Raw genomic sequence first — 144,179 nt, 5'->3', positions numbered from 1 at the left:
AGAAATGTGGAGTTTACGGTGTCTGAGCTCACAATTTAAAAATACATCTTTTAGTGAAGTTGGTTTTTAGATAGCGTGTTTGAAAATGCCATGTTTATAAATTTGGCATTTTCTTGCTTGCTGTGACTCTGCCTGTTGTGGATTCCCTGTCTGGGTCAGTCTGACAGTTGGGCTGTTTGCACCTCTCTCTCTAGACAGCGACACAAAGGGAGGTGGCGTGTAGCCTGCCTATCCTGATGAGCCATTTTTGCTAGGAGGGAGGGAAGGAGTGGTCACTTACACCTGAAAGGGCTGTGCCTGCCCTCACACAATGCAATCTCCAACCCCCTGGTGTGTGTCTGGGGCCTGGCCTGGGAAAGGCAGGATCTTGAAAAAACAGATTCTTCTCTTTGAAGTAGGCCTACGTCAAAGGCAGAAAGGGGTATAAGAAGAGCACCCAAAACCCCTGCAAATCATATCACTTCTGGATAAAGAGGAACCTCTGCCAAGGAGAAGAGCTGAGGAGAAGTGCTGCCCTGCTTGTGACTGTGCTCTGTGGAGCTAACCTGCAGTTGCTGCTTCTGCTTGTGAAAGGGACAAAGACTAGACTTTGTGGTATATTCCTGCTTGAGAAGAACCTCTAAGGGCTTGGACCCCTGTTCTGAAGTCTCAGGGCCATCAAAGACTTCCCCTACCAGCACCTAGACTCTCTGCTGAGACTCCTGCCCTGACAAGTGGTACCCTATCAAGTCCCTGGGCCCTTGAAAGGAGAAGCTGGTGAAAATCCAAGAAAACTGACCTTGGACAACTCCGGACCAATGCCGATGCCGATACAGTGACACCACCTGCAACAGACTCTGTGGTCTTCGCTAGAATGCGACAGCCCTCGCCGGCTCGACGCCCCTGCAGACCTGCCGAAGTCCATGACTCCATGGAAGTTGCTGCACCACGTCGTGACTGACTCTGCCCGAAGTGCGCGGATTAAACGCTTTGCACTGATGCCGCCTCATCTCCATCGCTCCGCAGCAAGGACCCGATGCCTCTTCGTGACGCCTCCGCTCTTGTGCCCCGCATCACCAGAACCGACGTGCCTCATATTCAGCGAAGCCGCGATCCCCGACTTTGTGCACTGACTTGTTCTCACAGTTTACTAAGGTACTGTACCTGGGGGTCTGCGTGACTCCGTACCGGGCGCCAATGGGGTCAGATTTTTGGGAACGACTCTGTCACGATGCCATGTTATCACTTCATCGAAGCATTTGTGTTTCTCAGCACTATTTTTGAGTTTAATCTTCAAAAATTCATAACCTGACTTGTGTATGTCGGATTTTTTATGTTTTGGTCGTGATTTGTTTAAATAAATATTGGCTATTTTTCTAAAGCTGTGTTGAGTCATTTAGTTGTGTTTTACTATATTACTGTGTGTGTTGATACAAATACTTTGTACCTGGTCTCTGAAGTTAAGCCTGCCAACTCGTGCCAAGCTACCAAAGGGGTGAGCGGGAGTTAACCAAGAGTGATCCTCTTTTACCCTGACTAGACTGATGGTCCTTGCATGGACAGGGGGTAACCTGACTGCCAACCAAAGACCCTATTTCTAACAGATACCATCTCACATGCTGGTTTTGAGGTCTCTGTAATCTATCTTTGACTTTACGGAGAAAACCAGAGTATATTGTATTTCACTAATCAATATGTACCATTACCAAGGATTGTCTGTTATCGCTGGGTTTGAAGGAGAGTGAGAATTGCCCACAGCATGGACATGCAACCCAATGAACATTCCACTGGACTCTAATCCTAAAATGTGAAGCTACCATGCAACCTACATCTACAATTAATTTTTTGGTGCCTACTTTAGAGTTTGGAGGGAACCTAAAATCCTTCATCTTTTCTAGGATTCTTTTAATACAAAGTTACAATCCACTAGCTGGATTTCCTCCACCTTAAGATGAATATACTATTGTGGAGAAAAATCAGCAGATGGACTCAACTCCGTCTCTGTAGATTCCTACAAATAGGAGGATTTTCATGTCATGTCAAACTCTAAATGAAGTCCATTTCTGAACTATGTGTTCCGAAACTGTAAAAAATAGGCTACATATCAATGTCCTTTCTGCAAGTGATGTGATCTGGCTGCTATTTTGCAATCTACAGAGACTGTGTCATCATGAAACGGATTGGTATTTTTAATATGTCTTCCACTGTTTATGTATAGTGCCTATATTTAACGTATTTTAGTACATGTGTGTCGTTGGAAGTTCAACAACTTTAAAGCAAGTTGGGTAGATTTATATGTAGAGCTAGCTTGTGTTTTTATTCACAAAAAATCGAATCTTTTTTTCCAGAATGTTTCTAAGGAGCACACCAGATCCTCCTGTCGACATCTCAGATGCCAGAACTTCAATCGACAATCATTATGTCAACACATTGGTCTTGTGCCACACATTCATCAGCTGAGACACATGGGGATATGTTCTTTTATTCAATGCTGATTCTGACCACATGCAAGCTCCAACAGTTAATACAGTGAACGAGTTAAATAAAAGCTACACTCAAGAAGAGGAGTTTTGTGTTCTATTCATTTTCATTTAATTTCATTTAGTTTTATTTTATTTATATAGTGCTGACGCCTAAGTTCTGTACAGAAAATAATAAAGCCAGTTGATACAAGGGCACAGAAGGAACGAGTATGGCAATGGCGGACAACATCTCATGAAAGTGATGAGATTCCAGGGCTGATATAGGTTCAACAAGAAAGCACAATGAAGACAAAAGAGAAGAGAGTTCCAAAGTCCAGATACAGGGAGACCAAAAATATCTACATTGATAAGAGGCACATGGTGAAGGGGAACAAGATGCAACTGGGAGGCAGTAGGAGAAGGGATATAAAATTGTAGGAAGTTAGGAGATATGGAGGAAATGTGTGGTTATATTTAAAGATTATTCCATGAAACAGAATTGGGAACGGAATTAAAAATTGAGCTTACAAAGAATGATAACATGGGGGCTAGACCGGCAGTGGTTACTTCCCTCATGTTGTTTAGTTAAAAATAAACATGCTTCGGTCATTCCTCTCCTTAAATACCCATTGCTGATCTACCATCTGCCAAAAAATCGACTGTGGATCTATCATTTGCCAACCATAGCCCAGTGTCTCAACTTCCTTTTATCTCCAAGACATCTAGGCACATCTCACACTACCTCTCATCAAACAATGTATTCAACCCCCTCAAGTCAAGTTTGTGCTTACTCTGTCCCATGGCGATAGTACAGCACAACCACACGCATCCAGCTGCCTCACCTCTGCAAACTTCAACCAACTCTTCCTTCTCCATACTTTTGAACATCTCCTCTACCTTTGTCATTGTTGATCATACTAGTCTTCTCTCCTTTGTAGACATAGCATCAATGACCCAGTGCCCTAGTCTCTCATATACAGCTACATGAGACAGCAAGGTCTGCACCCACCCAACTCCCAGTGGTAGGGCCACAATGCTGGGTCCTCGCAGCCTTCTTTTTTTCATTGTAAAACACCTTTCTTAGCAACAACACCTCCTCACTCTGCTTATCATATCACCTCATTAGCTAAACACCTTGTGGTTCTCTTCAGCCCTTCCAAGAGTATGGGTTATTTTATTACAAACACAGCTACTGCAGCATACTTTCAACTACTGAACATACACATTATGCATTCACTTACAGCATTCCGCGAGGTCACAGCACTCATTAACTCATGGGTATTCAGTAGGCTGGTCTACTGCAACAGACTTCTTCTAGACATATTCCAGTACTCTAACACACTACAGCGAAGGTTCTAAACTTTGCTCCTAAGACTTTCTTCAAGCTACATAGGCAGACACCCACCTCACCATACAGTCACCAAGCTGGCTGTCTCAGTTCCAAGCCCAGGACCATATAGAAACAGATAAAGCAGACATTCAAATTAGTGATTGCCTGGCCCTTCCTAACTCTCTGACACTTTAGCATGCTACATACTGACTAGAAGCCCTAGATCCACTAATCATAACCTTCTAGCAATAAAAAATCGACACTATATCATGTCTGTGCCCTCTACCGTCCAGGTGCCGGACCACCCAAAATCCAGACCATTCATTTCCTCCTAGAGATCAAAATCACACTGCAAAGTGTGCTGCAACTAGAACAGACATGAATGATGACTTTTACCCTCAGGTGTGGATATATGTGTTGAATTAGCTAGGACATGTAACAACTATCATATTCACACAAGGACATAATTTATCCTATTTTAACTATGTTATTCTCCTCCTGTGTTACCTATGTACCTATGTGCAACATTTTTGATCGAAACGTTATTGCTGCAAAATAAATAATTACACACATAAGAAAGATTCATAGTTAAAGACAGATATAAGAAAAGCAAGTGAGTTAGCAGAAAGTACACTGAATAGGGTCTGACAACAGCGAATGCAGGATGGAATAAAAAAAGATTTAATACTATACCTGTTCTTCCTTGCCTATTATCATGCTGAATTTTGCATTGTGAATTAATCAGCTGTACACTACCAAAATGCTGCATTTTGATTGGCTTCTAGCTGGCTGATACGTACCCCAGAGATTCATAGCTAGTACCTTACACAAGCCTCCATACAGTATCAACCCACATATCAGTACGCTTTCGTCCCATAACAACTTTCGCAGAGTTCTAATGAGGAGCTACATTGCTCACCTGAGTCAGATAATGTGTTTGTTCTGAGAGGCCTCCTGTTGGAGAAGAAAGCAATAGAATGAATCGCTTTCTTGTGCAGAATGCTGAGTATTTACATGAAAATATGTTTTACCTGTGGTGCTACAGATTGGTGAAACAAATCCATCCCCGGAAACACGCCTTTCCATTTGTTTATGTTACAATGTTGTGTGGTTTATAACAGTTTTCATTGTGTTTTAAAAAAGCAGCCTCATTCTGTGCACTTTAAAATGTTTTACATTTTAAAATATGTATTAATGAACTAAGGGGCAGATTCATGGAAAGTGGCGCTGCTGCTGCACCCCTTAGTACACCCCTGCTGCCACAGGTGTGCGCCATATTTAAAATACAGTGCACCATGGCGCACGGTAGGGGGAAATAGTGTCATCTTTCATGACGCTATTGATGTACTCTGCAGGAGTAGCGCCAAAATATTGGTGCTACTCCTGCAGAGTACATAGGGCCCCATTCTAAAGAATGGAAGGCTCCTTTTAACGCCTGCTTTTGAGCAGGTGTTAAAAAGTGCCATAAAAAATGGCATAAGGAAATCTCATAGATTTCCTTATGCCATTTTTCCAGCTCCCATAATGGGCGAATGCCCCCTTTGCATACATTATACCTGGTGCAGGCATAATGTGGAGCAAAGGGTGGCACAATGCATGCATTGTACCACCCTGTAAATACGGCACTGGGATTTTGGTCTCGCTGGGATACATTAAAGTCAGAATAAATTACGTTAATGTGGTGCAAGGTGACGTTAGGTGCCTTTAAATATGCCCCTAACTTTTAAAGCTGGAGCCATTTATTAGGTATGCAATGCAACATTTTTATAGAAACTAAATCTAGCTTTTTTAAATGTGTTTTATGATTTCCTCACATTTAACTCACAATAAAAAATACTTTAAAGGCTGTGTGCATTCATGCAGGCAGACGTAACAACTGACAAGAGGAAGTAGGAAAAAGCAGACAGGGAAAAATAAATGTCCAAACAGCAAATTCTTTGGATGCTCTCACTACCCATTGGAACACAAATCTATTAATTTTAAATATGAGATCCCTCTGTAAATTGCCTTTTACATACCTAAAACGGTACTCGTGTATATTTAAATTAAGGATTAAAACTCAAATGTCTACCAGAATGTTACTGTTTTAGAAAATATGGAGGTATTACGTGACAGGGAAGATGGGTAGTCTGTGTAAACAGATTTGGAACAGGAATGCTGAACTTAGGTAGGGACCTCTCTCTTTTACTCCTTTTAAAATATTTTATGTCTATAATGACTAAATGCCCATACAACCGTTGTCCAGAAGGCAGTCTGTCACTGCAGGATCAACTCTAAGCTAATAGCCCCAGAACACATGCCATGGTGGTGACCACAGGATCAAACCTGGATGACACCTCCACTGATTTATGCCTACTAAAAGGTTGCAAATGCCCCAGCCCTTCTCTGTATGATTCCCTGTCCCGAGCCCATAATCTTTTGACAACCTGCACAAGTCCCACTGACCATTGGTCTTTCCAGAATCAAAGAGCCTTTTTTGAAGTGCACAAGAGAGTATGGCTCTCCCTTCCTCCAGTGTGTGCACCCCATCCAGCTCTCAGGAATGCCGGGAATCCACAACTATATCTGGGAGGGCTCTTCTTCCTCTACATGTCTTTCCAAGGCTCTGGGTTTCCAATATGGGCCCCCAGGCTTCTATGTACTTTACCACACACAGGCAGGCATACATTATAGCATGACATCACATTGGTAAGCCAATGTATTGTTTTACTCTTATTTTGGGAACTTATGAAAAAACTACAGACCCATTTTGCTGCTCCCCCTACCAACCAAGGTAACAGAAAAGGCTATCAAAATGTAACTGACGGAGTTTCTTGAAACCACATTCTGGACCCCTCACAGTCCAGATTCAGGAGCAACCACAGCACTGAGAGAGCCCACCTTGCAGCCAGAGACGACATCTGCGCCATACTGGATCAGGGAGACAAGGCTGCCCTCATCCTCCTTGACCTCTCTGTCACGTTCAACACAGTTTCCCACTTCACCCTCTGCACCAGACTACACAACACTGGCATCTGCGGCAAAGCACTGGAATGGATCTGATTCTTCCTAACCGGAAGAACCCTGAGTGTTAGACTCCCATCATACATTTCGGCACCCAAAGAAACATGTTGCGGAATACCCAAGGGATCCTCACTAAGCCTGACCCTCTTCAACATCTATATCGCCTGCCTGCTAAGATTGTCAGACAGCACGGCCTAAACATTGTCTCCTATGCTGACGACACCAAGCTGATCGTCTCCCTGACCAATGACCCATCAACTACTAAGAGAAATGTCCACAACGGCATGAGAGCAGTTGCTGCCTGGGTGGAAGGCAGTTGCCTCTGCCTCAACTCGGACAAGACAGAGATCCTCATACTCAGCTGCACCCCCTCCTTCTGGGACGACTCCTGGTGGCCAGCTGCCCTGGGAAACGTCCCTACCCCCACCGACCACACACATTACCTGGGCATCATCCTGGACTCAATGCTTTCCATGACCCGTCAAGTCAACGCTGTCTCGTCAGCCTGCTTCTAAATCTTGAAGCTCCTTCGAAAGATCTTCAAATGGATCCCACTGAGACTAAGATGGTAACCCATGCCCTGGATAGCAGCAAATTGGACTACAACAACGCACTCTACGCCAGCATCACAAAGAAGCTACAAGCAAGACTACAGAGAATCGAGAATGCAGCATCCGGACTCATCCTGGACATCCCCGCCACAACCTCATCTCTGCCCACCTCAGAGACCTCCACTGGCTCCTGGTCGACAAATGCATCACCTTCAAGCTACTGACTCACACCTATAAGGCCCTTCACAACATCTGACCAGACTACCTCAACCACCGCCTGACCTTCTACACCCCGCCAGGGAATTCCGATCCTCCCATATCGCCCTCCCTCCATCCCCAGAATCAAGAAAAGCACAGCTGGAAGCAGATCCTTCTCCCTCTTTGTGGCCCAGACATGGAAAACACTTGCTCTCAAATTCAGACAGGCCACATCACTGAAGCAATTCAGGAAGCATCTCAAAACCTGGCTCTTTGAATGATCAGCATGCCCACCACAGTGCCTTGAGATAGTATGGGTGATAAGCCATGCTCTACAAGTACTGATTGATTGATTGATTTATGGATTGATTGATTGAAGCAGTCTTGTTATCTTCCAGAATATTCAAATTACTCTGGATCAGCTCAGTACCAGAGCCCGGGCCTTTCTTCACCCAGCTAGGCCATGTTACATATTCTGCTCTGCAGCACCGGAATCAAATGTTTCCCCACACAAAAGGAGCAATTAACAGTGCTTCCTTCAGCTCTTAGAAGGAATGGGTAGTGATGAACATCAGCATTTGTTTATTAGCTCCTCACACTGTACCAAGATTGGGAAAGCCCAGTCCTATTAAACAAAGGACGAAGCCCAGACAACTGCAGCTAAGATATAAGGGAGCACCGCTTTGAAGTTTTGGTGAGTCAGGCCCTGGCAGTCATGAGGCTCTGAGAGTAGATGGGACAAGTGACTTCTGGACAGAAGCACCTTAAACTGTCCAAGCATGTTGTGCAGGAGTAGTCTCGTAGAACAGCTCTACTAATGTATCCAAACATGCTTAAGAAAACTGACCAGATATTTAATGGACAAAGGTAGCTGTGTCATCTCTTTCCTTCATTCAGAAAGGATTGGGCTCCACAGGATCAGTGGAATGCAAAGTGAATTGAAAACGGAACCAAAAATAAGTTACCAAAACGTTTTCACTCGGTCTTTTCATCACTAGATTTATTCAGTGAATATAATTAAACTTACATAAAAAAAAGTAGCCAGCAAAAATCATAGAGAACAGAAAATCAATGGTATGCTACTGAGACATACATTTTCAGAAGGAATGTAGGAAAGTACCCTCTTTCTTGGCATGGTTACCCTCTTTTTCTGCCTGATGTCAGTGTGTTTGACTGTGTTCACTGGGATCCTGCTCACCAGGACCCCAGTGATTATGCTCTCTCTCCCAAAACTCTGTATTTCAACACACAATTGGCACCTTGGTGCCCACATGTAAGCCCCTAGTATATGGTACCCAGGTACCCAGGGCATTGGGGTGCCAGTGGATCCCTAGGGGCTTCAGCAGTTATTCTGCCAACCAAAGGAAGCCAATGCAAAGGGTTCTATAGGCCGGCCATTGCAGTCTGCATGAACCGGGTGCATGCACCCGTTTTCACTATAGGTCACTGCACCAGGTCACTGAAAGTCACCCCTATAGTAGGCCCTCTCAGCCCAGAGGGCAGGGTGCAGGTACCTTTGTGTGAGGGCACCCCTGCCCTAGCGGAGGTGACCCCACAAACTCCAAATCCATTTTCCTGGACTTTGTGAGTGCGGGGACGCCATTTTACGTGTGTACTGGACACAGGTCACTACCTATGTCCAGCTACATAATGGTAACTCCGAACCTAGGCATGTTTGGTATCAGACATGTTGGAACCATACCCCAATCCTTTTGAACATATTGGTTGTATGATTCCATGCACTCTGCTGGCTCCTTAGAGGAGGACCCCAGCATTGCTCCTACAGCCTTCTGAGATTTTCCAGGTAGCCCAAGCTCTTCCACCTAACAGACAGGTTTCTGCCCTCCTGTTGCTTGAGCAGCTCAAGCCCAGGAATGCAGAATAAAGGATTTCCTTTGGGACAGGGGTGTTACACCCACTCCATTTTGAAATAGGTGTTACTGGACAAGGGGTAGCCTCCCCAGCCCACTGGTATGCTTTGAAGGGCACATTTGGTGCCCTCTATGAATAAACCAGTCTACACCGGTTCAGGGACCTCCAGTCCCTGCTCTGGCATGAAACTGGACAATGGAAAGGGGAGTGACCACTCCCCTGTCCATCACCACCCAAGGGGTGGCGCCCAGAGCTTCTCCAGAGGGTCCCTGGGGTTTGCCATTTGGAATAAAAGATTGGCAGCGAACTCTGAGAGTATCTGAGTGGCCAGGTCAGGCAGGTGACGTCAGAGCCCCCTCCTGATAGGTGATCACCCGGCTAAGTGACCAACCCCCCTTTTAGGGCTATTTAGGGTCTCTCTTTTGGGTGGTTCCTCAGATTCGGCTTGCAAGATTCCAGAAGGATTCCTCTGCAACCTCCACTTCGACTTCTGACCGAAAAAACTGCATCTGGATCTGGACTCTCCAGGACCCAACAATCTACAACAAAGATGAATTCTTCGCCTGCAACATTGTTTCCATGGCTCCTTCCAGCTTTTGCAACATTTCCCCAGTCGTGCAACTTCTGAGGGCAGACCATCTTCAGTCTGCCCAGGAAAGAAGAAGGAATCTCCCTTGGAGTGAAGGAGTCACTCCCTGCATCTACAGACATCAACAGCAACAACGGCCGGCTGCGTGGATCCCCTCTCCTGCTGAGCTGAATGGATCCTGAATTACGGTTGGTGGTCAGAAGTGGTCCCATCAGTCCTCTCTACCAGCTATCCCACTTGGAGGGAGTTAAGCCCTTGCCTTCCCACGCAGGACAGTATCGCTGTACACCATGGGCCTGATTCTAACTATGGAGGACGGTGTTAAACCGTCCCAAAAGTGGCGGATATACCACCTACCGTATTACGAGTTCCATAGGATATAATGGACTCGTAATACAGTAGGTGGTATATCCGCCACTTTTGGGACGGTTTAACACCGTCCTCCAAAGTTAGAATCAGGCCCCATGTCTTTTGCAGCTGCCAAGGCTTGTTGGCACTTCTTTCAAGGGGCCTTCAGGCATCGTGTAGCTCCAGCCCCCAGCACTCCTTCCTGCGATGCACAGCTCCCTGAGTGGCTCTCCTGCAGGATGGGACTCCTTTTCGTAGTGCTGCATGGGCTCCATTTGCAACTTCTTTGTCCTTGTCCTATGGGACTCCTGTGAGTGCTGCCTGTGCTTCTGTGGGCTCTCTGTGACGCAGAGGGCCCCCTCTGACTTCCCCTCCTGGGATGAGTCCTCCTGGGCCTTGCTGGTCTCGGCAGCACCACTTTCCCCAACTGCGGCTTTTGCCTGTGCCAAGTCCTGTTGGTAGAATCCAAACACACAACCCTGACTGCAATCTTCCTTCCAGAGTGGGACATCAACCTGCTTCTTCAGGAACTCGACTCCGACTCCACGGCTGCAATGCTGACTTTCCTTCCTCACCGACGACCAACTTCTGCATCCTCAGCTTGGTGGATAGAAGCTCTTGCCCCCACTGGACTCTGCTGTGTCTTCTGGACTTGGTTACCTCTTTCCACAGGTCTTCCTCTTCAGGAATCAACTGTTGGTTTCTTGCAGTCACCTCTGGGTTTTGCAGTTCTCTTTTTTCTTCTAAGTGGGTTTTCTGGATAAATTCTAGTAATTTACTCCTGCTTTTGAAGTCACTTGGGGGTGTTGTGGTACTTACCTTTGTGCTTTCCTGGTACCCCCAGCACCCCTCTACACACTCCACTTACCTTGGTGGGGGTTCGACTCTCGCATTCCATTTTTTTAGTATATGGTTTGTGCTTTCCCCTAGGGTCACTATTCTCTATTGTGCTTTACACTGTTTTGCACTGTTTTCAAACTATTTTTATGCATATTTCTGGCTACTTGTGTATATACCTTGTGTGTTACTTACCTTCTAAGGGAGTATTGCCTCTATAGTGTTTATGGTGTTGTGTTACCATAATAAAGTACAGTTCTTTTTGTCACACTGAGTGTTTTCTTTCATGTGTGTAAGTGCCTTGGCTGCTCATCCACAGCTACCTCTAGAGAGCCTGGCTTCTAGACACTGCCCACACTACACTAATAGGGGATGCCTGGACCTGGTATAAGGTGTAAGTACCTTAGGTACACACCACACACCAGGCCAGCTTCCTACAAGGAACAATACATAAACTAATTTATAAAAACATAAAAACATAATCAACTAACAGGATCACTTAGAATATGTAAGCACTGCTCCTCTTGAACAAACATCATGTGTGCGCAGAAAAAGTGCCTGTCAATTGTGCACGTCAACCAATCTGATATTAAGTGAAATAAACCATCAGTACAATGCTAAGTAAGTTAAAGTTGAAGAGAGCTTTCAGCAATAATAAAGCAGATGTGCAAATATATAAGTAAATGCACACCATGAAATGCTTCTAGCAAAAATATATCCGAAACAAAAAAAAGGGCACAGACCATCATGGATCGGAGTCCCTGCAAGGAGCAAGAGAGTTCCTGACAAAAAAATTAAACCTTTCTATAATGTCCTGAACTGCACATGTTACAAAGACTTTGCGAATACTATATTTTTTAAAGCAGAAACCTGGTATGAAAATGTGTGTTACTGGACATGCACCAAGTGATTGACTGTGATTCCATCAAATTCACATTATTAACTTATTGTTCTCTTCTGCAAATGTATCATGAAGATATGATAATCAAGCTTACACATTCATAATAAGTAAATGTTTGTGTGCCTCACTCTTTGTTGAGACACTGTGACTGCTCCCTTTCAGACTTTTTCCCATGATTTGTCTCTCTCATATTTTCTATTTATTTTCAATACTTGTCTTTTCAGACTTGTAGGACGTTGGCTCTGTGTATACTATCTCAAAGTGAGAGATAGTGTGTACAGAGTCTAAGGGTTCCCCTTAGAGGTTGATGGTGGCAAAATTAGATAATACTAATGCTCTATTTTGTGGTAGTGTGGTCGAGCAGTAGGCTTATCAGAGGGTAGTGTTAAGCATTTGTTGTACACACACATGCAATAAATGAGAACACACACTCAAAGACTTAACTCCAGGCCCATAGGTTTTTATATAGAAAAGTATTCTTTTCTTAATTTATTTTAGAACCACAAGATTCAGAATTCAAGTAAGTAAATACATTGTACAGTACTTGGCATAGGTAAATATGGAAGTAATGTACACAGTTTTGGCAAAAATGGCAAAAAGCTATTTTAAAAGTGGACACAGTGCAAGAATCAACAGTTCCTGGGGGAGGTAAGTATTGGTTAGTTTTTCAGGTAAGTAAAGCACTTAAAAATTCAGTCACCAGGGCATATGCAGCCCACCGTTGGGGGTTTAAGGCAACCCCAAACACCCAGCTCCTGCAACACAGGGCCGGTCAGGTGCAGAGGTCAAAGTAGGGCCCAAATAACATAGGCGCCTATGGAGACTAGGGGTGCTCCGGTTCCAGTCTGCTGGCATGTAAGTACCTGCGCCCCTGGGGGAGCAGACCAGGGGGGTTTTGTAGAGCACTGGGGGTGTCACAAACAGGCACACAATATACACCCTCAGTGGCACAGGGGCGGCCGGGTGCAGTGTGTGAAGAAAGTGTCGGATTTTAGGTAGAAGGAAATGGAGAGACCCAGGGGTCACTCTGGTGATGCAGGCAGAGCACAACGGGCTTCTCGGGCCAGGCACTGACTGGGCAAGGATGAGGTCCGCCTGCTGGTCACTCCTGCAACAGTAGTTGGTTTCTCTCGGGCCTGGGGGCTGCGGGCACTGTCACGGTCAGGGGGAACCTCTGGATTCTCTCTGCAGGCGTCACTGTGGAGGTGCAGCGAGGTCGTCTCAGGGTGTCCACATCATGGGAGTCACCTGGGGGTCCTCTCTGCAGTGTTGGTTCTTCTGGACACGAGCCAGGAGCGTCGGGTGCAGAGTGTCGGAGACTCGCGCTTCAGGAGTGAGGCTGGAGTCTCTTTAAAGAGGGTTGTTTCTTTGTTTCTTGGACAGAGCCACTGTCCATGTGAGTTTCTTGGTCCTTGGGTTGCAGGGCAGTCCTCTGAGTCCTCAGAGGTCCCTGGTCCCGCTGGATGCGTTGCTGTGCAGGTTCTTTGAGTCTGGACACAGGCTGGTAGGGCTGGGGCCAAGTCCGTTGTTGTCTCCGTCGTCTCTGCGGGGCTTTCAGGTCAGCAGTCCTTCTTATTGTTGTAGGTCATCAGGAATCTGGTTTCCTGGGTTCAGGGTCACCCCAAAATACTCAATTCATGGGTGTGTTTAGGTCTGGGGGGCAGTAGCCAATGGCTACTGTCCTTGAGGGTGGCTATGCCCTGTTTGTGCCTCTTCCCTGTGGGGTGGGGGTGCACATCCCTAATCCTATTGGGGAGAATTCTCCATACAATATGGAAGATTTCCTAAGGCAGGGGTACCCTCAGCTCAGGACACCTTAGGGGCTGTCCTGACTAGATGGTGACTCCTCCTTGTTTTTCTCATTATCTCCTCCGGACTTGCTGCCAAAATGGGGGCTGTGTCCGGAGGGGTAGGCATCTCCACTAGCTGGAGTGCCCTGGGGCACTGTAACACCAGGCTTCAGCCTTCACTGCTCACCACCAGGTGTTACAGTTCCTCCAGGGGGAGGTGTGAAGCACCTCCACCCAGTACAGGCTTTGTTACTAGCCACAGAGTGACAAAGGCACTCACCCCATGTGGCCAGAAACCCATCTGGATGTGGCAGGCTGGCAGAAACTGGTCAGCCTAGCACTAATAGTTGGACTGGTATACAGGGGGCATCTCTAAGATGCCCTCTGTGTGCATTTCCTAATAAATCCCACACTGGCATCAGTGTGGATTTATTGTGCTGAGAAGTTTGATACCAAACTTCCCAGTATTCAGTGTAGCCATTATGAAACTGTGGAGTTCGTGTTTGAAAAACTCCCAGACCATATACTCTTTCTGGCTACCCTGCACTTACAATGTCTAAGAATTGGCTTAGACACTGTAGGGGCTTAGTGCTCATGCACCTAGGTCCTCACCTGTGGTATAGTGCACCCTGCCTTAGGGCTATAAGGCCTGCTAGAGGGGTGACTTACCTATGCCACAGGCAGTGGGTTGTGGTCATGACACTCTAAGGGGAGTGCCATGTCGACTTAGTCATTTTCTCCCCACCAGCACGCACAAGCTGTGAGGCAGTGTGCATGTGCTGAGAGAGGGGTCCCTAGGGTGGCATAATACATGCTGCATCCCTCAGAGCCCTTCCCTGGCCACAGGGCCCTTGGTACCAGGGGTACCATTTACAAGGGACATATCTGTGTGCCAGGGCAGTGTAAATTGTGGAGACAAAGGTACAGATTAGGGAAGGAACACTGGTGCTGGGGCCTGGTTCGCAGGGTCCCAGCACACTTTCAATCATAACTAGCATCAACAAAAGGCAAAATGTTAGAGTGTAACCATACCATCAGAGACATATTCCTATAAGACTCTTCTGTTTCTTTCAGAGAAAGTGTGAAGTTTTAGGCATGCATAGAAATGTTTCCATTATGTCTACCCGCAGTCTACAATGCCATTTTTCGAATCCTTACAGCTCTGAAGATATATGTTCAGTATGAGCTGACACATTTGCTGCCATGATTGTTTATTGCTGACTAGGTATCTTGTAGTCCCATCAATGTTTTCAAAATATAATACAACATCAACAATCAGATGCTCTAAAAATTCAAGGCACCAGGCCATAGGCTGGTGAGAACTTCATGCGGACAAAGAACAAGATATGCATCGTACAAGCATCCCCCTTAACTGAAGAAGGCTCTTGCAAGACTCCTGCAAACCACCTGCAAAGCACCTGATTTTCACTGGCTAGTGTTATTGAACAAACACAATTATTGAACAAACACAATTAACATTTCACTGCTTTCCATCAGAACAAATGTATCGATAACTATAATTACATTTTGAATACTGGTGCAAACATTCATTAGTCATATAATCTTTTCTGCCATAAGCAAAACAACAACTTCATGAATAAATCAATTTCCTTGCACATTGTCACTATCTTTCTGAACATATTCATGGAGTGAGAAACGTTCTACAATAGACAATGAAAACTGTCTGTTGTAATATAGTTGAAAATTATTAGGGAACACATAATTTAGAGGAAATATAGTAGTTGTTAGAAATTATAGTTATTACTAATGGTAGATCCTTCTCCCCGATGTCTGAAGATGGCACATTCAGACTGTTGAGAACAGGAGGGTGGATTAGAATGTTGGCGAAGCTGTGGGAGGAAGATGAACAAGAAGGCTGTGTAAAGGGCAGGAAGAATGGAAACAGTGGAGATGAAAATAAAGTCAGACTTCTGAGAAAAGTGTGCTGTATTCGACTTTATATCACTGGCAACGAGTTGGTGCGACCTTATATCACTGTCACTCCTTCCAACAGGCCACAGACATTCTGCCTTGAAAAGTTACCTCCTGCCATCTATTGACAATATGCACAGATGATCAAAATAAGCAGCTAGAAATTAATTCACATTATTTTTTGTATTGCACAGTGAAAGAATGCTCATACACATGTATTTGTCATGCATATTTTAAAGGCCTACAATTAGCAACTGAAATCAAGTATACTTTTAATCTGTTAATTAGCTTCCTCAACTATGTAAGAGAGCAAATGTGGCCCAAAATGTAGAAAACTTGGGATGTCAGGTAAAAGTAATCTAAGAGCAGAAAGTATAACCTAGGATTCATAATCTGTCTATACAAACTGATGTATTTACCAATGGGCATGTTGAGTAGGTACAGGATTAATGTGATAAGAAACACTAGTTTTAGTAGCTACATATTTACCCTACATGGGATATGAAAAAGCAGGTACTGGCAAAAAGGTTTGGGTGAGTGGCGGGATTAATGAGCTCAGAGGAGAGATGCTTGTGGCTGAGGTGTCTATGAAAAGTAAGGGAATCATAACAACAATAATGTCTCAAACTGAAATGTTTCTTAAGCAATAATCTCTCCACTTTTATACTGGTGTCGGCTCTGACAACATCACAGACTATGATTCACGATAATTCTGAGGTGACACCAGGAACTGCAAGAAACAATATCCACAAAACAAACCGTAACCTTAAGTAGATAGAAATGTTGGCCTCCTTCATTGGAGAATGGGTGGTTAAGCTTTTGTACTGCAGAACCACAATGTACAAGTAGGAAAAGGTCCAATGCATATTGTTCAATTGTTGGGGGATGTGAAACAGCCTGGCTAATGAACATTAATTAGACCTTTCGCAATTTTTGACCCCTGTGAATGGTTATACATACAGAGATTGGAGGCTTCAAGGGCACCAGCCTAACATCCTTGCATTTATTTACCTAAAGGAGGAACAATTTTTAAAGCATCATTTGTCCATGAATTGGGCAGGTACTGCTTTTCTTGACAGAAAAATCTGTTTGGGTGCACTTTGGAGGAGCAGCCAGTTGTCCTATGGACCCCTGACTGTTCCCCCAGCGGCTGTCCAAAACATTTTTCAAAGAGAAAGCTGGTCCTGTGAGACTGCTTCACCTTCGATAATCAGATATGTTCCACCCTTTGAAAAGTCGATACCTGATCAATGACTTCAAACATTGATACATTGTATTACTTCTCCCAGATAGGAGGGGGTGCCTACTTTGCCTGCCCTCCGATTTATGATTTCAAATGACGAACAAAACCCATTTTATGAGTTGGAAAAAACTCTTTTGACTCAAAAGTGGTTTTGTACATTTCAAAACATTCCTTTGCAGCTACAAACCATGTGATTTTGTGAATCTCAGGGTTTGCACCGTAAAACTGTTTCATATGTTGAGCCAAGCCAGGATTGGTGAGGTGACAAATCTACAACAGCAGTGAACAGTCTAGGCGGGTGCAGAATCTTTGTTTATTTAACTTGGAGCTAATTTTACTAAAAGAAAAGGCATCAGTTGAAGTCAGTGGGAGCCTGAACCCCTACCTTTTGCCCGGGTCAAGAAGCAACTTTCTTTTAATTGGCACTTTGTTATTCATTTGCAAATTTAGCCATTTAACTTTGAAACTCAATATCTCTAGTAACCCTTTAACTAATTCTCACAATTGTAGTGCATTTTTGCTTATAACTTGTTTTTGATTTTTCTAGATTAGTTTGGAAACTGTATTGTATTTTGTTTTTAATTATTTTATGTTATGGTATGGTATGGTATGTTATGGTATTTGAAATGAGCACACATTGCTCTGGGAATTGCCAGCTGCTTTTGCCATAGATGACAGAAACCAAGCAGAGATTTACTTTGAAATGGGTTGTGATTGACCTGAGTGTGTTGATTAATCTCTTAGCTTCTGTGAATTCCCCCCCACCCTCTTTCCCCAAGTGCTGAGCCTTTTTCTGGCTATTTGGGATAGTTTGCACTTAGGGCCCTTTAAAGTTTTTTCCACATAAGGTATCCATGCCAACTGTGCGTCCTTATTTTCTAGCATCCTGGGGATTCTAAAGGTACCCAGGACTTGTTGATTCACCTAGAGGGGACAGAGAAAATAGACCAAATATAGCTACATTCTGAGGTTGTTGTTTTTTTTTTAGAAAAATAGGGAAAAAGTGCTCTAGATAAAGTGTCTGTTTTTTCCCCCTAAAAATGGCATCAATTAATGGTTTACTGTACTAAGATCACCAGCTTCCCAGCTTTCAGGAACACACAGAGCTGAATCAAAGCACCTAATCGTGTACCACCAGTTTAAACATTTTTCAAAGAGGAAGGCAATTTTTCCTATTTTTTGTGCTATCAACCTACATCCAGTTTGAAGTGGATGCCAGTGTGAAACTACTGGTGGATCAAGGAAAGCTATAGATTTCTGAAAGGTAGACAAAAATCCAAATTCAACAAGGGATCATATGCGTAAATAACTTTTTGTCAGGATGGCCAAATTACAAAAGCAATATACTATTACATCTGCTAGGCCCTTCTGGTTGCAGCATTATATGGGGTTTGTAGGTTATCTGAGAACCCAAGGTGCCAAGAGGCAAAACTGAGCTGCGCGTTACAATGGTTTCTCATTAAGTACCGAATATAGACTAATTCACATTGTGAAAGTCAAGTGAAAAATGAGTATCAAGGATACTTGTGTATTTCTGAAACGAGCACAAAATACGGAGTTTAGGAGCCCTGGTTATTTGTACCTTTCTAAATTTGTGGGTACCTGTACTAGTGTATAATTTAGAGCAGTGGTTCCCAAACTGTGGACCGGGGACCCCTGGGGGTCCCCTTAAACCTCCTCAGGGGGTCCGTGACTGCTTAGAAAATAAACAGATTAGGTCCCCAGCTTTCAGTAATGACTCAGTGAGGGGTCCCCAGATTCCAAAAATGATTCATTGTGGAGGTGGGGTCTCTGGGTTCCAGTAATGATAAAGTGGGGGTCCACAGAAGTCGAAAGGTTGGGAACATCTGACTTAGAGTGATATCCAATTGGTAATAATGAATGTTCAACTATTCTATGCTCCCACAAGTCTAACAATAAAAACAGTACCTCACTTGAAGGGGTCGGCTCGGTGCCTTTGATAGTCAGTAAGTAATCTTTATTTGCATGATTAATTAAAACCATTGTAATAAAAGTTAAAGCAAGTCTAATTACACATTTTAAATAGTCCTAGATAAAAACCATTATGTAAAAGATTCCAATCAAATCTACTTTTATCAGCCTGTTAGCTGCAGGTAAAATGTCTAGATGCGCATTGGTTCCACTGTGATGCTTAAAATCTGATAACAGGCTTTTAATGTATAGTTAATTGTCCAAATGACAGACCGATGGGTGTGCAATCAGCATCTAATATGAAAAGCTGCTGGTAGAAGCTTTTAAAATACTTTGGTACAGGCCTAGCTAGATAGTCTGATGCTTGCCTTTGTTAGTTATCCTCTCAGTCTTACAGTGCAGTGTGGCAGAGGGAACCCTCCTGCAGACTTGTCAATACTTTAATATTCCTGGTACTTTGAATATGCCTATTAAATAAGAGCAAGCCCCTTATGTGGTTTGATCAGCGGCAGACAATGTGCTTAATGACTGTATTTTCTGTTCAAGCATGCTTAAAAAATAGACATTAGACCTGACAGCCTCGGGTAGTCACCCCTAACTTTTTGCCTGCCTCCCTCCACTTTTTCATACTGTTTTTTCCGGTCTTAGGACTCTGCACACTTTACCACAGCTAACCAGTGCTAAAGTGCATATGCTCTCTCCCTTTAAACATGATGACATTGGATCATACCCAAATGGATTATTTACTTTACTTATAAGTCTCTAGTAAAGTGCACTATATGTGTCCAGGGCCTGTAGATTAAATGCTACTAGTGGGCCTGCAGCACTGATTGTGCCACCACATAAGTAGCCCCTTAACCATGTCTCAGGCCTGCCATTACAAGGCCTGTGAGTGCAGTTTCACTGCCAATTCGACTAGGCATTTAAAAGTATCTGCCAAGCCTAAATCTCCCTTTTTTCTACAAATAAGTCACCCCTGAGGAAGGCCCTAGGTAACCCATAGGGCAGGGTGCTTTGTAGACAAAGGGCAGGACATGTATCTATGAAGTTTACATGTCCTGGTAGTGTAAAACTCCTAAATTCATTTTTGCACTGCTGTGAGGCCAGCTCCTTTCATAGGCTACCATTAGGGCTACCCTCATATACTGTTTGAGTGGTAGCTTCTGATCTGAAAGGAGTAGGAAGGTCATATTTAGTGTGGCCAGAATGGTAATACAAAACCCTGCTGAATGGTGAATTTGGATTTAATGTTACTATTCTAGAAATGCCACATTTAGAAAGTGAGCATTTCTCTGGACTTAAATCCTTCTGTGCCTTACAATCCAAGTCTGGCTAGGTTTAGTTAACAGCTCCCTTGTGCATTCACTCAGACACACCCCAAACAAAGGATGCTCAGCCTCACTTGCATACATCTACATTTTGAATGAGTCCTCTGGGGGTGGGAACGTGGAGGGCCCAACACTTATATGTCAAAGAACAGTAGCCTGCCCTCACACAAAGGACTGCCACACCCCCTACTGGGACCCTTGCAGACAGGATGGAACTGAAAGGGGACCTTGTGCACTTCTAAGCCACTCTTTGAAGTCTCCCCCACTTCAAAGGCACATCTGAGTATTTAAACAGGGCCTCTGCTCCTACCAACTCAGACACTTCCTGGAGAAGAGAACCTGAACCAGAACCTGCAACCTGTCAAGAAGAACTGCCTGGCTGCCCAAAGGACTCACCTGACTGCTTTCTGAGAAGGACTGCTGCCTTGCTGTTGCCCTGTTGCCTTGCTGCTCTCTGGCTGTGCTGAGAAGTGCTCTCGAAGGGCTTGGATAGAGCTTGCCTCCTATTCCCTGAAGTCTCAGGACCAATTCCTGCAAGAGGAACTCCCTGTGTGGCAGAAATTGACACACAGCTGACAGAAAACGACGCACAGCCTGCATCATGGTGAACAATTCACTGCACACCGAACTGGAAAGATGCAGCCCGAATTCGCCAGGAGAAGATCGGCGCAGCACCAGCGTAGCGACCGGAAATTCGACACACGGCACACTGGATTGATGCAAAGCCGAGCCGGAATGACACAGCCCGACTTCCTGAGAGGAGTCGACGCAGCGCCTGCCATGCAGCAGAAATTTCCACGCAACACATACCAGATCGACGCAGCCCCTGTGACTTCGTCCTGTCAGTACCGGATTTCAACGCATCGTCCCTGGGGCATCCGAAAACCCCACAACCCAAAGAGGATCCTAGACCGAATGCAACAAATCGGCGCAAAGCCTTCATTTTACCAGATAAATATTATATATTTCTATAAACACAGTGTGGTGTATTTTTGTGGTGTTCTACTGTGTTATTGCATGATTTCTTGCACAAATACTTTACACATTGCCTTCTAAGTTAAGCCTGACTGCTCAGTGCCAAGCTACTAGAGGGTGGGCACAGGATAATTTGGATTGTGTGTGACTTACCCTGACTAGAGTGAGGTTCCTTGCTTTAACAGGGAGTAACCTGACTGCCAACCAAAGACCTCATTTCTAACAATAAACAAGTTGGCAGACCAGTTGAATGTCCTCACCAGCAAAACATGCTTTCACTGCCTGTCTCTATTTTCTTATTCCTTTCACGTAAAGCAATTTAAGTTTGTGTCTGAGACCTTAAAATATGCATATGAAGTGCAACATGTCCTCTTTCACTGTCCTGCACAGTCGACAACTGTTGTACTCCTGAGGATGTTTCCATGAGGGTAGGTGAGGCAGAGCAGAGAGGATACAGAGCTGAGACCGGAGATATTTTTCCTCAGATCTTTTCATGAATGATACACCTAAGTAGGATTTCAGAGAGTCACTAAGGTAGCTCTGCAGAGTGAGCAATCCATGGGCTCTTCCTGAAAGTTCCGCTTTATCTTTCAGCAACAAGACTCTTTTGACAGCTTTAGTTGCAAGTTTTTGAAAACTATTATATGTCCCCAGGGTTTCCCAGAGGTCATTAAGTCCCAATAGCTTTATTGACTGTTGTAGGTATTTCTTTGCTGCACCTGCATCTTTGGTTGTTAGTTCGTTCCACAGGTGAGCATTTAGGGACCCTGGCTCTGCACTCTTATACCAGCTTTTTACATAGGCTCCTCTGTGTGTGAATTGTTGCAACTGGAAACCGAATTCTAATCTTATTTGTGCTGGTGAAGTGAAACTTGGTAGGCTGAAGATCATCCTTAGGGCCTTTGCTATAATGCCATTGCAATGTGAACAATCACGCTGACACAAAGGGCCTCATTAATACTTTGGCTGTCTGACGGAAAGACCGCTGCAGTGGCGGCCGACAAAAGACCGCCATGTTGGCAGCAACCAAGCACCATATTAAGAGACACACTGAGAAGTCCTCCAAAAACAGCTAAATTCCTGAAACCGTCAGGACATTGGAAGACGGAAAAGAGGCAGTCTGACCATGAGCCCTGTCAGCCTGACAGAAATTCAAATTACGATCCACAAGTCACGACAGTGGTACTTCCATAGCGGAAACTGTTGGGGACGTGAACCACAGCGGTCTCAACTCACAATACAATAAACACAGCACCACATTGGATTGTTGAATACCCCACACCTGACACACATCCAAACATTCTACACACTACACTATACAACCCACCCCTACACAACCCACAATTCTTTACAATGCCATACACAGCCACATGCAAGCAAAATCATACACAGAAATAGGACAACCAATATTAGGCATCCACATACATTTCACCATGCACACATCACACACCTGCATAACATACACAACACACATTTTACTACCACACACAATCCACAACTGCCACCTACTCACATCACACCACCTACACTTCACCACCTACCTTTTACTCCAGCCTCTCACCTTTGAACACAACCACACCGTCTTCACCACCACTACCATGTCCCTACAAAAACACCCACGTTTCACGGATGAGGAGTTGAGGGTCATGGTGGACAAAATTGACAGGGTCGAGCCACACATGTTTGGAGCACAGGTCCAGCTAACATCAATTTCAAGGAAAATGGAGTTGTGGCAAAGAATAGTCAACGGGGTCAATTCTGAAGACAGCTATCCAAGCACAAGGAAGGACATAAGGAAGAGGTAGAATAACCTCAGGCTGAAGATGGGTTTCATGGCCTCCAGGCACCAGCTGGCGATACTCAAGACTGGCACACTATGCACACCACCCCAGATTCCCCTGGTTGTCTAGTTTCCCAAAATGTCTATGGATTGTAGGCTTGCATGGGTGGCTTCACAGCATGGCCAAAAATACATGACTTACCCTTAGTGATTATCTCTCAAAAAAGATTTTGTGCCTTTTGTGTTGTTTTCTCATATAAGTGGGTTATTGTTCTTATCGGAAGACATGTGGGAAACTCAGGATGGTAGAAAACTTGTGGCTCCCTGCAGATTTCATGTTTTTCCATCACAGGAATGTGATGAAAATGTGTTTCCTCCAAATGTTTGACATTTGTTACAGCTTCTGGGCTAAATTACTTCGGGAGAGCCACGCAAGTCATGCACCCCTGGACTCCCTTGGTTATCTAGTTTTCAAAAATGTGCAGGTTTGCCTAGATGCCAGCTGATCTAGGGCCCAAAATCTACAGCTATCCACAATGGTAAAATAAACAAGGAGTTCTTAGTAAGGACTATCTATACATTTTGGTTGATAAAGAAGACTCCGTTGTCCTGACGGAGGATTTAAGGTCTGCCATGCTGAGACTACTCCATCCGGCAAATTTAAAAATGCAAAAACATTGACCAAAGCCGTCGAAACACCAATTTCTGTTGTTGCCTTTTTATGTTTGATGCACTACGCCATCAACATGATAGAGCCGTTCATATTTTTTTTTTTACTTTTCAAAAACAAAAAGTGAAGTTGGATTTTCTTTTCTTTTTAAAAAAAGCCCTTCTCACCATGGGAGTTCTCTCATTAGACCTTTTCTCATTTGTCATTAGACAGTTATCACTGCCTCTTATCCACATGTGTTTCCAGGTGGTGATAGGCAGTGAAAATTGACCTGTATGTCTGCAAATCTAAAGTAGGTGGGTGGACACAGAAGTCCGCTGCAGATAGCCCTTACTCAATCGGGACATGGGAGAAGTGGAACCATACCACACATGGAGAAGTCTTCCCAACGGTTACACCAATGTACCATCCATATACATATATATCAGTAGGCCAGACCAATATCTTCACAGAAAGGTGTTGTTACCATTGTGATGGAGTCTCCTTACCGCCACAGCTATAAATTTGGTACTAATTTTTTTAAGTTAATTCACCACTTACATTGATTGGTTTTAGCACCTCCAGAATTGCTGGCTTGAAAGCACAAATACTTATCAAAATATCTGAATATTGTAACCAAGACTAATGAAGCTGAGCCATAAAGCTGCATCAAGGCACTAAGGTGCATATTTATACTCTGTTTGTGCTGTTTGTGTGTCATTTTTGTTGACGCAAAAACAGTACAAACGTTACTCCATATTTATTTTGTCGCTAGACCCATTTAGAGACAAAATATAGGAGTTAACCTCATTTTTTGGATGTGTGAATTTACCTTGCGTCAGTGAGATGCTAGGTAGGCGCCCAGTCCAAAAAATGTCTCTAAGTGTCGACACCAGGACAGTGCGCGCTCTACGGGCATCTAGAATGCAAAAACCCAACACTTGCAAGATAAAGTAATTTATGCATTGTGATGATATGTTATTGTTTAACCTTTTGCATTGCAGAATTCCATCCAAAAGATTCATTTTTAAGGTGCTTATAAATACTGTACATTTTAAATTTATTGCTGCAGACATTCAGAGTGTGTTAGGGTGTGGTCCCTTTCCAGGGCCTTCTGGAGACTTTCCCTGCAACATGCCTGGGCGTGGTTCTAGGCTGGGCCAAGACTCTATAAAAGAGAGTCAGCCCAACTTCCAGTGCTCACTATTCAGAGGTCCCGGTGCAGAGCAGCAGCTTCTTCCTGAGCTCCTGTCCTATTTGGATTTTCCAGTCTTCTGCACTCATCTCTCATTGGTGATCACTGTTTCCAGGCGGTAAGACGGTGTTTGGACATTTCCCAACACCGTAATTGAGAATCTTCATAGTCTTGCTTTTAATTCTTAAATGAATAACAGATTACTTGTGCGCTGCCATTTTTTGACATTTGTATAGTGGTTTGCAAATAGGGAGGATGCGCAATTTATTCCATAAAGATTTGACTTCGTTATTACATTATTGTTCATTGCGCGCTGATATTTCTTGACATTTACATGATGTTTTATGAGTTGGCAAGACGTGCAACTCGTTTCATGAGCATTTAACTTTGTTGTTGTTTGCGCGCTACCTTTTCTTGACATTTACATGGTGGCATTTGAATCGGCGAAGCGCGCGATTCACTTCTCGTGTGTAATTCATGCTGTTCATTGTGCGCTACCATTTTCTGGCATTTACATGGTGGCATTCGAATCGGCAACACGCGCGATTCTTTCCTTGAGTGTTTTTTCATGTTATTCATTGTGCGCTACCATTTCTTGGCATTTGTATGGTGGCATTTGAATCGACAAGACGCGCAATTCTTTCCCTGGGTGCTTTTCATGTTGTTCATTGTGTGCTACTATTTCTTGGCATTTGTATGGTGGCATTTGAATCGGCAAGACGCGCAATTCTTTCCTCGTGTATAAATAATTTAAGCTACTGTGCGCTACCATTCTAAGACATTTTCTTGGTAGCATTTCAAGTTGACACGTCGCGTGATTTATTCCTTGAATCTACGTTGTGTGATTTCATGGTGCACAAACCTTTATGGTGTTTAATACTCATATAAAAATCTGCAATGTGCGCAATTTACTTCCAAATGTTTTTTTTTAGATGAACACAACAATACCAGAGTTCTAGATGTAATGCTGTGTGTTCCTGATATGTATTCATAAAAGGAGATTCATATGCTTGTTTAGAAATTGCTCAGAGTGTTTCCTGATTCTCATGCTAAAGAAAGTACTTGAATCTGAAAGTCCTATTTAACTTTTCCTGTTTCCTCCTCAGGTATTCGGTCATCTAAAGCCTAGTCAGTTTTAGGATTATTCCAGGGTTGTTCATGTTTTTCGGAAAAGACGAAGCTTAGAGTTGTAGCATGGTACTGATTTCATGAGATGTAATTTTGATGTTGTGTTTTAACCTTTTGCTTCCTACAGGTCTCCTTCCCAGCTGTTCCCGTCCTAATCCCATTTTCCCCACTTGGACTCTCTTAGACTCTGTGATAAATCTAATCAGAGTGTTGGAGCTGTCTTGTGGTGGAAGTGTTGGGAATGTGCACGGACCCCGAGGATCTGGTGGCTCTGACACTAAGCCCGTATTGCCTTATTTTTCTTCCCATGCAAAAATGGTTTACGGGTGGGGGGCGGGCCTTAATAATGGCACTAAGGCAGTCATTCTGACCGCGGCGGGAGGCGGTAGCCGCCCGCCATGCGGTCACCGCCATTTGGCCGCTCCGCGGTCAAAAGACCGCGGAGGCCATTCTGGCTTTCCCACTGGAGCACCCGCCGGCCCAGCGGGAAAGGCCCTGCAACATAGAAGCCGGCTCCAAATGGGGTGCACCCGTCGCGATTTTCACTGTCTGCTATGCAGACAGTGAAAATCATGCTGGGGCCCTGTTAGGGGGCCCCTGCACTGCCCATGCCAGTGGCATGGGCAGTGCAGGGGCCCCCAGGGGCCCCACGATACCCGTTCCCGCCATCCTGTTCCTGGCGGTAAAAACCGCCAGAAACAGGGTGGCGGGAAGGGGGTCGGAATCTCCATGGCGGCGCTGCTTGCAGCGCCGCCATGGAGATTCAGCCCAGACAGGGGAAATCCGGCGGGAAACCGCCGGATCCCCTTTTCTGACCGCGGCTTTACCGCCGCGGTCAGAATGGGCAGGGAAGCACCGCCAGCCTGTTGGCGGTGCTTCCGTGGTCATCGGGTTGGAATGACCCCCTAAGCCTGCTTAGTGCCATTATTCAACGTCTGGGTCAGACCAGGCGTTAGGGGACCTGTGGACCCATTTCCATGATCAAACACCATGGAATGGGCCCACAGGTACCCATCCCAAGCCCCAGGAACACCACCACCCACACCAGAGAGGCACCAGAGGATGGGAGACCCCATCCCAGATAAGTAGGGTAGGGTAGTATAGGTAAGTATTTAAAAAAAAATCTAAGTGCCATGGGGGGCCCTGAAATGGGGACCCCAGCATGGCACTGGGTGCAGTGGCCATGCCCAGGGGACACTGGTCCCCTGTGCTAGCCATTGGGGTGGTGGGCATGACTCCTGTCCTGTGTTAGGATGGTTGTGCGTCAGGAAATGACACTAGGCTGGTTAACAGCATTTTTTTTGCCTCCTACCAGCATAGCATCTTTTTATGATGTAAAACCCACTTAACCCCTACTGCCACCCCCACCATGCTAACATCATGATTTTTTGACGGAAGCCCAAGCTCAGCGCCAGCTTGCAGCATTCCATAAATTTGGCGCCCGTCTAGTGCTTCGGAATGACGCAAGCCAGCGCTATACTTTTTGAAGCAAAACTGAGTTTTCCCAGTTTTGCGGCAAAAAGTATAAATCTGGGCCCAAATGCTTTATGGTCCATTCACAAGCTATTCAGGCACCTCATACAAGATTTTCATAACGCTGGCCACAGGCCCAATGCAACAAAATAGTGCACTCACATCAACATACCGCCACCATGTTAGGGCCCATCCCATTTATACAACACAAGGCGGAATCCACATTTATGTTCATTGATATAGTGACATTTGATGCATTCACAACCTTAAAAAATGAAAAAACGTTTGATTACTTTTTTACCACATTTCAAATAAGGGCCTCTATTCTGAACATTACCAAATGCATGCCTAGTGAACCTTTATTATTGTCTCCCATGACAGCCACATGAGGCTTAGCAAGACATGTCTTCCATGCGTCTTCAGCACACTCCTTGTGGTAAATCCATCTCCTTTAAGATTATGGCCCTCATTATGAACACAGCGGTAGAAACCGCTGTGTTCATGCTGGCGGTCAAAACCCGTCACGCAGATCACTGCACCTGCGCTATGGGGCACTGCACCGGGGCCCCTCCCCACCCATGCCAAGTGCAAGGGCAGTGCCAGGGCCCCCAGGGGTGCCCTGGTGCACCCCTTCCGCCAGTCTTTGAATGGCTGGTGGCTGAGGAAACATTATCCAAGGGGCTGCCCCATCGGATAATGTTTCCGACCGCCGCCAGGCTGCCTGACGGAGGCATCCTGGTGGTGAGTGAGGGCAGCCGATGGCGGCCCTGATGGGGTTCATTATGTGGCTGTGTGGCCCGCCATGCTGGCTGGCGGTTTTACCCTCCACCGCCGACATGGCGGACCACACCTCCATGCTCATAATGACTGCTTATGTATGCAAGTTAGGGGGTCCGAGTATGCATCTGAGGTTTGAGTGAGCATATCTACTTTTGAAACTAAGGCAAACGTGCTAGAGAATATTGCCAAAATTCCCTAAAGAGAACGTCATAAACTATGAACAACAGTAGTTTTTGACACACATGGTAGTCTGTGAGAACGTAGCAAATGTCCCATCCACTGTTATGTGCAGTAATTTGACTGTAATGCACTTATCATACAATAAACTGAATGTCTACTAAGTTCTGACGGAAGATGAGCCTGACAAGCAGAACAAACATTTTACCCATACATGTAGGGCTGTTTGCATAGTTCTCTATAATGGTGTGATTTTTTTGTAAATTGCACTATCACCCGAGAGGGTATTCTGTCGCTGATGAAAGAGCAGTAAGGGGTGATTCATTGAGTAACCTAGTTGAAGAGCCAAGTCTTCAGCTTTATTCGGAGTGCACTAATTTTAGTGATGGTGAATATGTATAGAGGCAGGTCATTCTGGCCTTTTGGAGCCAATTTGGAGTAGTCTATTCTTTTTTCTCTGGTGCTGCCTGTATAGAGCAAATGTTTCTGGTAGGTTTCTGAAATATAAGGTGGTATTGAGGTATGCTGGACTTGCACAGTGTAAGTCTTTCAGTGTGCATTTCAGGAGTTTAAAAAGAGCTGTGGATTAAAAGTCACTTAAGCTTTTTCAGTTGCAGGGTGTATGCTTTTTGTGGTGTTTAGGAAGGAGATGAGGGAGTTATTCAGTTTTGAGGCAAGTGCAATGCCAACGGGTTTCAACCCTTAGGTAAATCCTTAGGTGACGATGAAGGGATGGCATGTGAATCAGTACCACCTTTACTATCTGCCTTCTAAATATGCAATACGCCTGTGAAAGGTGTGTGAAAGCACACCTAGCCCAAGATTTTCTTACCCATTTATGCTGAGTCCTCATCAGAGTCCTGGCTTATCCTGTATACAAACCAAGTGAACCTATACTAAAGCTTTCCTTCACTAGGTACTTGAAGCTCAAGAAAGCCTGTCTTTACTGCAACTTGAGTGCACTTGCTGTGCAAAAATCCAGCTCCTAGTTTGTGGATGCAAGTTGGGGGTGTCTGAGTATGCCTCTGAGGCTTCATTCCTCGAGCTGAGTGAGCATATCTACCTTTGAAACTTATGTTAATTATAATTTTGTAAAGCATGCAAATGCCCAAAGGTATCATGGTGCCGAGGAATCATGGAGCTTACATTGTTATGTATGGTAGAAAAAAGAGGACTGAATTAAGATTGGGTAGTGAAGAATCAAGTCTTTATATCCTTCCTAAACATAAGCGGAGTGGTCTGTGATTTTAGGAACAGTGTGAGACTGTTCCAGAGTTTAGCGGTGCTGCCTATGAAACTCCTACCAGCCCATTTTGCCAGCTTGCACTGAGGGATGATAACGTTTTTAGCTGGGACGGAGTGTAGTGTGCTTGCAGGGGTGTACCATTGAAGGTTATTTTTTAATTATTCAGGTCCGAGGCCATGTAGGGCCTTGTGGGTGATACAGAGGGCCTTAAAAGTGATGCGTTTGTTATGGGGAACCAGTGAAGTTTACGTAGGGCCTGGGAGGCTGACTGGAACTTTGGAATCCTAAGCACCATCCGGGCAGCTACGTTGTGCACTGTCTGCAAATTTTTTAACCCCTTCACTGCGGGCGTCGCCCGCTGGCCGACGCCCGCACTACCTCCATGGTGCTGGTCTCGACCAGTGGCCGACACCAGGGAGGGGGTTAATAAATCTTCCGTGTCTCCCCCCCGCCCCCCACCCGCCCATTTGTGACGCGCTGACGTTACAAAGTTGATTTCCCCATCGGAGCAAGCTCCGATGGGGAAAACGGCCTTCCCCACGTTCGGGAAGGCCTTGTAAGAAAGGGGAGAGTCTCCCCTTTCTTACGAGGCCTTCCTGAAGGTGTTTCCTGGCCCCCGATCGCAGCACACCACTAGATGCCAGGGATTTCACTTGGGGGGGTCGGCCCCCTCGGAAAACGCAGGGCGACCCCCTGTGGGGGCAATATTTTTTTTAGTTGTTGTAGGGTTTTCCTGGGTGCCATTTTGGCCCCAAAGGAAACCATACAACAACTAAAAAAAAATAGATCTATATATATATATATATATATATATATATATAGATCTATATATATAGATAGATATATCTATGTAGATATATCTATGTACATGGATATGTCTATAGATAGATCTATAGATATATGTATATATCTATATATATATATATAGATCTATCTATAGATATATCTATGTAGATAGATATATATATATAGAGAGATTGATCTATATATATATATATATATATATATATATATATATATATATATATCACTTTTGTCAATATGTGTGTGGTTTCCCTGGGGGCTGCGATCGGCCCCCAGGAAAACCAGACCCACATATAAAAGTGATATATATATATATATATATATATATATATATGTATATATATATATATATATATATATAGATAGATTTGCCGCCAGTTGTCTTGCAGTTGCAGCTTGCGTCTTCAAAGCAATGCACATACTTCAACTGACGCTTTTCAACTGTAGCTTTTAGGCAGCAATAAAAAAGTCAAGTAAGTATTGTGACTATGATTCTGCTACAAAAGGGTCAGACTTGTCTAGTGGCAGTTTTAGTGCCATAAAGAAGCACAGAAGGTTTATATGCCTACTACAAAGAGCAAATCTGTATTTTATGTAAATAGCTGAGTACATTAGTAAAGTCAGCCATTACCTGCGCTATAATACCAATGAAATGTATGTGCGGGGTGGAGGGTGGCTATGGAGAGATGAAGGGCACTCTTGCTCGGTGGTAATGAGGGAATCGGAGGAGGAGGGAGTGGGAGCACCAATAATGATTGTTGGACTGGGCGCAGGAGGTGCTAAAGACTGTGACGAATTGTATGTGACAAGGTGTTTTTTGAGTGTCTTGAAAGAACGTGCTGATTGAGGGAAGAAGCGCAGGTAAGGTGGCCTCTACTGTTGCACGTATCTCACACACACCATCGATTTTGTGACTGTCTACGTAGGCTAGTGTTTTAGAGCAACAGTTTAGCCAATATCAAAGATGGCATCTTGATGGATGACTGCTGCCGGCACTCCGGTTATAGAGGACAGCTCTGACATAGGATCAGAGACTGAGACATGAGATACTGAGACAGCATCTGAGGGATAGGACAATGGCGCAGACTCTGGGAGTGATTTTTCAGTCGGAGGAGTCCCATTCGATAACTCCTCTTCCAGTACATTATGAGGGAGGTGATGAGGACAGTCCTGCTGTCCCTTCGCAAGCAGTCTGTGCAACTGGGTAATAGTGGGTTAGCCCAACCCAGAGAGCAGGTGAATGCGGCGGCAAGCAGAGAGAGAGAGAGAGTGCTCTCTTGGGAGCTCCCCAATTTAGTTCAGCCCCAAATTCCACCGCCCAAATCGTATTGTGGAGACATCAAAATTATCTATCGCAAAACAAACTGGTTTTGTAGGGCAGGCACCTGTGTTTTTGGTCCTGGGTTCGGCGGCCATATAGAGAAACACACTACACCCAAACATTTCTGGAAACTAGACATTCGGGGGAGTCCGCAGAGGTGTGACTTTTGTGGATTCCCCAAAGTTTTCTTACCCAGAATACCCTGCAAAGCTGAAATGTTAAATAAAACTCAGCATTTCTGTCACACAAACTACAGGAATATGCTGGGATCCACAAAATTCCTACCACCCAGTGACTCCTCACCTGTCCTGATAAAAAAACTACCCCACTTGAGTGCCTACACCAGGTGCCTGCGTCAGGAATGGCTCACCCCAGGGTCAACAGCTTCCTCTTGTAAGGACCAACATTGACCTTTGTGTGATCTATTCCTGTCGCGGGCACCAGGCCTACCCACACGAGTAAGGTACCGTTTTTATCGGGAGACTTGGGGGAATGCTGGGTGGAAGGAAATTTGTGGCTCCTCTCAGATTCCAGAACTTTCTGTCACCGAAATGAAAGGAAAAAGTGGGTTTTTTGGCCACATTTTGATGTTTGCAAAGGATTCTGGGTAACAGAACCTGGTCAGAGCCCCACAAGTTACCCCATCTTGGATTCCCCTAGGTCTCTAGTTTTCAAACATGCACAGGTTTGGTAGGTTTCCCTAGGTGCCGGCTGAGCTAAAGGCCAAAATCTACAGGTAGGCACTTGCAAACAACAGCTCTGTTTTCTGTCAAAAAATGGGATGTGTCCACGTTGTGTTTTGGGGCATTTCCTGTCGCGTGCGCTAGGCCTACCCGCACAAGTGAGGTATCATTTTTATCGGGAGACTTGGGGGAATGCTGAATGGAAGGAAATTTGTGGCTCCTCTCAGATTTCAGAACTTTCTGTCACTGAAATGTGAGGAAAATGTGTTTTTTAGCCACGTTTTGAGGTTTGCAAAGGATTCTGAGTAACAGAACCTGGTCAGAGCCCCACAAGTCACCCCATCTTGGATTCCCCTAGGTCTCTAGTTTTCAAAAATGCACAGGTTTGGTAGGTTTCCCAATGTGCCGGCTGAGCTAGAGGCCAAAATCTACAGGTAGGCACTTTGCAAAAAACAGCTCTGTTTTCTGTCAAAAAATGGGATGTGTCAACGTTGTGTTTTGGGGCATTTCCTGTCGCGGGCGCTAGGCCTACCCACACAAGTGAGGTATCATTTTTATCGGGAGACTTGGGGGAACATAGAATAGCAAAACAAGTGTTATTGCCCCTTATCTTTCTCTACATTTTTTCCTTCCAAATATAAGAGAGTGTGTAAAAAAGACGTCTATTTGAGAAATGCCCTGCAATTCACATGCTAGTATAGGCACCCCAGAATTCAGAGATGTGCAAATAACCACTGCTCCTCAAAACGTTATCTTGAGCCCATTTTGGAAATGCAAAGGTTTTCTTGATACCTATTTTTCACTCTTCATATTTCAGCAAATTAATTGCTGTATACCCTGTATAGAATGAAAACCAACTGCAGGGTGCAGCTCATTTATTGGCTCTGGGTACCTAGGGTTCTTGATGAACCTACAAGCCCTTTATATCCCTGCAACCAGAAGAGTCCAGCAGACAAAACGGTATATTGCTTTCAGAAATCTGACATGAAAAAGTTACAGAGTAAAACATAAAGAAAAATGGATGTTGTTTTCAGCTCAATTTCAATAATTTTTTATTTCAGCTGTTATTTTCTGTAGGAAAACCTTGTAGGATCTACACAAATGACCCCTTGCTGAATTCAGAATTTTGTCTAGTTTTCGGAAATGTTTAGCTTTCCAGGATCCAGCATTGGTTTCACACCCATTCCTGTCACTAACTGGAAGGAGGCTGAAAGCACCAAAAATAGTAAAAATGGGGTATGTCCCAGTAAAATGCCAAATTTGTGTTGAAAAATGTGGTTTTCTGATTCAAGTCTGCCTGTTCCAGAAAGGTGGGAAGATGGTGATTTCAGCACCAGAAACCCTTTGTAGATGGCATTTTCAGGGAAAAAACCACAAGCCTTCTTCGGCAGCCCTTTTTTCCATTTTTTTTGGAAAAAACAGAATTTTCACCGTATTTTGGCTAATTTCTTGGTCTTCTCCAGGGGAAACCACAAACTCTGGGTACCATTAGAATCCCTAGGATGTTGGAAAAAAAGGACGTAAATTTGGCGTGGATAGCTTATGTGGAAAAAAAGTTATGAAGGCCTAAGCGTGAACTACCCCAAATAGCCAAAAAGGGCTCAGCACTGGGGGGCGAAAAGGCCCAGCAGCTAAGAGGTTAACAGTCTTTGTTAAGATGGAGGGCATTGCAGTAATCGATAAGGTAATGACTACAATTTTTTGCACAGAGCAATCAGGCTTCACTTAAGAGGCAATGTGTAAAGTATCACAACTTTGGACAGCTATGGTCCCAGAGAGGCTTTATGACCTCTTCTGGATCACCTATCCAAAACGGTGACAGGGTTTACCAACTACTGCAAGCATTACAGTTACTGGTGAAAATTGAAGTTGTTGAACGTACAGCACATCAAAGGTCAAATAATTACATTTTGTTAGGCAACACCTATCCTGACCAAGTGGGATGTTATTGTGCTCTCCATGGCACATCCTTTAAGAGCAATGTAGCGACTTAAGTCCCCTGGACACGGCCATTGGGCACAGTGCCATGGAGGGGGGCCCAAGTTAAGCCCCCCATGGCACTTTAAAAAAAAAGGTAAATACTTACCTGTACTTACCTGGGATGGGGTCCCCCATCCTCTGGTGTCCTCGTGGTGTGGGTGGGATTGTTCGTGGGGCTTAGGTGGGCACCTGTGGGCTCTTTTTTCTATGGTCACTGATCATGGAAATGGGTCCACAGGTCCCTTAACACCTTCCCTGACCCAGGCCTTAAATAATGGTGCAAAGCAAGCTTTGCATCATCATTTGACCCCTCCTCCCCCGTGCATGATTTTAGCACAGGGGGATAAATATGGCACTAAGGCCATAGAGTCATTTGTGATGCAAGGTAGGTTTCCACATCCCAAAAATTACTTTAACTCTGTAACTTTGGCACTAGATGGGTCTAGCACCAAAGTATAAATATGGATTTAGTTTTGCACCGAATTTACAAAAACAAATTACACAAACTTGGCGCAAAACAAGTATAAATATGCCTCTTTATTTAAAGGTCCTGGGTATAAGTCTATCATAACAACTTTAGAAGGGAGAGTACCTGCACTTTAGCACTGATCAGCAGTGATAAAATGCTCAGAGTCCTAGAGCCAACAACAAGAGGTCAGAAAATATAGGAGGAGGAAGTCCAACAAGAACATAGGGGGTCATTCTAACTCTGGCGGGCGGCATAGGCCGCCCGCCAGAGTTCGCCCGACAGAACACCGCTCCGCGGTCTGAAGACCGCCGCAGTGATTCTGTGTTTCCCGCTGGGCTGGCGGGCGACCGCCAGAAGGCCGCCCGCCAGCCCGGCGGGAAACCCCTTCCCACGAGGAAGCCGGCTCCGAATGGAGCCGGTGGAGTGGGAAGGTGCGACGGGTGCAGTTGCACCCATCGCGAATTTCAGTGTCTGCTAAGCAGACTCTGAAATTCTTTGTGGGGCCCTCTTACGGGGGCCCCTGCAGTGCCCATACCATTGGCATGGGCACTGCAGGGGCCCCCAGGGGCCCCACGACACCCCATACCGCCATCCTGTTCCTGGCGGGCGAACCGCCAGGAACAGGATGGCGGTATGGGGTGTCGGAATCCCCATGGCGGCGCAGCAAGCTGCGCCGCCATGGAGGATTCCTGAGGGCAGCGGAAAACCGGCGGGAGACCGCTGGTTTTCCTGTTCTGACCGCGGCCAAACCGCCGTGGTCAGAATGCCCTGCGGGGCACCGCCAGCCTGTTGGCGGTGCTCCTGCGGAATGACCCCCATAATGTGTATTTTAAATAGGGACGGATTCCATAAGTTTCATTCAGTCTTTTATCTGTCTCTCAAGACCCCTTGACTCTGTGCAGCTCCCTCTGCCCCTTTTCTGATGATCATGTGGACTAGATTTGCTGCTGATCTATTTGCTTTGCTGATGAAGAATTATTGAATGCTGTCCCTTGGAGAGGTATATCTCTCTGCTGAGTGCCATTTCCCTAGACGTGTCCCTTTTTCTAGATTAGAAGCTAGCATGCTGACACTCACTCTTTTTGTAGCTAGTATTCTGTAGCCCTAGATATATTATTTTTCAAATTACCTTTGTCTATTTTGTGTTTTGCCTGATTGTGTAGCCTATTCCCACAAGTACCTGTCCTAATTTGGTTTGCTGTAGGGACAACCCATGTCCAGCCCTGAATTGTGTACTCTGCTTAATTGAGCTTGACAAATGATAACTCAATCTGGCCTGAAATATGTTTTTGTGTCTCTGATTATCTCATTAATGCTATGTATTATTCTTTATAGTTTGATTTTTTGCACAGTCGTCATGACATTAGCTTTGTGGTTATAAAATAAAGCTTTATAATGTTTTATTGACAGGAGTTTCCCTTCCATAGCCACATTGGTCATGATGTTGAAATTGTTTGGGTGGTGTTGATGTAATTTTGTGTATGGTATACCAAAATTCTATTTGAGTCAACAGGTCCATCTACCTCGGCGATTTTTTTGATTCTTGTGACGGATGAAAAGCGCGTTAACACATCTCAGACATGAGTTGCATATGAGAAGAAGGGGCCAGGGTGTGGCCTGGAGAAGAAGACCAAAATGAAGATAATATTGTCAGTCATGTAAAATAAATCCACAGACACTAGCACTTTGTTAATTGGGCGTTAGATGGACTTGAGGTTTTCTTTATTCTACACAGCATCACAGTGAACACTGCGGACAAGGGATGCATCATGGCTGCAGAAGATATAGCCAGACAGTAGCCTTCCTATGGTACGGTCAGAACTTTTACCTTAGAAGGGTAGTGTGCCTGGACAGGATGCTGTGGGATAGGGACCAGCTTTCCAGTGCCACTGCATGACTTCATTTCATGCCAGGTGAGAAATAAGGAATCTATGTAATTCACCTCACTCATTTTAGCACCTTGTGAGTCTTAGCTAATGCTACTGACTTCTGTTGATTTCCCAGACTGCCTGTTTGATGGAAGCTTCACAACACATTCTTTCTTTGTTTTATAAACGTTACTTTCATTTTTTTTTACTGTTAGAATGTGCAATGTGTGACTACACTGCTCTGCTGCCTCCGAGCAAGCTGCTACACCCTAACAAAAAATCTATACAATACATGTAAACATTCAGATACTGCTGTGCATTGAGCACTTGTTATTTGACATAAATGGAGTACATTAAATGTATCCTCTGCGTTATTGGCAGGGGAGTAGCTTGCTCAGTTTGATTGGGGGTATGTGAACTTCAGATTTCCCAACAATCACGCTGACACAAATGGCCCCATTGGGACTTTGGCAGTCTGACGGAAAGACCACTACAGTGGCGGCCGCCAAATGACCGCCATGTTGGCAGCAACCAACCGCCGTATTGAGAGACACACTGGGAAGTCCGCCAAAAAAAAAGCGAAATTCCTGAAACCGCCAGGACATTGGAGGATGGAAAAGAGGCAGTCTGACCACGAGCCCAGCCAGCCTGACAGAAATCCAGATTACCATCCACAAATCATGACAGTCGTACTTCCATGGCGGAAACCTTTGGGGGCTCGAACCACAGCGGTCTCAACTCACAGCACAATAAACACAGAATCACATTGGATAGTTTGAATACCCCACACCTGACACACATTCACACACACTACACACTGCACTATACAGCCCACCCCTACACAACCCACTATCCTTTGCAATGCCATACACAGCCACAGACAAGCAAAATCATATATATAAATAAGAAAATCAATATTAGGCATTCACATACATTTCATTATGCACACATTACACACCTGCACAACATACACAACACACATTTTACTACCACACACAATCCACAACAACTGCCACCCACTCACTTCACAGCACCTACACCTCACCACTTACCTTTTACTCCAGCCTCTCACCTTTGAACACAACTACACCGTCTTAACCACCACTACCATGTCCCTACAAAAACACCCACGTTTCACGGATAAGGAGTTGAGGGACAAAATTGACAGGGTAGAGCCACACATGTTTGTAGCACAGGTCCAGCAAACATCAATTGCAAGGAAAATTGAGTTGTGGCAAAGAACAGTCAACAGTGTCAATTCTGTAGGCAGCTATCCACGCACTAGGAGGGACATCAGGAAGAGGTAGAATTATCTCAGGGGGAAGATACATTTCATGGCCTCCAGGCACCAGGTGGCAGCACTCAAGACTGGAAGTGGGCCCCACCTCCTCCCCCTAATTTCACATCTTGGGAGGAAAAGGTCTTTGGCATACTGCATCCTGAGGGCCTGACAGGAATATCTGGGGGAGTGGAGTCTGGTAAGTCCCCACGATTCACATACCACCCACCACACCTCTGTCCAAATGTACCAATACTCCTCTCTGGCATGCCACATGTCCACTAAACTCACCTGGCTCCACAGCCCTTGGAAATGGCACCTGACGTACTGGAAAATCATAGCACTACAATTCCAGGAATGAAATAACCCAGCATCGAGAAAATTGGAACAGTGCACAAAATGTGAGATGTTGTGCATGTGAAACTAACTACCAACATAAACCATCTTGTGCAAGTGTGTAAAAGTGAATGGCAATGACAGCAATGCAATGACCTACTCCCACTATCATCACCAAGAAAACACAGCTATAGCTGAATGCCCAATCACAATGCCCATAGAATAAAGATGCCTAAGATTAAAATGTACTCATCTGGATGGAAATATTGATGTAAAAGTGGGCACACATGCAGTACAACCAGTTACAAGTCAAATTCTATTGCATTCTCCAATACTGTTTTACTACTCTGACACTTTTGTGCATTGTACACCTATTTGTTTTGCCGTGTATCATGTTAGACACTTCAGAAGGCTATAAAGATGAATAGCCATGGGAATATTCAGACAACATAAGATGGTATCAGAAGTCCAATCATTGCCAACAACGTTTAACAGCCACAAGCATGGTGTATGGTATGGAAATTACAGAGTCTCGTGTTGTGAGCAAGCAAGATTGTGCAGCAGCTGTGATTGTCATTTCTGGGGATCATGTTAAGGCACTGCCTGGATCTCACACAACAACAACCATACCTGAAATGTGAAAGCAACTCTGTGTTCCGCTTCTCCCACAGGCAACCCTGCCAATGTCACCATGGTCAGGATACCAGAGACTGCCACAACCCCTCTGGAAGAAGGCCCCAGTGGGGACAACACCCCAGATGTGTGGACACGGAAGAGGAAGCTGGCCCATCAGGGACACCTGGTCAGTCAACAACTGTCAGCCTTACCCTGCCTACATCGACTCCTCTCAGCCCTGTTGCATCTACATCAAAGGCAACCATTTGCCCCCAAACCTGTGTCCCAAGGACTGTATCATCCATTGTGTGCCCCACAGTAAAGGTACCTGAGTCTCCTCTTGTCACTCCTGACAATGATGGCCCTGCCACCACTGGGAGTGGGCACACTGTGCCAGGGGCACAGGCACATGGGAGCAGGGTGAACAGGAGGGATGCTGTAGGCCACCGGATGGGGGCTCTAAGGGACAATACTGACCAGTAAACCATCTCCCAAGTCTTGGGAGCATACCAAAGTTCCCAAGGCTTGATGGACCAAGTAATCACCATGATGGGGGAAATTCAACAGCTGCAGAGGGACCGAATGTCCGAATTCCCAATCAGAGCCTGTGCAGGTGTAGTTAAGAGTATCAGGCTCCAGGACGGTGGACTTTGTGAGCACAAGAGAGCTGAAACTGCAGCCTTTGCTGCCTATGGCCATACCACCCTGAATGCGCTCAATCTAGGCAGCTAAGCAGGGTCAGGCCTGGTTAGTACTTGGATGGGAGACCGCCTGGGAATACCAGGTGCTGTAGATATTTTTCCTCTCACAGACAGTAGGTGGTGCATGTCTTAGCTCAATTACACAGCTTCCTTGCTAATTTCACTTTTCAAGGAGCTGTGACAGGCCCAAAATGCCTGCTTAGCTTCCATTGCTGGGGTGCTAAGGGACATCAACACTACCCTGAGTAGGACTGAAGCACAACATCAGGCCTTTTTCACTAGCAATGAGTCTACAAGCCTTTCTTGCCTGAACCCTTCACTGTCTAGATTCTGTCATTGTAGACTCCTTGTTCCGCCTATTGTTTATCTGTTCACAGTGAATCACACTTTAACAAAGGTCCTGTTCATGTGTCATGAATCTACCATGTACAACTGTGATGCATGGCAACTCTGCCATCAATATATCCCTCTGTATTGTACAACCTATGTCATGGGCATCACACGTGGACACTATCAGCATAAGACTGATCACATTAGGATTCAAACATGGATAGATTCAAAACCTTTAGTATGCTACATCTACACACGTTTATTGGTAGACATACAAGCAGCACAGTAAGATAAAGATGTCTCCTAAGGTGGCAGACACTGCTAATCCACGGGAATCAGAAGTTAGGGACATATCTGTCTTCCCACGAGCCAGAAGGCATACAGAATGTTCCTTTCTATCACCTGGTAAATCCTTACCACATGACCATACCTTTGCTCCCTGATGTACATACCCCATGGTACAGACAGATATCAGTGCTAATGTCCCCAGTCCAGGGATCTTTCTCTTACATTGGTCAAAAACCTGTAGGGTTGCATCTCACCTATGTCAGTCCACAGATACATGCACATTGGCAGCTAGGTCAAGGGTAGGTTAGATATAACAATAAACATTGTGATGGTAGAGGCTATGGTTCCACATTTTCACATGTGCCAGACTCATATGGAGATGCCACTTGCACCATTTGACAACCTACAGTACCCTACAGGTAAACATGAGGGGTAGACACATTTCCAGCCCAGTGGCCTGAAAGTCTGGCCATGTATGTTACACTCCACAGACCCATTGCATTCAGTACCTGGTTTCAGCCATGTCCACTTCTCATGTGTGCCTGTAATTCTCATCTGCCTTTGACACTGACTGTGACTTGCTAACGATGATGAGCCAAACTAGAGCTCACCAAATCTGTGATATAGATGACAGATAGGACATACCAGAAAACTTTCCTCAATGCAGACAAGTCATGTTCACAAGAGTGTCATTGCAAGTGCATTAACAATGCACACTGTATACCAGTATGTTCTTTCCACAATACCACATTACAGTCTGCATGCACAATTCACTCATAGACAGTTTGCCTACCTAATACCCCATAGCTGATGGTAAAGAGGGGGTGACATGCTACACATCAGCACTAGCTTAATATCTTAAATCACTACATCACAAATACATCACATAATTTGTGTCAGTAGAAGTGCTGATTGGTGAGATCTGCCCTTGTGTCTCCTGCTTCATCTTCATCTGGCTCATCATCAGTTGGCAAATCAGCATTTCCACCTGCAGGTAATGCAGGCACCCCCTTATTTGGTAGAAATGGTATATGACGTCTCAGAGAAAGATTGTGGTGCATGCAGCAGGCAACAATTATTTGACATGCCTTGTTGAGTGAGTAGAGGAGGGCTCCTCCTGAAGTGTCCAAGGACCGAAGTCTTGCTTTCAGGAACCCAAAAGTCTGCTCCACGACACGCCTTGTCCTCCTGTGGGCCTCATTGTAGCGGACTTCTCCTGGTGTTGTTGGGTACCTCACTGCTGTCAACAACAAAGGACGGTTAGGATAGCCAGAGTCACCTGACAGCAATTAGGTAGAACAACACAAACATATATGTGTGACATGCAACATCGTGATGGCAGGAGACATACTTTGCAATCACACATTTCATTTATAACTTAACAACCACCCAGGCCCTCTCTGTGTTGTGTCGTGTCATCAGCAGAGGGCATTGCTGTTACGCATGATGATGGAATCATGGACTGATCCTGGATACCTAGCACTGACTTGTGAAATGTACTGCTCTGCCAGACACACCACTTGAACATTGATGGAGGGGTAGTTTTTTCTGTTCCTATACACCTGTTTATTGGCACTGGGGGGAACCAAGGCTACATGTGTGCCATCAATTGCTCCAACCACATTTTGATTGTGTCCCATAGTATGAAACTCTTCCTTCAAATAGGCCAAATCCGCATGTTGGGGAAACCTGATCTAGCTGTCTATGTGTTTCCACAATGCATACAATACCTTCTTCAAAACCAGACAACATGGGCTAAAACATCACTGCAGTTAGGGCCACTGTATTCTGAAAGGACCTGTTGGCCAGGAATTGTAGCACTGAAATGACTTGAACAGTGGGAGGTATGCTATTGGGATTGTCCATGGCAGGCATCTGATCTGGCTCCAACTGATCATAAAGATCCATGATAGAATGCCAGTTCAGCCGATATGTCTGGATAGTATGTCTTTCCTCCATGTTGTACAGGTCTACAAGTGGACAGTACACTGGTGGTTGTCTTCCTGTGCTCATGGCAGGGTAACTATTTAGAAACATGTAAAGTAATATGTGACATGCAGCATGCACACATCATGTAAATGTCCATATACAAATCTGCTGTTGAGGTCGGTTACAACCTCTGACATCTACAGTACAGCTATGTATCCGACGACACTCTCCTTGGTGCACATTCCCTCAATTACCTAGTGAACTACACATGCATAATCATCTTTGACCATATTTGTTTGTTTGTCCAACTGACTTGACATGTCATACACATATTGTTGCTCATTATCTGCATGTACAACGCACATAGGATCCTCAGAATAGGTGTACATTGCTATCACCACATGTCCTTCAGTTACATAACTTTTACTGCTCACATGCACTTAAGAGAACTAAACATGAAGGCAGCACTTACAGATATACTGAACAATATAGGGCTTTGTTTATGAAATGTGCTCAAAATGGCAGCTGCCTGACCTACTGTACTAGAAATGTGGAAGTAAACTAAGTCCGCCGGTGGAAGTCGTCATGGAGGTAGGCGGGTACAACAGTGGTGCAATTTGCCATTTGTACACATTGCTGCAATTGGCGGACTTGGGCCCATGGCGATGTCCACTGGCGGTGACGGTCCTGTGCATGGCGGACGTGACTTCCATCTTCTGCAGTATTGCTCTCTTGACTCCGGATACTGCTGCCAGCAAAACTCCACTACCTGAGTTGCTGTGTACTGCTTCTGGGAGCTATCATGCCACGTCCTGCACCGAATTGTTCCTTTTGTCTGTGTCAATCATGGTGGTCAACACCCATCCAAAAAAGGATTTCTGGCGTGCCATCGCCAAGCAAGTGCAGACCCTGGGGGTCCACAGCTGGCGAAGAACCCACTGTAAGAAGCAGTGGGAGGCCCTGAAACCCTGGGCCCGAAAGACCGCAGAGGCTCAACTGGGGATGTCCTCCCAACCAGGGAGGGGTGCCCATCGGACCTTGACCACCCCAATGGCCGCATTTTGGCGGTGGCCTACCCTGAGCTGGATTGGCATTTGAGGGCACCACAGCAGCCACAAGGGGGTAAGTACAGACAGAACCCATATACACGCCTTTGCAGTTAAGTTTGAGATGTCTAGGTATTGCAGCTGTGACATTGTGGTAAATGCTAGAGGTAAAGTATCTCCTGGGAAGATATAGTAATGCAGTTGCCAACATTGAAACACTGATGTGGCCACTGTATTGTGTATAGGGACATGCCAATCACCTATGTCAACCAAATTGTATGACTGCATGTGGAGATGCACATGTGACTGTGTCATATGTGTAACTCTACTCAGCCATACATATGTGCAACCTGCAGTGTCATCCTTCCCATCTAGAATTCCCAAGTACATTTACCCAAATGGTAAGTTGTATTGCTCTTTGGTCTCTGACCAGTCCTATTCCACTGGATCTTGCTCTATGTGCAACATTGGGTCTGACAGATGAGTAACAGGGACAAGGTATCCTGTGTTATGAAATAGATGGTAACTTCATGTGAGGCTGTCACCCAAATCAGGATTTTGGTATGGCAAACTTAATACCCTCCCCTTAATGTTTGAGGAAGTGTCCCCATTGTCATGTTTGATTCATATATTGGGAAATGTGAAGTTCGATCAGGGTGGACATCCTACATGCTGAAAATCATGGTGGTAACAATTCATTGACATTTCAGGTCATAACATTGACATGTGTTCAAATACATTTTATTCAAAAGTATTTGGTGTTGACCAGGTAAGTGGCTAGACTGCTGACCCCTTAGTCCTTGTATATTGTCCATGCTACATAGGGCTGTACCATACCTATATGGGTGTAACATAAACTATTTTGTGCCTACATCATATGTCAATTGATACATCGTGCAAATTATTATGTTGAGACATCATCTTTGCCAGACTAACCTTTGTTAATCTGAGGCTGTTTGGAAAGTTCTAGTAATGGAGCTGCTAATTTCTTCCTGACCTAAAAGTGTAGCAGGACTTTCATTTGACATAAACATGTTGGTTTTCTGGTATATGTTGTCATTCAGTTTCCTTAACTCTAGGTGTATGTGTCATTCATGGTTACATTAGTAATTGGTTATGTAAGTATTAGTTCTGGATAGGATTCACATGTCTGTACAGTTGTTAGTGATGTAGATGTTTAGATGTTGTCATGTAGAGGTTTCTAATCAGCATGTATAGTGCAATGGTATGTGGCCTTTATGCACATTGTTTGGTGTTCTTTGTATTGGAGATGTTGGTATGGTCCATGTGGTTGTCTGTGGTTGTTTCCTGTGTGTTAAGTAGGGCCCTATTGTAGGACACTGAAATGTTGTCTCTGTGCCAGTGTTAGATACGTGGGTCTAGATACTCTTTAGAAAACATTTTATAGTATTTAGACAGATGTTTCGATGGCATGCTATGACTTTTTGTGAGACACACTATATGGGTATGCCATATGTGGTGTCTTCATCTGAGGCATTTGATATTGTGAAAGATAAGAACAGAATCACAATGTAGGTATGTTATTGCAAAGCAACATGATGTGTTGTATTTGAAGTGAGATGAGTTTACGTTTATGGAACATGACTACTGGTGATGGACTGGCCAAGCGTGGAGTAGGGGCAGGCATGATGTTGTGTCGTTAGTAAACTGCACTTCCTAAGAATGATCTGTTGATACACTGTAATGACCTCTATGGAAGAGAATTGAGGTGTAGCCAATTAATCTTGTACATGGTCTTTTTGAGTTACTGCTGAATTGATAGGATTGTGATGTGGTGGTCAGATGGTTGGTTTATGTAGTGGGTGAGACTGTGGTCATAGGGGAACGAAGGAAGAATGTAATTGTGACATGATGTAGGCTCTAAATGGTTATTTGTGTTGTGTATATTGTAATGTATGTGGATGTTAAGAATGTGATGACCCTTTTTCCCTCTCTCTCTTTCTGTGCATCAGCATCAGCAGGCGAAGGAGATGGGAAACAGCTGAGTGGGGATGCTGCTGGCCACTGGAACTGGAGTGCTGATACCAGCGACACTGACGGACCCAGTGGCCTGGAGGACGAGGGGAGTGCCACAGGGGAGACAGGATCCAGTTCATGATCATCCGAATCCTCCTCCAGTGAACAGTCCCTGGCAGTGGCGGACCCATTTGGGACCACCCCAGCACCATCTCTGTCCGCCACCCCCTTAGTATTCCCACCCTCCTTGTAGCTCCCCAACCAGTTGGCTGTGCCTGTTCACCCAGGAGGGTGGGAGTCTCCTTTGCCGCAGGCACTACTTCCCCTGCCATAGTCAGCCCAGCTCCCCTTAGTGAGGAGGCTATTGACCTCCTGAGGTCGATCTCTGTGGGTCAGTCGACCATTGTGAATGCCATCCAGGGACTGGCAACTCAAGTCCAATACAGTAATGCATTCCTGGAGGGCATTTGCGGTGCACTGGCTGGCCTACAGAGATCCTTTCAGGCTCTGGCCTCCACACTGACGGCAGCCAGTCACTCGTTGTCTTCCGTCCCCCTCCACCTTCCTCTTCCCAGTCCCAAATCCTCCTTCCCCGACCCAGCCAAAGCACACAGACAGACAAGCATGCATCTGAACCTTGGAGTCACAGAATGGTTTAAGCAAGAAAATGCCTACTTTCCAAAAGTGGCATTTTCAAACTAACAATCTAAAAACCAACTTCACTAACAGATGTATTTTTAAATTGTGAGTTCGGAGACCCCAAAGTCCACATTTCTATCTGCTATTAGAGGGAGTTTGCACTTGAATAATATTGAAGGGCATCCCCCATGTTAACATATAAGAAAGATAGGCCTTTCACAGTGAAAAACAATTTGGCAGTATTTCACTGTTAGGGCATGTAAAACACATCAGTACATGTCCCACCTTTAACATATACTGTACCCTGCCCATGGGGCTACCTATGGCCTACCTTAGGGGTGCCTTACATGTTTAAAAAGGGAAAGTTTAGTTCTGGCAAGTGAGTACACTTGCCAGGTCGATTTGTCAGGTTAGAACTGCACACACAGACAATGCAGTGGCAAGTCTGAACCATGTTTATAGGGCTACTAATGTGGGTGGCGCAACCAGTGCTGCAGACCCAGTTGTAGAATTTGATTTACCTCTAGTGCACTTTAGTAGGGACTGACTAATAAATCAAATAGGACAGGAATAGATAAACCGCACCAATGCAATTTACACAGAGAGCATATGTACTTCAGCACTGGTTAGCAGTGGTAAATGGCCCAGAGTCATAAAGCCAAGCAAAACTGGTCAGAAATATTAAGAGGAAGGAGGCAAAAAGATTGGGGATGACCCTGAAAAAAGGGCCAGGTCCAACATTTTCCTTAGAGAGTTTGCCCTTTTCCCTACTCCTCTCCCACTCCGTGATACCCCTAAATGTGCTGTGTCCCTCCCCAAATCCAATCATTCCACCTCCAAGACCTCTAATGCCCACATAAAAGCTCCTATGCCCCTCCCCCTGCCAAGAAGTCTATCCCTCCACCTAAAAAACAGCCCTCCCCTAAACCCAACTCTAGCCCCAACCCCTTCTCCCAAGCCAGATCCCAAAGGACCCCTCCAAAACCCAGACCAATCCCCCAGTACTCCCTCCAATAACCCCTGGGGTCCTGCCTACACCATTGATGCCCACTACTGTGTAGGTTACATGGCAGTCAAGAGTCAAGTTTGGGGCACACGTATGTGCACTGTGTGCATTGTGGACTTTTAAAACTGGACTGGTCTATGGCCTTTGTTTTTCTAATTTGAGGCTACTAATTATAATTTAAACCAACCAGTTGTCGGTTTCCTGGTTATATCTTTATCATGCATTTCTTTGCATAGTATGTCGTTTATTCTGGCTGACATTAGTTGTGTGTACATATATGTATGTGTGTGTTCTGCTTGGGCTATGTGTGTTGTTTGGCAGTATGTGAGGTTGTGTCCAGTGATTTTGTCCGAAAGTGGTAGGATATGTGTTGTGTGATTTACATTTGTGGGTTTCAGGGGTTTAGGTGTAGTGGTATTGTGTACTGTTGGCGTTGTGATGTGTTTGTTGGTGTGTTGAGTGGCTTCGTGTACATTGACTGTGTGAGCATTATGTGCATGAAATGTTGGACATGGAGTTCTTTGTAGGTCAATCTTATGTAGTATGATTGTGTATTTGTATGTGTGTTTTGCCTGTTGGCGTTACGTTGTAAAATCTGTGTGATATGTCCCTGGGTAGCGCCCCCTGTGGGTTGTTTTTGTGACGTGTTGCGGTGTTGTGTGATACTGTGTGAGTGTGGGCCTGTGCCGTGTTACTTTGCGTACCTATTTTTGTTTGTGACATTTGTGTGTGTATGTGTGGTGGCCGTGCTGTGTTTGTTGTATATATGCATGTGTGTGTGTGGCTGTCTGTGAGTGTGCATGTTAGTGTGCTGTTAGGTGTGAGTGTCGACCTCGCACCCACTTCCAGAATGTATGTTGTGTGTGTACAAAAATTGACAATGTACAACAATAACAGGTATATGTGTACGCTTACGGTTGCTGTCATCGTTGTCGCTGGTTCCGAAGTTTTTGTGGGGCAGGAGCAGTGGGACGATGTGTAGTTCTGGTTCCATTGTGGCTCTGGACGAGTATGGCTTCCTGAAGGTGAGTGTCTCCTTTTATGCAGTTGGTTTCTGCCTGGGTTTCCGTGGTGGTGCGACCGCGACAGAAACCTTGGCGGTGTGCAACATCTGTCAGATAGAAGCACGGTTCCTGCCGGCCTGCAGGTGGCTACTATCGTCCATGGCAGTCAGACCGCAGTGGCGGTGCCGGTGGTGCTTTGGCTGTATTCCGTTGGGAATAATGCCATGAACATAATATGGCAGTCTTCTCAATCAGCCTGTTGTCGGTACGACCACCAACATGGCGGTTCTGGGACCGCCAAACTCGTAATGAGGCCAATAATGTTAAAAGATATTATATGACAAGCAGGGTGCACAAGAGGGGCTTAAAATGCAGTGGAAAGGAAGAGGAATGCAGATTGGTAGGGGTACTAAGGGTCAGATTTACAAGGCCCTATTGCCATCGAAGTGATGCTCCAGTGGCACAACTAGGAGGAATACTTTTATTCCTCCTCGTTTTTTGCACTTTCTATGTGTGCTGCAGAATGCAGGATTTTCCTCCTCGGATAAGTAGGGAGTACCTAGCTAACTCTATAGGTTGTTCAAGCTTGAACTCTAAAAGGATAATCCCCATTTGGTGTGCTTATCCCTGAACAAAATTTACCATTCATCATTGCAAACCCACAACAGATAGCAATTGCAGTCAATATGCGACCACCCCTTACTGCACATTTATTGGCACGTGGTCTAACAGCCAAGGGGGGTCCTGTTACATTTATTGTTGAGGCTCATCCAGCCTATAGAACAGAAGTTTTCCATTCTTGGGTCACATTTCCAGAAGCTGATGGGAACACAATTACATTTCATCACTATACACCTGCAAACATACCTGCACAATACAGAGCATATGCATACCTAGAAATACCTCTATCTTATCTAGAACACAATAATTGGCTTGATGGTGCCCTAACACATACAATTCTACATGTTAGGTTAGGTCTTCTAAGTAATGATGGTCCTTCCTCGCCCTTTTGTTGGCCACATATACGCCACACCCTGATGCAGCAACCTTCACTGTAGCTGAAGTCCGTTGCTTCTATGCTGAGCTTACGGCAATATACAGATGATTAGTACAGTTTGTAATGCAAACATTAAATACAAACCCAGCACGTGCTGCCCAGGCGCAACCACATGCAGTACCACCAGGTATCAATCCTGCGACTGTACATTCGATCATGGGTAAAGTACCACCAAATGAGAAGAGATTTCGTTTTGGTTAGCTCAAAAAATAAATGCACTGGAAGCCGTATTTCCCCATACGGGACCTTAGGGTAAGCACAGAATATTAACTATGTGCTTGCCATTTGGGATGGTCCCCACAGTAGATAACTGCAATACTTGGGGCACGGTATTTGACATGCTCTATACCACCGCACACGGTACACCAACACTTGCCAATCTGGCGGAAGTGTTACAACAGATTCAAGATGAATACGGGGCTGCCCCGGCCCTGAATTTGGGGATGCAACTAATGGGCAATTTTGCCACAGTATCTTCAATTATATTAAGTAATCTTAAAGGGGAAGCAGTTGCACTAGCAGTGCGCATGCGGCTCCGGGACGTTCCTCTACAGGATCAAGAACGTGAGCTACCAAAGATTATCGTGGAGACCTACTCTAGTATTGGTCGAGATAGTCTGGAGGCCAGATCCACAAAACCACAGTTTCAGGGTAAATCTAATAAAGATTCTACAAACCAAGCTCCTGAGGGTTAATAAAAAACGCAGGGATTAAAAACAAACACCTAAAAAAGAAAGGGGAGACTCTCCACATTCGGAGACCCCACAGAATAGATATAATCTCAGAAATAGAGTTAACATAAAAACCCCTGACAGATATCAATATACTGAAACACGCCAATCTTGTTCCTTTCAGGACTCACTGGAAAAACTCAGTGAGAGAGGTGGGCAGTCAGAGCGAAGAACAGAGTACCTGAAACCGAGACAGGAATCACAACGCTCTACAGAAGTTTCTGTTAAAAAATAAGAGAAACTTACCCAACAAAAACACCAATTCTAAAAGAAAAAAGTGGCAACAGCTGCAATTCGTCATGCCACTCAAGAAGTGGGCACTAGCTCTGCAAGATCATCTGGAGGTGAAAGCAACTGATACCTTCTTACAAGTTGAAACTGTGGACATGCGTGTCTCCATGCCTGATCGGGTGTACAAAGCAACGTTACAGTTAGAAGGAGACATTGAACGCACAATCAATGCAATCTTTTGGGACCTGCGTCATAAATATATCTGATACTCTACTGGCCGAAAGGGATTGACCACCAGAATTTGTCTGTACTTGCCCATATAGGGAAGATGTTCTCAAACCTTCTTTCTCGCTCCTTGTTCCAGATGAGTTTGCAGAATGCTACGCCATTGATTGGGCATTAATGCAGGCACCCGCGTTATATCGCAACCATGTATGGTGGGATAAAGATTCCCCCATTATGTAATTCCAATAAGAAAATCAACCTCAACCCCAGTATCCAATAAAACATGATGCTAAAGCACCCGTGAGGGAAATCCTCACACAATTAGAGTACCAGGACATAATCGAACCCTGTGTCTCACCAATAAAGAATCTTTTATTCCCAGCAGCTAAACCGGACCATTAGTACAGAATAGTCCTAGATTACAGACACTTAAACCGTCATACACACACATATGCAATACAAAACTCTCGCACAGCACTTGTGAATAACATAGTGCGCAAAAAATACAAAACAACACTGGACATTTCCACTGGATTCTTCTGCCAATATATAGCGCCTGAGAGTAGAGACTTAACAAGTTTCAGTGCACTAGGCTCCCAGAAAAACTTCTGTGGTTTACCACATGGGTATAAGAACAGTCGAGGACTGTTCGCGGCTCGTTTGTCCTCAATATTGCACAACATTGACCCTGAAGCATTGTCCTTTGTAGATGAAATCTATCTCATGGATGATGAATTACAGCAAACATCTAAGACGGGTAGCCCGCATTGTTGTAGGATTTGCCAAATTCGGCTATAAATTCAACTTCAAGAAAATTAAAATGGCCTTCCTTAGCTTTCTGTTTTTGGTTTATGAGCTATCAAGTGAAAAAAAGAGTCTAGCGCCACAATTCTTAGAAAAATGCGCACAGTTACAACCTCCAAATACCATTTAAAAACTCCAATCACTATTGGGTTTCCTAAATTTTGGAAGAACTTACATTCCATTCATTCCATTAGGCGTCACGTATAAAACCCTTATATAACATAATACGTCTTGACTTTTCCAGTCAATTTTGGACAGTCGAACACACACGCATTCTCAGAGCTTTGCAAACAGACATGCTTGCAGCACAACACTTACACACAAGGGACAATAAAAAACATCTGGTCAGCAGAGTAATTGCTGGTGCCATTGGTTTCACCTATGTAACTTTCAATAAGGGTGAGACTGTCCCGATTGCATACAAATCACATTTGTACTTTACAGCAGAACAACGCTTTGCTCCCACTGAGAAAATTCTCACTGCTGTGCAGATGGCCGTCATTAAAGAGAGTCCATAGGCCCTGGGGAAACGCATTATTGTCGTAGCTCTGATTCCAGCCCTTGAGGCTGTTACCAAAGCAAGCGTTCCAAACGCTAAAGCATACATCCACATTGGATTCAATGGGCAATGTCTTGCGCAGTCGTAAGTGGTTATATGGAGAGTAATAAGTTTTATCCACAACATACTTTCACGTAAACCCTAGGGGATTGCACTGCACAACTGGCAGTGCTAAAGGCTCTGGTGATGGCACTGGAACATATGGATCCTGCACAGCTAACACTGATTGTTTGTGATTTCTACTATTGTGTCCAGTCCTTCAATGAATACCTGCAATACTGGTGCCATAATGGGTTCAGAGATTCCAAACACAGGCTTCTGTGGGAGGAAGTAGCGGATCTGAAGGAAACGCTACCAAATGTCCATGTTGTACATACACTTGGACACAAGGGCGTTGGAATACACGTTGCTGGGAATACACTGGCTGATGAAGCAGCCAAATCAGCAGTAGCTACGGCTTCTGTTGCTGCTGTAACTCGTTCTAGAATGAAATCAGACAATGACATATGGGCTGCAGTGAAAGCCACGGCTGAAGGGACGCCCTTTCCAAAAGCATTCCCTGCTAAATATTCCTGCTGAATGGGAGGCTTTCTTGACGCAGAAGTGAAAATACCAGGTGTAGGGGTCGGATAGTTCCCAATAAAGACTAGAGTTGCTAAAAGCTGCGCAGAAGGGGGCTGCTTCTGCTCATGCTGGTGTGGCGGCTACAATATCATTATTGCAAGCACGTTATTGGTGGTCAGGTCTATACAAACAGACCAAGCAGTATGTACTTTGTTGTGACATCTGCCAACAAATAAAGGGTTCTTCCATCAAACGCCCACTGCAGATTCCCCTCCTAATTTCCAACAAACCTTTAAAATGTGTGTACTTGGACCAATGTGGTCCCCTAACACGGGACAGTGCATACAAATACGTTTTAGTCACTGTTGTCTTCTGCTCCAGATTTCTATGGGTGTGGCCACAATGCTTGGCTGACGCTCGGACTGTTATTAAAGATTTGCAAGCCTTTATCGGCACATATGCAGTTGTGACTTTCTACTAGGACCAGGGCCCTGCCTTTGCCTCAAAGGTATTCAGGGACCCCATGGCTTTGTTAGGGGTCCAACTCCATTACTAGTCTCCATTTCATCCTGAGGGAAATAGTGTTGTGGAGCGCTGAAACCGTGATTTAAAGCAGTCATTAACAACCAGAGTATTAGGTGCAGGCCGTAGTTGGCTTAATCACCTGTATGGAGACCAGAGAGCACTTAACAATCTGCCTAGAAGGTCCTTGGGGGGGGGTCCTACTTCATAGGAGTGCCTGTTTTAAACTCAAATGTATGTTCCAGATCTTGATGGTCCTGGCATGGAGGTGGCAGAAACACCTTTTGACATAAATGAACGTGTCACTGTGTTGCAGGAATTACAACAGTTCCGTGACAACAACCCTTCTGCCAGTGCTGCCTCGGTAGGATTTAAGGATGTACCAATAACATCCACCGGCTGATTCCAAAGGTTGAGGATCTAGTATGTGAAAAAGTTGCTGTGAAAAAGGAGTTTGGTCCTTCTTATCATGCACCAGTCCCAGTCCTGGGAATACACGGTACCAGAACTGTCATTCTACCACCATTGCCTGGTGCTAAAGAAAATCGTTTTGTATCTATCGACAATGTCAAGTTACGTTGGCCGATCCTGCATAGCAGACCAAGAAGAGCAACCAGTAGTTCCCAAATCCTTCTCACTACTGGTCAAGATGTCCCTCTACAAGTTTTGAGCAGCAACACTGAGACCTCTCTGAGCTAGGGGAGGGTAGAAAATGATCTTGCATTAGTTCCACTAACATCTGTAACAACAAACAACACAGAAATTACTGATTGATTTGAGTCGACTTCTTCACAGACAGATGGTACTATTTACAGTGAACCACCGTGGGAGACTCCTATCAGTTCTCCTCCTTCAAATACAGCTCCAGTTTTTGCACAAACTGCTTCTCGATACTTTGCCGACATCAATAACACCTTTTCAGAGTCATTTGCCTCTCCTACATCTGAACTGCCAAAAACATGTAAGCTGGTCAACTGGCTTAAAACAAATTACTTTATTTTCCCATGTAACTATCTGTGGCTTTCCTTGACTGTATTAGCTTTCCTCCTTTGGATTGGCTTTCTCATTACATTATTTCTATTAATCCATGGTCATTACCTTCCTGAAAGGAAAGAACAACAGTTGAACTGATGGATGAGGTCCTAAAACCCAATTTTTCTTCTCACAAGGTCTGCAGAGACTAGTATTTCACTAACATTTCCGCTGTACCAATTCCTGATGGCATTGTTTGGGATAAAGTGACATTTGATATATACGGCCCCACGGAGGTCATTCAAATACATTATGGCCCTCATTAGAACCTTGGCGGGTGGCAGAGGCCGCCTGCCAAGGTTGGACCGCCGAGCGGCCGCCTATGCAGCCGCAATCCCACCGAGCGGCCGCCTATGCAGCCACAATCCCGCCGGCCGCATTACAACATCCCCGCTGGGCCGGTGGGCGGAAACAGAGTTTCTGCCCGCCGGCCCAGCAGGGATGTCGGCCATAACATTGGAGCCGACACTGCACCCGTTGCGCTTTTCACTGTCTGCTGTGCAGACAGTGAAAAGCAGGGTGGGGCTGTGCCTGGGGGCCCTTGCACTGTCCATGCCAAGTGTATGAGCAGTGCAGGGGCCCCCAGGGACCCCGTGACTCCCCTTCCCGCCAGCCTTTCCATGGCAGTCTCTACCACCATGCTCTACCACCATGGACAGGCTGGTGGGAAGGGGAGTCATAATCCCCAAGGCAGCGCTGCAAGCAGCGCTGCCCTGGTGGATTATAACCGCCGGGACAATGATGGCAGGAAACCGCCAGTCCCAGCAGTGCGATCGCGGCAAATTGTACTGCCAGCCTGTTGGCGGTACAATCGCCAAAACAACCCTGGCGGTCTGTGACCGACCGGGTTATAATGAGGCCCTATGTGTTTAAACTTTCTATGAATGATGTAATAATAACCTGAGTTATTTCTGATGACTGAGATGTGAAAACAGTTGATTCTATGATGACTGAATTGCAGTATTTTACTGTATTTGAAAGTGATGAAGTTTATCAATCCAAAGAGAATTATGGTAACATGTTTTGCTATAATTATTATTGACACCATTTCATTCACAGAGCCAGTCCCCCAAAAACTATTTTTAATTACACACAATGGGAACATTGTCCAACTCCACCACAAGGGAGTTCTAAAACATATTCTGAAAACTTTGCATATTTTTCTGGGCACGATGTTAAAAATGCTCAGTCGTATTATTTCAAATTGCCATTGATGGAAAATGTACATATATTATTGACAGATACGAAATTCATTTATTCTGATTCCATTGTTTCACGGTTGGCTATGGAAGGCTATGAGTATCGTTGTAGTCGATTGACTTAAAAAGTGTGTGGGGAACAACCAATTGGCAAATAAGGTGGAAGGAATTTTTATTTAGAGCATGCCTGATACCTGTTCAAATGAAACTACAAAAGACAAGTTGTTTAGGCTTAGCAGAAACTAAGGAATTAAATGTGCCTAGTATTCCTGTCCCCTGCAAAATTTTTCAAATGGCAAAAAAATATAAAGGCAACTGAAGATCAGCTCAATGGATGGGTCCAGAAAGGCACACTTAATGCTTCACTTTCATTTCCTGGTGGGTGGTTATTGTGGCCTATATATACCAATGAGTGTCATAAAAGTTTTATAAACTCCACGGGGGTTTTAGAACAAGTAGGCCTGAGCCTCGCTATGTGTCATCTGAACATGCGGGTATAGTAACAACATACAGTGTAGGGAAACTATGCCAACAATGGTTGAAGAGTTCCTCGCTAGATGCTGTTAGAGAACACCTCAGTCTCCTGTCTAATAACACTGACTTACAGGATTTCTTGTTACGCCACGGAAAACAACGCAGAAAGCGCTTTTTAAAGGCAGTCTATAATGAAATTTGGAGGCTTTCTCAACAAGAAGCTGCTGCACAATTCGGCCTTTTTTGGCACCACACTTAGGCCCTCATTACAACCCTGGCGGTCGGTGTAGAAGTGGTGGTAATACCGCCAACAGGACGGCGGAAAAAAAAATGTAATTGCAAGCATGGCGGTTATCGCAATGCCAAACTGCCACTTCTACACTCCGACCGCCAGGGTGGTAACGACCGCTGGGCTGTAGACTTCGGTCTCCAGCCCGACGGCCGTCTCTAGACCACCAGCGGTATCAGGACCCCGCATACCGCCATGGATTTTGAGGGGTTTTGTACCGCCACTAAATATAAGGCGGTAGGCACTATCAGTGCCAGGGAATTCGTTCCCTGGCACTGATTGGGGTCTCCCCTTCCCCTCCCCTGAGTCCTCCCCCCAAACCCATAACCCCCCTACAACCCTCAAAAGGTGGCAGGACCCCCCTCTCCACCCCGCCCCACCCCCCAAAAACATTGACACACACACCCCCACACCCCTACACGCACGCTCACACAACTACTACACATACATGCAGACATACACGCAGACATACACGCACACATGCACACAGACATATACGCACACATTTCCCATACACACAACACACCCCGTGCATGCATACACGCACTCACACACCCCCTCTACACACTCACATGCACGCACTCAACATACAGCACGCCCTCAACCCCCTCCCCTAACGGACGATCACCTTACCTTGTCCGCAGATCCTCTGGGAGGGAGCAGGATCCATGGGGGCTGCTCCGCTGCCAGCTCCCCGTCACCAAAACACCGCCACGCCGGATCCTGGGTTGTGATCCGGTGGGCAGTGTTCTGATGACGTGGCGGTGGAGGTGGAGCAACCTTCACTTCACCGCCGACTGCCAGTATGGCTGCTGGTGGCTTTCTGTCCGAAAAAGGGCGGAGGGCTGCCAGCAGTCATAATACGCTGGGCGAAAGACCACCTGCACTTTCGGTCTTCAGCCCGGCGGTATTTCGGTGGTCTTGGAAAAAGAGCGCCAAGGTCCAAATGAGGGCCTTAGATTTTAAATTGCCCTCCTAATACATGCTCAAATGTCCTTTAACTTGTCATTATTGACATTCTTATATATTTGCCTTAGGTTGAATTTTAGTAGCTATTATACATATTTAGGCTTTGAACCACCTTTGAACCGGCAAGGGGAGGGTGTTGTGCAGCCATTTTAGCTATAGTTTTACACACGTTATTTGCTGTGCACTTTAACCTAGACATATTTTATATATCTTTGTTTTATTATTTTAACAACAGCCACATTTACGGTTTTGTTTTATTTTCTCTATCTAGCTGTTCTTTGCCTAGGCCAGCACTGCGTTCTTAAACAAGACATTTCTTTCACTCTGTGCTTTTCTCAATGCTTCAGTAAGATAGGTTGCCAGCAAAAGTGGTACGCTTTGTTTCTAATGTTCACAGAAATATACACACTCTTACATGGGGATCCTTTCTTGGAACATCAGCTGTTTTATTATAAAAACACTACTTTGACCCATGTACGTTAGAGGGAGATTCCAGCCAGATGACCACAACTGTATGGTGATTGCTGAGTGCTTTGCTGCAGCTGCTTATGTAGAAACAGACCTCTTGCTCAAGTATGGGGGATGATGGCTTCCCAGGGGAACCTGAAGGGCATAATTAGAACTTAACATGCTGTGCTCTAACATAGCCTAGGTAGGAGCTATTTTTTAACAATCTTCGTGACAATATGATAGCGTTATTTTTATGTTTCACTCTCCTTGTCACAATTTTAATCCTGTCATGCTTCATCGTCCTAGTTATTGCAATACATGCTTTATTATCTAAGATGCAGTTACTTCAATAAAACCTTATTGAACTATACTGTGCCTCTGATTGTCCTTGCATACATGAGACTAATGTAACTGAGAGGAACGGATGAGATCTGAGTGACCGCGATTTCCCTGAGGAGTCAATTGTGCCATGAGTTCGGTTGCCCAATCATCCCTGCACTTGGGTGGAGATGAGGCACTGCTAGTTAGCGAGAGCAGAACTCGGATTAGGCCAACAGGTGTCACTTGTAGTGGGTTCAGACTCAGTCCCCCACAGCGCAAGTGATTCTGACACCCGAATCCAGTAGTCTCATTAGGATAATGAGAGCCTACGCGACAAGTTCATGAATGATTGTTTATGTGCAGGAAGGTGCCCCTTCCCACACATAAACAATCATTCTAAAATTGTGCATTGGAACTTCTATCTGTGCTGCATTTTGCAGCACACATAGTAGTGCTAAACCGCCATTGTAGACTGTTTATGTGCAGGAAGGGGTGCCTTACTGCACATAAACAGTTTATCCCCTCAAGGGCAGACACCCTTGCACTCTGGTGCAATGATGGCTGCGTTTGTGCGGGCAGCTTAATTCAGCACCGGCACAGGGGTGCGCTGTATTCCTGTAAATACAGCACATCCCTGTGTTTTAAAAATGGCACAGCGCTGCTATTTTTGGCGCAGCACCGTGCTGTGCCACTTTGCCACAAATCTGAGCCTAAGTGAGAGTAAACACATTGTTTTGTGAAACATCCAACAGTTTTTGAAGTCTTTCCAAACAGAAAGAGGGAAAGAGTGTGTGCATGCGCTTTTGCCTGTGTATATAAATTCCTGGTGAAATCTGACAGACACCTCGCCATACCCGACTGAAATAATTTATTGGGGGGGTGTAACACCCAAAACACACCCCTTGAAGCTACGCCCCTGATCATTGGATTTTACAATGTGGCAAACCAAAAGCCATAAAATATATTGCCTTAAGAAGGAACAATTAAAAGTCAGAATAGCCACTATTACTCTGTCAGTTAATGACGGTATAGTCTGTGTTGGAAAGGTGCATATATATCATGTACATTTAATCCCCTTACAGTGAAGCATAAAACTACTTTCAGGATATTTTGAACTGGATCCACCTAAATGAATAGGGAGATTGAGAACCATGTCTCTTTGCTGCCCTCCAGTGTTCATTATAAAGTAGGTCACAAACAGATTGTAATTATTTTACTTTTACTTAGGTGATATATCAGGCGCCACTTGCTGCTAGTAGCTGCTTCGGTGTGCTTCAGGGAAAAAACACAGGAAAGTCGAAGGGAAGGAAATCATTGATGATCAAAGATAGCAAGAAAAAAGAGAAGAGAAACAGGTATATGCTTTTAAGTTCCTCTTGAGCCAGAGGAATAGAGGAGCTAATCCTCCAACTAGTTCAACAGTTGTCACTTGACCCGTGGTAAAAACCATACATCAAAGATAGTTAGCTCGTGCTCTTGTGTTGCCTTGGGCCGATTTGTAGTCAGACTCACACTCCCCTCAGGGAAGGGCCGATGAAACAGGAAGTTCTGAACGTGAGGGTGTCATGTTATTGTCTAAGGGCAGAGGATAGACTGCTCCACGCCTCTGGACATCTTGTTGCCAGGGCTACCTAAGACCAGTTTTTCTTAAAAGGACCAGGAGTGATCCAGTTATCGGACGCTGATGTTGATCTCAGGTAATGTGTTTGCTTGTCACTGTGTTTACAGTTCTTTCTTTATTGGTTTTGGGTTGTTTTTTTAACATTGTTTTTATTGGCGTTTGAATCGATAACAATACATAGAATGTATTTTTACATAATTTCGGTGTTGCATTGACACAATCTTTCAGTAATGACGTACGGCCGCTTTTGCGCCGTTTTTTAGCGCCTGCAAAAGGCAGGCATTAAGGGACCTGTAGGCTCTGAAGGAGCCCAGAGGTGCCCTCCCATGCCCTCAGGGACCCCCCCTGTCACCCTTGCCCACCCCAGGAGGACACCCAAGGCTGGAGGGACCCATCCCAGGGACATTAAGGTAAGTTCAGGTAAGCATTTTTTTTATTTTTTTTTGTGGCATAGGGGGGCCTGATTTGTGCCCCCCTACATGCCACTATGCCCAATGAACATGCCCAGGGGACAGAAGTCCCCTGGGCATGGCCATTGGGCAAGGGGGCATGACTCCTGTCTTTGCTAAGACAGGAGTCATTTCTATGGGGGTTGGGAGTGAAAAAAAAATGGCGCAAATCGGGTTGAGGCGCAAAAATTGCCTCAACCTCACTTGCCCCATTTCTTGACACCCAAGCTCCATTTTCCCCTACGCCGGCGCTGCCTGGTGTACGTTGTTTTTTTTAACGCACACCAGACGGCGCCGGCGGCTAACGCCGGCTAACGTCATTCAATAAATACGGTGCCCGCATGGCGCTTCAAAATGGCGTTAGCCGGCGCTAATTTTTTTGACGCAAACCTGCGTTAGCGCAGTTTTGCGTCAAAAAGTATAAATATGGGCCTAGGTGTGTTTGTCACTATTGAGTCAACCCAACATGGGACAGTAACCATGATGGGTATAACTGTAATTTCAGCAGTCCAGCCACCGACATCCTGCTCGGTGAGGTCTGTATCTCCTCGGGTGTATGGAGGTCATCTAGGAGTACTGTCCTCCACAGACTCAGTCAGGGATGACATCATAAGCCCCCAGGAGCGGTCATCTGCCACTTTCTCATCTCTGTGAGTCTTGCACATATGTGCTTCCTCCGCTCCCACCCATTCTATCAGGTCTTTTCTCCAGACTTGCAACCTGGAGGTCTCGCACTCAGCCAGCATATAGCAATGCGTCTTTTTGCCACCTTAAAATCCAGTACTGTGAAGTGCCTGCTTAATTTCTTTTTGGGGCTATCAGAGAGTAAGCGTACCAGACATTAATCCTAAATGGGACATCCCAACCTGTTACACATCAGATTTGGACCAGATCCTCCACCCAATACTGCCCAATTACAGAATAAGTCCACACAACATGCAGGAAGTTCTCCACAGTGGTGCCACACCTACCATAGCCCCAGTCTTGTCACTGTGTACTAATGTGGGTATGTATTCTGGGCCACGAGTCCAGCATGTTATAAGGGTAATGAAGAGCACCTAGAACAGAGGGTAAACAGCGACTTCAAATGCAGTCTTTTCTTGGACTTCTTTTCGTAGGTGAGCACCGACCTGGACCAAGTACCAATTGGGATTATAAAGTAAGAAGAAGATCTCTGGTCAGGTTATTTGGCTGCACTCTTTAGGTTTGAGTGCGCAAAGTGCTCTGGCCTGTTGTTATCTCTCTACGGGCTTGTAACCACGCCCATCACTTTGGTTGGCTCCTTGGATTGCCTTTGAAAATTTGCTTAATTTGATTAGTGAAAGGCATGCATACGTCATGCCTTTTCCAGTTCTACAGTGTTCAGCCCTCCTCAAGCGCACCACCCAACTACTGAAAACATACTAGGCTTCATGTTTTCCATATGAGTTCTGTACTACTTTTTGGGCCAGATGTATCAAGCGATTTTGCATTTGCAAACGGAGCGAATCGCAAAATTCGGCCGTTTGCGAATGCAAAAATGCCTTTCAGAATGTATGAAAGGCATTCACAGTGCAATTTTAAGGAATCGCTAAAATAGCGATTCCTTAAAATTGTGACCCCATTTAGAGAATCGCAAATTGCGATTCTCTAAATAGGAAATCGCAAATAAGGAATCCTTATTTGCGATTTCTTAAGCACATGTATCAAGCATTTCCTAAATGTGAATTGGGCATTTAGGAAATGCAATTACCACCAACAGAAGTTTGGTGGTAACCATGTGCAAATTTTAAAAATGCATTTTAAATGCATTTTTAAAATTGACATGTAGCGCACACATGCCCCTAAAGCATGTGTGTGCTTCACATGTCCGTAAATATATTTTTGGGATTCAGCAGAGGGGGCCCCCAGCACCCTGGGATTTGCATTTCCTAAATTGCGAATTCCTAACTGGAATTCACAATTTAGGAAATGCAAAACCATTTGCAGCAGGCACATAGGTGCAAATGGAGTTGGATTCTCTATTTGCGATTCGGTAATAGCATTTGCGAATTTTAAGAAATCGCTATTACCGAATCGCAAAAATCATGTATACCATTTTGCTTTTCTTAAATAGCGATTTCTTAAAATTCGCTATTTAAGAAATGCAATTTGTTTTTTTGATACATCTGGCCCTTAGTCTTTGTTTCATAGGTAGCACGATCTTGTTGGGCAGTAGTCGTACGCTTTGCATGACATCGATCCTGTTACATAGATAATTGCACTTTTGCGGTAACATGGATAATTGCACTTTTGCCAATATGTTTCACTGCGAGCTAACTTCTGTTTCCTTTTGTGTGTTTGCTTCGTGGCCATCGGCTCACTTATGTGAAACTGTTTATGTTTTCATTTTCAGTTTATGTGGCAAGAAAAGTACATTTAGGAGTTTACAACGCTAATAGCTCTAACTCGAGCAAACGCGAGGCCCATTACATTGCAAATGCTTGTGTTTACTTGCTTTGGCCCATGAAAGCAGGCCTATTGACGCTGCCAACGTGTGTTTTCACTTTGCAGAGGAGTTGTGTTTCTGTTTTAAGGAACAACTTTGTGATCTGGACTCAGCCAGCTTAAATTTGCATAACCCAGGCAGGTCTTGTGCGTTTTATAGCGCTCCAGTGGTGCTCTCTTGCTGATCCAGCTCTGTCTGGTGGATAAGCATGGCATCATTCTGTGAAATAAAAAAGCCCTCATGCCAACTGCACACAGTTTCGTTTTTTGGTTCTATCTACATCCATAGGCAATAAAGAAAGGCTCCTGTGACGCTTGGGTGCACAATCACGATTCTCATTTCTGTACAGTGCGCATCACATGGAAGCCAAAAGGGTGGAACTCTTAACCCATGCAATTCTCAGTTTGGCTCCACTCGTTTTTTTGTTTTTATTTTTACTTTGGAAAAACCAAAGAAGTAGGTCTCTGACTTCCCATGTTATCGGCCACTCGCTGGTTGTGGGTCTCGTAGTATCCCTTGCTCCCAACTTATCCCAAGAAGATCGTTCTAACTTTATATGTCTGTTAACTTTCACCCTTATGGTGAGTTCGAATAAAGGTAGCGAGCACTGTTTTACCCTACCAGTAGGGCTCTGATTGAAAGCCCCCCTCCGCTAGTGGGATCATGTATCTCACACCTTTGGACATTTTATGCTTGGCCAGGTCAGTAGGGCTGGATCTCATCTTGGGAGGCGTATCATACTTATGTAAATGACATAATCAAACGGGAAAATTAAGGGCTGGGCATCAGTCGTGGTGGGAATAGGGAGATTGACTAGTGTAGGGACAGTTCTGATAAAAGTTGTATTTTTATATTTGTGTTTGTGCGACGTTGATGCACTGTAGAGATACATGGTTGAACTTGTGAGGAACCTGTTCTGCACTTTCTGGTCTCAGCAACCCGAGTCCAGACAGAGCAGTTGCAAGTGCCCACGAAAAGGGGAAAACAAATATTGGAAATAAACGTGAAATGAAAATCAGAAGGACCACCAATTAAACTTACAAATGTGTTTGATTTTTCCAACATCTCACAACTGATGACAGTGATCAAACTCCTTACAGAACAAAGTGATTCACCTGCCTGGTGCGTCAGTCCAGACTTGAACCTTTTTCAATGATGCATGTTGAGCTTCTTAGAAGAGAGGGGGTCTAAAGTAACATGCTGCCGCCAACGACCCTGGCTCTCACGTTGGCTTCTCAGCCGTGATATGCAAGAGCACCGTCCGAATGGCATTTCTGTTTAGTGTGTATCAAAAACATAATGTGGTTACAGCTTATGCAGGTTGCATGGTACACGGTTACAAAACAGCGGGTTAAAGCGTCACTGATCTCAGGGAAAGCTGTGAGACCTGTAGTGATGGCGTGAAAGGAGATTTTGAGCTCTTGAAATCGGTCTTAGAAAAGGGAATTGTTTGTGATAGTGTTTCGATTAATCAGAAGCAACATGCCTGATGCTCTATTGACAAGCTAAATGTCTGGAGGCAGCAGTTATACATTTCCGTTTTTAGGTTTGGCGTTAGCCAAGGTGTTCTGATTGTAATACATTAATATGTATAATTTACTTATGGTGGCTTTTTTATCCAGCTTTCGTCATCCATTGGTTTATTACATTCATATTTTTCTTCCACTCACAGAGCGTACAGCTTGGGCATGACACAGTCATATTGGCCTATTGGATAGTCAGGCAGTGCCTGATGGGCTTTTCTAAAAGGTCAGTATGTGGGCAGTAGTTTGGCTGTTTTGGGGCCTGTTTTATGGTCTACTGGGCTGGTTTTACTGTTGATTTCCCTAGTAATAAAACAAAAATTGCCTGCAAACTCAAATCCATGTAGTCTTACATACCTTGTAAAACACAACCACGCATGCCTCAACAAGAGCAATAAAACCACTGCAACGCTCCTTTCAGATGTCGAACGAGCTCTTTTCTGCCTGTCATGAGAAAAGTGTAATGTGCTTATTTGGTGACTTAGGGCCACATGTATGATGATCTGGTTTTGCAACTCGCAAACTGCGAGTCGCATAACTGGATGTACAACAGTGTCAATGACACTGTCTGCGATTCGCAATGGGGTCGCATATGACCTACCTCATGAATATTCATGAGGTAGGTCCCAATCTGCGACCCCATTGGGAATGGCGGCACTCACAGGGATGGTGGCCTGCTGGTGTCAGCAGACCACCATGTCTGTGACTGCTTTTAAATAAAGCAGTATTTTTTTATTAAATGCAGCCCGTTTTCCTTAAAGGAATACGGAATGCATTTCGAAAAAAAAAAAAAAAGTTTTTTTTCATTTTTTCAGAGCAGGCTTGGGTCCGTGGGACCACTGCCTGCTCTGAAAAAATGTTTTTGCTTGCATTCATGAAGGGTAAGGGGTCCCATGGGGACCTCTTCCCTTTTGTGAATGGGTTAGCACCAATTTAAAATTGGTGCAAAATGCGATTGTTTTGCAACCACATTCGCGGTCACAAAACAATCATACATACCATTTAGATTCGGTATTAGGAAGGGACGCCCTTGACACGCCCCTTCCTAATACCGAATCGCAAAACCCAAACTGCGCTTCGGTAACAAGTTACCGAAACGCAGTTTGGGCTTTGTACATCCCAAAAGGCATGTTTCTAGTTGCAAACGGGCCGATTCTGCGAATCGCCCCTTTGTGACTTGAAAAATGCTTTGTACATCTGGCCCTAACTATTAAATGCCCACTCGTTGCCTTCCCCTCTCTCATTTATATGTCTTTTCTAGTTGTTTTCATGTGATGAGGGTTCTTTTATTTGTTTCACAGAACCTCAGTGTTCTTGAGGGGGCAGGGAGTTTTGGGTGTCAAGAAAAAAATCATACAAGCCATTACTCTTTGTATTTCTGACTATTGGGGGAGTAGTACATAGGTCCGGGTCCCTCCATAAATGAATGCATTATGTATACCCTTGTGCTGTAAATCTCTTAAAAGAATGTGATGCATTCCAGACCGGCATTTGTCAAAATATGTCTGCCATGTACTTTATGATTTGGAAGGTTCAACACAATTTGTGGAGAGCTGGGTATAAGAACGGGGAGCAGGTTTAACATCCAAAGCCACCAGGGCACATCTGTCAAGTGGCGCCATGCCAAGTGTGACAGATCCAGCAATTACTGGCTTTTTAACCAGCCCTACTTTTTTTAGCTCAATGATAAATCCAATAGGTTTGATATTTGTATACTGCACTAACAGCAGAAACCTTTAACTAACAGATTCCCTTAACCTTCGACAGTATAATTTGCAATGCAAAAATGAACTTACTTACTTAGTAACAAAACCTTTCCTGGTTCTAAGCGACATTTAAATATTAAGAATTTCCCCCATTGTTGCATAACATTTCATAACAAAAATGACAGGTGGAAGGAAAGTGCTGTGCATTGTTTATAAGTACAAAACTGCATGTTCATGCCTTACCATTTGTTTTCCAAAAAACTGTGCAACTTCTTAATGGCAAAATGCCAAAATGGAATTTCATAGAGAGGGATCTCATGAAGGGTCTGACCACACAGATGTCAGTTCCGCAATAATTGGAGCTTGTCTGGCCACCTGTTCTGCTTTTTAGAGATCGAATAAAATTAATTGAAAAACTTTAGCACACTCACTAGAGCAGACTCATACTAAGGTCAGGTCTGTTTTAATTGCAACGTTTTCGGCCTCATCACTGATATGCATCTCCCTCCTTATTAGCAGCTTCAGGGTGGTCGATTTAGGCATTTTAGAAAATGCTCCTATAAACACCCCCTGCGCTCAGACTCAGAGAGATAGTTCAATTTCAGGTCGCTCCATCATTTTAACGCTTACAGTGCACCAGCTGCTGTTTTAGACCCGATTACGGCGCAGATACGGGTTCGTGGCTCATTTTAGCACATATATGTCCCGAGTAAGTCAGGAGCCCTTTCATTTATTTAGGAGGCAACTACTCTTAGGCAAAAAACTACCAGCCACGTAGTAAAAATATGTGCAACTTCCAATTTGCCATTGTGTAATTTAAATGCTCTCGTTGGGAAATCGGTCTTGCCTTCTACCAATATTTCACATTTTCCTACATTTCTCTGTAATTGTTGATGATACCTAGTGCTAGAATGTGTTTATTAGTCGAAGCACTCTGTTTTCAGCCTTTGCCAGCTGTATTGTGTCATTCAACAAATGGGAAAGTAACTCTTTGCACCATGGCTGCCAATGCATTTTCTTTTGGTTTAAATGGCCACGCAGCCGACAGAGAAACACGCACGCGCGGTGCCCCTCGCAGTCCCTGCGCAGGCCTTTCGCACGCGCACGGCAGTCCCGGGGTTGTTAGGAATGAATCTCGCCTAAACCATGCCAATGCATATTCATATTTCTGTCTCAACATGATAGTGGTTAATTGTTTCTACACCTTGATAATGTGAATGCAGATAGGCATGTCCAGAGTGACACAGTCCAGAAATGCAAAGGTCCAAACACCGAAGAATTCCTGAGCAATGTGAAATAAACAAGCACACTTCGGATAAACCTATAAAGGCTAAAACTATTAATTCAAAGTGTATGTGATCGAATATGTCACCGATGAGGTGCTACTATTATAGGTCACTGATGGTGACATTGGTAAGGTGACATATGACGTAGTCATTTATGTAATCAATAATGTCATTTGTGATTTCAACTGATAAATCGCTTTTTGTTGACTGCAACAATGCATTGTGTTTGAGAGTTACATTTTCATAGCCTTTTAACACTGCATATGACAACTTCTGTGGGTTTTGAATCTTCAATGCCATCACCACAGCCTTCACAAATAATAGACCTATAGATAACATTACCTTGATTGACAAATAGTGCTCCCTAGCTCAGATTCGCTGTTTCTAACTGCTGTAAACTGGCATGTGCTACTAGTGATCCTAGTTTGCAGAGCTTTGAATTCATATCCTATAAATCACAGAAGAAGTTGGTGGAAGGTGTTTACCATCCTACAATCTTGCAAACAATAAGAATCCACTGATAATTTGTTACCTGATGATTTGAATTTTTGTTGCATTAGGACATGAACATTTAAACACAATGTGAACTTGTTAAAAAGAAGCTATCTTCCAATTATGCAGAATATAATTGAAGAAATTAAACAACAATACAGAAACTCAGCTCTGCAGTTTTATTGTTTTAGACTGAAAACGAGCTATAAAATATGCATATGGAGATATTTCACGTAAGAAATATTAAGTTAAATAAAAACTGCCCGAAGTGATCCAAATGCGTTCCAGGTGAGCAAGGTGGCAACGATGTTACGTTTAATCCCTGATCCGCCATGAGGAGCAGCTGGATAATAAAATATAATATCTAAAAATAAGGTAAAAATAATATTTAGCAGTCATCTAAATCAAATATAACCAGTAAATCAGATTATGAACGCATGATGCAATATGCAAGAACATATTTATGTACTTTCTGTCAGTTATCAACATGCTTGGCAGGAGACTAAATAAAGGAACATGTACCATTCAAAATCCTTGGTGGCATATTTATACTTTTTCTTGCAAAACTGCGCTAATGCAGTTTTGTGTGAAAATGTTTACCGCCCGCTAGCGGCATTCCAAGACGTCGGCCGGGTGTCATATTTATGGAATGACGGTAGCCGGAGGTAAGGCTCGGCTAGAATCATAAAAAGGATGCTAGCCGGGTGGGGGAGGTGTAGGGGGAACAGGAGGTTGTGTGTCAAAGGATGATGCTAGTATGGGCAGAGGGATAAAAATGCCTCTAACCAGACTAGCGTCATTTTTTGACATAAGCAAGCTTTGCACCATTAGTGAAGGCCCTCTTCCCCCTGTTCTTGATTTTAGCACGGGGGGATAATTATGGCCCTAAGGCCATATCGTCATTTTTTGCCCGGTAACGCCTACCTTGCATCTCATTGACGCAAGGTAGTTTCCCACAAGCAAAAAATGACTTTAACTCTAAAACTTTGGTGCTAGACGGGTCTAGCACCAAAGTATAAATTTGATGTTAAGTTTGCACCGAATTTGCAAAAAAGAAATGATGCAAATTCAGCGCAAAGCAAGTATAAATATGGGGGATACTCTAATTTCTCAGAAAAGGAGTGGATACTTTATAGATTCAATATGTCATTGCTGTTAACATTCTGCAAATGAGATCGCACATGGAAGGGAAAAGGAAAGTTTGTTCCTCCTCCATTGGCCCGTGTCAATGCTGCATGCTATTTTATTACATATAATTATATACATATCTTCAAATTAGCAACATGTTTGACATTTGTGGCATCAAACTGGAGGCTGCTTTGATATGTCAGTTTTTAAATCTGCCTCAAGCCCCCCTCACTTGCCTGGTTATTTCTGCATCTGCTGTCCCTGGTCTTCTGACACAAGATTTTGTACCAAATATGGCAGCGTCCTTGAGTCATGCATACATTCTGAGAAATGTTATTTTCTCAAAACGTTTCCAACTTTGCATGTGCGCTGTACTGCATCACTCATGCAAAGTGGAAAAAGGTTAAACTACATCCAAGTATATCATTTTGTACTTGAAGGCTACCCTTCCAGTAGATCGCAGATCCGGATCACACACATACCCTTGCCGCCCTGTGTAAGGGAGTGTACATCTGTCTATGGCAGCCTAAGGTGCACCAGTGCAGGGGGAGAAAGCAATAGTACCATATCTTAATAACTGTACTTCGTACTTCCTTTAATGCAATGCAGAGCAGCAAACCTTGTTGCAGTGGTGCACTGAGTGAAAACTTAGGGCTTGATTAAAAGTTTTGGTAGATGTGGTTACTATATCACAAACGTGACGGATATCCCGTCCGCTGAATTACAATCCCATTATATCCTATGGGAATCATAAAACGGCAGATTAACTCATCTGTGACAGATTAACTCATCTGCCAAACTCTAAATCAGGCCCTTTCTCTTTCCCTATATGTTTACACATCATTGAGAACATGACAAACTGACAACTAGAGATTACAAATTATGCCAAATGAAATGATACACTACCATATTATTTTTTCCGATAGAAACAGAATGGAACTTCAGGGATGCTTGAATCGAAGCAGCACCCTCTTTTATGACATTCCTCTGAGCTGATGGTTGGGTAGCCGCAGTCCTTTCTCTCCTTTGGTTTCACTAAACATTTATGCAAATCTGAAAAAAGTGTGCATACATATTAAAATATGTAATATGTAATTTTGTTTATTAACAATCGCAGTATGTTTGCATTTATCACATCTGTTCTAAAAACAGCTATAAATAAAACAAAATTCTCTGGGACAGATCACTAAACATTTTTGTTTGGCACAATTACCTGTCCCTGCCGGTAAGAAAGACAGTGCTTGGCGAAAATCACTTTCACCACTGTGTTCTGAAAGTGGATTTGTAGAAGGGAGAGAACAATATTGCTGCATCTTTGTGTTCTTACATTTTAATGTAGTGCTTATGTATTGTGCTGTTTTAATGCTGTTGTGTTTTGCACTGCATTTTTGCATTTTGTTATTGTTGTGTTCTTCTCTGGGTGTTGTGTTACATTCTGTTTTGGCTATTTTTGTGTAGTGCCCTGTGACTTTTTTGTATTGTTATTTTACTTTGTCTGACGTTCTTGTGTCATGCTATCTGATTACTTTAGAGCTGTATGGGAAATAGTGCTACCTTTATAAACAAAAGCAGCGCATTCCTTTAACGTTTAAAAAAAAACCTCTTATCCTGATTTTCAACTATTTAATACACCAGGTGGCCCCAGTGCTTAATTTGTAAATAAAAACATGCCGGTGTTCAAAGCCCTCCTCTTAAACACGCAGCTGCTGCAATTAAATATGGGAACAGGGAATACTGAGGCAGGTAATCCTGAAGCCATCTCGGGCCTCTTGAATCCGTTTAAAGCCACTTCCTGCCCCTTCAGCTCACTTTTGCAGCTTTCAGCTTTCTCCCATTGTGAAGCTTTTTCGTTTTTCTCTTCCTCTATTTTTCCCATATGTGCAGTAAATGCTTGAGGCAGAAGAATAAGCGCCGGCCCTCCAAAATAAGTGTTGGTGCTCAGCACCGGAAACAACAAGCACAAATTAAGCACTGGACGTCCCAAAACTGTGGCAGGGACCATCGGACTTCTGAAAAAACTGTCAGATATCCGTATGGCCTTCCACGCTATTTAGAATATCTACACATGTATACACCCTAAACAGGATACACTGGACATCCACAATTTTTGGGTGGACTGCCCCGATCTGCCAAACTCTAAATAACTTCCCATGTTTTAAATTAGAACTTCCAGTACTCAGTATATGTGGTACAGCCTTATGTCTTCTTCTGCCATTGTTTACAATAATTACAACTTCATGACACAAAGAAATAGCAATGGAAAGCTAAATATCGACTAGAGTTAGAATAGGGCCTGCAATGTCAGATGTTTTCGGTGACATATGTTTCGTTTGCACAAATTCTTTAAAAAGGAAGGAAAACCTACATCAGGTGATTTGAAAAGCATAACTTCTACACAGCTGCCAATTACTTCTGTGTGACATTTTCCTTTGCAATAATTTGGTTGTTAATAATTCAGTCTTTGAAATTGAATAGAGAATAATGGCGTTGCTCGGTTTAAAAAAAAATAATTCAGTGCCAAAAGAAAAACGTTATACTACTGTGCTAGGAGAGGGTCTGTCTGGCCAACACTTACCCTCCCATTTATTCTATAGAGCTCACACACACCTGGCTCTCCAGAGGCAATTTGACAGTGGGGAGCCATGTACAAGGGGGCTGGGGCGTTCTGTTGATTGGCTGGAGGTTAAGAAGTCGAGCTGAATACTATTTTCTTTCTCTGGTCGTACTGGATCTCTCTAGGCCCAAATAGAACAGTGACAAGGAGAAACACATTGACATTGCTGGCTCTGGGCATCTCTAAAGAAAAAGGGGGGGGGGCGAAGAATTTATATTTTTTATAGAAAGGGTGCAAGGTTGTGTTTTTGAAAAATCTCACCCAGTATGAGGAACAGCCTTGTTGTTTAACTTGGTGGCTCAAAATGGACCAGGGCCTAATTATGAACACGGAGCCCATTGTTAGCCCATTCAGTCATCATCCTGGAATGCCCACATTGGATGTATCATCAAATGTTCTCTAGTGGTCTCATAAGACTAGAAACAGCCAATCATTTAAACACAACATATTTCATGATAACAAAGTATAATAGCAGCCCTTACTTCAATGGCCTTCCCTGGAAGAAATATACCTTGGTAAGGACAATGACTGACATCCGCCATCCAACCTTGAATCTATTCTACAACAGTTTTCTATAAACATGATCCGGGAATCAAGATGTAAATAGAACTTTAGTTGGAAGGGTAGTACCTATCAGCTTTCCTAAAAATCGGTGTAACCTTTGACCATTTTCAAAGTAGCAGGAGCATTTACATGTATTAGAATAATAGGGAAACCCAGCAGTGCATGACCAGACCCTGAAAATGATCAACCAATAACTTGTCTGAGACTACAGCTTTGCCTAACTTTTATGGTTAATACGCAATGTGACTTATATTAGGGTAAAGTGTTCAGAAGCAAATGAGATGCCACTTCCCACAGATTTTTGGTGCAAGAATTCAGAAGATCAGTTGCATTCTGGGCCTCCAATGTATAGATGTTGTAGTGGTCAAATCATGTAATCACATTCATATTTCAAATTAGGAAAACATATTTTTGTGCTTTCACGTTAGTGAATCTTGGTACACTTTTCCAGGCCTGACTGATTCAAATTTATTCCATTAGTGTTCCTCCCCGACCATGAACTTGGCACTTCAATGAGCCATATTACTCTTTTCAAGTCTATCTACTGTATTGATTAAGTAATATTTAGGTAGCCTTCGTTCTATATCATGACGTTCTTTTGTTTGGTGAAATTGGATTAAAAATAAATGTCAAAGTGGTCACCTTTTCCCGAAAAAACTGGCACAAGATTCCATTTCAGCCCTTGAACATTCTACTGCTCTACCCACTTTGAAGGAAGATGAGACTGTTCTTTGTTACTCAGTTAATATGGATGCACAGTGAAGACTGTTATAGGGCCATGCGCTTGACTGAACTCCAGCATTTCAAGGTCAACATAGAAAAACGTACTTATTTTCTACAACATTATTTCTCATGGGTGATTCAGCACCTGCAGACTGCTTATGTGAACTATACTCCCACACCAAACTGGATCAGAAAAGCATTTTCAATGGCTGGTCACTGATGTCAATTGGAGCCAGGCAACATCACTTGCAGCATCACACAAACAGCTGCTGTGAGGTCATCCCCATTATAATAAGATGCACAGATAACAGTGATATGAAGTTCATCAAAGTAATTGCTCCCATCAAGGGATTATATGCATAGGATGGAATTATGTCTATAAATGAGATTGAAAGGTAGCATCACTGGTAGCATTAACGGGGGAGAGGTGCTGCAAGGGGAGAGGGACACATCTGTAGACCTAAATCATATGTCAGAAAGAAGATGTTGAAGATAATTAACTAGTTCTGCTGATGAACAATAGCTTCCATAGGCTTCTAAAAGGGTATATTCCTAAAGTCTTCACAAAGTAGGAGGGTTGAGTATAGAGCTGCCGCAGTCAAATGAAAAGGGATTGGAGAATTGTCCTTAAAAGCTGGGCCTACCAGATCCAGTCAAATCAAATCCATATTGTTTCGTGATAGAATGCCCAAGGGACCTATTAGCTGCCTCATGTACCTTTTTAATGGTATAGCTCTTAACAGATTCAGCATTCTATCAACTCCACTTGCAGAATACGCTCTGAAACTTTTCAGAGGGCATTTATTAGTGGGCTTATAACACTGATTATATACCCAAAAAGTATGCAGTTCCTATTATAGACAGTTGGAAAAAGAAAGCAGAAAATGATGAAAAAGAAACCCCCAGGGGGGAAGATGCTGTCCTTAATGGGTAGAGCCCCAGGATTGGGGGGATCTTCTTACTCAGGAGCAAGAGCTCTCACACACACCCATTTGAGTGTCATGCTTCATCCTCAGGCTAGCTCCTCATTGGGCCAGATCTTGCAATGCCCAACGGGCCCCTCGAAAAGGGCCACTTTGCCTGAGATCTTTTTAATTGCTGGGAATGAAGCTGGTGAAACAGGTGCGCTACATACAGATTGGTGGCTAAGTGGACAAAAATAACTAAGAGATGCCCTAAAATTAAATTTTAATAAAGGGGGTCTCCCTTGTTATGATAAAAAAGAGAACATTGAGATTGATGATTGATGCCATGGTCAGGGTTGTGAAAAATAGTAATGGTCAATATATTTCTTGCCATTGTTGTCACTAGGGACCTGCAAACCTAATCTACATATTAGTGTAGAAAGAGTCTTAAATCACTCAACAATAAGGGACTTTGGATACCAGTTGTAGTCTTCCTGTCACTCTAAACCCAACCTAGTGCAGAAATAAAGAGACAGTCGGCACATAATAAATCGTCAGTCCATGCCATAGTCAATGCTGTCACAATGTATGTCGTTCACATTACTGGTGTGTCAGGTGATTCCCACAACAGGCCATGCAAGTACAAGATTAATTTAGATACTAGTGAACACACTTAAAAAAACAACAGGACAAACAAAAACATAAAGGTAGACTCCTGTAGTGCCACACTGTGAACACTCATGTGAATTATGGCCTTTGAATATGCAGTTTAGGCTTACAAATCCATACATTTGATAATGCTCACAAATATAAGATCTATCGAGTACCGCATAGGTAATCACAGAGTAGTGTTAAAAAGCTGAAAAATGACTAGAAAGGGGAAGAAAATAATAATTCAGTGGTGACTGAAGTATAGACTCACCCTGGTCTTAAAACACCATTGAAACCGGAATAAAAACCCTTGGGACCAGGTCCGGTACTAAAGGGAATTCAATTCCACTCTCTTCTGCAACCTACCCTCTCCGCAATGCCCGAAGACAATGGTGCCTGCAGAGGGGGCAGCTTATAACCATGTGAAAGAGTAAGCTTAGTGGGAGCAGCTGTGTTTGGAACTGGGAGGGTGCAACACTAGGATGGGCAAGCCTATGCGTTTGGGGATCTATCTGGTCAATTGTATAAAGTGGAGATCACCACTCATGTGTGGTCCCTCGGTGAGGGAAGAACTCCACGGATCTGACAGTATAAAAAAAAGGAGGACCAATAAATGTGGACCATAAAGAAATGGTAAAAACAAGAGGAGAGTGAGGCAGCTATGACGTGGATCGGGAGGATCATTGCTAGGACAGCATGGTGTCCTTGATGGAAGTTATCTACGGGCATCCTGTTGGAAGGTCCAAGTAGTCTTAAGAACTAGTTGGGGATGAGTTTATCTGCCAGCGTTGGTGCGATCAGAGGATAGTATCATATTAATACAAACTAACACAAAGTTGTGAGGAAAAATCGCCCTCATATGACTAAGGATATTATTGTACATTAATGAGAAAGAATTCTACACCAATGGGCGCCATCTTAAAAAGGTTTTACATCCTTAGAGTTATTATCTGTAACAGCTGGGACAATGTGAGATTAATGAGCTAATTAGAGGTGAAAAGCATATATACCATTGTGGGTGACCTCTAGAGCTAGTATGATGTCAAAAAGGGACTTTTCAGTGAGTGAGAGAAAACAAATATAAAGATAGCCCTCAACTAACTTACACTAACAAAATGAGGCCTGCTACAGTGGGCGCAATGTTAACAAGGTGTCACATTATTAGAATCACCATCTCTCTCCTAGGGAAAGGGGGTTGTACTTGAGGTAATGGAGGTCCAGCAAGGGTACAGATAAACTGAAAGTCAAAATAACAACATAAGGGAAGGAGAAACGTACATTCTGAACCCCTACAGAATCCACAGGGATATTTAGACTGAGCCCAGGGAGAAAATGAACAAAGTGCTACAGTTGAAATCATTTTCATCAAAGTCAGTCATCCAGCTCTCCCCACGGAATCTCATAATTCAGACCAGATTTATGTGTTGACAGGCAGAATATCCACCTCTGTTCCCTACAGAACAGTTGAAGTTTTGACATAAAATGGAAAGACTCCAAGACTGTCCAACATAAGTCACGCTGAGTGTGTATAGTTCCAAAATGTGTGTACTCCTTCTCGTGGTATGTTTCCTACAGCTGATCCCAATGCGATGTTCCATAATCCTGATTTTAACAGTTTTAGTTGTCATACCTATGTATCTTTTACTGCAAGGACACGTAATCACATAAATGCAATTTTTGGTATTACAATTAGTATGATTCTTTTGCGCCCAGACTCCGCTATCATCCAAATGCAATTCCCTTGAGGGTACTGTAAGAGCACACATTGCAAGAACCGCATGGATAGTGTCCTGCTACTGGTGGTAGGTCCCATAAGGATCGCTGTACATTCTTTGCTTTAATCTTTGTTTTTGTGTGTATAACAATATCTTTTAGGTTCTTAGTTCCTTTGTAAGTAAATTGTGGGGGTAGTAACTCTAATGTCCCTGTTCCCAAAATTATCCAATGTTTCTGTATAATTTTTTTAATATAGTTGGAAGCAGGTGTGAAGATGGTCACAGATGCGATGATGTCATCTGGTGGCCATAACGTGGTTTTAAAAGAATTGATCTGTTATTATTTTTAGCACTTTTGCGCGCTTGTCTCATGGTACGTGCTGGGTAGTGCCATCCTAGTAGATTGGAAGAGAGTTTCTCAGCTTGTAATTCATAGTCCTTCGTAGTACTAGAGTTGTGGCGCAGGCGCAGAAACTGGCCTTGAGGGAGATTCTCTCTCAAGGCTTTTGGGTGATGACTATCATAGAGTAACAGGCTCTTACATTCCAATGGTTTCTTGTACATCATTGTTGTTAAGCGCCCAGTCTTAAGAGTAATAAGAGATCAAGGAAAGAAAGGCCCTCCCTCGACTCACTCTTGGTAAATTTTAAGAAAGGATTCAGGCCATTAATCTAGTCACAGAACTGGTTACAAGAGTCCAGTGTCCCATGCCAAAAAATCTATATGTCATCTATGTAACAATGGCATAGGAAAATGATGTCCCTAGATGGGTTACTGTCATTGAAGATGTTCTCTTGTTATTAGTAATCCATATAAAGGCATGCCACACGGGGGGCAAAGGTACTCCCCATAGAAGCCCCCTTTGTTTGGTGATACAGTTTATCTTTGAACCAGAAGAATTTTTCTTTGAGTACCAAAGTTGCGTACTCCGTAATGAAACATACAGGGGTGGAGGGTGCCCGTGCTCCAGAGGGAAGAGTACTCTCAACTGCCTCGAAGGTGGCATCCTACAGGATGTTACTAAAGAGGGCCTCTACATCAAGGGTCACTAGTAGATCTATCTCACTAGTCTCATTTGTCTCTTCAATCAGGTTAAGTACATCTCTGGTATCTTAAAAAAATTATGGTATGTTAGTCAACAGGGGCTACAAGAAATGGTCACAAAATGTAGACAGTGGCTCCAATAAGGAACCAATGCCTGAAACAATGGGGTGCTCGGGAGAGGGAACAATCCCTTTGTGAATTTTCAAAAGGATGTAAAAATACAGGATTTTGGCATGTGTACTTACCAGAAAGGCTGCCTCGTTCTTACTAATCCAACCCTGACTCTCTGTGCTTGAAACCATTGAGATTATACATGTTGTCAAACGCCCTGTATGTCTTCATCAATAGGGTTGTAATATCTCAAGTTGGCCAATTGGCGCAAACATTCTGTGTCATAATCAGTCGTTGTCATGATGACTACGGCTCCTCCCTTGTCAGCTTGTTTGAATATTGCCAGTGATTTCACTGCCTGTATCACCTGCTCAGACATGTTGAAAAATACTGAGTCATTCCTGACTTTCTCTACATCCTCTAGAACTGCCTGTTTGAAAGCAGGAATCTCATGGGGTAAGGACCCTGTGAAAGGGGTGAAAGTAGAATGATTGTGCAACCCAGTATCTTCAGTCTGAAGTGTGGGTATACCTACAAAAAATCCACAAAGTCTAATCTTCCTAAAAACATTGTGTAGTTCACAGTTGAGTAGCAATCTGTCCACCCGTACGGTGAGTACAAAACCCAGTCCCTTTTGGAGGGCCCTCTTTTCTGTAGGAGAGAGGTCTTGGGTACAGAGATTAACTGTCAGTATTCTTGGTCTGGCTTTGGGTCTGCATTTTGGGTTCCTTTTGTTGCCACTGGACATGTTTGTTTTGTCCCCCTCTTTGTCTTCTTCTTCCTCTGCTTCTTTGTACCCATACAGTGGAAGTGGCAAGGAGGGGCCTTGTCTCCCATCATTGCTCTATTTTCTCACACTTTTCTTTCTTGAGAAGCTCCCCTCATCTGAGGAGGAGTCACCTCCAGTGGCTACAAAGTCCACTCTGGTATAAGGGTAGATCTTTTCTTTGTCAAATTTCTTGATATTATTTTGCAACTTCGTGATTGCTTTGTAGTGTTAAATAATCTTTGTGTTCATTTATTTCCTTGTTAATTTTTGCAAGTCTTGATTTGAATGCTGTTATCTGAATAGTAGCCTTCAAGGCATTCTCTGCTATATTAATCTTGACAGGCGTTTAGCTATATTGATAATCACAATGAGCCAGTCCCTGGTGCATTTCCATGCCACCTGGGATCATTCTTGTCTAAAGAAGATGTCCTCCAGGAAAATTCTGTGGGCATTAGTGACAATTAAACTGTTGAGAGAGATGTTAGCCCTAAGATAGTCCATCATGATAGTGCCATGAAGCACTATCTTGGTTTGTTGTTTCTTGAGATCCACCAGGGAGTCCCAATCCTCATGGTGGCTCCACCAAGGTGAAGACCCATCAGCTCCTAGGAGAGATGGGGCGTTCTGAATTCTGGGACTTCATCATCCCCAAAGCCAAGACTTATCTGGTCCTCTATTATCACACAGTGCATTCCTTCATTACCAAGAAAAACACCTTTAGGGGAGTCTATCAATTCAGGAAAACAAGAATTATATAGCAGTGAATAACCACAAGGGAAGAACAATTGTATATAGTTTGCTTTCTGATGCTTCTAACCAATTTATTGCCCTCAAAGCCATATAAAGATTGTCATTAAAGCCTGTGTTCCTTGAATATATTGGTTCAAAGTATTTGTAGGATGTAACCTATGCAACTTTGAGCCTTCGTTGGTAGAGTGAGTAGGTGAAAAGATAGACAGGTAGAGAAGTGGCCTGATTAAGATGAAATTCTGAAGACACCTTGAAAAGAAAAGAAGGCTCGACTGTAAGAGTTACCTTATCTTTCAAAAACCCACTGAAAGTAGGAGAAGCTGACAATCCCTGGAGATTACGAACCTTCCTAGCTGATGTAAACGCAAGTAGAAGTGCTAACTTCTATGATCAACATATCTGATGACAAGAATGAAAAGATTTGCATGGCGGTCATATGAAACACATGAGTACAAAATTAATATTCCAAGATGGAACATGAAAAGGGTGTTGAACTAAACTTGTATTGCATGACTTTCTAAAACCTAGCAATAATGGGAAGCTTAAGGAAAAAAGATTGATAAGAATGAAGAATACAAATCGAGTTTGCATCAGTATTATTTAATTGGTAATGATATTCAGACCCTTCTTTGTTAAAAGGATCATAAACCATAGGATTGAAACAGAAAGAATCTGATCTAAGGATTGTGAAAGCTATATGGATTACAAAATTACCTTCTGCTAGAGTAATCCACTCCAATAGAAGGATATCTAAATGCCAACAACACATCCATTATATGTGAAGGAAGTTCATATGATGAGAGAGCTACAATTTCAAGTTCCAGAAAATCAGTCATAGCAACTGAAGGTCAGAGTAGAACAACTAGTCTCTAGGGCAATGGAATCTCTATTACTGGAAGGGGGTGAGGCATCTCAAAACTAGTTTGTAGCAGGTCTGGCCACCAGTGTCCTGACCCAATTCATGGATATAAGAATGACATGAGTCATGTGAAGCCAGATCTTCTGAAGAACTCGTTGAACAAAAGCTATTAGCAAAAAAACATTATGTAGTGTGTATATCCATAGAGGAGATAGAACATCACTTTAGGGTTCCTGTCTGGGACATTACAGGGAGCAGAGTATTTAGTACCTCCCATTCTGTATCTTAATGGACTGACCAATCTTTGGCTTTCTCAAATGAGAATCCAATGACCCACTACTTCATAGCCTATCAGTCATGTTCATTGGACAGGGACCAGGTCATCTTCATCCATACATACCTTTGGAGAACCACAAAGAAGACCAATAGCCTAGCCAAAGCGGCAGCCACACCCAGATCAGTCTACATACCATGCTTCATCAGTCATTACATCCTGCATCAGCTCCTTGAATATATGCTTGTATGGTTTAGGAAGATTCACAGTACCAAAGACTATGATTTCCCACAATGTGTGAGTATATCTGGCTAAAAGCATGTCATGCTTGAAGCCTTCAAAGCAAGTCTACCTGAAGCAATTATTCTGTCATCTTCAACACTGGAACTGTGACAGTCAGTGACAAAATGGTCTTTGTCAACAGCTATATTGTTGGGGTAAATGTTTTTGATGAAGAGGACAAAGCAGGAAACAATGCAACTGTGACAGCTTTGAAGACGCCATTGACCGCTTGGGTCAAACTGGGATCTAGTTTGGACCTACTCAGATGTATAATGCAGACCCCTTGTAGTCCCTGTAGTGACATCTTTTAAGGGCCCCCCTCATTCAGCCCAAGGTCTGTTAATATCTGTGAGAAATAGGAGTGTTAGGGCACCCCACCGCTTTCTGCAGGTGGGGGCTGCATCATTTTGCATTATGCCACTTAGTGTAGCAGAGGATTGAGTAGAAAATATTGCTAACATATCATTCTGAAAAGTATCTTGTGCTACTGAGAGCCAGTTAGAGGAAAACTCATTTGTGGAATTAGTTTCTGAGGATGACTATGAGTGTTCCTTCATTCTCATGAGATTTGTGTGAAAGTAAGGGTGATGCTATAGTTAAATGCATTTCATGTTGCTGTGGGAAATGGCTCAATGGATGCAGCAAGACTAATTCCACCTCCTGAACTGGTATCTGGACTTAGATTCTCCCAAGGACGGCATTACTAACTTCATCTGCGTCTTTGTGACAACTTTATGGAGATGGTACAAAAGAGCTTGCACGTGAGCTCCATAAATGACACCTGCAATCACTCTGGTCGCCCACACTGGACATTTATTTAGGGCATGATCCACAAGGTCTAAAACTTGAAAATCCTGAAGAAGATATCCTGAACAAAGTAAAATACCTTGACAAATGTGATGAAAAGACTAAACACATATGCTAGCTTTGGATCCTGTGACAATGAAGGCAAAGAGAAAAAGGAACTGATGGCTTTACATGGCCTGCTAGATTTGGGGTAAGGCAACACAGCGCAGGTCGCTGCATTGCCTTACTTTACATCGGGGAGGTGTTTCCATGGGTGTTGCATGGGCATTTCCATGCAACACCCATGGATTTTGACGCATTCTCAGATTTACAAGGTTTGGTAAATATGGGAATGCGTCAAAACCCTATGCCACCCCAGGGGTGGTGTAGAAGTATCGCAACGGGGAGAAATATCTTTATTTCTCCCGGTTTTTTGCAACACACATAGGAAAACTCCTCTTGGGATTGTTTTTGTGCAGGAAGGTTCTCCTTCCTGCACAAAAACAATAATTCCCGCAATGCAGGCACCCTTGCACCACGGTGCAAGAGTGCCTGCATTCGCGCAAGGCGGCAATTTGTGCACTAGCACAGAGGAAAAGGACAGGAATGTGCTGTATTTCATAGATGTGGTGCATTGCTGCCCTTTCGTTTTGATGCAGGGCAGCTCAGCAAGAAGGCTTGTGGCGCTGCCCTGCGCCAAAACATTGCAATTCTGGCCCATAATTTGTATATGCCAACAATTTTCTAAAGGAAGGAATGGCAAGTTGATCATTTGGGGTACCTTTACAATACCTGCATATGCTAATATCTTGTAATATTAGTCTGAAAATGAGTGGTCATGTGACCTGAGTGAAGGTAATGTCATTATGTAATTACCGTGAGCCTTTGAGTAGTAGCACCAGATCTCTTCGGGGATACTTGAGTCAAAGCAACAACCTCTGGAGTAGCACTCCTCAGCTGGGATTCCTCGGTAGCCACAATCTGTCCGCTCTTTTGGCCTCAGGGCACATTGTCTTTTATCTGTTTATGTAGAGAAAACATAGCATGTGTCAGCCTCTTTACAAGCACATCAGCAGTCGATAGTGATACTTGAAATATCCTAGTGTCAATCTAGCTTTTTCAGTGACACCAAAACTCCTGATGTTATAATTATGGCATTCTCTTGTTTATGCAAAAAACAAGGGTATAAAAGGGACCTATTGCCTAAGATAATGATTGGAAGTGGAATAATGACAGGAAGCTGATTTAGTTACATCCACTGAAGCCGAAAATATATAGGCCCTCATTACAACTTTGACGGGCGGCGGAGGCCGCCCGCCAAAGTTGCGCCGCAGGAATACCGCACCGCGGTCTGAAGACCGCGGCCGGCATTCTGAGTTTCCCGCTGGGCAGGCGGGCGGCCGCCTTAAGGCCGCCCGCCAGCCCAGCGGGAAACAACCTTCCCACGAGGACGCCGGCTCGGAATCGAGCCGGCGGAGTGGGAAGGTGCGACGGGTGCTACTGCACCCGTCGCGTATTTCACTGTCTGCTATGCAGACAGTGAAATACAAGCGGGGCCCTCTTAAGGGGGCCCCTGCAGTGCCCATGCCATTGGCATGGGCACTGCAGGGGCCCCCAGGGGCCCCGCGACACCCCCTACCGCCATCCTGTTCCTGGCGGGCGAACCGCCAGGAACAGGATGGCGGTAGGGGGTGTCAGAATCCCCAAGGCGGCGCAGCATGCTGCGCCGCCTTGGAGGATTCTGACGGGCAGCGGAAAACCGGCGGGAGACCGCCGGTTTTCCTGCACTGACCGCGGCCAAAGCGCCGCGGTCAGAATGCCCTAAGGGGCACCGCCAGGCTGTCGGCGGTGCTCCCGCCAACCGCGAGCCTGGCGGTCACAGAACGCCAGGCTCGTAATGAGGGCCATAGTCTTCCTTCGATTTCAATAAACTATCCCTACAAGACAGCAAAATGTGTAACAAAACAGTTGTGTTATAGAAGTTGCTCATTGATGAGTAATGTCTACACATAATTTTAGAGCTTATTTATAGTGCTCTCACTTAGGGACTGAATTACTAAGAGCTTTCCCAGACTTAAGTCTTTCAAAAAAGCAGAGAAAAGCAACCCTTAGAATGCCGTAAGTCAAGGAAAGACTTGTAAATCTCATGGCATGGCACATTGGTCATTTTAGACTTTTGTGTTTTCTTGTAAGCCCAAATTTACAGTCTCATGTTCATGGATGTCAATTCATGAAATTGACTGGCCTAGCACAAGTGATCAAATACACCATTTTACCCCCTGATGACATCACAGAGTTGGCTCCTAGCCCCTCAACAGGCTGTCTTGCATAACATTGTGTCAGGAAGGCGTTACATTGGTGGTCCTTGGCCGTTCATGCATCTACCCATGATTTTCATGCAAACTCAGATTTACTAAAGGTAGTAAACCTGGGGTTGTGCCAAAATAGAGCACCTATTCCAGGCTGGTTTAGCAAGGAAAAATATCTTCATTTCTCCTTGTTACGTTCTCGTTCCATGTGTACTGTGTTCTGCATCATTCATAGAATTAGGAATATACCTTTAAGGATTGTTTTTGTGCAGAGGGTATAACATTGTGCACAACAACAATCCTGCCTATAACACACGCTCTCTTGCACCATGGCACAAGGGATCCTGTGCTAGTGCTAGGCTGCCTGTAGTGCACTTGTGCTCTGAGAAATTAGAAGTGTGACATATTTTAGCAGATATTTATTAAAGAAACAATGGTCCCTAATTAAGAGATAAAAAAACATAAATACGCATACAGGAGGACAATCATACCCATATGAACAGTCCAATGAACACAAGATACATTTTATTAGCAGTTGAATTACACAAAGAAATGTAAGTGGGAAAAAATGTTCAATAAGAACAGACTCAGGCAAATAAATACACCTGGTCAGTCACAATTCAACAAAAACACAACATAGCCATTATACATGTAATGAGCAATTCACATGGAGTCAAGATGTCAAATTCGACTAAGTTTCGATCATTTTAGCAATACTTGGATTATCATCAGGACAAAAAAATAAATCTGAAGGCACTGAACATGTAAGGGAAATGTCAATAATACGGTCTGACAATAATCAGTAAAAAGTTTAAAAAACTGTGCTACCATAATAGTAGGACACGACCAATGAACGTAATAGAAGGAAAGCAGTGAAAATAACATTGTTATGTCAACCCACAAGAAGAATCAGGATCAGGCAATGCCGATGTTAACAGGCTGGGTGTTCAGAGCTCTGAGGATGATGATTCTAGTATTGCTAAAAGGATCGAAACGCCATTGACTTTGACACCCTGGCCCCATGTGCATTGCTCATTACATATATAATGGCTATGTTGTGTCTTTGTTGTATTGTGACTTATCAGATATATTTATTTTTGCCACAAATTTGCCTGAGTCTGTTATTATTGAACATATTACCCCACTTACATTTCTTTGTGTAATTCAATCGCTAATAAAATATATCTTGTGTTGATTGGGCTGTGCACATGGGTATGAATGTTCTCTGGTATGTGTATATATATTTTTGTATCTCTTAATTAGGGACCATTGTTTTTTTAAATAATTATATCTGAACCCCTGGTCCCTGGTTATCCATGGGTTTTCCTTGTTGCTTATAACAATATTTTAATATTTTATTATTTTGTATTTTATATTTCAATATTTTAATAGATATGGCACACTTCGCCCTCTCCTTTTCACGAAAGAAGAGTGTTGCTCTGCGTAAAGGTTAGTAAATTCAGGCACCCTTGCCAGTTTAGGTGTGCAAAAGATCCACTTTGCAATGATAAATTCCCAAGGACTGGTGTAATTTTGGTGTGCAAAGGCAAATTTGGCATAGACTTCGAAGAGCGATGGAAGGGTTTTTTGTGAACACCTGAAAAAATTACAACGGGCTTGAAATGTAGCAAGAGTTCCATGATAGTGGTCACCTGTGATTGTGACCCAGATATGTCAACACCTCAAATTTGAAACAGATGCTTATAACATATTACTTTTATTGGATATGACACCCAGGTGTTTTAATTAAAGACAGTTGAACTGTAGTGAGGCCACAATCTGAGTATGTGAAATCTGGGAGTGGAACTGGTTTCTCAAATTGGCCGAGATATTTATTTCTTTATTTAGAGAGCCTGAAATAATATAATTTTTTGCAATTGTTAGAGGTTGATCAGGCAGAGCTCACAGAAGACCTCAAACTCTATCACTTAGTAACCAGCACCTCATTAGCCATACAAAATGGAATTAATAACAACTTATTTTATTATGTTATCCTTGCTCTCAAATGTAAATGTTTTCCATTAAAAGTATTGTAAATAGCAAGTGTCACTATTACTCAATATCAGTTTCTCAACTTCGGAAGGATGAAGAGCTGAGCTGGCCCTGCTACATTGGGGCCTGTATGTCACACACCAGTGCCATCAGAAAGCACTCCACTGACTACACCAACTTTTTTGTTTTACGAGACAAAGTGGAATCTAATAAATAATTATTTAATGTTAGCCTAAAACGTGCTGTTCAACGCAAGGTTTTCGCTAGGAACAGTACATTGCACAAGAAACAACCAGCATTTGAGACAAATAGGCATAAGTTATTCTGAAGGAGTAAATGACACCAGGAAAAACGTGTCATTACATAGGACTGTAATTCACAGGAGACCAAAGCAGGTTATATTAATAGGGGATGTACAAAATCATAATTTTAACAATATGACATTTGCCACCTTTGCAACCGCCAACTCATAGGGAATCCTTTTTTCCAAAACTTAATTTATTGCTGAATATCATACAGTTGAGAGAGAATATTTGTTTGTTTGAGACTTTGTCCCTTAACCAATTAATATTAAAACTCATCATGTAATCACGCATAATGTACAAGAAATCATGTATAAAATACCTAAATTACATTCCAGCTAAAAGCAGACACAGGTTAAACAAATAAACGTTTGCAGACATTTGGGGGCATATTTATAATCCTCTAGTGCCACCTTGTGCCACATTAGCATCATTATGTTTTACTTTAATGTGGCCCAAAGAAGCCGAAATCCCTGCGCCATATTTACAGAGTGGCGCAATGCGTGCATTGCGTCACTCTGTAACCCTTTGCTCTACCTTATGCCTGTGCCAGGCATAATGTATGCAGAGGGGGCATTTCCCAGTTAGGGAAGCAGAAAAAATGGCACAAGGAAATCTCTGAGATCTCCTTGCGTCATTTTGTACTGCACTTTTAACGCCTGCTCAGAGCAGGCATTGAAATGGGGCTTCCATTATTTTTAATGGGCCCCTATGCACTCTGCAGGGGTAGCGCCATTTTGAAAAATGACGCTAATGCCCCGTACCCTGCGCCATGGTGCACCGTATTTGAAATATGGCGCACACATGTTGGCAGTAGGGGGCCACGCTAAGGGGCGCGGGGAAAGTGGTATTGCACTCGGGGCAGCACCACTTTCCATAAATTTGCCCCTAAGAATCTGGCGAAGGAATGTGCATCTAAAAATTGCATTCTAAATAAAAAAGTGGCACACATCTTTATCTAATATTATAGTTTAAGAAAATAAATAAGCGTGAGAATTTCCCTTTGCAAAGTAAAAAAAAATCGGCAGTCTAAAAGTATGTGAACCTTGGTACAATGCCTCTGAAGCCCACATCAGCACAAACCTACTTTATTCTGAAATGAACCCAGAAGGGTGGGAATAGAGTGGGTGTAATCCTACTCTAAATTTAAAACGAGTGTGGCACATTTTGGAGAAGACTATTAAGATAAGGGAAGGTGGAGTTGGCCACCTAAGCCTCACCGAGTCCTTCTCCAACTGATGGTTTTGCTTTTAAATTTCGAAAATCTCTTTCTCTTGATTTTGGACCACCGATTACTGATAATTCTTTCTTAGACTGGGTGTGTGGAGATGCTACATTATTATTCGGGATATTCGATACATCTGGTAAATTAGCCGTTTTGTTTTGATTACCTTAATTTCCCATTCCTGGCATTAAGAATCAAACTAGGAGGCCCCTTTTTTTTAATTGTCGACCCAAGATGGAGACTTTGTACAGGAAAAAATCATATTTCCTTTATGTCAGTTGACTCCGGCAATTGTTATTTGTTCATAATTTTTGATAGGATTGCTCCTTGTCGAGATCATTATGATTTTGCAAATCAGACAGCTGCAAATTTTTGCAAATTGTGCCCATCTCTTGCGTTCATGGTTACCCTGAGGTCCTACAATTGTTTTATTTAAATAGGGGTGCAGGGGTCTATGCCAGATCTGCCTGGTTGACCTGGCCCTATGTTCAGAGGACTCAAGCCCTTCTGACACCATTCGACGTGTGGGGTCTTTGGCACTTCTCCTTGCAGGCCATAAGATTGTATACAGAATAATAAGGAATGAAACAGGACAACCATCTCACCTTGTTCCTTGGAAAAGTAGCACCAGATAACCTCGGGGATCCGTGAATCAAAGCAGCAGCCTCTTGAGTTGCACTCCTTGGCACTGATCCCCTTGTAGCCGCACTCTCTTCTTTGTTCTGGTGTCAGTACACATTGCTTTTTATCTGATGCAAACAGGATAAGAGAAACAGTAGATGGACATTATCAAATACATGTGACCACTTGAAACGTGTTGCAGTTGCCATTTGTAGGCCTGTGGCAGTGCAGAGATGTGAGTGTTGATGTTATGGAGGTGCATTAGTGTCCACAAAGGTTGCCTGCATACCTCAAAACTTCATTTACCATAATGCATTCCGAGAGGACTGATGCAGCATGTTTAGTGTGCATTTCACATCTGTGAAGTTTAAAACGTTCCTTGGTGCCTGAGGGAGTCAATGGTTTCAAATCTGCTTCGTTTGGTGTTTGAAAGCAGCTATTGAAAGCCATGTGAGGACCCAGACATAAAAGGAATGTTTTCTCAGGCGAGTGACATACCCACGAAACCCATGGCTGAGCCGAGAGCATGCTTGATTGCTTAAAGAATTGAAACGTGAATAAAATTAATGTATTGAATGGCTTCTAAAACAAAAGCATTGGTGATGACTGATGCATCTGCTTTTCACAGATTGAAATAAACATTTTTTGTGAGCATGGTTGTATTTCACATCAGGAAGTAATCATCTATTTATCTTTTACTGCATGCTTCTTCTCATATTTATTAATTACTGGGGAGATGTGGATGAGATGGGACAAAATTGCTGAGGGAGTGAGTCTTTTTGTAGAAGACTTCTTCAAGTTCCACAGAAGTCTGTAAATTCAGCTGCTAAGCCCTGGCTACAGTACTCATGAGCCTAATGACTTAAGTCAGTGGTCATCGGGTGCCCTGTGCCTCATGTGGGCAGAGGTACCATACCTAAATACCCAAGAGACTGATAACTAATGGTCCTTCTTTGTTCCTGTGATCATTTGAAGTGCTGCGAAGTGGCTGCATTGCAATGACCTCATTATTAAAATAACCTCATGAAAAAACATAAATAATACTGGAGTGTAACTAGCTTTAACTGTAAGTGAGCCCTCAAAACTAGCCTATTGCATTCTGCTTTATCAACTAATATTCTTCCCTTTTTTATTCGTTTTGCAGTTTTATATAGGGCAAACTGGACTCTAAGGCCCGTATTTATACTCCGTTTGCGCCGAATTAGCGTCGTTTTTTTCGACGCAAATTCGGCGCAAAACTAACGCCATATTTATACTTTGGCGTTAGACGCGTCTAGCGCCAAAGTATGAAGAAAGAGCGTCATTTTTTAGCGTGAACGCCTTCCTTGCGTTAATGAGATGCAAGGAAGGTGTTCCCGTCTAAAAAAATGACGGCGACGCAAATGCGTCGTATTTATACTCCAGGGCAAAAATCACGCCCGGGAGGTGGCGGGTCAAAAAAACCCGCATTTGCGCCTGAATTTAACGCCTGGGTCAGGGTAGGCGTTAAGGGACCTGTGGGCTCAGAATGAGCCCACAGGTGCCCTCCCCTGCCCCCAGGGACCCCCCCTGCCACCCCTGCCCACCCCAGGAGGACACCCAAGGATGGAGGGACCCATCCCAGTGAAGTACAGGTAAGTCCAGGTAAGTATAATTTTTTTTAATTTTTTGATTTTTTTTGTGGCATAGGGGGGCCTTATTTGTGCCCCCCTACATGCCACTATGCCCAATGACCATGCCCAGGGGACACAAGTCCCCTGGGCATGGCCATTGGGCAAGGGGGCATGACTCCGGTCTTTACTAAGACAGGAGTCATGAAATGGCGTCTGGGCGTCGAAAAAATGCCGCAAATCGGGTTAAGACGATTTTTTAGCGTCAACCTGACTTGCGCCATTTTAAGACGCCCTAACGTCATTTTTTCCCAACGCCGGCGCTGCCTGTCTACGTGGTTTTTTTCCACGCACACCAGGCAGCGCCAGTCTGATTGCGCCGTCTAACGCCATTCCATAAATACGGCGCCCGCATGGCGCTTCAGAATGGCGTTAGACGGCGCAACATTTTTTGACGCTAAACTGCGTTAGCGCAGTTTAGCGTCAAAAAGTATAAATATGGGCCTAAGGCTTTGGAGCACTTTACGTGAGCACCAGTAAAATTACACAGGAACTCATTCACATTTTTGGGTGGATACTGAAGAGTAAGTGATTTGCCCAGAATCACAGGATGTTAAAGTTCAAACCTGACTCCCCTCATCCATAGACTGTAGCTTTGGCCATTGCACCACATCCTTTCCCTTTTCTTACGTTCCCTTACACTGCTTGGCTTTCCTCAACAATGGCATGGATCTGTCACAGACCCATTATGGCATGCTCAGAAAGCTGGACTTTCAAGAATCGTGCCTTCAGTTTTCCCGTCAAACAGCTGCGGATTCCTCAAAGGTGTTTCATAGATTGCAGTACTGATCTTTGCAGATATTAGGACTGTTATTCTGCGTCCAATGCATAATCTAGCAGTTGGGTAGTTAGCAGTGGCAAGCAATTTTGTCCTTCAATAAACACAAGTGGGATGAACTGAAATGTCATTAATTTCGAAGCAAACATTCACAAATTCATTCTTCAGATTATGTATAATAACAGATATATAAAACCTACTTATTCAAGCATCTAATACACTTGCTCCGAATTTGATCATTGAGAAGCATAATGCTATCTCTGCAGCCTGAAGTAAACTTTCTAGAATTCCTCTCTCTGAGCCTATTAACTCTTGAAGGCCTGAGGAGAACCAACGTAAATCAGTGGTTCTTCCGCCCGTTAAACACGTCTACCCCCTTGAGGGGGAACTGCAGGCTGTCCCATGATGGAGCCTCAGCTGGGACTCTATGGCACCGAAGACCTTTGCTTGGGGTCCCTTCCACCACAGGGGCACCAGCTTAAAAGCGTTGAAAGGTCCGCACTATTTTGGTAGCCATTTCAGTGCTCTTTTGTGTACACACAAGTAAAACTATTGGAAACCAGTCGTTAGGAGTGTGTATCCTTGCCTGCCCTTCACTAATGCCCTCATTGCGCATATAAACAGAAAAGGTTCACAATTGTTTTTCTAGGAATGGTAGAGTGTGTCTCTTACTACTGACTTGGGGCTGACTTACTTTACTTCCAATAACTAAGGCTGCTTGATATCAGATTATTGGCAAATTTGGCCCCGATTTCTTTTGGGAGAGGGTTAACCCAAGACCTTACAACAGTGGCTGTTTTAAGCAAATGTCACTGTGCACTGACTGAATAGCAAGCATCTAAATATCAAGGGGCATATTTATGAGAGAGGTTGCGTCAGTCATGTACTATCTAAAGTGGTGCATGAGTGACGCACGCCATAAATGTGATTAAGCAGGCCACCTTGTGTAGCCCTGAGTGGCTTCATAAGTCCAGAGTAATGCAACACGCTGGCCAAATTGCTATGTTGCATTACTGTGCACCAGGGAAGTATTCCATGGGTCTTGCATGGGTGTTCCCATGAAACACCTATGGATTTTTATGCATTTCCTGATTTTCCAAAAGTAGTACACCTGGGAATGTGCCAAAATGCCAGGCCTCCCCAAGTGAGATATAAGGAGGAGAATATCTTTATTTCCCCTTGTTTTTTCCTCTTTTCACGTGTTCTGCAGAACACATAGAAAAGGAAAATGTCTCACAGGATTTTTTTTGTGCAGGAAGATTATCCTTCCTTCACAAAAAACAATTCTCCTTCAACATAGGCAACCTCACACCATGGTGCAAGGGAGCCTGCATTGGCGCTAGGCAGCTAAAATGCCACCATTGCAGGGCAAAGGAAAGAATGTGCCATATTCTTTTAAATACATCACATCCCTACCTTTTCCCTGTCACTCAGTGCAGCACGGCAAGGTAACTTGCTGTGCTGCATCACGTTCTTGAAAATATGGCCCACGTGTTTCACTGTCAACAAGTGAAAAACAGCAGAAGTAGCAACCCTGCTGATATTCACCGCGGGACAGATCCTTACCTTGTGAGCGAGAGTAGTAGCACCAGTTAACGCCAGGGATGCTGGAGTCAAAACAGCAGCCGCGTCTGTGGCACTCCACAGCGCTGATGCCGCTGTATCCGCAGTCTGTCCTGTCATTGGGCTTCAGGGAGCACTCTTTGTTATCTGTTCAAAACAAAACACAGCATCAGTTACTTGAAGGTTGAATTTGTGTTTTACTGTACTAGCAACAAAACAATAAGTCACTAGCACTGGTGTAAACTGGCCCTTCAACTATGACGTTGAGAACCACATTGACAGAAGTGGACAGTGGAAGATGTTAATCACACTTTAGTAGAACAGTCACCACTCCCTAAGGCACAAGTGCACAGAGACAAATCCGTAGGCATCATTAAGTGTGGCAAGATGGTTCCTTAATTAAGAGACACTACGAGTAGCAGCCATTCCACCTTAAGGCCCCTGGCACTGACCATGCTACCCATTGCCTCAGGAGCATTGAAGACAGTGGTAGGCAGAAAGCAAGATCATTCTAAAAGTACTGTTCACTTTCTATAGTGTCCATCCCAGGCCCTTACCTTATTTCCTCAACTGCAAATGTAAGACTATTATTAGACTAGGGGTAAGAGAGAAGCTGGTTATTTACCTAGCATAGTAAAGTATTACTATGACTTGAGCTAGGATATACAACTTAAAGATGGTTTCTCCTAATCCTTCTACTCATTAATCAATTTCATTGTATTGCTAAAATGAATGCAGAGACGAGTGAAACCCCAAAGCAATGAAACCTTTGGTCTAGCAACTCGTCTAGTGTAACAATTGTTAGTCGCCCTGAATTGCGGTGTTAGCCCTATAAAAACTCCAATGTAGTTGTGAAAGTTTTTTAAAAAATTCTTAAGGTTCTAAGATGTTTGAAATTGAGCTTGAGCCAACATAACCATAATTGCATTGTCTTCTATTTTGAAATGATAGCGCAGTACACCACGTGATTACTGTCCTTGCTGCCTTTGCTCTAACAGAGGATTTTAAGATTTCACAGTTTTTGGGACTTTAAATGCCAAACCAAGGAAAGCCTACCTTTCCAAGAGTGCTTTGTATGCAGTGTTGTGCGCTTAGGGTAACTTAAGGTGAAATAGATGTGCACGCTGACACAGTCATCTTGCCATTAATTCTAAACATTGGTTAACCACCTGTTATTCATGAAAATCCTTGTACACGTATGCATAATTTAATATCTTACTACCTGGAACAGAATGTATATCATTCACCAAATTCTAATGTTTAGATGCTGTTGAAGGAAAAAATAAATAAATTATGAATTCGCATCTTAAAATCTCTCGTGGTACAAGTGATTGGACTTGAATTTGGACTGAGCAGTATTTACTGGGTGCCTTCAAAAGTTAGAAATGCTAAATGTTTAACACTCTTATAAAACCTATGTTTACCTAGTTAAAAATTACTTACTCATCCCTTCAGCTGTAAATTTTGCACTTATGAAAAACATACATTTTTTCACAAACTAAATATAACTAAAAAAAAAAAACTGTGAATACATAACCCAAGAAAACAATTATCAGAAGATCTATAGTTAACTTTAGGTATACTGCTGACCAAAATCAGGTCACTGGTCTTCAACACATTAAAGTCACAGCACCTTGTAGACAACCATAACCCTGTATGCACATGCTTGCCAACTACTGTATACATAGACGCTACTTAAATCTAAGTTCAGAAAAGCTACCTTTATGATGTTACAATAGTCGTTGGGAAGGTTTAAAATATCACAAATGCACTTGAACTTTATGCTAATTGGGTTTCAAGGCTTGCAACATATATTGTTTGTTTGCTGTGCACTTAAACCAGGTTCACAGTGCTTTCTAGAGAGTGCGTAAAGTATCCAGTTTACCAATTTATAGTGTGTACTGTGCTAGCCAACTATCACTGATTGTTACTATTTTAAATATTTTAATCTATTTCTGGAATTGTACTCATTCACCCTTTTTAATTATTTGAAATCCAAACAAATGTGGCAGAGTCCTTAGCCACCAACGACTTGTGCAATACCGAGTCTTCTAAATTTCTCAGATCTTTTGGGATTTATGGAAAAACACTTAAATATTAAATCCAGAATCTGGTGCACCTTTAATGCATTCAGTGAACACATTTTGAAGACTTTACAAATGCACAGGTGACATTTGGTGTTTTTCAGTAAGCTGTTGGTTGACAGAGATGGTGGTACAGAAATGGACAAACATCAATTTTGGATACATTCTTGTACAATTTTAGAGCTTAATAAGTTGGTTTGAGAAAAATATATTGGAGAAACATTTTTATTGAAACACTTTGAGATAATATATGAATATTTATTAAGATAAGTCAATGTGAGATAAATGAAAACATTCTTCCTGATACAGAGAGAAGACAAGGAAAGTGAATGTAAGAGAGACATCCTTAAGAACAGAGATTAAATTGAATTGCTACAGAAATATTGATACATATAGACATTACCTTCTTTGATGGAATGGAAGCACCAAATGGTTCCTGCCACTCTTGGATCATAGCAGCAGCATCGCTTTTTGCACTCCTTTGCACTTATACCCGGATAACCACACTCTCTTCTGTTACTTGTAGCCACCAAACATTCTTTTTGATGGTACGAATCTTGAAAGACAAATAATGGTAAAATGAGCATTAAACCCAGTTAGGTATAGTAAAAATAAGCAGTCTGGCTAACAAGTGGTGCAACAAGGGGTAGACCATGGATCTCAATTAGGTGTAGCTGGGAAACACAGTTGCTGCCCTTTTCTTGCACATGCAGATTCTCTCCCTACCCCTTTCTTTCCCACTAACGGGACCACGCACTCTTAGTGCCTCTTTTGTGTGCGAGGCCTTTAATCCTCCTGCTAGTCAGCAGAGTAATTAACTTGACTCAGTAAGCCAGACAAAGGCCTGAATATGATTAAGGCTGAGCCAGCAAAATATGATAATTGAGAGAAGGAATACAGTTATCACAAATGTGACAATGGATTTGTATTTGGTGTACATGTTTATTCTCAAATTGATACCTGACTGGTATCCATAGGTCTAAGTATGGCGATACTGTGCATTGGCTCAGATTTGGTGCTTAAGGTATAATGCAGTTATGAGACTTACACCAGGGCAGCACCAATCACTAGATGGCCCCTTCTATGACAGGCTTTCGGTGCACATATACTAGGATGAGCTAGACTGCAGTGTCACAATCTCAGTCCACACCTGTATATGCACATGCTCACATGTCTGTGTGTCATCACCTCAGAGCCTCTTGCCCCAGGTGGACATCAGCAGCCTTATCTTTAAAAGCTGATAAAGTGGTTAGCACGCTCAGTTCATTACCAGGGAATTTGCCATGAGTGAGGTTCAGTTTCAAAACCAGGCAATCAGAAAGCAAAATATCTAGGAGAATTTAATGCGTGTAACCCATTGCCTACAGTTATTGTTGACAAACATCTCTGTAAAAGAAGGAAAAACTGATAATACAATTTAGTAAATGGTGTAAGATGCTTATTTCACCTGTCATATAATGTAGGCAATCAGTTCTCTATTGTCCACTATTTTGTGATGTCTGCTTAATAATTTGTTTTCTGTTGTTCGTTTATGCTTTAAAAATGCACTTTTAATTTGAAATCTCTTTGTAGTTTTTGCTTATGAAAGCAGGTTAGCCAGTGCTAAACTAATTGCGTTCACTCCTATAAACATGGTAACATTGACTTACACCTCATTGGTATATTTAATTTACTTTTAGGTCTCTTGTAGAGTGGTATATTGTTGGACCTGGCTTTTTGACAGGGTCATCCCCAAACATTTTGCCTCCTTCCTCCTATTTTTTCTGACCTGTTGTTGTTGGCTTTTGACCTCGGGGCACTTTACCACTGCTAACCAGTGCTAAAGTGCATATGTTCTCTGTGTAAATGGTACTATTGATTGGTTTATCCATGATTGGCTATTTAATTTACGTATAAGTCCCTAGTAGAGTGCACTATATGTACCTAGGGCCTGTAGATTAAATGCTGCTAGTGGGCCTGCAGCACTGGTTGTGCCACCCACTTCAGTAGCCCCTTAACCTTGTCTCAGGCCTGCCATTGCAAGGCCTCTGTGTGCAGTTTCACTACCACTTCGACTTGGCATTTAAAAGTACTTGCCAAGCCTAGAAGTCCCCTTTTTCTACAGTCATCCCTAATGTGTGCCCTAGGTAACCCCTAGAGCAGGGTGCTGTGTAGGTAAAAGGCAGGACATGTACCTGTGTAGTTATATGTCCTGGTAGTGTAAAACTCCTAAATTCGTTTTTACACTACTGTGAGGCCTGCTCCCTTCATAGGCTAACATTGGGGCTGCCCTCATACACTGTTGAAGTGGCAGCTGCTGATCTGAAAGGAGCAGGAAGGTCATATTTAGTATGGCCAGAATGGTAATATAAAGTCCTGCTGACTGGTGAAGTCGGATTTAATATTACTATTCTAGAAATGGCACTTTTAGAAAGTGAGCATTTCTTTGCACTAAAATCTTGTTGTGCCCTTCAATCCACGTCTGGCTAGGTTTAGTTGACAGCTCCTTGTGCATTCACTCAGACACACCCCAAACACAGGGTACTCAGCCTCACTTGCATACATCTGCATTTTGAATGGGTCTTCCTGGGCTGGGAGGGTGGAGGGCCTGCCCTCACACAAAGGACTGCCACGCCCCCTACTGGGACTCTGGCAGACAGGATTGAACTGACAGGGGGCTTGGTGCATTTCTTAGACACTCTTTGAAGTCACCCCCACTTCAAAGGCACAACTTAGTATAAAACAGGGCCTCTGCCCTACCTCATCAGACACTTGCTGGAGAAGAAACCTGAACCAGAAACTACATCCTGCCAAGAAGAACTGCCTGGCTGCTCAAAGGACTCCCCTGTCTGCTTTTCTACAAATGACTGCTGCCTTGCTGTTGGCCTGCTGCCTTGCTGAACTCTTGTCTGGCTGTAAAAGTGCTCTCCAAGGGCTTGGATAGAGCTTGCCTCCTGTTCCCTGAAGTCTCAGGACCAAAAAGACTTCTCTTTTTCACTTGGACGCTCCGTGCGGTGAAATTTTCGACGCACAGCTTGTTCCGTGGCAAGAAAAATGCCGCACACTGACGCTGATCGACGCGACGCCTTCCGGACGACCGAAACTTTGACGCACGGCCTCGCAAGGACAACGCCGCCCGACTTCCAAGGAGAAATCGATGCAACGCCTGCCGTGAGATCGAAACTTTGACGCACGGCCTCGCAAGGACAACGCCACCCGACCTCTAGAGGAGAAATCGACGCGACGCCTGCCGTGAGATCGAAACTTCGACGCACAGCCCCGCAGAACGATGCGCAGCCGTAAAACAAGCAGGAAAATCCACGCACAGACCCGGGACATCTGGTAATCCCCGCGATCCACAGAAAGAGACTGTCCGCGCGCCGGAAAACGACGCACGACTTCCCCGCGTGAAAAATAACGACGCGAGTCAGGGTCTGCTGAGGAGAAATCGACGCACACACCCGTTTTCCACGTATCTCTTCTCCTGTGGCCCTCTGAGGAGATTTTCCACCAGAAACCAGGTACTTTGTGCTTGAAAGAGACTTTGTTTGCTTTTTAAAGACTTAAGGCACTTTATATCACTTTTCAGTGATATCTTTACAAATTCATATTGCAACTTTGATCGTTTTGACCTGCAAATACCCAGATAAATATTATATATTTTTCTAAACACTGTGTGGTGTATTTTTGTGGTGTTATATTATGGTATTGTATGATTTATTGCACAAATGCTTTACACATTGCCTTCTAAGTTAAGCCTGACTGCTCGTGCCAAGCTACCAGAGGGTGGGCACAGGCTAATTTTGGATTGTGTGTGACTTACCCTGACTAGAGTGAGGGCTCTTGCTTGGACAGAGGGTAACCTGACTGCCAACCAAAAACCCCATTTCTAACATATATAATATACCCAAGGCCTGTAAATTAAATGTAACTAGTGGGCGTGCAGCACTTATTGTGCCACCCACTTAAGTAGCTCCTTCAAACATGTCCCAGGCCTGCTATTGAAGCCTGAATGCAGTTTGAAACTGTCAATTCGACGTGTCAATATAACCACCTTGTCAAGCCTTAAACTCCAATTTTTTCCATATGTCACCCCTAAGGTAGGCACTTGGTAGCACATAGGGTAGGGTGCATTGTAATTAAAAGGTTGGACATCTACTTTTACCTTTTACACTTCCTGCTATTGAAGCCTGAATGCAGTTTGAAACTGTCAATTCGACGTGTCAATATAACCACCTTGTCAAGCCTTAAACTCCCATTTTTTTGCATATGTCACCCCTAAGGTAGCACATAGGGCAGGGTGCATTGTAATTAAAAGGTTGGACATCTACTTTTACCTTTTACACTTTCTGGTAGTAAAAAAACTCTTAAATGTGTTTTCCATTACTGTGAGGCCTACCTCTCCTGTAGGATAACATTAGGTTGATCATTACATTTAATAAGTGCTAACTTTTGATTGGGAACATGTGAGCATTTCATGCTTAGTATCTATGAAATTGTTATTCAAAATCCTCTTTAATAGTAAAGCTGGAATTTAAATTACAATTTTAAATATGCCATTTTTAGAAAATGGACATTTTCCTGTCCTTCTATTTGGTACCTGCAGCCTGTCCTAGGTCACATAACTGGATGTAGTTTGCAGTTGAACCATTTATTCCTCCCAAGCATGCAATAGAATGATCTGGTATGCCTGATTGGGCCATCACCTGGCAGGATGGGGGTACAGCTGAACATAGCCCCACTTGAATAGGTTGTGTCCTGCCTTGACATACAGGACATGCCACCACTGCATTGTCCCTGCAGTCAGCTTAGAGCCACGGCGGGACAAGAAATTTCAAGCACTTCAAACGAAAACATCTAGAAGTTTCTCCTACTTCAAATAAGGCACCAGGTATAAAAATGGGACCCTCAGAACCACTCTTCAGTTCACTTTCTAGACCTGTGATAGGGCTCTCAGAGGACTGCCTGCTGCTGTGGCCTGCTGAGTATGCCACAAGACTGCTGTGTTGCACCTGGAAAGACAACCTTGCTGCCCGGAGCCTTCCTTGAATACTCAGAGGCCTGCCCAACTGCTTGAGTACTGCTGCATCACTTGAACCCAGGATTATCAGATTAACTTCAAGGGGTAGTTTGCTGGCCTTCTGCTCAGAACTGCAGGGACACAACAGGCCCCCACTGTCTTGAACCTGCATCTGGACCCAGCCTCATTGGAATCTGAACCTGCAAGTGGTGTCCTATCTGCCCTGGACCCTTGGTTGTGGTGTTAAAGGTTCCCAGACAGCCAACATCAGGGCACCTTTTTTGTCTAGGAATTGTTTTGTCTATAAACTACTCTATGAACCGAGAGAAGAAAGGGACCAGCCTGCTTTCCCCCACCCCTGAGGTGCATCGTTGGTCGGTCTGACTTTACAGTAGCTTCCACTACTTTCTTCTGTGCACTGGCTAATACTGTTCACCACTCCTTCGGCAAAGGGATATCCAGCCTCCTGGAACTCATCACAGCCTCTAGCTTCATCCTTCTGAACATTTTTGCCTTCCAAAAAGTGACTAAGGGCCAGATGTACGATAGTCAGCTTTTCTGACTCGTAAATTGTGATTTTTAGTGACTCACTATTTGCGAGTCACAAATGCTGATGAACAACAGTGTCTCAGACACTGTCTGTGATTTGCAAGTGGGTTGCAAGGGACCTGCCTCAGTAATATTCATGAGCAAGGTCGCAATTTGTGACCCATTTGGGAATTGCTGCACTCACACGGATGGTGGTCTGCTGGGGTCAGCAGGCCGCCACATCTGTGACTGCTTTTTAAATAAAGCAGTTATTTTGTTTTTGAAATTCAGCCCATTTTCCTTGAAGGAAAACAGGATGCATTTAAAAAATAAAAATTAGATGTTTCATTTTAATTTTTTAAGGGCCGACAGTAGTACTAGGGACCACTACCTGCTCTAAAAAAAATGTTGGCGCCCCTATTCACAAGGGGAAGGCGTTCCTTGGGAACCTCTTCCCATTTGCAAATGGGTACCACCAATTCGAAATTGGTGGTAACTGCGATTGTTTTGTGACAGCAATACTGGTCACAAAACAATCATACATTTCCCTGCAACTTGCTATCAGGAAGGGATGCCTTATTTTGTGAGTTGGTGATAGGTTACCGGATCGCAAATTAGTGTTGGTACATGGTGCAATGCCATTTAGCGGTCGCAAAGAGCATATTTTGCCATCTGCAACTGCAAAATAACTTTGTAAGTCTGGCCCTACGTCTGAACATAGGCATTTTCACTTCAACTTGGTCCAGCAGGTCCCTGGCAACAATGCTCCCTCCTCAGACACCACTTATATCCTTTCCCCGCTGAGCTTTACCTTCTTAAAACATGTTCTTCAAACTTTCTTCAAAGTCCGAAGAATAGCGCTGGCCTGGCCCAATCCACTTCTTGTATCTTACCTGCGCCCAATTTCTCACACTAACATTGTGAATTTTATTAACCTATAGATTCTGACCAGTGCTTAAAATAAGTTATTGGCTGCCGGTGGGGGCTACCAGCAGTCATTTTTTGGGACCAGTACTTATGTTTCTGCATCAGACATTTACTGAGAGCAAGAGAGGGATGAGCACACAGAGGAGGACAGAGGAAGAGAAAGATGGTAAACTCATCACAAAGGGAGAAAGCAGAGACCTGCAAGGGTGAGAGAAAAGAGCAGGGAGTGTGTACAAGTGGAACAGTTATGTGGTGGATTCAAGACTATGCAGTCTTTGTTTTCAGCTTGCTGACATTCAGTTGCACCGAACACTGCCTTCTGAGAAGAGGTTTGAGCACTCATTAATTTGCAGATTTCGCACTGATTGTGAGTGAATGCAATGTTAGTGATGTCATTAGGAAACAGTAGGGTGAAAACAAGGTCATTGTTGATAACAACTCCTGTGCTATATCAGATTGTGCCTTCTTCCCCATAACCCCTTTCAACATCCTTAGGGGAGGAAAAGAGCTATATGGATCCTGTACAAAATACAGACTTTCTCAAAACTCAGTGGCATTCTGCCAACCATCTTGGCCCTGCCTGCCAGTCTTAAGTCCTTCCTGAAAACAAAATGTGTAAAAAGTATATGACTTCATTTAATCCACTCCCACCATTCCCTTACGGCGGAGAAGCATCGCCCCACTGCTGAAACAACAGCTGAAAAGAAAAATGATAATAAAAATATTTTATCATTTTATTTTTCACTTCCTCCTCAGCCAGTGTAGGGTGGGGTGAGACCGTCCTTTTTGTTACCAAGGGAAGGAGTTTTAGTCTGCACTCTAAGTGCGCTTGTTAGTTTGGCCAGCGTTCTAGGCCGACCAAACCAACATGCATGTTTAGAACCCTCCACCCGGGCTCTGTTGCACAGCCCGGGTAAAGAACCAATGCAGGCTCTCAGTCCCCAACTGAGCAGTCATTTCAGCCTGCTCAGACCAATCTATTCGCTTCTCTCATGCTGGGTAAAAGCATGAGATGATAAGTGTCTGGACTGGATGGGGAGAGCAGAAGCAGAGAAGCACTGAGGCAGCGAGGAACACAGAGAAGGTATGCGGCAGGTAACAGTTTTTTTCTTTTTAAATTATTCCTCTCGTTCCCCCCGTCCCTTTGCGGTATAATTGATTGGCTTTAAGGCAAATTAGAACATTGGAACGTTGGCAGCTCCATTGAAAACAATGGAGTGCTCTGGGGTTTTAATGGCCGGTAAAAGCCTGCAGCGCCAACATTCCAACGTTCTCTTTGTTCACAGCAAGAGCCCTCGGGCTTCTTGAGGAATTTGTTTTATTTAATAGAACATTCTGCCCTGAGTGGCAGAATGTTCTTATAGCCTTAGAACCCGCCGTAGCGGGCTCTACCGGCTATTAAAGGCCCTCTCCCTTGTTAAAGGCCTTCGCCTTCGTCTCGGGCCTTTAACGCGGGAGCGGGCCTTTAATAGCCAGTAGAGCCCACTACGGCGGGATCTAAGGCTATAATATTCCTTTTTCGAAGAAGAATATCAGCGCATTTGGGCTATGAAGAATGGTTCTTGAAATATGAATAGATTTTTTTAGGTCAATCTGATAGTTTGTGGCCTATCACAGGTTTTTGAGGTCGAGATACCTAATCTCTTTTGGCCCAATTAATATAATTTTGGAGCAAGATTGACTTCTTTCGGCAACATTATGAACAAATCCTCGGGGTAACATCTGTAATTATTTCTATTCAGATAAAGCATTTTTGAAGGTAAGCAGGTTTTCAGAGCAAGACTGTACAGCTTTAGTTTTTCATTATTCAAAGTTATTGCTGTAGCGGTCACGTTATTCAGCCAAATATTAACATTTATGGGGAAAATTAATAGGTTTTCAGTACAGGTTTCCACAAGAGCATATTGCAATATTCATCCTGCTACTTCAACATTCAGTCTGTTTGGCAGGGAATTAATTTGGGGTTGTTGAAAAGTATAGACTTGAATGGTTTGTTTGTAGTTTAGGGTGGCTAAAATAACTACTGTGTGGGACAAATGCTGATTTTAAGGTCTTGGATTTGTGAGACAGAGCGGACACACTTGCTTTTGGGGGAGTGGTTCAATCCATGATCCGAGTACTTTGATTTGCTGTCTATGGCTGCACACCTGTTCTTATACACGAAACGTGACACCATGGTCATTCAGTAAAAATGTTTCATTGCCATTCAAATAAAAAAGTTAATTTTTTTCTGTAGGTATTATCATTTCAAATAAAACAGCAATTGGCCAAGCGTCTGGCTATTCTAGGTGTCGACTTAGTGTTATTATTACGCTGTTGTCTACATTTATTCAGTGCAGCAACCAGCTGTACACTCTGCTCAAAAATATTCATTGGCCAATCTTGTCTGAATGGCTAGAAAAGGTGACGGTTCAATGTGTAGAACACCGGAACTCACTAGATACTGATGTCCTTGTGACTGGAATACATCTAGGTAATTATATCAAGTATTATGTTGTAGTTAAGCATGTAAATTATTAGTCATTGTTGTATGGCTTTAATCCAAACGCTTGAATTAGGGGATTCTAGAGTTTTAAGGTGGTGACATAGTGGGGGTTCTCTTGAGTGTCAGTTGTCTGTTGGCTGGAGAGGGAGCACCAACTGCAGTTGCCTCAGTTCTGAATAAAACTTATATTAAACAACTACGATTCGTATGAGACCTTCATTGCAAGATATGGCAACGAGCTCCAGCCATCAAGAAGGGACCGCGATATAGTTGGTGCGAGAATTTCATTTGTGAGAGGATGTGTAATTTCATCCGGTGTAGAAACTGCTGAGTTGATAGTAAGGCGCTAGTGAGACTGGCGGTATTGAGACTGTAGTGCATCCGATTTTTTTTTTTGGAAATTGCTTAAAAAATATATACCTTTCAAATGAGTGTTACAGCTCACACGGTGGAAAAATGACCTCTGCGCATGTAGACGCAGAGCTTCGTACCAACCGTAATCCCCGCTCTTGCTTGTGCGTGCAATAAAATAGCAACATGCACGATTATGATAATGACGCAGTTGTTAAACTACGGAACAAGCTACACTTTCTATTGAAAACGAACACAGAGCTACATGTGGCCGGCGGTTTTTAGTGATTGGGTAGCACATAATTGAGTAACACTACAGATAAGGCAAAATAAATTGTGGAATCTACTTCGGTGCGACGGTGACGTACCCACACATCCGTGTTTTGTCAAGATACTGGATCAACATCAGCTATTAAAGAACAAAGAATCAACGCTGTGATAAATCTGAATTTCCATTTACCAGCAGTAAGTGCATTTATATTTCAAAGTTTATGGGTGATGGGCACCCAAGATAGATGACTGCACTACGTTGATAGGCACACTTTGCAAATAAAAGCCTGTCACAACATCATCGATGGTACAGTGGTGTTGGACCTGGCTTTTTGACAGGGACATCCCCAAACTTTTTGCCTCCTTCCTCCTATTTTTTTCTGACCTGTTGTTGTTGGCTTTTGACCTCTGAGCACTTTACCACTGCTAACCAGTGCTAAAGTGCATATGCTCTCTGTGTAAATTGTACTATTGATTGGTTTATCCATGATTGACTATTTAATTTACCTGTAAGTCCCTAGTAGAGTGCACTACATGTGCCTGGGGCATGTAGATTAAATGCTACTAGTGGGCCTGCAGCACTGGTTGTGCCACCCACCTCAGTAGCCCCTTAACCTTGTCTCAGGCCTGCCATTGCAAGGCCTCTGTGTGCAGTTTCACTGCCACTTCGACTTGGCATTTAAAAGTACTTGCCAAGCCTAGAACTCCCCTTTTTTCTACATATAAGTCATCCCTAATGTGTGCCCTAGGTAACCCCTAGAGCAGGGTGCTGTGTAGGTAAAAGGCAGGACATGTACCTGTGTAGTTATATGTCCTGGTAGTGTAAAACTCCTAAATTCGTTTTTACACTACTGTGAGGCCTGCTCCCTTCATAGGCTAACATTGGGGCTGCCCTCATACACTGTTGAAGTGGCAGCTGCTGATCTGAAAGGAGCAGGAAGGTCATATTTAGTATGGCCAGAATGGTAATACAAAATCCTGCTGACTGGTGAAGTCGGATTTAATATTACTATTCTAGAAATGCCACTTTTAGAAAGTGAGCATTTCTTTGCACTAAAATCTTGTTGTGCCCTTCAATCCACGTCTGGCTAGGTTTAGTTGACAGCTCCTTGTGCATTCACTCAGACACACCCCAAACACAGGGTACTCAGCCTCACTTGCATACATCTGCATTTTGAATGGGTCTTCCTGGGCTGGGAGGGTGGAGGGCCTGCCCTCACACAAAGGACTGCCACACCCCCTACTGGGACTCTGGCAGACAGGATTGAGCTGAAAGGGAACTTGGTGCATTTCTTAGAGACTCTTTGAAATCACCCCCACTTCAAAGGCACAACTTAGTATAAAACAGGGCCTCTGCCCTACCTCATCAGACACTTGCTGGAGAAGAAACCGGAACCAGAAACTACATCCTGCCAAGAAGAACTGCCTGGCTGCTCAAAGGACTCACCTGTCTGCTTTCTCCAAAGGACTGCTGTCTTGCTGTTGCCCTGCTGCCTTGCTGAACTCTTGTCTGGCTGTGAAAGTGCTCTCCAAGGGCTTGGATAGAGCTTGCCTCCTGTTCCTTGAAGTCTCAGGACCAAAAAGACTTCTGCCTTTCACGTGGACGCTCCGTGCGCCGAAAATTTCGACGCACAGCTTGTTTCGCGGCGAGAAAAACGCCGCACACCGACGCTGATCAACGCGACGCCCTCGGGACGATCGAGACTTCGACGCACAACCTCGCAAGGACAAAGCCGCCCGACTTCCAAGGAGAAATCGACGCGACGCCTACCGTGAGTGCGAAACTTTGACGCACGGCCTCGCAAGGACAACGCCGCCCGACTTCCAAGGAGAAATCGACGCGACGCCTGCCGTGAGACCAAAATTTCGACGCCCGGCCTCGCAAGGACAACGCCGTCCGACTTCCAAGGAGAAATCGACGCGACGCCTACCGTGAGATCGAAACTTCGACGCGCAGCCCCGCAGAACGACGCGCAGCCGGAAAATAAGCAGGAGAATCCACGCACAGACCCGGGACATCTGGTAATCCCGCGATCCACAAAAAGAGACTGTCTGCGCGCCGGAAAACGACGCCCGACTTCCCCGCGTGGAAAAGAACGACGCAAGTCTGTGTGTGCTGAGGAGAAATCGACGCACACACCCCTTTTTCCACGCATCTCTTCTCCTGTGGCCCTCTGAGGAGATTTCCCACCAGAAACCAGGTACTCTGTGCTTGAAAGACACTTTATTGCTTTTAAAAAGACTTAAAGACACTTAATATCACTTTTCAGTGATATCTTTACAAATTCGTATTGCAACTTTGATCGTTTTGACCTACAAGTACCCAGATAAATATTCTATATTTTTCTAAACACTGTGTGGTGTATTTTTGTGGTGTTATACTATGGTGTTGTATGATTTATTGCACAAATGCTTTACACATTGCCTTCTAAGTTAAGCCTGACTGCTCGTGCCAAGCTACCGGAGGGTGAGCACAGGCTGATTTTGGATTGTGTGTGACTTACCCTGACTAGAGTGAGGGTTCTTGCTTGGACAGAGGGCAACCTAACTGCCAACCAAAAACCCCATTTCTAACATTGGTGATCAGCGGTGAGGATAGGACTTGTGTTTGTGCAGTGACATACAGTAGCTAAGTATTTCACTACCTACCCACAGTTGAAGGTCAACTTGATTTTTTATCTCTTTTTTGACTTTTGGTCTCTGATGTCCTCCTGGATATACTATTGATATTTTGGACTTTGGATTTTGGTTTTTGCTGGTAAGATCCTATCAGAATGGGATCGCTTACCTACTTATTCTTTTTGCCTACTGACCACCTCACTAAGGCTGACCTAAGGAAGCTTTGCAGAGAATGTGGCCTTCCTGTAGCAAAGAGATCTACTAAAGCAGAGATGCTACATGCCTACATAGTCTGGGAGGAAGACAGATGGGCAGAGAGAGAGGCAGCAAGAAACCAAATGACTAAGTACCCCTCAGAGGAGGAGGAGGACGACTCAGATGAGGAAAGAGACCCAGTGAAAAAAGAATGGCTCATGGCTCAAGCACGGTGGATGGAAGAGCTAGATGAGTTTATTGAAAGGGCTGAGGCAGCAAGTCTCTTAGCCCTGGAAGAAGAAAAGATTGCAGCTCAAGAGCTGAGCTGTAAAGAGCTGAAACTGGAGGCCGGAAGGGCTGAGTCCAGTTCAGATGGTGGCAGCAAAAATCTTGCATCTAGTACTGCTGAAGAAGGGCACAAGCCCAGAGATGTGGTACCCAACTTGAAGAAGAGAGTTGACACACCCCAGGCGGTTCAAGGGTATGAGGTAGTTCCCGTTATGCACAGGGTCCCTGAGAAGGATTGGGGAACTGGCACAGGGAGTCATATTCCTACTGGGGGGAGGGACACTTTACTGACTCTAGCAGAGAGTGACAGAGAAAAGGGTTCCCCCCTGGTGGACGTCCTGGATATAGAGTGTAGAGACATCCCAGAAGAGTTTGGGTTGAGTGTCAGGGACAGACAGATACTGTCTCACCAGTCTCAGGAGGGTGAAGTAGAGTGCTTTTCCAAGGTTGAGTTACTGGGTGGTTGGGTGAAGGGTACTGTGGTTAATACATGTGAAGGGCAGAGTGATGTAATTGCTGGAGAGCATATGTCTGGTCCTTATTTTCCAGAGCTACGCCAACACCAGGTGGAGTGTGAGTTCTCTGACCCCAGGGAACTTACAGTGGAGGCAGACTTTTGGGTGAGTACCAGAGAGTCTGAAGATGCATTTGGGGGTGCTCCTGAAGGGAGTGGTCTAGGTGGTTCCCGACCAAGTGAGGTGGGAGAGGATTGTAGTGTCCCAGGTAGGTCTCAGAGCCTAACCTGTACCGTAGGGCTACCTTTTGAGGGAAGCCCCGCAGTGTCAGAAGAACTTGAGGGGATGACTGTAGACAGCATCCCAACAGTTCTGGTGTCTGGCAGTACCACTCCTAGTGAGGGGGTGCAGAAGTCCAGACATAGGGTTGAGAGGGGGTGGCCGACCCCAGTGGAGGATCTTGAAAGTCAGGGGTCAGCTCTGAGAGCAGAGCCCCCCAGGAATGACCCAGGTGAAACCGTTTCTGGTTTGGGGGAAACCCCGACTCTGCCGGATGGGCAGAGGTCGGGAGACCTGCGCCAACCAGACTCTTGTGTGGCCCTTGGGGATGGCGTGTCCCTTGTGGGGGGTGAGAGTGCCCCCCAGGAAGTCCTGGCATGCCAGGCAAAGATTCAACCTCAGGGTGGTGACTCTGGGTTGGATGACCGGGTTCAGAGGTTAAACTTTGACCTGGTGGGGGGTAGATGTGCCCCCCAGAAAGTCCTGGAATGCCAGGCAATGGTTCAACCTCAGGGTGGTGACTCTGGGTTGGCTTACCAGGTGAAGAGGTCAAACTCTGACCGGGTGGGAGGTAGGTGTGCCTCCCAAGAAGTCCTGCTGTGCCAGGCAATTGTCCAACCTCAGGGTGTTGACTCTGGGTTGGATGGTCAGGTTCAGAGGTTAAACTCTGACCTGGTGGGGGGTAGGTGTGCCCCCCAGAAAGTCCTGGCGTGCCAGGCAGTTGTCCAACCTCAGGGTGTCGACTCTGGGTTGGATGGCCAGGTTCAGAGGTTAAACTCTGACCTGGTGGGAGGTAGGTGTGCCTCCCAGAAAGTCCTGGGGTGCCAGGCAATTGCCCAACCTCAGGGTGGTGACTCTGGGTTGGCTAACCAGGTTCAGAGGTCAAACTCTGACCTGGTGGGGGGTAGGTGTGCCCCCCAGAAAGTCCTGGTATACCAGGCAATGGTTCAACCTCAGGGTGGTGACCCTGGGTTGGAGAACCAGGCTCAGAGGTTAAACTCTGACCTGGTGGGAGGTAGGTGTGCCTCCCTGAAAGTCCTGGCCTGCCAGGCAATGGTTCAACCTCAGGGTGGTGACTCTGAGTTGAATGGCCCAGTTCAGAGGTTAAACTCTGACCTGGTGGAGGGTCAGTGTGCCCTCCAGAAAGTCCTGGCGTGCCAGGCAATTGTTCAACCTTAGAGTGCTGACTCTGGGTTGGATAACCGGGTTCAGAGGTTAAACTCTGACCTGGTGGGGGGTAGGTGTGCCCCCCAGAAAGTCCTGGAGTGCCAGGCAATTGTTCAACCTCAGGGCGGTGACTCTGGGTTGGATACCCAGGTTCAGAGGTTAAACTCTGACCTGGTGGGAGGTAGGTGTGCCTCCCAAGAAGCCCTGCTGTGCCAGGCAATTGTCCAACCTCAGGGTGTTGATTCTGGGTTGGATGACCAGGTTCAGAGGTTAAACTCTGACCTGGTGGGGGGTAGGTGTGCCCCCCAGAAAGTCCTGGCGTGCCAGGCAATTGCCCAACCTCAGGGTGGTGACCCTGGGTTGGGGAACCAGGCTCAGAGGTTAAACTCTGACCTGGTGGGAGGTAGGTGTGCCTCCCAGAAAGTCCTGGTGCGCCATGCAATTGTTCAACTTCAGGGTGGTGACTCTGAGTTGAATGGTCAGGTGCAGAGGTTAAACTCTGACCTGGTGGAGGGTCAGGGTGCCCGCCAGGAAGTCCTGGCATGCCAGGCGATTGTTCAACTTCAGGGTGGTGACTCTGAGTTGAATGGGCAGGTGCAGAGGTTAAACTCTGACCTGGTGGGGGGTAGGTGTGCCTCCCAGGAAGTCCTGGTTTGCCAGGCAGTGATCCAGTCTGAGGGTACAGACCCTGGGCTGGAAGACCAGGTTCAGGGTGTCCCCCCGGACCTGGAGGGAGGGGCTACTGATAACAGTGCCCCTACCATGTTGTCTTCTGAGGAGGCCACTCCTAGTTGGAGGGTGCTGGACCCCAGAAGGGAGGGCAGGGGGAGGGAAGCCTCACCCCGGGCCCTAGTCCAACCTGAAGGTACAGGCCCCAGGTTGGAGGGCCAGTGGCAGGTTAACAGCCCTGCACTGGTGGAGGAATGGTACAGGGTGACTTCTGTAAGCACCCTGACCATGTTGGACCCTGGGGGTACCGCTCCAGGAGGGAGGGTACAAAGCCCCAGAGGGGAGGACCAGGTTCAGGCTGTCATCCCTGACCTGGTGGAAGGGAGAGTGGTTAAAGGGTGCCCAGCACCTGGGGCTACCGCCCCCCACTCTCCACAGCCACAGTGGTTGGAGAGCTTTGAGAGGCCTGGGGCCTGGCTCTCATCCCTGGCAGCTGTCAGTAATCACTGTGGCTTGCTGTCCGGGTGGACAGAGTTATCCCTGGGGAGGGGACAAGTGTCACACCCCAGGGGTAGAGTGGGCAACACCACTATGTTGGTCATGGTGGTACTATCCTGCTCCTGGGATACATCTGTGAGCAAAGTAAGGTTAGGTGCTACACAGATGGGATCCGCAGGAAAGGAGAAAGGTTCCCCATGGATGGGCTTAGTGGGCCCTGAGAGTATGGACAGAGGGATCCAATGGGAGTCAGGAAGGCGAAGAACTGGAGCATGCCCCTGCTGTTGTGGGCCTGGGTCCTTGTTCTGTCGCCTCAAACAGGGAAGTACATCAGGATAGTGATTGTTCTCCCCTGGCTTTAGGCTGGTGGGGGGTCATGTTGGACCTGGCTTTTTGACAGGGACATCCCCAAACTTTTTGCCTCCTTCCTCCTATTTTTTTCTGACCTGTTGTTGTTGGCTTTTGACCTCTGAGCACTTTACCACTGCTAACCAGTGCTAAAGTGCATATGCTCTCTGTGTAAATTGTACTATTGATTGGTTTATCCATGATTGACTATTTAATTTACCTGTAAGTCCCTAGTAGAGTGCACTACATGTGCCTGGGGCATGTAGATTAAATGCTACTAGTGGGCCTGCAGCACTGGTTGTGCCACCCACCTCAGTAGCCCCTTAACCTTGTCTCAGGCCTGCCATTGCAAGGCCTGTGTGTGCAGTTTCACTGCCACTTCGACTTGGCATTTAAAAGTACTTGCCAAGCCTAGAACTCCCCTTTTTTCTACATATAAGTCATCCCTAATGTGTGCCCTAGGTAACCCCTAGAGCAGGGTGCTGTGTAGGTAAAAGGCAGGGCATGTACCTGTGTAGTTTATATGTCCTGGTAGTGTAAAACTCCTAAATTCGTTTTTACACTACTGTGAGGCCTGCTCCCTTCATAGGCTAACATTGGGGCTGCCCTCATACACTGTTGAAGTGGCAGCTGCTGATCTGAAAGGAGCAGGAAGGTCATATTTAGTATGGCCAGAATGGTAATACAAAATCCTGCTGACTGGTGAAGTCGGATTTAATATTACTATTCTAGAAATGGCACTTTTAGAAAGTGAGCATTTCTTTGCACTAAAATCTTGTTGTGCCCTTCAATCCACGTCTGGCTAGGTTTAGTTGACAGCTCCTTGTGCATTCACTCAGACACACCCCAAACACAGGGTACTCAGCCTCACTTGCATACATCTGCATTTTGAATGGGTCTTCCTGGGCTGGGAGGGTGGAGGGCCTGCCCTCACACAAAGGACTGCCACACCCCCTACTGGGACTCTGGCAGACAGGATTGAGCTGAAAGGGAACTTGGTGCATTTCTTAGAGACTCTTTGAAATCACCCCCACTTCAAAGGCACAACTTAGTATAAAACAGGGCCTCTGCCCTACCTCATCAGACACTTGCTGGAGAAGAAACCGGAACCAGAAACTACATCCTGCCAAGAAGAACTGCCTGGCTGCTCAAAGGACTCACCTGTCTGCTTTCTCCAAAGGACTGCTGTCTTGCTGTTGCCCTGCTGCCTTGCTGAACTCTTGTCTGGCTGTGAAAGTGCTCTCCAAGGGCTTGGATAGAGCTTGCCTCCTGTTCCTTGAAGTCTCAGGACCAAAAAGACTTCTGCCTTTCACGTGGACGCTCCGTGCGCCGAAAATTTCGACGCACAGCTTGTTTCGCGGCGAGAAAAACGCCGCACACCGACGCTGATCAACGCGACGCCCTCGGGACGATCGAGACTTCGACGCACAACCTCGCAAGGACAAAGCCGCCCGACTTCCAAGGAGAAATCGACGCAACGCCTACCGTGAGTGCGAAACTTTGACGCACGGCCTCGCAAGGACAACGCCGCCCGACTTCCAAGGAGAAATCGACGCGACGCCTGCCGTGAGACCAAAATTTCGACGCCCGGCCTCGCAAGGACAACGCCGCCCGACTTCCAAGGAGAAATCGACGCGACGCCTACCGTGAGATCGAAACTTCGACGCGCAGCCCCGCAGAACGACGCGCAGCCGGAAAATAAGCAGGAGAATCCACGCACAGACCCGGGACATCTGGTAATCCCCGCGATCCACAAAAAGAGACTGTATGCGCGCCGGAAAACGACGCCCGACTTCCCCGCGTGGAAAAGAACGACGCAAGTCTGTGTGTGCTGAGGAGAAATCGACGCACACACCCCTTTTTCCACGCATCTCTTCTCCTGTGGCCCTCTGAGGAGATTTCCCACCAGAAACCAGGTACTCTGTGCTTGAAAGACACTTTATTGCTTTTTAAAAGACTTAAAGACACTTAATATCACTTTTCAGTGATATCTTTACAAATTCGTATTGCAACTTTGATCGTTTTGACCTACAAGTACCCAGATAAATATTCTATATTTTTCTAAACACTGTGTGGTGTATTTTTGTGGTGTTATACTATGGTGTTGTATGATTTATTGCACAAATGCTTTACACATTGCCTTCTAAGTTAAGCCTGACTGCTCGTGCCAAGCTACCGGAGGGTGAGCACAGGCTGATTTTGGATTGTGTGTGACTTACCCTGACTAGAGTGAGGGTTCTTGCTTGGACAGAGGGCAACCTAACTGCCAACCAAAAACCCCATTTCTAACAAGTGGTGTTTGGCACATCTTTAATTAGACAATCTTATTTTCAGAATAACTTACCTGTGTATCAAACTCATCTAAATGTGTAGATAACAGAGCTTTGGAGTAGTCTGTGTAAGAGGCTGGCCTGGTTTGTAGTGGCAATCAAAGGTACTTACACCTTATACCAGGTCCAGTTATCCCTTATTAGTGAAATGTAGTCAGTGTCTAGAAGCCAAGCTCTCTAGGGGTAGTGTGGATGAGCAGCCAAGGCCTAACTGGGAGACATGCACAGCTCATGCAATATCACTGTAGTCACACAGTACTCGCACACATGAAAGAAAATACTCAGTGTTACAAAAATAAAGGCACTTTATTTTGGTGACACAAATGCCAAAAATACCTTAGAGACTATACTCCCTTAGGAGGTAAGTAATATACACAGTATATACACTAGAATGTAGAATTAGTTGTAAAAACAGATAGAAAACAGTACAAATAGTGAAAATCACAATAGTTTGAAATGGGCTTGGGGGAACACAAACCATTTACTAAGAAAGTGGAATGTGAAAGTTTGTTTCCCACCTAGGTAAGTGTAGTGTGTAGAGGGGTGCTGGGAGTATTAGAAAACACCAAAGTTAATTAGTAGAAGAACCCACCCCAGAGCCCAGGAAAGCAGGGGTACATCACAGAAATGTTCCTAGAACATACAAGAACACGAAAAAGAAGATTATGCAAGAACCAGAAGAGACTGCAAGACACCAACGATGGATTCCTGAATCTGAAGACCTGTGGAAGAAGGGGACCAAGTCCAAGAAGCACTGAAGAGTCCAGGGAGAACAGGAGCCCGTACTAACCAGGATGAAGGTGCAAATGAGGAACCACCAGTGAGGAACAACAGTCCGTATTGCACCTAAGAAGAGAGATGTGGGTTCCTGGTTGGTGCAGAAAATGTCCCATGCCGGATGGATGAATGCAGTCTGGTTTGTGTAGCTGGATTCTGCCAACAAGCCTTGGTAAATTCAAAGCACACTGTTAGTGGAAAATTGTGCTGGCTGGGACCAGAAGGGACCTGGTGACCTGTACCCAGAAAGGGGAAACAGAGGAGGCTCTCAGCAACTCAGAGAGCCCTAAGAAGGCCAGGCAGCACGCACAGGAGCCCTACAGCATGGGGATAAAGAAGGTGCAAAAGGAGGCCCACGCAGCACTACACAAAGGGATCCCATGCCGCCGGAGAGCCACTCACAGCACACAGCTCACAGTTGTGCGTCACAGCATAGCGAGCTGGGGGCCAGAGCTGCATGGTGCATGAATAACTTTGTCGATGAATGCCAACAAGCCTTGGCAACTACAAAAGACTCAGAGCACAGAGGTACTGTCTTGCATGCGGAGAGAAGCTCCTACTTCCACCAAAAGGACAGCTGGATGTCTGGACTGTCGGGCCACTTCAGTCCACCACCCGTGTTGCTGGATCCATGCACTTCTTCAGGAGAGGGGACCCAAGCCACTGGTCATCGCTGCAGAGGGGTGCCTGCTGAAGTAGGGAAGTGACTCCTTCCCTTCAAGGGAGATTCCTTCGTTCTTCTGGTGCAAGCTGAAGACAGGCAGTCGTTGGAGGACGCACAACCTGGAAACAGTTGCAGTTGCTGGCTGGAGCTGAAGATACAATGTTGCACAAGTCTTTTTGCTTCTTTGTTGCAGTTTGTAGAGTTCCTGGATGGTCCAGATACAGTTTCTTTGGTAAGAAGGTGAAGTAAAGGATGCAGAGGATTTCTGCTGGAGTCTTGCAATTTGAATCTGAAGAACCACCCAAGAGAGAGACACAAAGGGGGATTGGTCACCTACACAGGTAAGCACTTTTCAGGGGAGGGCTCTGACATCAACTGCTGGCACTGACCACTCAGATGCTCCCAGAGTGTCCTGCCAACTTGGAATCCAAGATGGCAAAACCCAGGGACCCTCTGGAGGAGCTCTGAGAACCACCCCTGGGGTGGTCACTCCCCTTTCCTTTGTCCAGTTTCACGCCAGAGCAGGGACTGGGGGTCCCTGAACCGGTATAGACTGGATTATGCAAGGAGGGCACCATCTGTGCCCTTCAAAGTATTTCCAGAGGCTCTGAGAGGCTACCCCTCCCATGCCTGTAACACATATTTCCAAAGGGAGAGGGTGTGACATCCCTCTCCCAAATGAAATCCTTTGTTCTACCTTCCTCGGCTCGAGCTGCTTGAGCAACAGGAGGGCAGAAACCTATCTGTGAGATCGCAGCAGCTGGGGCTGCCTGGAAAACCTCAGAAAGCTGTACTGACAGTACTGGGGGTCCTCTAAGGAGCCCCCCGAGTGCATGGAATCATTCACCCAATGCTTGTAAAAGCCTTTGGGGTATGATTCCAACATGTTTGATACCAAACATCGCCATTGGGAGTTACCATTGTGAAGCTGTACATAGGTAGTGACTTATATCCAGTGCACAAGTAAAATGGCGTCCTGCACTCACAAAGTCCAGGAAAATGGTCCTGGACGACGTGGGGCACCTCCGCTAGTGCAGGGGTGCCCTCACACACAGGTACTCTGCACCTAGCCTTCAGGGTTGGAAGGCCTGACATATAGGTAACTTATAAGTGACCTGGTGCAGTGTAAATGGCAGTGAAAGGTTGCATGCACTATTTCACACAGGCTGCAATGCCAGTCCTGTAGAAGCCATTGCATGGGCTCCCTATGGGTGGCAAAAGAAATGCTGCAGCCCATAGGGATCCCCTGGACTCCCAATGCCCTAGGTACCTAGGTGCCATATACTAGGGACTTATAAGGGGGCACCAGTATGCCAGTTATGAGTGGAATACTGTGTTATTAGTATCCAACAAACAAATTCAGGGGGACCGAGCAAAACTACTGGAGTCCTAGTTAGCAGGATCCCAGTAGACACAGTCAGACACACTGACAAGCAGGCCAAAAATGGGGGTAACCATGCTAGAAAGAGGCTATTTTCCTACAGTCTGTGTATATATATATATATGTATATATATGTATAAAAGAAACAAGGGGGAAAAATGGACGCATCAATTATTCCTCCTCCTATGGTTTTAAACCGATCAATTGAATGGAAGGAGTGGATTGAAATGTTTGAGAATTATATAGAAGCCTTAGAAGTGAGGGAGTTCAGAGCTTCTAGAAAGAAAGCCTTAATGTTAAGCACAGTGGGTAAAGAGGGACAACATATTTTTAAGTATCTGCCAAAAGCAGCAGAAAATGATGGCCAGGCCATTGTCAATGTATATGTAGAGGCTAAAACCAGACTAGAAATACGTTTTGCTAAGGAAGTCAACATGGTAATGAGCAGACAACAGATTTGTACCAAACCACAAAAAACTGATGAAACAATAGATCAGTTTGTGACTAGATTGTGGGAATTATCATTTAAATGTCAGCTTGGGACCGTGAGGGATGAGATGATTGAGACCATTTGATAGTACAGTGCAGGAACAAGAAAATGCAGGAGAGGCTATGGGTGGCAAGAAATCCTACTTTGCTGGATGCAACTGAGATAGCAAAAGTAGTGGAACAGTCTGACCGCTGTATGAGGGAAATAGAAAGGAAAGGATAGCAACACTAGCGTATTGTGTGTTCAACAAGAGGAAACAGAAGTGCTTAGTACAGATAAAGGATATACAAGTATTGTGAAAAAATGAATACTGGAAATACAAATAAGCAGCCTGATATTATACAAATGGAAAAAAATGTACTAGGTGCTACAGGCAAGGAATGCTGACAGTGTGGACTGGTGGGGCATTTTGCCCATATGTGTAAAGCCAATACAAATTTAAAGTTGTGGCTGTACAAAGAAATATAGAAAGTGAGAATACAGACAGGGTACTGTGTATAGATGATCAAGGAAATTTATAGAGCACATGGCTACACGTAGGCTTCCCAGCGCTGAGGGCAAAATTCTGAGAAGTAGACTGTGGGATTATGCTTTGAATAGCCAAGTTTTAGGTGCTCTCCGAAAAGAAAATTCATGGCTGGTAAGTCGAAGGCTGAGAGGTAAAGAATTCCATAACTTTGCCACACGGTAAGCCAGATAACTTCCCCCCCATCTAGACTTCTTTACTCTAGGAATAAGAGCTAGAGCAGCTGTTGAGGACCTAAGCTGTCTAGAAGGTATGCAGAGAAAAGATAATGTCCACCTAAGCTGTCTAGTAGGTATGCAGAAAGAAGATAATGTCCTAAGCAGGAGAGGACCTCTATTATACAGGGCTTTGTGAACACAGCATAAGGTTTTAAACTCAATGCGATGTTCAACAGGGAGCCAATGGAGTGCAGAAAAAGCTGATTTGGCTGATTTGTGCCTCAGTACATTCAAAAGAAAATGGGCTGAGGCATTCTGCACTATCTACAGCTTTTAGATCACATATTTGGGGGATCCAAAGTACAAGGCATTACCATAATCTAAGCACGAGATGATAAGGGCCTGGACATAAGTCTTTTGGCAACACATGGAAGGATTTTAAAAACCTTCCTCAAAAGCCTTAGCAGACCAAAAGAGGTAGAGGAGACCTTACTGCCATGATATGCCATAGTAAGCTGAGGATCCAACCACACTCCCAGACTCTTAATGAGTTCCTTAGGGGTAGGGAGATTTACCAAAACTTCCAAAAAAGAAGGATTAGATCTCAGATGTGAGTGATGTCCACTTATCAATACCTTGGTCTTGTCATCATTAGGCTTAGGCCTACTTTGGGACATCCATCCAGCCACTGCTTGAAGGCATCCTCTGTGACTGCAATTAGAGCTGACTCTGTGATGTGAAGGGGTCTGAAGCCCATCTGTGTAGAATGAAGGATATTGTTATCTTCCAGGAAGCAAGATAGTGGAGCATTGACATGCCGTTCAATTATTTGGGATAAAGCAACAGAGAAATACGCCTGTAGTTAGTATACCGGGTGTCATCTAAGTTGGGCTTTTTCAACAGGGGCTTGACAATAGCATGTTTCCACTGTCCGGGAACTATGCTCATGGACAATGAAAAATTCAAGAGATTAGTAATAACAGGTGCAACAACAGGGCCACATAGTGCCAGCACTTGAGGAGGAGTTGGATCAAGGGGAGAACCTGACTTAAGAGTAGTTAGCGATTTGATGACCTTGTCTTCGCAGAGGGAAGAGTATGCCAAAAAGGAAGTAAGGCATAAAGTCTGCTTGCCTGTCAACTCAAAGGACTGAGCGGCAGCTGCGGGAAAGATCAAATAAATGTTTAATCCTTTTTTGTTGGAAAAAACGTGCAAGGTTGCTGCTGTGTTCTTGGGAGGACTCCACTAAATCAGAATAATGGTGTGGCTGAACAATTTCTTTGAGTACCTGAAAAATCTCCTTAGGGGAGTTCTACGCTTGCTCAATTCTAGAGGCATAATAAGTTGATTGGGCTAATTTAATTTCCAAATGGAAAGACCTTATAGCTCTCCTATATTCCTGTTTTAAGGAATCATCATAGAATTTTCGTCATCTTCTTCCCAGTCTTCTACATTCTCTTTTTAGGTGATGAAGGTGGGGAGAGAACCATGGGGCACCTTTCCTATGACATCCTCCAACTTTGGTAGAGTAGGGAAGCAGCACATCTAGACCATTAGTGATTCAACCATTGAATGTCTGTAACAGACTCTCCATATTGTCCCTGGGGGAGGGTTTCAGCATTTCCAAGGTATTGATCCAGGCGCTAGTCTTGAGATTGTGTCAGCGTCAGAAGGATTGAAATGCAGTCTGAGGAGAATTACTAACAGGAATAACCAGCTTAAGAGTTATTAAGTGGTCTGTCCAGGCCAGAGGGAGAGGAGGAATAGAAGGTAGGCCCTTGATATTAGAAAAAACTAGATCGATGGTGTGCCCCTTCACATGCATAGAACCCTTAACTAATTGGACTAGGTCTAGCACGTCCATATCCAAGAGTGCGAATCTGGTGGTACAATTTTCTGGGTCCTCTGCATGAATATTGAAGTCACCCAACACCGTAAAGTTGGGTTTTGTACAAATTAGTTCAGCAATGTGTTCTGAGAGTGAGTGCAGGATAGTTTCAGGGGGAACGGAAGGGCGATAAATCAAGGCTCCTGAAAAGGTAAACTGAGGATTCGGCGTGATGGAAAAATACATACTTTCACAGCCTGCTAACTGCAGAGGATATGAGGTAACCTTTAATGTGTCTCTATGGATCATAGCAATTCCTCCACCTCTAGAGACATCTCTGTTGAGCCTATTTATCAGATAACCAGGAGGTAGAGCTAAAGCAACATCAGAGGCAGATCCCTCATGGAGCCAAGTCTCAGTAAGGAAAAAGCTATAGGTGAGAGCTCACTTAGAAGCAGATTTATATCCAGTTTATGGGCTGCCAGGGAGCGACAGTTTGCCAGGAGGAAGGTACTTGTAGTACCATCCTGGAGCAGAGGTCCGAAACCCAATTCAGGCCGGGGGGACCAACAACATGTAATGCAGAGACCCATGGCATCAGTGGGGTCAAAGCTTTGAAGACATGTTCCCAAGGAGGAAGACCTAAGGGTATAAAGGAAGTCAGGGGAGTAAGTAACTACTCTCCTCCTAGAAGGGACTGGGGTGGTATCCCCTGGGCCCGGCACGGGCGGGCAGAGACGGGATTGCCCTAGGTGTGTGTGTCTGCTGCGTCAGGCCTACTGTCAACTCACTCAGAGTACTCCGCTGAGCGTCTGTTGCATCGGGCTTAAATATAGGCCACGAGGCAGAAGACAGCACTTAGACCGCTGACAAGACAACATGGCGGCTGGAAGTATGCTAGTGGAGAGGAAAAAAAGGCTACCTCCTTAACCAAGACGTCAACCGGGGAGCCCCACTAGCCACCAGCAGCAGCCACAAATGAGTGCAAGCTAAGAAAAGCAGAAAAGATAAAACTATCTGCCCCCGAGGCCACTGAACACGGGCCGTGGGGAGAGAGGAGGAGGAGGTTAGAGCTTAAGATGGCCCAGGAGGAAGGCACCAAACAATAAAGAAACACTAACACAATTCAAGCATAATATATATATAAAATAGTAAAAACAAGTTTAAAATGCCAAACTTATTACAACTGTGATGCGCTAGCAAAGCGGGGCCAGCTGTCAATTCACTCAGAGTACTCCCCTCTGGTGAGGAAAACCAGGCCTAAAGCAAAGTTTAACATAAAGGGAAAAAATATCCAATTAGTGTTGGATTCTGGGTAATTTCACACCATAATACCTAAAGAAATGTTTACATTACATTGGCCCAAGGTCCGCCTTCTTCCTCAGGATATCAACACAGGAGCATATCAAGGAGAGATGATAGATTTGTTGGGTTACATGCTAACTGATATGTGCTTTCAGAACAGACAAGTTAAAGGGAAGGTTTATGTGGCGAAAAAAGGACCTCCTTCCCTAGGATGGGAACACCAACATGATCTACAGCTAATCTTCAATCCCAGCACTCATAACCAGATTATGGCAGTTGATGAGGTCACAGTAGAGGAGATTGTAGAGAGAGCGATTAAAGTGTTTTTGGACGAGGTGGGTGAATTTAAAAAATATGTCCAAACAATAATGATGTAACTGGGAGACATACCCATTCAACATAAAGTGCTAAAGGTTTCCATTGCTGCCAGACAAGAAGTAAAAAAAAATGTTAAGGGAAGTGGTAAGCCATGGGATAATTGAACCCATAGAAATCTCCACTTGGATTTCTCAGGTGGTGATAACAAGCAAATCTGATGGTAGTTATCGTTTCTGTGTGGGCTTACGCACTTTGAACCAAAATATAGTAGTAGATAATTATCCTCTTACAAATATTAATGAAATAGTGTTATCTTTAGAAGGGGGTAAGTTTTCCTCCAAACTTGATTTAAGGAGTGCTTATCACTAGATCAAACTGCACCGGGAATCAAGGCATCTCTCGGCCTTCATAACGACGGAAGGAATATTTCAATTCACCAGGATGCCATTTGGTCTTTCATCGGCAGCTGGCATTTTCCAGAGGATGATTAAGGGGATCTTTAAAGACATAGCTGGAGTAGTATGTTTTCAGGACGACATTCTAATTTTGGGAAAACAATGGAGGACCACAATATGGTTCTCAAGAAAGTATTAGACATAATCAATGATGCAGGTTGACACTCAAGAAACAGAGAAATGTAAACTTTGTGCAGCAGAGGTAGAATACATACACAATATCACCTGCAGGAATAAAACCAAAGAAGGATCTTCTAGAGGCAGTAAGGAAAGAGCCCAGACAAAGATCAGTTGAGATCCTTTCTTGGACTTATAGAATATTATGCAAAATGTATTAGGGACTTCGCAGAAAAAACTGAACATGTCAAGAGATTGCTGAGGAAAGGGTGCAAATCTGCATGGACAGAGGACCAACAGAGAGCATTTGATAATATAAAATTTGTGATTTTTGCAGCTAAGGTGTTAACATCATTGATACCAAGCTTACTACCATACTTACTTTGGATGCCAGTGCAGTGGGGCTGAGGGCAGTTCTGGCGCAAATACATAATGGTGGTGAGAGAACTGTGGCATTCGCTTCCCGCACATTAACTGAATCAGAAAGGAATTATTTGGTTATAGAAAGAGAGGCATTAGCTATGGTATGGGCAACAGAATACTTTAGAGTGTATCTATGGGGAGTTCCCATAATTTTGCGTACAGACCATAAACCGCTACTTAAGGTTCAGTCTCCAGGATGGGCAGGGAAAGGGTCAGCAAGATTAGCTACACTGGCAGCTTGGTTACAAGAATTCCAATATCAACTGGAGTACATTCCTGGGTGAAAGAACGCACAGGCTGATGCTTTATCTAGATTGCACTTACCCTGGCAAGAGGTGGATGAGAAGATGTTGAGGCCTTTGGGGAAGAAGGTGCAGTAGCAAGTATGGATGATTTGGTGGAGCTGAGACAAGAAGCCTTTGGAAAAGAACACTGCTTGAAAACATGAATAGTGATGAGGTGTTACAACAAGTGGCAGATTTGGTTTCGAAAGGTAGTAGGTGAGAGAGTGTGGTGTCTATGATGGTGAGACCATATCTTAAAGTGTTGGAAGAGTTATCGTCTGCAATGGTAAAATCATTACAAGGGGACACAAGTTTATTCCTCCACAGAAATTGAGATTTGACCTTTTAAAGTTGGCTCTGGAAGTCACTTAGGATAACCTTTGATGAAGAAAAGATAACGGGAAACTTTTTGGTGGCCAGGAATGGATCAAGAGGTGAATGAGTGAGTAGTGAGGTGTGCAGATTGTAAGGATGGGGAGAAGAGATTAAAAGTATGGGAACAATATACCAAAGGAGAGATAATGATCCAAGGTTGCCATGGCACACTGTCTGTTTAGATTTCATTGGATCCTTGGGGTGTGTCGCTACAGAATTAAGATTTGCTATTGTCATGGTGGATGTACATTCCAAGTGGTTGGTGGTGAAATGTATGCATGAGATCACAACAAGAAGTACCATTAAGGTGTTAGAAGATTTTTTCAGAGAAGAAGGATATAGAGTCAAACTTATCAAAGATAATGGAACACAATTTACATCGGATAGAATGACGACATTTTTAAGTGGTTGTGGCATTTCACATTCCCGTACGTCATTTTAAAATCCTCAAGCAAATGGTGTAGTTGAGAGCCCTAAACTCATGGTGAAGGGGGTGATTCGGATGGCGTTGGAGAAGAGAAAGAATGTAAATGACCTAGAGTGGGCGTATCACACTATGGAGAATAGTAACACAAAGAAAATTCAATTTAGTGTGATGAGATAACATAAAGCTAATATAAAAATGCCATCTGCATGGATGAAGACATTGAATAATAATGAAAGGTTTGGGAATGGATGAATGACAATGTGAGGAATGTAGGAAGAATAAAGGTAGGCGATGGCGTGAAAGTAAAGTCAGGAAGGATTGGGGTGGTCTCACAAAGTTTTATGGTCTTTACGGAGTGGTAAACGTGAGTGGTTTATGTATCACTCTGGAGAATGGAGAAAGATGGAATACTAGGAGAGTAGCTTTGTATGAAAAAAGAGCGAGTGCAGAGATGCGTACTAGGGAGAGTAATCATGAGAAGAACCTGGACAGGTGTAGCAGTAACATAGTGATGAGTGATGATAAGGCATTGAGAAAAGGTACCAAGAGGATTCACAGTGTCAGAAATGGAAGGGAGGAAGATTCAAAGGCACAAGGGGTTGTGTTAGAAATGGGGTTTTTGGTTGGCAGTCAGGTTACCCTCTGTCCAAGCAAGAGCCCTCACTCTAGTCAGGGTAAGTCACACACAATCCAAATTATCCTGTGCCCACCCTCTGGTAGCTTGGCACGAGCAGTCAGGCTTAACTTAGTAGGCAATGTGTAAAGCATTTGTGCAATAAATCATACAATAACATAATATAGCACCACAAAAATACACCACACAGTGTTTAGAAAAATATATAATATTTTTCTGGGTATTTGCAGGTCAAACGATCAAAGAGGCAATATGAATTTGTAAAGATATCACTAAAAAGTGATATAAAGGTGGTCATTCTGACCCTGGCGGTCTTTGACCGCCGGGGCGGAGGACCGCGGGAGCACCGCCGACAGGCCGGCGGTGCTCCAATGGGGATTCCGACCGCGGCGGTAAAGCCGCGGTCGGACCGGCACCACTGGCGGGGTCCCGCCAGTGTACCGCGGCCCCATTGAATCCTCCGCAGAGGCGCAGCTTGCTGCACCGCCGCGGGGATTCCGACCCCCCCTACCGCCATCCAGATCCCGGCGGTCGGACCGCCGAGATCCGGATGGCGGTAGGGGGGGTCGCGGGGCCCCTGGGGGCCCCTGCAGTGCCCATGCCACTGGCATGGGCATTGCAGGGGCCCCCGTAAGAGGGCCCCTACATGTATTTCACTGTCTGCTGTGCAGACAGTGAAATACGCGACGGGTGCAACTGCACCCGTCGCACAGCTTCCACTCCGCCGGCTCGATTCCGAGCCGGCTTCATCGTGGAAGCCTCTTTCCCGCTGGGCTGGCTGGCGGTCTGAAGGCGACCGCCCGCCAGCCCAGCGGGAAAGTCAGAATTACCGCCGCGGTCTTTTGACCGCGGAACGGTAACCTGACGGTGGGACTTTGGCGGGCGGCCTCCGCCGCCCGCCAAGGTCAGAATGAGGGCCAAAGTGTCTTAAGTCTTTAAAAAGCAAACAAAGTCTCTTTCAAGCACAAAGCACCTGGTTTGGCGTGGAAAATCTCCGCAGAGGGCCGCAGAAGAGGAGATGCGTGGAAAAATAGTGTGTGCGTCGATTATGCCCCTTCACACACGGACTTTCGTCGTTATTTTTCACGCGGGAGACGGGCGTCGTTCTACGGGAGGAAAAATGGTGTTTGCATCAGTTTCGCCCCTTCACACACGGACTTGCGTCGTTATTTTTCACTCGGGGAAGACGTGCGTCGTTTTCCGGCACGCGGACCGTCTCCTTCTATGGATCGCGGGATTACCAGATGTCCCAGGGTCTGTGCGTGGATTCTTTGGCTTGTTTTCCGGCTGTGCGTCATTCCGGGAGACGCTGGATTTTCTTTCTCACAGCAGGCGTTGCGTCAATTTTCTCTCTGGAAGTTGGGCGGCATTGTCCATGCGACGCCGTGCGTCGAAGTTCCGGTCGCCCCTTAAGCATCGCGTCGAGCAGCATCGGCGTGCAGCAATTTTCTCACCGCGGAACAAGCTGTGCGTCGAACTTTTCGGCGCACGAAGCGTCCAAATGAAAAAGAGAAGTCTTTTTGGTCCTGAGACTTCAGGGAACAGGAGGCAAGCTCTATCCAAGCCCTTGGAGAGCACTGTTACAGCCAGACAAGAGTTCAGCAAGGCAGCAGGCCAACAGCAAGGCAGCAGTCCTTTGTAGAAAGCAGACAGGTGAGTCCTTTGAGCAGCCAGGCAGTTCTTCTTGGCAGGATGTAGTTTCTGGTTCAGGTTTCTTCTCCAGCAAGTGTCTGATGAGGTAGGGCAGAGGCCCTGTTTTATACTAAATTGTGCCTTTGAAGTGGGGGTGACTTCAAAGAGTGGCTAAGAAATGCACCAGGTCCCCTTTCAGTTCAATCCTGTCTGCCAGGGTCCCAGTAGGGGGTGTGGCAGTCCTTTTTGTGAGGGCAGGCCCTCCACCCTCCCAGCCCAGGAAGACCCATTCAAAATGCAGATGTATGCAAGTGAGGCTTAGTACCCTGTGTTTAGGGTGTGTCTGAGTGAATGCACAAGGAGCTGTCAACTAAACCTAGCCAGACGTGGATTGTAAGGCACAGAAAGATTTAAGTGCAAAGAAATGCTCACTTTCTAAAAGTGGCATTTCTAGAATAGTAATATTAAATCCGACTTCACCAGTCAGCAGGATTTTGTATTACCATTCTGGCCATACTAAATATGACCTTCCTGCTCCTTTCAGATCAGCAGCTGCCACTTCAACAATGTATGAGGGCAGCCCGAATGTTAGCCTAAGAAGGGAGCAGGCCTCACAGTAGTGTAAAAACTAATTTAGGAGTTTTACACTACCAGGACATATAAACTACACAGGTACATGCCCTGCCTTTTACCCACATAACACCCTGCTCTAGGGGTTACCTAGGGCACACATTAGGGGTGACTTATATGTAGAAAAAGGGGAGTTTTAGGCTTGGCAAGTACTTTTAAATGCCAAGTCGAAGTGGCAGTGAAACTGCACACACAGGCCTTCCAATGGCAGGCCTGAGACAAGGTTAAGGGGCTACTGAAGTGGGTGGCACAACCAGTGCTGCAGACCCACTAGTAGCATTTAATCTACAGGCCCTAGGCACATATAGTGCACTCTACTAGGGTCTTACAAGTAAATTAAATAGTCAATCATGGATAAACCAATCAACAGTACAATTTACACAGAGAGCATATGCACTTTAGCACTGGTTAGCAGTGGTAAAGTGCCCAGAGTTCAAAAGCCAACAACAACAGGTCGAAAAAAAATAGGAGGAAGGAGACAAAAAGTTTTGGGATGACCCTGTCAAAAAGCCAGGTCCAACAAGTTGCATATAGTAGGGTACCTGGCGTGAGGGTACCACCTAAGTATCTAAAAGATTATGTTTGTGAAAGAACATAAATAGAATATGAATAAATGCTTATTGATCAAAGGGAAAAAGATGTGTTGTAGTCAAGAATGTAAGTTATTAGTCAATATTGTTCGGTGTTCTCTTGAGTGTCAGTTGTCTGCTGGCTGGAGAGGGAGCACCAACTGGAGTCGCCTCAGTTCTGAATAAAACCTATATTATACAACTACGATTTGTATGAGACCTTCATTACAAGATATTACAAGTCAAATCTATGCAAAATGGGGCATTACATTATTGTGGCCCATGTCCCAGTATTTACTCGCCCTTTTCTAATGTTACATTTTGGCTGGTTTGACTTGAACATACCATAACCAGTAATTACAAGAAACAATAGACCTCGCAACACATGTAGCTGCAATTCCTGCACAAATGTATGCAGTGATATTTATTTACAGAGGCATTCACAATCATGGCCTAAGTGTCTTAAAGGGCAACTGTTCAGAGTGCCATACTCCTTATTGTTGTTGGGCTCATTTTGGTTCCATGCTAGTATGAATGGAGCTTGGAAGGCATGAACATAATTCACTTGGGTCTACTCTACAAACAGGGTCAGAACTATGACTTCTTGTAGCTGGTTGCTCACAGGCATTACTCAGCAGCAGAAACAACTATTATTTTTATTTATTTGTTTTACAGTTTTTTAAAGTTTTACTACAAATGAAGCATAATTTGTGAGCTACACAAATGAAAACAAAAGGAAGGTGGGGCAATTAATTAATTTTACGTACTTCATAACATGAGTGCAACACTAATTAAAGTTCAAGTGAAGGTGGAAAATGGCTTTTAAAATCTCCCTGAAAGAATAATGGTGGGTAGGGTTCGGACATTGTTCATTCCTCAGATCTACAGGTTTGTTATTACACCTTTGAGTCAGTGATTACAGGCATAAAGTCTTCAATCTTAAATCTCACTATTGCCAATTGGAAAGAGTTCTTGTAATTATAACTGAAATTATAAACACAATTGCATTTATATACTGCTTACTACCCCAAAAAGGGTAGAGAATTGATTTACACCAGACAGGTAGCTTTAAAAAGCCAAGTTTAGCTCAGTATTATTGGTTATTGTCTGCTATATTCTTTGAACATGATGATTTAATCTTGGACCTGGAAAACATTTTTAACTGTGATACTGTGAATGTGGTCTATTGCATATGGTACCCCTGCCTCTTAATCTATATTGAATAGACGACCTAGCAGGTAAAAACACGCATTGGGCAATTTCAAAGGAGAATTTGTTGTGGAATGACTACTGCCCCTCTTGTAGCTCTCTACATTGAGAAGCAACAGAAGGCCAGTGACATCAGATGGTAAGTACTAGATGTGGAAAAATTTCCGATAAATGAGGAGAGCTCCCTGTCATTCTACAAAGACGTAGATGTAAGTGGGTTAGCATGTGTGATTCAATTTAAAAAAGGACAGACCTCATGAGGAATGGAGAGGATTTGTTTCCGTACTTCAAGTCTGATATGTACTTCAATCTGAAGTCCTTTGTTGAATAGAAACGGCTTGTTTTTTCACTCCAACAGTGATACGTAGCTCATTTTGTTACAATGAACATTACCTATGATGTAATTGTCTATTTTCTCCAATATGTATAATATATGATGCCTTGCACATTTGTTTGGCTTTGTCTTTGAGTCTATTTATTGGTCGATTGTATCATCCGACAGTGGATTTCCTCCTCTGTTTTGCCATTCGATTGTTGGCCCCTTTCTCACTGGGCTTTTAACTATTGCTTTTAATCACCACCACTTTTGCTTATCCTGTGGCAATATTTTCACTTGTGAGTAACCCTGTTTATGTTGATACTTGAAGCAAATGGCATGTTTCAGACCTCATTCTGGAGCTAGGTTGTTCCTTGCAGGCGCGCACTCGTGCGTCATCAATGATAGTGACGGCTCCACACGCAGTTAGCACTGGCGTATCAAAGGCCCCCACAGTGCAGGAGGGCCCCTCAGCCCCAGGGGGCCCCCTCAGCACAGTACCTTGGCCTGAGAGCTCCTGAGTGAGTTAGGAGAGTGGCCCCTCCATGTACTTTGCAGGGGGGCCTCAATTTTCATTACACCACCAGCTGTCAGGTGGCTTATCAGAGCATTGACTCCTCGTGTCAGGCTGTGATTTGGTGGGGCCTGCCCTGACTATTAAGGTTCTGCAACTCCACGCTCACTGGTTGCTGGGATTCCTGTCCATTCAGGGGGAAGTCTCACCCTACATTAATGAGTCTATCAGGGATAGCCCTGGATTATCTGTTTATTTATACTTTTGAGGAATGCTCACCTACACCTGTGATAATTACCCTTACGTTCAATGCTCCCCTGAGTGAGCGCATATATTCCCTATTCACTAGGGAGCACTTGTTATTTTAATGGGCCACACTCATATTATGGGTTATCAATTTCTGCCCCCACTCTTAGGGATCATCACTCTTCACAGTTGGTCACATTGCACAAGTGACGGATCACCACTTTTTCCTATTTCTAATTCTGTTTAATTAATTATTACAGATGTCTCCATATTCCTTTAGTCCAGATGAGGCTCTTATATCCCCAATGAGGGTCAAAATTACATTGATACAGAAGAGTCACACACAAAGAACGGGAGTGTTAATTTTGTCAAATGGACTAATTCTAAGCATTGATTGTTACAAGCAAATCTGCTTTTCCATGTACTCTTACTTCTGTATTTGGTTTTGATGTGATTGCTACACTAGGGCATGATGCACTGTGTTGTTTTTTAAGGATATTCTATATGTTGGTACTGTGGCGTAATGAACCTCCTACTTAAGCAGCACTTGGAAAGTGGGCTTGTGAACTAGTCCCCAATAAAAAGTTCATTAGTAATTTATGGGCCTCTTCCATTCGCAGACAAAATGCAAATAAATAATAGCTAAGGAATACTGTTACAGATGGGTGTGGGTCATGAGCTGATATACAGAGAAAAAAACAGAAAATTAAGTAATAGGATGATGAAAATAAGTGGTAACAGAGAGAGGGAGAGAAATAGTACAAGTGCACATGAGAGAGAAAAGTAAGAAAGAAAAAGGATGAGAGACAAAAAATTGATAGAAATAAAGAAAGTATATTAGGTAAACGGAAGAAAGGAAGTGTGAAAGGAAACAAGAAAGAAAAGGTGAAAGGTAAAATGGAAAGGTGAAAGAAAGGGTGAATGAATGCATTTGAAGGAAGGTTAAATGGGTGGGGTGAAAGGATGAAGATATAGTTGAAAAGATGCATAGACAGAAGGCAAAAACAATGGGTGGAAGAGTGAAAGGATTGAAAGACGAAAGAGTGAATAGATGGAAGGATGAAAATGAGCAGATAGGGAAGAGTGAAAGGGTATATGAAGGGTATATGAAAGGGTGAAATCATGGATGTATGGCTGGAGGGGTCAGTGGATGGAAATTTAAAATGATAGAAAGATGGCTGAATAGATATGTGGGTGAAAGGTTAAGAATGATAGGTGAAAGGGTGAATAGATGAAAGGATGAAAAATGGACAGATAGGGAAGAGTGAAAGGGTATGTAAAAGGGTGGGATGGTGAAGGAACTCACAGATGAATGGCTAAATTCCTAAAAGTGTGAAAGGATTCTTGGATAAGTGGATGTAAGGAGGATGAAAGGTTGAAAGGAAATCTCCTAAGTAGGGGTACGTTTGCTCACTTTCAATGCGCGGTGTAGTTTAGAGGTATGGTTCAAATGGTAAGTATTTTAATTTTCTGACTAATTGCTTGTGTATGTAATGTTTGAAGACATAAACTTCGTTTTTTTTGCTTTACATATAAATGTAGTGCCCTTTTTAATGATCAAAATATTAATACTAAAGCATTGATTACATGAGAATATTTAGCCTCCTGATTTAATATTCTGTATCAAATAATACCAGTGAAACCCATTATGCATAAAGATTGTGTTATCCCTAGGTTCCCATTGGTTTAGGGGTTGCTCTTTTCGGAGTTGTGAATAAAAATCTGATGGCATTATTAAGTTAGGATTTTAAATTACAATTGCCTAGATACCCAACAAGATATTTCGACCTGTTTCCAAAGAACAGTTATCACCTATTAAACGTGATAAGGTAACAAAATGTAATCCTATGAGAGAGGTAGGCCTCACAGTTGTGAAAAATGAATTTGTGAGTTTTCAATACCATGACTTGTACAATTTAAAATGACATCTCCAACATTTTGAGTACAGTGCACCCTGCCTGATGGGCTATTTAGGGTCTACCCTAGGGGTGACCTAAATGTATTAAGAAAGGATTTATGGGCTTGACAACATTTTATTTTGTCAACTTGAATTGGCATGTATAAAACTACAGAGAGTGTGCAATGGCAGGCCGGAGACATTTTTGTGACTACTTAAGAGGGCAATATGTGCTGCAGGCCTACTAATAACATTTAATTACTAGTCCTGGATATATGGTATAGCACTTTATAAGGGACTTATAAGTAAATGAAGTATGCCACTCAGATGTATACAAATTTTACCATGTTTTAGGTAGTGAGCAGAAACACCTTAGCACTAGATAGCAGCTTTAACATTTGCAGAGACCAAGGTCCAACAACAATGAATTCAGCAAAACAGGATGGGAGAAGGCAAAATGTTTTGGGGGAGACCAACCTAAGGCTGAAAGGTCTAACAACACGCTTGAATTTCTTTTTTTAAGTAGCAGTTAGACATTCTGACCTAAAGTGGAATGATTTTGGAAAATGGTTGGTGTGGTTGTGTAGCATTATGCATTTGGAAACGTCTTACGCAGGATTTAAAAAGTGGATGGAGTGTTCTTGTCTTTAAGTAGTACTGCAGAAGTTGAATTTGGTGTGGCAGTGTTTCTGATGGAAGTACTTTTGTAGGGGAAAATGACGAGAAGCAGTTGCATTTGTGGAAGAAAGTAGATCTGGAGATGTTGAAAAACTGACATAGATACATTTGAATAGAGAGTGTGCCTGATTGTGGAGTTTTATGTTTTAAACATAATTATATTTTGCTATAAGGATGGTGTTTTGTGGTCTTTTCTCAATACGTCTAGTTTTAGTGCACAAAGTGAGACATTTACAATGTAGTAGATTTTTTTTTAGTGATCTGTATTAATTTCATGTGTTTGCCCAGGCTTCATTGAACAAGGTTATCCACGTTTGGTGCATAGAACTGTGGTAGCATTTAGTTAGTGATCTACAATGGAGTCAACAAAGTCCTTGGTGATGTGGTAATAAAATGTTAAGGTCATTTTTTGTATTCCTAGAATTATCAAGTTGAATACAACCTGCTGAGATGTAGTTATTAAGAATGACTGGTGATTATGATCATGCAGCTGGCTCACACACTGACCTACCACACTATCAAATTGCCCTACTGGCCCGTCTGATCCTGTTTATCACTTTGCATGTTTAAAATCCAAGCTTCAAGCATTTTTTGATTTGTCCTTTCACTTTTTGTGAATACATTTAATTCAAACATGACATTTCATTAAAGGCATTCTTTTTGTCTTAGTGCATTTCTGAAGACTTGTCTGACAGGTCATTGTGTGAGTTGCTTTTGTGGCTGTTTGTGGTCCTGTTCTGTGGTCCAGTGGGTGGATTTTTATTGTTGATTTCTATGATTTTACCACAAACATTGTCTTCAAGAAGCACACATGCATTCAGTCCCTCAGACCTTGTATAACACCTATACACATTGCCTTTTTCAAGTTTAAAACTGCCGTGATCTTCAGAATGTTAGCCACTTTTTAGGTCGAGAATAGCAGAGCGCAAGCACTGCTTTTCCGACGTGTTGTTATCAATTTGGGCTTTTAGCCACGCCCACCTCACGCCCATTACTATTGCTTCTTCAAAAAACCTTTGTTACCATTGGTAAATGCTTGACGTTTGTCCCTCCTTGGGGCAGTTTGGTTACCGCCTTGGACATCAACCCTGTTACATGGCTAATTGCACTTTTGCCGACACCTTTAACTGCAAGCAAACTTCTTTTTCCTTTTGTGTCTCCTTCACGCTCATCGGCTTGCTTAATGGAAACTGTATTACTTTTCATTTTCAATTTATGTGGCAAGAAAAGTCTAGGAGCTCTAACTCGAGCAAATGCGAGACCCATTGCATTATTCCATTTTCTATTGGGGGGAGACCCTTTCATTTTGGTGCCTTAGACTATTTTCTCTCGCAGTCCGACCCTGATGGACTTGTCCTTAACCAGGAAGACAATTTCTCCCCGAGAACCCCCAATGCCAACTTTCTCTTTCACCCCATTATCCACTCACGAGCAGTGTGCGTGCTGTAGCCATCAAACGCTTCTCGTGTCTTTTTTTGACATTCGAGAAACAGTTTATCAGCTATTTACCTTTGTTTATGTGTCCAGGAAATGGAAGAAATACACGTCCTTCTTTTCACATATTTCAATAGAAATAGAAATGGAAAAGAAACATGTATCACTGATTAAAATTAAATTAGATCAAAGTCAATCATGCAGATCTCGGAGAGCAGGATATGAAGAAAATATGAAGAAAACATAAATTCTAAGTAATATTATGAGAGAAGGAACTGAAGCGGCATTTCATTCCAAATGTTCACGTTAATGATTTACCGGATAGATTTCCAAACACAACTCAGGATATATACCATTATGCTCTTATTCCAACTAGTGCCCTTTAGTAAACAACCATTTCACTGGATGGAAATGCCAACCCACCTCTCTCTTAAGCATTCAGATGAACTGAAAGGCCAGGAACGCTTAGCTAGGTTAGGTTTTCTTCATGTGATATTTGTATCTTTCACAAAATATTACAAATTCAGGCCGCGATTTAGTATTTTGATGCACAACGTAGAAAAATGCAGCGCAGAGCCATACTTATTGAAAAAGGGACCTGCTACTGTCTTTTCCTGACTCTTAAAGACTGACTTTTGAGACACACAGCCTGTAGGTCAGTTGGTGCTGTGCAGTATAGAATGTGCACTGGAAGCTACAGACTTGCCAAGCTTGAGGTCAATCCCTCTGTGTGAGGAGTGGGGATTGAAACGGGGTCGGCCCGGGCGAGGCCTTGAACCCATACGTTTCTCAAGCCATGGAGGATAGGGCCAATGAGAGAGGGCAGGGCTTTGTGCCGAGATCTGAACCCATGATCTTCCCCTCCAAAAAATATTCTGAGGCTGCCGCTAATGTCCTGGGGAGTTTGCAAAACGCCCCATGGACAACAGGTATGCCCAGCCTCCAAACACAAGCCGGAACTTCACAATACAAACAGTTCTCCAGCTGATAATATTTCCCACTATGTGATATCAACACCTCACTGGAAGACTGTGTGAGTAGAGGCAATATTGTGTGAGACACAGTCGCACAGTGTATGTTGGCAAGTCTGAGCATTCCATTCCAGTGTTATGTTATGATATGTTATGTCATGTCATGTCATGTCATGTCATGTGTCATTTATAAAGTGTGCCACCACCCTAAGATCTCCTAGGGCCAAGAATATAATTCTGACCAAAATTAAAAATTACAATGTGTACAGATAGGCTGTAGGTTTCTTGCAGAAGCTCAACTGGGAAGTAATGAGTCTTAAATACAGTGGAAGAAGGTTCTGTACCTTAGGTGCTATAACTTAGAATGATCTACTGCCAGTCAGTTTCTTTTTTGAATCTAGGTATGTTTAAAAGCAAGGCATTAGAGAAAATAATACATCAGGTCGGAGTGCAGAGGACTACGCAAGTCTTGAGGAAAAGACGAGTTGTACCATAAAGGCATTTATTCACAAGGTAAATCATTTTAAAACTGACTCCTTTGTGAACTGATAGCCATTGAAGCTTGAGTAATAAGGAGCCGGTGAAGCTCACAAAGTGAGTTGTATTTCTTGATCCTGTATCAATTGAAGTCTTTTCACTAAAGACTTAGACATTCCATTGTCAAGGCCATTACAGTAGTCTAGTCTGGAATATGTGCAGGTGGTCACAACCATTTTATGTCTTCTTCCAGGGGAGTCTTTAAAATTGCCTTTATGTGCTTAAACCAATAGAAGCAGGATGCAACCACCAAAGATACTTGAAGATATATATCTTCAGTCTAGGGTCAGTTTTCACACGAAGGCTATTTATGAGTTCCCCAGGTTTCAGACGCGGGTCAAGATCATCTAGCCAACAGATGGAAAGCCAGGCCTGTCTTATCAAGGTTGATTTTCAACCAGTTACAATCCATTCACAGTTTGATCTTCTGCAAACAGCAAGGGAAGGATGCCAACATGTCACCCTTGTTGTTTATCTTAAAAATCAATTTGGTGTCATATGCATAGGAGTAAAAAAGTGCATTCAAATGAGTTCAGGAGTTCAAACAAAGCACAACATAAAAGTTAGATAAGAGGGGGGAATAAACAGACCCTTGAGGTACACCAGTAGAAATAGTCTGGGGTAGAGATTTGAACTTATCCAACGTTGTGGTGCGAGTCCTGTTTTACAGAACAATTGTTACAAGTAAAGGCAATGTTAATTATCTTGCAGTTTTCAAGGCAGGATAGAAGAATTTTATGATTCACAGGATCAAAGGCTGATGAAACATCCAGCAGAATTAATCCTCTGGTGCCATTTTTGCTGCCAGCAGACATTCTTGTACTGCTACCAGATCAGACTCTGTACTTGTTGAGGCATGAAAAACAACTTAAAATTTGTAAAATACGTTTTTTGTATTCCAGATGTGATGTAAGTTGGGGTGCAAGTCAGCTTTCCATTTTTTTGCTGCTGCGGGAAGCAAAATGATTGAATGATAATTGGAGGTCTTTGTAGAGGTCTAACAATTCCATTTTCAAGCTGTGAGGAAACAGCTCCAGTGCTGAAAGAAAGTCTAACTATATGCATAGTGATTGGATTGAAAATGTAGACATTTTTGTGGATAAAATAGATGGGAAAGATCCAGTGAAGTGAATTTGATTATGGCCAAACCTAACTCTTAATGAGATAGATGCTCAATGAAACTGTGTTAAAGAGGCTGGTTTCTAGGTCAACGAAACTGTACTAAAGTGGCTGGTTTCTGGGAATCTTGGACATGGTTGCCAAGGTAGTTGTTTGACTTGCATACATAGTCATTGCTTGATCTCGACCGGATAGAATGGAGAAGGTTCAGAATATTGTTACTAATTAACTGAACCCTCTCAGTAAAAAATAAGTCTAGTTGGTCTCAGATTGTTTGAGAGCAGAGTCCAGGAGGAAGGAAGGATGTTGTTGACCTAAGACATCTGTTTTACAATCTTACAATTTTCTTAGATCTATTATGGGCATTCAGAATTCGCTCTCCATAAAATGATTTGCGGGCTTAAATAATGGCCTTTTCTAAGTATCCAGTATCCTGTGTCTGGACAAATATCGAAGGATCTCATTCACTGGATGTGTGCTGTGCATATGAGCCCATATTCAGTGAGTGCTTTTTGGAGAAATGACAACATTTCTCTTTGGTAGCACCATCAAGGAAGCTTTAGTTTTCGACCAAAGCCCAGTCTAGATATTGTGGTAAATCAGGCCTTTCATTGAAAACTATGGGTGTTTGCACTGCAACCAGTGCTTAATTTGTAATAAAAAGGTGCCAGTGCCCAAAGCCCTCCTATTAAACAGGCAGCTGTGGCAATTAAATGTGCGAACACAGAATACTGAGGCAGTGTAACCCTGAAGCCATCTCAGGCCTCTTCAATCCATTTACAGCCACTCCCTGCCCCTTCAGCTCATTCTTGCAGCTTTCTGCTTTCTCCCTTTGTGACGCTTTTTCATATTTCTCTTCCTCCCTCTTTCCCATATGTGTCTTTTGCTCCCAGCAAATGCTTGAGGCAGAAGTATAAGTCCCGGTCCTCAAAAATAAGTGCCGGTGCTCAGCACTGGAAACAACAAGCACAAATTAAGCACTGACTGCAACGCAACAGTAGCAACCCATAGTTGCAAAGTGATGCCAACCAGTATAAAGCACTTACATTATTGAAATAAGTTAAAAAAAATCTTTCTTTACAAAAACCCTGGTCTTTAGCCCAATTGTGGAGCCTGGCCATATTTACAGCTGATAACGTTGCTATAATCATCTGCTCCTTGAGTGCTTAGACTTCGGTTCAAGCTACCGAGCTAAGTACATTTCGGGTGCAAACGAAAGTACTATTCAAGGTTGAGTTGTTTTAGCCAATGCTCTCCTTGTATATGTGATATATAACCTATGTGCACATTTCCTTCCCAGCCCTATCAGCCCAAACGTTCGTGGCTGGTAAAACATGGCGAGAATGGTGCGCAATGTAGCCCTACACGTTTGTACTGAGAAGCATCACGCGCAGGAGACACTTACATTGCTCGTCGTGTCCTTCTGACACACTGGTGTAACCAGCGACCAGGACAGCTGCCAGCAGCAACGCTGTCGTGTGTACCATGGTGGCTCCGGATCCCTGGGACGCCTCGGATCAATAGCTTAACGGAGGCCGCGGATCAATAGTCGTACCTGAGGGCCAACATTTTATGCGTTCCGCCCTATTTGTTTTAGGGATTTGGGAATATTTACCAAAGGAGGATATTTCTACAGGGCCTGTGCTGCTCCCATAATTATGGCATGGCTAATAACACTTCCCGTGGTAGAACCGGCACAGAGATTCATCAGTCGTCATAAAATTGGCACCAAGGGAGATCAGTTAAGATATAAGCGCATTGAGATGCTGAAAAACGAGGTATTTCTTGTCTCATATCTTTTGTGTTTACCTAAGAACTGTAGAACGCCACACATCAGTATATATTGATGTCAGTGTAAACTGAAGTCCTCCCTGAAATAATAAGATAATAAGATGCTCTCTCACTGCCAGGAGTTAATCATCGCCTTAAAGGGCAATATAACACAGCAGCATGACTGTATCAGTCCTTCAGAAGGACACAGCATACTTACGGAACAATTGTGCAATGTGTCCTGCTATAACCTGTTCAGTTTAACATCGCAGCTACACATTATCTTTTTCGCGTAAAGCAAATTCTATAAAATATTTTCCAAGCGAACCACCAGATGGAGGAAAGCGAGGCTTTGCACAAAGGTAGAAGAACCCAAACAAACGCTACAAAGTACAAATACAAATTAGAAAAAGTAGTAAAATAAGAGAATAATACTTTTAGAAAATATCAAAAAGTTCAAAGAAGTGTGTGGAGGTGAACGATCGTGGAAATGCACACATTTCACACAAGAAAATGTAATTTCTATGGGTGTAATTTTTCGTAAATAACATTTAATACATTTATATTTATACCTAAAGTTAAGATTTGTGAAACGATTCAATCAACTCGGGCCAGAAACAAATCATTCGAACAAATCCTGCATTGCCACTGTGTATTTATCATCCTAACCTTACAAACACATGACACTCTCTGTGCCAGATATCTAGGATCATATATGTCTAGTGTCTCATGAAGGCCATGCCAGTGGAGGAGTTTTCACCAGGGAAATAGAGCTGAAAGTTAGAGAGTTCTATGGCATATTTTGAACTTTAGCTCAACACTCCTATGAGTCAGACATTCCTGGGCCTACATCAAGTTTTCTCATACAGTTCAGTTTGGACGTTATCAACTTTTGGGATGCAACTGATAGTGGGCTCCAGCATCTGGGATTGTGTTTGACCTCTGTTGCAAATCAAGTGATCTCAGAGTACTTATTGGAATACACTACCCTTGTGCTTGGAATCCAATGGGAGTGATATACTCTTCTGTCTCTCACTGCCTCCATCGACGCCAACCTACACAGGGATATAGAGGCCAATGGTAGAAATGCTTGGGGATGGGGATAAGAGAGAAAACAAAGACATTGGACTCCGCCACCCTGACACATCACTTCTGCTGGTGACTGATGTTTGCAGAACATAGTAGCTGTCTGAAAAAAACAAAGGTTACAGGGACATTATAGTTAGGCTCACATTTCACTCATACAAAACCAAAGAAATTCAGCAGTTATAGTTACCTGAGCTAACTATAACTTACGCCCCCACAATGCACTCCTTATGACCATTCACATTACATCACTCATGACATAGTTAGTGACATGATGATGATATCATTGGTGTCATGTCAAATTACATCACTGATGACATCATCCAGTGAGTGTGTTTCGTAAAATCTTCTGAGGGTTAAAGATGTATACTGAGATACTGCATAAGTTAAATTACTATTAATTTTGTAATACCAATGAATGATATTTTTTCTAATATATGTTATCTGAGTGGCACTGTGACTGTATCAGTCTGGGAGTGTGAGTAGCTCTATGGGTGAGTGACTGTGTGAGTGGCTGTATTTGTGGATTAGTGTGTAGCTGTATCAGTGACTACGGTAGCTGCGTCAGTGGCTGTATGGGTGGATGAGAGTGTGGGAGTGGTTTTATGAGTGACTGAGTGGCTGTGTAAATGGCTGTATAGTTGAGTGAGTGGCTGGGTAAGTGAGTGGCTGTTTGGCTGGGTGTATGGGTAAGTGAGTGGTTGTGTGAGTGGGCGTTTTGCACAATAAGTATTTATCTGAGTGGCTGTATAGATGAGTGAGTGGGCACGTGAGTGATTGTATATATGTGTGAATATGTATGTAGGTGGATTTATGGATGAGTGAATGGATGTGTGAGTGGCTGAATGGGTGAGTGAGCAGGGCTGTTATTAGCTGTGTGGGTGAGTGAGCAGGGCTGAGTGAGTGGTTGTATGGGTGTGTGAGTGAGTGGCTGTATGGGCCTGACAGTGACTGTGAGTGGTTTTGTGGGTGTGTGAGTAGCTGTATAGGTCTATTAGTGGCTGTATAGGGGAGTGCGTGGATTTGTGAGTGGCTGTATGAATGAGTGAGTGGTTCTGGCTATGGTTCTGTGAATCAGTATATATGAGTGGCATGGGGGTGTGAGTGGGTGTGTGATTGGTTCTTTGGATTAAGTTATCAATGATGTCATCAGTGATGTCATTTGATATGTCATAAATGATGTCATCAGTGATGTCAATGACCATGCCATGAGTAATGTAACATGAGAGGTCATAAGCAATGTATTGTGGGGGCGTAAGCTATAGTTAGCTCAGGTAACTATAACTGCTGAATTTCATTGATATTGTACGAGTCAAATGTGAGCCTAACTATAATATCCCTGCAACCTTTGATTTTTTCAGTGAATTTCTATGTTAAAAATGTAGGCCCTCATTATGACATTGGCGGTCAGCTGACCGCCACGCCGGCGATGGCGGTAGAACTGGCACCAAGCTGGCGGTGAAGACCACCTAATTATGACCATGGTGGTGATCCCTCCCATAGACAGCCAATGTTACACTCAAACCGCCAGTGTGGTCCGTCCACTGACCATGGCAGTAACTATCTTCAGGCTGGCAGAAGACAATGACCTGCTCACCATATTATGACATAGCAGACCACCAAAAGCCTTGTGGAAACACATCATACAAAAGGAGACACTCACCTCCAGGGACACAGGGGACTCAGCGGCCTCCATGGAACCCAAACTGGAAGTCCTGCCGATGCTGTACCATGCAATGGCAGTCCAGGAGCAGCAATGCCAGTGAAGACGACGACGGCGAGTACAGGGGCCTAGCACACAAGGGAGGGAGAGGAGAGTGACACACACACTATACACCCATACCACACACCGAGAAATATCTGTAGAGGAATCCTACACCAACATAAGCCATGAGTAAAGAAAGCCAGGACACATACCTTTGGTGCAAACTCTGTAATTCGATGGACCTGCGTCCACAACTGAAGAGGCAACTATATACAAATTGCCATTGGCCAGTCCAATGTTAGACAAAAGCCAGAGGGCAACGTCCAAGGCCCAACTTGACTCCTGACACCCCAAGTCACTCCACTGGTCAGGGGCATAATGTTGATGGTAGGCAGGCACCTCAGGGGGCAGGATGGTGTGGGGGGGTTTCTTGGGAGGGGGTCCTTGGACTTGGCTTTGAGAGGGGGCGGGTCCTTGCCACATTGTTTATGGTGGGAGAGGACACACAGGACATCTGTATGTATGTTGTTGTGGTGTCTGTGCTGCATGAGGTTGTGATGGTGGTGACTGCGTATGTGGTGAATGGGGTGCTTTTCTGCATATCTGATGTTGTAGTGACTGTGGGCAAGGCTGTATAGGTGGCAGGATCTGGGACTAATGATGCAGTGCAAGCAGGTTTGTGTGTTGATGTGACTGTGAGGAAGGAGGAGGAGGAAGGGGAGACAGTGGTGGCAGTGGCTGTTGTTGTATGTGCATCTGTGTGTCAGTTGTGTGTGTGCTCAAGTAGTGAAGTGTGCTGCCTGTGCTTGTCTGTACGAGCCCTGTCTGTTGTTGTGGGTGCATGCTTGTCTGATTGTGTGCGTGGGATGGGTTGGGGGAGAGAGCTTTGGGACTGGGAACAGGTCGTTGGAGGGTGGATTGAAGAACCAGGGGCACTGGCTGCCATAAATGAGGAGGCCAGACCCTAAAACGATTTCTGTAGGGCACCATGAATGCTCTCCAGGTAGGCATTGCATTGCTGCATCTGGGATGCCAGCCCCTGGATGGCGTTCACTATGGTTGACTGTCCTACAGAGATGGATCTCGGGAGGTCAATAGCCTCCACAGTGAGGGCAGCTGGGCTGACTGGGGCAGGGCCTGAGGTGCCTGGGGTGAAGGAGCTCCCACCCTCCTGGTTGAGCAGGCACGGGCAACTGGGTGGGGGGCTACTGGGAGGGCAGTGCTGGTACAGAGGGTGGCAAAAGGTGTAGTAGCTGGGGTGGTCCCAGAGGGGTCCGCCACCACCAGGGAGCTTCCATCTGAGGAGGAATCCGAGTTAGATGTCGTTGCTCCAATCTCCCCGTGGTGCTCCCCTCACCCTCCAACCCACTGGTACCCTCGGCGTCTGTGCTCTCCGCCTCCTGGGTGCCCTTGCTCCTTCGCTAATGCACACAAGGATAGGATGAGAAAAGGAGTGAGGGTGGGGGAGAAAGAAAGGGAGCACAGGGTCAATCACAGCAACAACAGCACATATGGCATACACATCACAATCACTCACTGGGACTAACACTGTGCAGTATGGAACACAATGAAAAAACATTACCTGGGTATAACAGCAGAAAAGAACCCAAACACTACCATCTGCACATATACTGGGACTCACTAGGCCATGTCTGGCATGGTATGCTAGCTAATTACCAATACCAAACATACAAACCACCCCACATTGCTAAGCAGGACCCCACCAGAATAGCTGAACCTGCATATTGTGGAATTTACTGACAAGAACCTTGCACCCAAACCCCATGGCAGGCAGTAAAAATGAATACCACCCAGCCTGTACCCACCCCTTTGTGTCTGCTTTCCTCCAACTCAATTGGCCACCGCCAGTACGCGGGCCATTAGGGGGTCAGGGTCCAACGGGCACCCATCCCTCATTGGGAGGCCGTCCCCAGCTCCTGGCCCAGCATCTCAGGTCCTCCCACCGTTTCCTGCAGTGGGTGCTTAGCCCTCTATCGACCTCCAGGGTCTGCACATCCTTGGCGATGGCACACCACAACCCTTTCTTCTGATGGGCACTGGCCTGCATAGGGAACACAGACAGAAGGAAACCATGAACTCAACACTCCATTCTGTAACAGAAATGGCTTACATACTGCAGAGATCCCACATTGAGCACACACATGACCTGTACCTCTGCATACGCATTGCATGCAGCCAACCCCCCCAATGACCCACTGCCAGCACAAACATACATCTTCATGCAGCCATGTTGCATCCAACCTACCAATGATGTACTCTCCTGTTGGTCTGGAGGCCCATACAACTGCCCATACTGGGGTAGGATCCCATCCACAAGCTTTTCCAACTCCTCAGATGTGAAGGCTTGGGCCCTTTCCACTGTAGTACGGGCCATCGCAGGTTCCAGACACAGGACACATCAGCACACACAGTGGAGGTGTTGAACCGTGGAGAGTCAGAAATCAAGTGAAGTGGTACAGAGAAAATGGTGGTCACGTCCGCGGTAGTAAACTCCGTCATCACCGGCGTTGATCATCATTGGTTCCTGTGCTCCATAGAGCGCTATGTTAGCCAATGAGAAGTTGCACGGCATCGGAATGAGGTCACTTCCACCTGTCCCTGCATACAGGACAGGCAGTTGTCATTTCCCAATGCTGGTACTTATGTACTTTGTACAGACCAAGACAATTCCAGTCTGCTACATACATACATGCTGTGTAGTGTGATATTGTGTATCCATCCTTCCTATAGTCACACACACATCTCATGTTTGGTTTACTTAGATACCTACCTCTGCAGAGGAGGAGACAAGCACCTGTGTACAGACCCCTAGTGGGCTTGACTACACTGGAGGGCCGGCACATCATACTCACCTATCATCTGGACAGGGCCACAATTACTGAGCTGTGTCGACAATTGGAGCCAGTTCTGATTCCTGCTAACGGTAGCACTACAGCAATACCTCCTGCAGTACAGGTACTGTCAGTGCTCCACTTCCTGGCAAGTGGTTCATTACAGGTGACAGTGGGCTTGGCTGCAGGAATACCACAGACAATGTTTTTGATAATGCTTGGAAGGGTTTTGGCTGCTTTTCTGAAACACATTAGCAGCTACATCTCATTCCCACAGAGGTAAGATTTGCCCACTGCGAAGGCTGGATTTTATGCCAGGAGACACATACCACATGTGATTGGGACCATTGACGGGACCCATATTGCCTTGGTCCCTCACAGGGCAAGGGAGCAGGTCTACAGGAATAGGAAGAGTTACCACTCTCTAAATGTCTAGATGGTGTGCCTTGCAGATCAATACATCTCCCACGTCACTGCCATGTCTCCTGGATCTGTGCATGATGCCTATGTCTTTAGGAATAGCAGCGTCCCACAGGTGATGGCATGGCTCCAGAGACAGATTGTGGCTCACAGATGAGCTTGAGTCTTCACACAATGTATGTCAGTGTATGCCAACTGGAGTTGTACTCCATGCCATGGTACATGAGTGATGTGTGTCCCTCACTGCTTATAGGTGACTCCGCTACCCAAACCTGTCCTGGCTGTTGACCACAGTGAGGAATGAGAGGGCAGGATCAGAAAATCGGTACAATTAAGCACATGGCTGTACCATGAGGGTTGTTGAACGCACATTTGGACTACTGAAAGCCAGGTTCTGGTGCCTTCATTTAACAGGTGGATCCCTATTCTACACCCCTAAGAAGGTCTGCCAGATAGTGGTGGCTTGCTGCATGCTGCATGCTGCAAACGTTGGCCCTCAGATGCCATGTGCCCCACCTTCAGGAGAAGGGGGGAGACAATGCACCTGTGGCAGCAAAGGACTCTGAAGATATTGATGTAGATGAGGAGGAGGAGGATGTGGACAACAGGACACATATCATACAGCAGTACTTCCAATGACACTCAGGTAAGACTGTACTGCTGCTCATAGCCACATTTCAGTTACGTGCTGTGTGCCTGCTATGTTGTGCCAAGCAATACCTTTACTTTCCAATTGACTGTCACTTATGCTTTCTCTTTTTGCAGATGTTGGTGTGATCACAACTGTGTACTGATATGATGACTACAGAATACTTAAACACATTTGATGGATGGATTTCCTATGGGTTCGGTGTTGTCCTCCCACCTTTGGTTAGTGTATGGTGATAGATTGTGGGAGTGGTAGTGCTACATGCTGTCCATGCATTGCTGTTGTGTGTGCATGCAGAGCTGGGAGGGATGTGCATACAGTGGAAAGGGCACGCAGGGGTACACAATTGAGGGTGTTTATTGGGGTGGTGCTCTGTGTGGGATGTAGTGGGGTGTAGGGTGTCAGGGTGAGGGGGTGACATGCCATGCAGTTATCGGTGAAGGTAAGGTAGCAATGATTACTTACCAGTGTTCAGCCCTCTAGTGACTCCAGTTAGGCCCTCAGGATGCAGGATTGCCAAGACTTGCTCCTCCCAGGAAGTCAACTGTGGGGAAGGGAGTGGGGGTCCACCGCCAGTCCTCAAGATGGCGACCTGGTGCCTTGATGCAATGGAACTCACCTTCCCCGTAGGTCATTTGACCTTTTTCAAATGTCATCCCTTGTGCGTGGATATTGTCCCACGGAGTTCACCCTGTCCACGTTCCTCCGCCATAGCTCCATCTTCCTGGCAATGGAGATCTTATGAACCTGTGCACCAAACAGCTGTGGCTCTACCCTGATGGTTTCTGCCGCCATCTTCTGCAACTCCTCATCAGGGAATCATGGCACATGCCTATTATGTAGTGTGTGTGTTGTGCAGAGTGTGTTAGGTGTTGAGGTAGGGTGTGTGATTCTGCGGTGGTGGCGTGCACCGCCAATGGTTGACCGTCATTGAATGTCTGCTAGGATGATTTGTGGTCCATTATTTGGAGGGCAGTGTTTTGTTGGCATGGTGGAGTGAGTGGTGGGCCCGACAGTTTTTCACCTCCGTTGGGTCTAGATTGTGGTTGTGGCTGGTTTCTGTTGGTTTTGTGTTTGTGTGTCATTATCTGGCGGGCGGATTACCCCCTCCACGGCGGTCTGTTGGTAGGCATCACCACGGCGGTCTTCGGAAAAGACCGCCAGTGTCATAATGAGGACCATAGTACTTTCGATTACTATACATTAATTTACACTGCCGCAGTTGTGAAATAGATTACAAGGAATTGTGGTCAGCAACCTAGTCTGCGTTTAGCAATGTGATTGTGCTTCATGTGTCTTTTTGCTGGATTCTGTGTTAACATAAATTATCCTACAGATGGGCCAACAACATTAGAAAGATGTAAATGAGTACTAAACTAGGATTCTTCTCCTAAGCTATACGTTGTAAGTGTTTGTTTTCTAGGTATAGACCTCCTCATATGCCTGACCATTAAAAAATGCACCACCAAAATCTGCAGGAAAAACACTGAGGGTCCCTTTGGTAAGCTGTCTACCATTATGAAAAGGCAGGAAGACTTGGCAGGGTTCTATGTTGGACGTGGCAAGGCCATGCTTTTCAAGATGACAGTGGTGATACTTCTCCATAGTATATCCAGTACTTTAAAACTTGTGCAGTGGGGAGAGCAACATATACATATTTTTTTAATCATTTTTTTTTTAGATCCGCTGAGCCTCTGTGGTACGGCAAACATAGACATGCAAAGCTCTCTGCTTTCTGTCCCGACCACATGATCAGAATGAATCCGCGGTTCAAATCTGTGGATTTATGAAATTGTAAAACAATAAAATGTAAGTATATAGGAGCCATTGGTTATGAATTTGAGATAAGCCTGCACCGATTTCCAAGGTCCAAACAAGTGCTGTTTATTTAGTTTTTAATTAATAAGTAATTTTATGATTTTGAGGGAGCTGCTAATCTGCAACTCAGAATCCGCGGATCTAGTTTTGAACCACACCTAATTTTGAGTAGGACCACTCCCTAAAACGGTTATTATTTCTCTAGCTGTTATAGGAGAAACATCTTATTTGAGATCGAGCTGACAGTGCTTTTCAGTATGGCTTAAGGGAGTGCTGCACCACCACCTGCAGAAGCAGAAGCTATTTCTATTAAAGAAGAGCGCAAAAAGAGAGCACAGTATGGCAGTTCTTCACAAATCTGAGTGGAGAAAAAACGTTACAGCCAAAATTGTAAAGTGCAACTTGTGTGGCAAAGAATTGTCTTGTGACATATCAAAAAAATACAGCCACAGGACATGTAGTATGTGGAAGCAGGTGCGCACAATCCACAAATGTGCATATCTCTGAATGATGAGAGAGAGAGAAGGAAGAGATTTGGCTGCAGAACCTTGCTCATCTTAACCTGGCCATTTCCTTCCTGCTACCATCACTATTGAAGCCACATGTACCAAATTTGGTTGAATGGTAACATCCTGTGCCATCTGCCATAATCTTTTGTCGCAAGAGTTATTTTTTTTCTCCACAATTTTATTGTTTGAAGTACCTGTAATACAGCAGTGTCATGCTTTGAAAATGCAAAACTTTTGCATTTAGATTGGTCCAAAGCTTTTGATAAAAATAATTTTAAATAAAAAATTAAAATTAAAACCTTTTTCAAAAAAATATAAAATAAAATGGTTCTTGTTAGAACCACTATTGAATCAAACAAAGAGCTGTGTTTGAAACTTTATTACCCTTTTGTATTTTTTGTGTACA

General features: G+C 44.2%; 1 protein-coding gene, 1 long non-coding RNA gene and 1 pseudogene across 2 annotated transcripts in view; 2 read left to right on the top strand and 1 right to left on the bottom strand.

Moving 5' to 3' along the window:
* The window catches only part of LOC138249258 (uncharacterized), a 15,781-nt gene extending 13,238 nt beyond the window's left edge, over positions 1 to 2,543 (top strand). Inside the window, exon 3 of the long non-coding RNA XR_011194811.1 lies at positions 2,328 to 2,543. This is a non-coding gene — a long non-coding RNA (uncharacterized lncRNA). The remainder of the gene's footprint in view (positions 1 to 2,327) is intronic.
* A 37,197-nt stretch (positions 2,544 to 39,740) lies between these two features.
* LOC138252106 (5S ribosomal RNA) lies at positions 39,741 to 39,849 on the top strand (annotated as a pseudogene).
* Positions 39,850 to 67,109: 27,260 nt separating this feature from the next.
* LOC138249257 (putative gastrointestinal growth factor xP4) lies at positions 67,110 to 134,509 on the bottom strand. The gene is made up of 7 exons (XM_069203228.1): positions 134,370 to 134,509; positions 93,046 to 93,198; positions 90,562 to 90,705; positions 86,553 to 86,696; positions 80,996 to 81,139; positions 68,979 to 69,125; positions 67,110 to 67,308 (listed from the first exon to the last, which is right to left on the bottom strand). The coding sequence occupies exons 1-6, from the start codon at positions 134,449 to 134,451 to the stop codon at positions 68,983 to 68,985; spliced, it is 810 nt and encodes a 269-aa protein (XP_069059329.1). The 5' UTR covers positions 134,452 to 134,509; the 3' UTR covers positions 67,110 to 67,308; positions 68,979 to 68,982.
* Between the last annotated feature and the right edge of the window lie 9,670 nt (positions 134,510 to 144,179).

Source organism: Pleurodeles waltl, chromosome 8 (genome assembly GCF_031143425.1).
Source record: "Pleurodeles waltl isolate 20211129_DDA chromosome 8, aPleWal1.hap1.20221129, whole genome shotgun sequence".
Lineage (NCBI taxonomy): Eukaryota > Metazoa > Chordata > Amphibia > Caudata > Salamandridae > Pleurodeles > Pleurodeles waltl.
This window is presented reverse-complemented; position numbering and strand designations above follow the sequence as displayed.

Bases quoted from the DNA above. Each gene is read 5' to 3' on its own strand.
- LOC138249257 (XM_069203228.1), bottom strand. From the start codon at position 134,451: ATGGTACACACGACAGCGTTGCTGCTGGCAGCTGTCCTGGTCGCTGGT. The intron at 93,199-134,369 runs GTAAGTGTCTCC...TTGTCTTTCAAG, and splicing joins AGAAGGACACGACGAGCAAT to ATTCGTACCATCAAAAAGAA. The intron at 69,126-80,995 runs GTAATTACATAA...CACTTTTTTCAG, and splicing joins CTACTACTCAAAGGCTCACG to ATTTGCATAAATGTTTAGTG.